General features: G+C 33.8%; 4 protein-coding genes across 7 annotated transcripts in view; 2 read left to right on the top strand and 2 right to left on the bottom strand.

Moving 5' to 3' along the window:
* Positions 1–2,290: 2,290 nt before the first annotated feature.
* Positions 2,291–10,532, top strand: LOC148630088 (uncharacterized). The gene is made up of 7 exons (XM_088560784.1): positions 2,291–2,433; positions 4,162–4,290; positions 4,844–5,091; positions 5,572–5,659; positions 7,615–7,743; positions 9,453–9,534; positions 9,863–10,532. The coding sequence occupies exons 1-7, from the start codon at positions 2,349–2,351 to the stop codon at positions 10,287–10,289; spliced, it is 1,188 nt and encodes a 395-aa protein (XP_088416910.1). The 5' UTR covers positions 2,291–2,348; the 3' UTR covers positions 10,290–10,532.
* Positions 10,533–16,133: 5,601 nt separating this feature from the next.
* LOC148630087 (uncharacterized) lies at positions 16,134–32,956 on the top strand. 2 transcript variants are annotated; one of them, XM_088560736.1, is made up of 7 exons: positions 16,134–16,276; positions 21,037–21,147; positions 26,022–26,263; positions 28,617–28,716; positions 29,894–29,983; positions 31,013–31,094; positions 31,906–32,956. In XM_088560736.1, exons 1-7 carry the CDS (start codon positions 16,216–16,218, stop codon positions 32,798–32,800), a joined length of 1,581 nt encoding a protein of 526 aa, XP_088416862.1. In that variant the 5' UTR covers positions 16,134–16,215; the 3' UTR covers positions 32,801–32,956. The 2 variants fall into 2 exon arrangements, with proteins under 2 accessions (XP_088416862.1, XP_088416871.1); XM_088560745.1 differs by lacking the exons at positions 26,022–26,263; positions 28,617–28,716.
* A 1,794-nt stretch (positions 32,957–34,750) lies between these two features.
* On the bottom strand, positions 34,751–91,247 carry LOC148630086 (DNA-directed RNA polymerase I subunit RPA49-like). Of its 3 annotated transcripts, none has more exons than XM_088560767.1 (12): positions 91,193–91,247; positions 67,474–67,568; positions 61,669–61,745; positions 58,620–58,705; positions 53,070–53,146; positions 50,848–50,995; positions 46,072–46,158; positions 40,889–40,985; positions 40,136–40,275; positions 39,834–39,924; positions 38,601–38,723; positions 34,751–35,078 (listed from the first exon to the last, which is right to left on the bottom strand). In XM_088560767.1, exons 1-12 carry the CDS (start codon positions 91,230–91,232, stop codon positions 34,925–34,927), a joined length of 1,215 nt encoding a protein of 404 aa, XP_088416893.1. In that variant the 5' UTR covers positions 91,233–91,247; the 3' UTR covers positions 34,751–34,924. The 3 variants fall into 3 exon arrangements, with proteins under 3 accessions (XP_088416893.1, XP_088416884.1, XP_088416898.1); XM_088560758.1 differs by lacking the exon at positions 91,193–91,247 and adding an exon at positions 73,014–73,146; XM_088560772.1 differs by lacking the exons at positions 67,474–67,568; positions 91,193–91,247 and adding an exon at positions 73,014–73,138.
* An 18,298-nt stretch (positions 91,248–109,545) lies between these two features.
* LOC148630085 (pancreatic lipase-related protein 2-like) overlaps positions 109,546–112,243 on the bottom strand; it is an 8,033-nt gene continuing 5,335 nt past the window's right edge. Inside the window, exon 6 of the mRNA XM_088560722.1 lies at positions 109,546–111,464. Within this exon, the coding sequence (XP_088416848.1) occupies positions 111,172–111,464 (293 nt within the window). The 3' untranslated portion in view covers positions 109,546–111,171. The remainder of the gene's footprint in view (positions 111,465–112,243) is intronic.

The following is a 112,243-nucleotide window of genomic DNA, read 5'->3' as shown; positions in this document are numbered from 1 at the left end:
TCGTCATTTCTGGCATAGATTATACAATAATAAAAGTTCTATTCTCAAGATATTTTTTTTTTTCAAATAAAAATAAAATTTGAAAAAAATGACGTCGACAATAACATACGTCACAAGAAAATGCGGGGGAGGGGGATCGAACGCGGAAACTAAAAAAAAAGGCAATACATATGGAATTAATCTTTTGAATGTTTTTCAAATGTCATTTTTGTCAAGTTATTTAGTACATGTACGCATTGACGTACATACGTACATGTAAATACACAAAAAGAAAAGGAAGAAAAATAAACGTTAAAAATATAGAAAATGATAGAATGAGACGTTTCAGTAAAATGTTTTCAACTTGGGGTGGGGTGGGTTCTAAAGAGATCTTTTTTTTTTACCCAATTTAGCCTCTTCATAGGTGGATCCAAAGGGAGGTAAGCCAACCCCCCCCCCCCGCTAAGGTCGACAAAAATCACTTGACAACATGTATATTTTTATGTATATGAGCTGTATATATACCTTTCATGTATCCTAACTTACGGGACTACATTTGTGAAACGACACCTTCTGCAGGTACACGCTCTAAGAAAAGGAACACTTTCTGCTGATATAGCTTGATATGTTGGATGAAATGATTTGTTTCTGTTATCAGGTTAAAGATTTATACATGTAAGTTGCTTGTTCAGGTCTAACTTTACATGTTTTTACTTTATATTTCATTTCCTGTAAGACCAGAGGGAAACAATCTTCTTTCTAAGTATAATTCTCTCAGAATCTCGTTTTTGATCTTGAACTTTATGAACTTTTTATTTAAAACATTAAAGGTAATCTTCCCAATTATTACTTGTATGCCGAGTTATTTTTTTCCCCAATTTGAAAATAGCTTGCGCTATTACAAAATGTGCATGTAACAAAATTAATTTTCATAATCATATTTTCAGCTAACAAAATGTTTCCTGCGACAAATGTCAACTTTGAGTGAACACCTTTTGAAATTTTTGCGATTTTATCAAAATACATATATGTATATAATGCGTTGTTTAAATTGTACATATGTATTTTTATATATTTATATTTTTTTATTTTTATATTTATTGCTTTAATTGCTCTGAGTTTTTTTTTCCTAGTATTTCTTTTTCTCCTCTATACCTCTATACGAAATTAAAGCGGGATGACTTCAATAGATTGCACTGAAAATTAAAAGAGAGAGAGAGAGAAGTAAATGCAATGTGAACATTTGATCAATAGAAAACGACAAATAGACAACAGATCTTTTATAATGAACGGTAAACATCTCCCTGATCTTAAGAATTTGTGCAAATTTATTGGTATCATTAACAAAAAGTTAGCCTCCCCGAGGTGAAAAGTTCAATAAAATTTTCTAGTGCACCTTCTAATAGCTTAATGAGCACTCCAGCTACAAATCAGGCAAAATGTGATTCATGGGTGAAAAGTCTAAATATTTTTATTTTTGATATTTTTTAAAATGCCATAATAAACAGAAGTTAGCATTCGGTTTTTCATATAACCCGTGTTCATAGGCGATAATAATTATATAGAATGTGCTGTAGATTTAAAAAATAAGGGAGATAGCTCTATAAATGACGCTCATATACAATAGAATCTATTGGATTTTTAATGTTGGTTATCATCTAAGAGCTGGCAGATTGGAATGAATAATTACACATTTCATAATATAGACCCATAAAACAACTTAATTACAAAAATAAAAATATGTAGCCTTTTTGGGTGTATCACATTTTTCAGATTTGGCATGATTCTTACAAAGATTACTACTTAAAAAATTTGTTGTACGTGTGTTTTATTACCAGTCTGTGTTCTTAATTACATACATGTATGTGGTGTTTATTTGTATCTCTGTACCAATGATGTTGGTATTTAGAGAATAAAGGATCAGTTAAAAGTAAACAGTGATTATAATAGCTCAATTTGCAATCAATTTGGTATAATAAACGTAAATCCGCGCAAATATAGAATATTTTTCACATGTAAACTACTTTAAAAAAGCAAAAACATATATGAGATTGCTCTGCGCAAACGTAAAAAAAATTCCTGGCAATTGTAACGCATCGGTTAGAAAATGTTGCTAATACAACGAAACAAGCTGTCGATTTAAAAGAAATGTATATTTATATGATTAAAGTAAAGCATATTATTAAGTATGTCTTTAACGTGTAAAATCGTAGATTCAAGTAAAATTCGATAGCAGTAGTGTCACTTTTTTGAATCGATTGTGTATTTAAATCCCTAGATAAAAAACCTTAAAACATTTTACATGAATGTAATACATATCTTACTACAGGTGTACATCACACCAGGAAGCTTTTTCAATAACCAAAATAATGTCGTCGGTTATGAAACTATTGGTAGTTGTCTTAGGTTTTCTGTTTCACATGGACAATATATTTGTGTCTACTGTAAGAATTGGTAAGTTTTTCTGAACATTAACTTAAATAAATGAGCTTTTAAACTTGATTCTAGCAGAAAGAGTAATCAAAGGGGCCAAGATTTTAGCGGACTTCAAGAGAATGTAATCCAGGGACAAAGACCAGACGTGGAAAATGGACATACACACCAAAGAACACAAAATAACCAAAGTAATACATACAAAGTAACAAAAGTAAATGAGCAACTCGGACTCCACCAAAAACTGGGAGCGTGGACCAGGTGCACCGCTAGGGTAAGCGTCCTCTGCTTTTATAGAAACACCAAACCAAAAACACGGGATTTTGCACACCAATTTTTTACTTTATAGGCTCTTGAAAAGTTAAAGTTAAAACTAGGTATGTAATGAAAACTTGTATACTATTAACTATATAATGTTTATGCTTTTTGCAGTTATTGTTTTTTTTAGAATGGAAATTTGAAAAAAAAAATGTGATATTGAACTTAAAGTTCAAGATCAGGGAGTCAAATATTGTGAGATTTTGTAAAATATAAGCTGTGTGCAAATTTCATATATCAATAATGTAATCTGTTGTCCATGCAACAAGAAGTAACTGTCTATCTTTAAATTTATAGAATTTCAACTTTCAAGCAAAATCCCATGTTATTGATATGGGACATGCTCTGACGTCCCATGGTCCCAGCTTGTCTGGCAAATTAGCCATTGGACGTCAGAGCAATCTTGGACTAATTATAAGGTAAAACGAGAAATAAAATTAATAAATGCATGTAAGTGAACAATAGCCACATTTTAATGCGTGGGAATAGGGAACTGAAAGCAAATAAAATACAAATTTAAAACCCTTAGAAATGTTTTACCTTACGACCCTCGTCAGGGACAAAAAGATCTACATGTAAATAGCGAAAACTGTCGATCCAGTCTGTAGAGATCAGGTAACCTCCATAATTGATCTTGCCCCGTGCCAGTCCGGGTGTCAAAAGAATAAGCCTTCAGCAGCGCAATGTTTGTAAATAAATAGCGCCCAGACCCCTAACTGGCGGCTAGGGCTCTGGGCTGTGTGCCCCAGTTGGTGGAACGGGGAACCCTTGGCATGCTTCATACTGGGGTCGTCAGACCGTCATACGGAAAACTTGAACGCAAATCATACTTGGTGCACCGTGTTGGAAAAATGCCACGTTCCTCGTAGGTTAAAGAACCCTGATGTGGTATTTGACAAGAGGAGAAGCCTCGGCTTCTCCACAGAAGGCTAAACTGCCTGAGCCTTATCACCTCTCCCAATGTCTAGTAGAAATCGAAACTCGTCGACCATTATATACTTGTGTCCCACCGCATTTTTCATTTCATCATCATTTCATATTCATTTTATCATCCATTTCATGGTCATCACCGGGGTATAGCTGAAATACTGCTGCTCTGGAGTTAAACACCAATCAATCAATAATAAATTAAAATTGAAATTGGTTATTGTGAGCACACACCAAGTTTAAATGAAAATAATGAAATCGTGATTATGGAAAATAAAACAAGTGAAAACCGTGCTGTGACAACTAAATAATATGGGTTTTGACATTCATTCGAATGGGGTGGGCAATCTCAAGAAAACCAATGATCCGAGCGTTTTTCTTAAGGACAGTAACATGTACTTTCAAATCTTTAAAATTGTAGTTGGCCAATGCCAGAAATAGTTCTTTTCTTGAATTGTGCTTTTAAATTATATACCGAGATTTGATCTTGACTTTATATTACAGATGAACTCAAGTGTAGTTTTGAAGATGGTTTCTGTAGTGTATGGACCGCAGAACCATCTGTATGGACTAGATACGAATATGCACACAATGATAATCCAAGTACAGGTCCTGACGGTCCGAAAGATGGAGGTTGGTATAACAAACTAGCGTTCTCATATTATAAAGTCGATCTGGAAAGGATATTCGAACATAAATTTAATGGGGTTTGTTTTAAACATATTTTATTCAATAAGATGAATTGGACTGGATAGCAGGCTTAAAGCCTATATATATCCTCTCCATACAAGGCAACATTCAATTTGTGAATATGCAATTAAGAAATAATTGAATAAGGAATAAGGAATAAATGAAAAATAAATATTAATCAATGCTTATCTAGAGACATAATAATTATAAATTCTATTAATGTGGCCATTCCATTTTACATTGCTCTGGAAGTCAGGAGTGTATGTATATCAACATCTTTGACCTGGTTTTCATGGCCTCTAAAGTATACAGGTTGGTTTTCCACATTTCATGGAGAGAGTAACAAAGACTCAGTCTTGGATGGGTGGAATTTTATAGCCCAATTTTGTGACCAACTATGAATATGTGATTTGTCAATATCTTGTCTGCAGCATCTCCATAATTTTGGTCTATAACAAATAACAATGTTTCATGATTTTTTTGTGACGATTTACAGGCTTTTACATCCACACTTCAAAAAAGAAGAACCAATCGGAGTCTGATTATGCCCTACTGACAAGTGAACCAATAACAAACAACCTAAATGGTGGAACGACCTGTTTTCGATTCTGGTATAACATGAATGGCGATCATATAACAAATTTGACTGTTTTATTGAACAACACTGCTATATTCTCAAAACATGGGAACCAGGGGAAGGAATGGCTGTGTGGGGCCATAGATGTTACAGATTTCCAAGGGGAAGTAAGTATATTATAGAGTTTGGAACATCTGATAGATACATGTAACAGCTGCTGAAATCTTGTACTTTTGTGGTAAATTGATGAGCATGTTCAATATACATTTCTGCTGGGTAGAGATTTGGTAGAATAAAAGAATTTTCCTCACGGAAGTGTATAATGGCCATGCTCCACGCATGCTCATCGACTATCTAAAAGTTAACACAATAGGATCTATAACACGAAATATGTTATACTTCACAGAACCAATACTTCTTTGTCGTTTTTAATTTCATAAATTGAGTTACAATCAATTTTTCTGTCTATCAACTCTTTCACACTGACAAAGTAAAATAGAAATGCTGATGAAGTAGTGTATGCATGAAGCCTGCAGCAGTTTTGATTTAGCTACGTATGTCTTTAATCGAATTATATTTTTAGCTGGAGACATTTCTCCTAAACTTTTACCACATGGGAAATATATGATATTTCGTTTTTTTACTAGATCATATTTAAAGCGGGACGATCTATAGAACCATTCAGTGTTATTGCACTAGACTCCTTCCAAGTTTTGCCTGCGGCTGATTGTAGCAGTACGTATATATATCAGCAAAGTAACATTTATGTTCATGTATTGTGTGTTATTGTTTGGATAAAAATTTATTTTAAAGTCAGTAAAACTTGTGTCTTATCCCTTTTGTAATAGAATTGTTGTACACTACTAGTCATAATTCATCAATTTCTACGATATCCACTTGAGTAAAAAAAAATCGCGAAATACTGCAATACTTTTGCGAAAAAAAGCAAAACTTACGCTCGCAAAATAACGTGAAACTGTCGCGTAATGACCCGATACTTTCGTGTTATATTGCGAAACTTACGCGTAATAACGCGAAACATTGTGCAAAAACACGCATTATGGAGATACAGATTATATACTTTTCTTTAAATGTTTATCATTTCGTTGAAATATATGTAGCAGTGATTTCCATCGCTGCTATGATGGTAATGAATAAACTTCAACATCCTTGAAAGTGAAAGCAAATGAAATACTTTTTCTGTTGTCGTTAGTAATTTAGGAATCATGACTTTTTACAACGAAGATGATTGTTACTCCTATTTTCTGTTTTTCTTTTGATTTTTGATTTTTGTTTTTTGCGTTTTTATGTTTGATGTTTTAATTTTCTTTTCGTTCCATTTTCATTCTTGATTTAGAAGTTTCAGAAATGACTCTGTTTGACCAAACAAAACATAGGTACTAATTAATATAAAAACAAAATAGTTTTAAATCTACCCATTTCGACCTTCAAAACAAACAAAGGAAACTTGAAAATTATAGAAAAAAAAACGAGAAAGTCCAATTGTTAAAATACAGGCGTTAAAAATCAAAGTTTGTTTCTTCTTTTATATATACAAACAAGACAAACGTTTCGTGCTAATTCGCGTAAATTTCGCGTTATTACGCGTAAAGTATGGCGTTACCTCGCGAAAGTTTTCCATTACGCGTAAGTTTCGCGTTATAACGCACAAATTATTTTTTTTTGTCTACGAAAATGAGCTCAAGGAGCTCTCGTAGATTTCTCTACGATTCATGCTTAGTTTTGTACTTTTTTTAGTTTGTCCATCAAGGTGCAACAGTATCTATTAACAAACTATATACTCATGCATCTTTATGTCCGTTCTTCTGACCGTCTGTCTAGCAATCTTTTACCAATCGAACTTTTCTTTTACCGTTCATTTAAATTTGATAAGAATAATATAATGTTTGCGCTTAACCTATGTAGATGTGCACGAAGCTCTATATGTTTTGAAAAAATGAACACACCCCCCCCCCCACAAAAAAAGCCAATGAGTTTCAATGCTTTGGAGTACGCATTTTACAAGTAGTTGTATCGCTTAGCTTCCTCCGATTTTTTGCTTGCTCTATTTTTTAAAAATATAAATACAAAGGAAAATTATTTATAAAACTGAATCCGTCGGAATATCTAAATTATCTGATATTTTATTTATCTGACGACAGTTTTAATAAAATGTTTATTATTCTGAATCATCTATTATATGAATTGTGTTTGTTTCTACAATGAGAATATATTTGTTCTTTGTTTGGCTTTCTTCTTGTTTTTGTAATAACTATGTTCCAACTTAGAAAGCCTGGAAAAAGTTAAAGAACAAACAAAAACATAATTGTATCATCATTTAAAAAGTATATTAGTTCTTCATCTGTCGCCCTCTTGATGATCACGTTTTGTTTTATGTTTTGTTCTCCTAATTCCAATTTGTTTGAATCATTATGCATTTAGATTTCAACATTACTTTGCATTTGGCACTAATGTTGCTGATACGATGTTTCTCCCAGCACACCGAATTAACGATTTATATAAATAATAATTCGAATAAGATTGGTATTTTTGTATTTTTATACGCCAATATTAAGAATTTTGTTTCAATGATATATCTTGATATAAAGGTTTGAAATTTCTTTATGTGACAACATTTTTTTTATGATATGATAACTTATTATAATAATACGTCTTCACAATAAATGTAGGCTGCACAACAATACAGGAAACGAGTGCAGCATCTTCATCTTCAACCACTTCGTCGACAACATCTTCTTCCACACTGATCACTACAAATAATGCATTAGATGCGACGGATCCTGGGGGTGGGGTTACTGGTAAGTACACGAATTTGATCAATTATTTTAGTGTCGCCGATTATACTTGTTTCTTAATTAATAAAAATAAAATTTCATATCCATTACATTTTTATTTGTATTTGACTAATACACAGTGAGACCGGAATGATGTGCATGATAAAAGTCTAGTCATTCATTCATTCATTCATTCATTCATTCACTCGTTACTTCTATCATATTGACGAATTCGACGGGACAGTATGAAGAAACGGATTTTAATTTATAGAGGACTATATCTAACGGTATATGCTTTCGCGCGCTAAACTAACTGCAAGAGCACCTGCACTTCACTGGTATTGAAATCAAATCGGAAGATATTTCAGTTGGTCATGCGGCGCTCTGGTAACAATAAGGTTAAACAACAAAATAATATATAATTGAATTAAAATAAAACTAATCCCCTGATATGGGGTTCCACAATAAAATATATTTCTACACATAGTCTCTCATTTTATTTATTTGTTTTTATTTATTTATTTTTTTTTGTTAATGATGTTCACAAATGCTCATGAAACATATCTACCGCGTCGATATCTCCAGCCGTGTGTAGTATGCGTTTATCTTAAAAAAAACACCTCCGGTTTATATTTAATCATAATGCTAAACTCCCAAATAATCAGTATTTTATTATTTCTTATTCTACTCTCTTTTATTTTACTAGTTTGGCTTATAAATATATTTCTAATTTGCTTCTTTGGCTAAACTTTTGTCTGTTCTTCAGTCCATGTGTAAATTTTGGATTTATATTTACACTTGTTAAATTCTAAAAGTTGACCAATCTAATCAATAATAATCAATCCCCTTTCAAACTTAAAAAAAATGGTCAACCCATTCACCAGAGGCACGGAACGGTCTCGTGTGGCGTTAGTAAAACTGCGTACTAATGTCGTGTGCTAACACGGTAAAATCCGCCCGGCTAGACAAGGCAGTCTAAATTTACATACTGTTACACTTTTTGGCTCAACATAAACTTTTCGGCATCCTAATATGCATACACTAAAATTCTAATACTATCAATTATTAAATTTGCACTTTACCTTTGGATATTCACTAAACCACACCAATTTGACTCTAAAACGCATACACAATTTGACATTCTAAATCACACAGTTCTTCCGCCTTCTGGGTCCGACTGGTTCTCCTTGGCTCTTCTCCATCCAACTTTGTATTTTCCTCCTTTACATGGTCCAATTTCATTTTTATTTTTACTTTTCAAATCATGCAGTAATTTTGTATTTAATAACCAACATTTCAATGATTCACAATTCATATTTCATTTTTTTCACTACAATTTTCTACTAAACAATTATTTATTTATTTACTTTAATTACATATATTTATTTATTAACTTATATATTTCTTTTATTTTGTTAAAATACAATTAAAATAAATATCAAAAAATATTTAAAGCCCAACAAATTGGGCGGTCCGTGCGAGACCCGACAGGGTAGTCAAGGACGTTCAAAATCCCCTGAGTAGTAGTAATATTCGTTGTCCAGTGGTTAGTCACATGTAGGGCGGAGGAGTCATATCGCCGTCTTTCAGGATAATTTTTTATATCCTAGGATGGATCAATTTAGCAGTGGCCATATTTATATATTACTGGACTCCAAAACAACCAATATCCACTGCGACAATATGTAAATTTTTGTATAATAAATATTTCTTTTATGTTTATATGTTCTTAGATCAGTTACCAATAGCAATAGGAGTACCAGCAGGTGTACTCATTGTAGGAGTTATCATTGTCACTGTGTGTATTTTTAAAAGGCGAGTAACTTTATATCTTGTCTCCCGACCTGCTGATCTTATTTTTTTGTTAACTTAAGAAATGTTATTTTTACAAATGTCAAAACCACAGGAAATCCGTTGATTACATGTGTTTTAGACTACCAAAAGGATAAGAAATTATGGTTAAATGAATATCTACAACTTTAACAAATTTAAACAGAAAAAAAGGAGAACGAAATAGTGATTGGAGTAAATATCAAAATATAATAATTTTTTATATTTTTAACAAATGAGGTGTTGTCAGATATAAAATATACTTTGATGCTTTACCATTTCATGTGGAGTTGAAACAGTTTTATTCCTGTAGGAGAGCTTCAGACGACGAAACAAATAATGTAAACAGACGTAGTACTTCTAGTAACCAATATACCGGAAGTCCAAGAAACACGGTGATTTACGGAGAAGACGAGGAGGTTTACATGGTGCTAAACGAGGAAGAAATGATCGATGGAGGCGTCGACAATGGAGGATATATCGATCCGACGCCAGATTATGCCGAACCCGATGAAGTTGATATAAAGCGCAATGGTCATGTCGGTTATAAGACTACGGCAGAAGAAACATTGACAGATCATGTGTATATAACTCCAATATCAGATTACGAAAGTCCACACAACAGAAATTTAAGACATAGTAAAGACGACTATACGAACTCTTTAGTTGCTTCAAACAGTCCGTCCCACTTGAACGATTATTTAGAGCCCCAAGCCTTCACAGATGACGGTCATATGTAAACATGAAAGTCCTTCTGAATATATATTTGAGGGAATTGGTTTTATTCAGTATTGCTTGTTTGCTTGTGCTAGGAAACCTGAGAGTGTGATATTTATATCGGAAAACTTGAGAGAGTAATTCAGTGTTGTATATAATAGTGCTTTAGAACCTTTATTATATAGACATTTTCAGCAACTGAATAGCTACCATATATGGTAAAATAGTTGTCGTTCTTAAGTAAATAGAACAGAATAAACAGCTGAGTCATTAGTGTATGATACGCCCACCATTAGGAATTAAATAACTGACAAAACAGAAAAAAACAAATTAAAAACAAACCAAAACAAACAAAGAAAAGGATTTTCATTAAAGAGTAATCAAGGGAACCAAAATTCTTGCGGAAATTAAAATAATCTAATCAAGAGACAAAGACCAGATAATGTAAGCAGACACGCAGCACAAAGAACATGAAATAACAAAATATTACATACAAAGTAACAAAAGTAAATGAACTACTCGGACTCCACTATAAACTTGGAGCATGGACCAGGTCACCGATATCGTAAGCGTACTCTGCTTTTCTAGAAACACCCACCAAGTTGCTAATAAAAAGTTTAGTCAAGGGTAGCCGAAAGAGGAAAGGAAAACTATGACACGTTGAACACACGTTATAGTAATGACTTCAGTCTTGTAGCAACATAACCCTGTTCCAGAAGCGTAATTGTAAGAAGTCTAGCGCTGTACAAAAAATCTTCGTTGTTATGGCATGCATTGGCATAAAGTATAAATTGTGACATGAAAACTCCATACGCAGGTGTGAAGGGAAGTTGCCACAGATGAGAGAAAAGTTGACAATACGGAATGAACATTCATAGCGTTTGCCGTATAGTTCGATCAATAACTTTCATTTACCATTGAACTCTAAGGATATTTGAATGGAGTTGTTTTTTGCAAAAACAGTCAGGTGGTTTAACCTTGAAGCCCTCAATCTCGAGGTTCTGCAATAACCTTTTATAATTGAAATTTTGGATGCAATGGGAATATCATAGGTTTAAATGCTATTGAATTTTGATGTTAATCTTGAATTGAGAGTTTCCAGAAGATCTTTCGAATTTTTCAGGATCCACATTGAAATATTACAACTACGGGAGTAACAGGTGTCGTGGCAGGTCGGGGGACCCTCTTTAACAGCTGTTAGTATAAAATTTAAAGCTTTGGAAGTGGTTTGGTGGTACATTTTGCAGATCCAGCTATATAGCGTTGTGTAGATTCTTGTAGAGTTTAGGAATCCAATACATAGTAGATTAAAATCATCGTTTTTGGTAGAGAGACCAAAAGAGGATAGCATAGGTTTCTGGTTTTCCACTATTTCTTCTTTGGACAGAGTGGTAGCAGTATAGGTCTTATTACTGCTATTATTTTCTCCGTCTGCATCTCATAATAAACATGGGATGTTACAAGTTTTGCAGACAAAAAAAAATGTTGTTTTCAGGTTTGTCTGCTGGTATCCCAACATATTTGTCATGTATAGTAGACAATGTTTTTGCTACATCGGGGTCTTTGAAAACTGATGCAGCATTGACACTCATTCCCTTAAAACTTTCATACGTTTCAAAAATTAAAACCTTACAGCTTTTATCCACTATGACAGTGAATCAATGTATCCCTGTTCTCTCTTAATCCATTTTGTTGTCCCTCACGGCATCCATAAGGATTTTAAAGTTATAATTCCAATTTATGTAGTATGGTTCACGGTACTTGGGACCTTTAGAAAGAATCGTATGGAGAGATTCGTTTTCTATGATGTATAAATCTCCCGTTTAAATTTGACCGGAAGGACTGCATTCGAAAGGAGGGTTTTTGTAAGTCAGGTAGTTAAGCCTTGAAGTCCTTAATCTCGAGGACTTGCAAAAGCCTTTTATAATTGAAAAATTTTGATGCAATAGGTGAAGCAAAGGAATATGAAATAATCTGTGTTGATTTGTCTTTGAAATACGGGATAATTTTTTTTTCGTGACGTTTTTGTGTTGGAGGATGTTATGCAAAAATTAATTGTATCTATACTTCTTTTGACAAATGGTAGTGGAAGAAATGATCGTTTTTCTTCACCTTGACCTTAAATACAAATGGTTTAAAGTGTCTGTGCGAACCAATTTCCAAAATGATAGCCACAGGTCTGGTCTGTAATCAAAGGAACCAAGGTTCTAGCGCAAATCAAAAGCAAGCAATCCGCAATTCGGACGTGGAGCATGGACCATGTGTACCAATAGGGTAAGCGTCGTCTGTTTTCCAAGAAACATCCACCGAGTTGCTAATAAAAAGTCAATTCCGGGGTAGACGAAAGAGGAGAGGGAAACTATGACACGATGAGCAAATCAGTTTTCATGGTGCAGATGGTTACACTGTAACGATCCACGAGTTCATGAAGAATAAGAGACCAAAGTGGCCCGAACAAGCATTTCATGGAATTTCATTTTATAACCAATTAATGCTACGATCTTATTACCCAATATTGCATACCACAACGCTCAGACTCTGATTGATTTTTGGTGGTAAAAACTTGTACTTTACAGAAATTAAGGACCAAAAAGAAGGGCAGAAAATGTTCAATTTCCTGATGTCAAGACAATAACTTGACTATCAGTTTAATGAATCTTTTTTGAAATTGTATTATAAGGTGTCATAGCACAAAAAGAAGACAGGAATGATTTCTAGGGTTGTGACTTGAGCCAAGTAATGAAAGGACTCAAAGGGACAAGAAGCACACATTTTTTTCTGATTTCTTGGCGATAGCTTGTTTTTTTTTTATCTTGTCAGATTTTGAAAAATAATTCCTAATGTAAATCCTTGCCTGAGCCTTTCAATCAGATTTCAGTATTCAGTGTATTGAGATTAAGCACAATTACCTGTTTTAGATTCACCAACCAAATAGTTGACTTAGTTCGGATAACACGAATCAATATGTTATCTTCGAGTTCCTTATTCCTCAATAATGTTAACGTCACTATACCTCAACTACAGCTGCGATCACTTCTAACCTCTCTTCGATCCTGTCAGGATTCGCTGTCATAGAACAGTTCCAAACTGTCAGAAACTGTTCTGACCCGCGACACACCTTGGCTGAATCTGTTAGGAATTCGGACAAGCTCTGTCATGATTTGTCATGGGTCCTGACACCCTCCTGTCAGGAACAGTTCTAAGTAGAACAGATACGTGGATTAGAAGAGTTCCTGGCAGGTTCTGACAGTCATTACCTCGCGAATATTTCTCTGACTGAATTCCTATAGCTACATACAGTACATGTAAGTGATTACGAAAAAAAGGCGTAGCACCCGAATCCCGATTCGTACGACGGGAATGAAGCCTTGCTATGTTTAAACTTGATTTTTTCATTTTTTACGCCCCCCGCCTAAATCGGTAAGAAAAATTCACGAAAAGTTTCATCCCATAATATTTTCTGCTTTGCTTTGCATGGCATTTAATTCAATTAACGCCCCCCCCTAAACTCAAATCCTGAATCCGCCCCTGTATTAATCGCGGACTTCCAGTTCTTAATTACGTCACACAGAATAGAAAGATTTAGTGTCAGGAACTGTCCAGGGGTATGACAGTTTAGAACAGCTTTTCGTATTTTATTTGTCACGACCTAAGACAGTTTCTGTCAGGATCTGTCTGGGAATAGTGCAAAATGTGTCCTGACCTAGGACATCCTCTATCAGACCCTGTCAGGATCTATCAGGATTTCTGTTCTATCTGCTGTCGTAGAACAGAAATCCTGACAGATTCTGACAGAATTTTAGAGAGGTTAGAAGTGATCGCAACTGTATGCGACTATACGACTACGTGTCAACTTCGTGTATACGATTATAAGATTATAACAAAATAATAATGTAAGTTATTAACCAACTATCCATTATACGTTGAAATATGTCAAAAACTGACCAGTTGATATGAATTCAAACCGGGCATCTATACGGGGCCACTACGAAAAAAAGAGGGCCAATGTGGATCAAACCAGGGCCAATACGGCATCAGAACTTTCGGTCGTTTGAAACCACCATTTCGAATTAGATATTTTCACTTCATTATCATGCTGGATTATTTATCATATGTACCTTAACATGTATATAATTTACCAAACAAATAAGAAACTTAGAATAAGGTCAGAAAACTTTATTTTGATTTGGCATGTCATTCAAATACAATCACAAGCACTAAGGAGCTTCAGACCAAATATGAAAACATTCATTATGTAACATTAACAAGACAAGTTATAATCAAAGAATGTGCGCATAGAAAACAAAAAAAGGGGGGGGAATCCAACATAACTATGATATGCAAACCAATAATCTATTACACCTATTGTAATGTCTAAAACAAAAGAGCATAATATATTTTCAATTGCACATTTGTATATCTAAAATGTGCTTTCAGAATTGTGCTATTTCAGGAACTTATATCACCAAGACTAAAAGCAGCAGAAACACACAAACATCTTCCATTTTATACAAAAGGATACTTAAGACTGATTAATGCAAATTAACCTACATGTTCTTGCTAAAACTTGAAAACAATTGTTCTACAAATTGGTCCTGTTATAGGTTTCGGTCGATCATATTGGCCTCGACAGCCCTATTGGCCCTCGGCGATGCCTCGGGGCCAATACGACCGCCTCGACCAATATGACAGACCTCAAACCTATAATAAGGCCATGAGAACATGTAGGTTTATTTGTATTATTCAGTCTTAAATATCTCTGTTGTATAAAATGGAAGATTTTTTTTGTGTTTCTTAAGCTTCTACTCCTGGTGATGAAATCCAATTAAATCCAATTCTAACTCAAAATGGCGGTGTCAAACGACCGGAAGTTATGATGCCATATTGGACATGGTTTGATCCATATTGGCCCTCTTTTTACATATTGGTCCCGTATAGATGCCCGGTTTGAATTCATATCAATTGGTCATTTTTTGACGTATTTTGGGTTGTTGGTTAATAAAACATCATAAAGAGGATCACGTCATGGAAAATGTATCGTAATCCCATTATAAAGCCTGTATGAAATAATGAAATACCGCAAAAAGGTACATTCAATTTGTGTTTGTAAACATAAATAGACAAACTATGACATGTTTATGATTAAACTACAGTTTGTCAAATAATGTTATACACTGTAAACTTTTAAAGACAATATGTCCTTAACATTTAAGCACACTTACCTGTTTTGATATACACCAACCAAATAGTTGACATAATTAACAAGAAAGACAAAACTTCAAAGAGAGAGACAAAAACAACAACAAATAATGTCACAAAATAGAGATTATCTCATAAAGGTAACAATACATTAAGGTAAGATGAGTTAAATCCTAAGTTTAAAAATATAGTAATGAGCTTTATCATTCCCGTCACTCTTTCTGACAATACAGGTTGATAACGGATGCATGTCAAGAATTGCAGCTTTATTATGCTAGCAGAATAGGCTTATATCAACAGACGAACGGACAATCATACTAAGTCTTGTCTATAAAGACAGGCGTATGAAAGACTAATCAAGGGAACCAAGGTTATAGTGGTAATCAAAAGAATGTAATCCAGGGACAAAAACCAGACATGGAAAACAGACATACACAACAAATAACATAAAGTAACTAAAATCATACATACAAAGTAACAAAAGCAAATGAGCAACTCGGACTCCACTAAAAAATGGGAGCCTTACCAGGTGCACCGGTAGGGTAAGGTCCTCTGCTTTTCCAGAAACACCCGCCGAGTTGCTAAAAAAAGTCAAGTCCGGGGTAGACGAAAGAGGAAAGGAAAGAATACGTATATGTTATATGTATGTATTATTTGACAATTATAACACCATACTATGATGTAAACCAGGTATAATAGGGTACCCTATTTACTTCCTTGTAAAATAACACACCTGTAAAAACTTCCTACATGGACCGTATAATTTTCATTATTATGTGTTTCATGGTAACCAACAGTGGCACAACTGATGGTAGGCACCTAAATTTTTACTTAAAACTTATTATATGTTTATTTTAATAACTTGCAATGAATAACTGTCGACACATTTTAGGTACATATAATATAGTCATTCGTGCGATAGGTGACATATTACAGCGTTTAAAAAAGGTACATGCGAGACAAAATAAATACTTGGCATTAAACGGTTATGAAATGATAAAACTAAATATGAATTTACTTGTCAGTCTAAGTAATGATTAAAAATTGCAGAAATGTACGTGTAAACTCATGAGGTAAAGAAGACATATAACCTCTGCTGGTCATAAATTTAAGTGCTCAAAGACAAAACATGTTGGACTGTTTGAATTGAAGTTCTTATGAAAGGGCACCAGTTCAGAAAATCCAGGATAAGATAGTAATCGGACGATGCAAATATTGTCTATTCTCTAGCTTATATATGAATCATTATGATGAGTAAATTCAGAAATTGAAAGCAACAAAATTATGTGCATATACACCACACAATACGTTATTTTGCATCATCTGAAAAGACAAAAGACAAAATACATCCAATTTATACCACATCCCCATCTAAACACTTCTTTCAAAATTCATTTTAAAACAATGTATTTTTATATAATTAATATACAGAAGGGTCTGAAAAAATCCCAAGGTGGCCGAGTAGTCTAGGGTGCAGGCGGTGTTGCCATAGATGTCAAAGCTGTACGAGTTCGAGTCCCGCGGAGGGAACGACAAAAAATTTGCTTTGCAAATTTGACAGTTCTAACGTCGTTGGGAATTTTTCAGACCCTTCTGTAAGTTTACATTATCTTCCCTGTATCTATTTGATCCGATGGAGCAGTGTAGCGAATAGAGTCGTCACATTCTGAGACGTTGTATTATATATATATAATATTAATACCTTCTTGTTCTGTCTCGTCTGAATAAAGCTGAAATATCGCTGCTCGGACGTTAAACCCCAACAAACAAAACAATCTTGTTCTGTGGTTTTATCCGTGAATTTATGAAACTGAAATATTGTGTAGTTCTTATTTCCACAGTTTTCTAAGTTTTGATTTGTTGTCGATGTAAAACCGTTAAAGAAAAATTATATATATAAACTTAAGTTTACATTCTCTTCCCTGTATCAATATGGTCCGATGGAGCAGTGAATAGAGTCCTCACATTCTGAGACGTTTGTATGATATTGATTGTTGTGACATGCATCATTAATTAGATCCTCTATCATAGATGAACTGTCCCGTACAACCATACATCGGGTACTATTTACAGATGTCATAACGGTACGAGTTCGAGTCCCGCGGAGGGAACGACCAAAAAATTGCTTCGCAAATTTGACAGTCCTAACATCGTTTTCAGAGCAACTCGGACTCCACTAAAATCTAGGAGCATGGACCAGGTGCACCGGTAAGGTAAGCGTCCTCTGCTTTTCTAGAAACACCCACCGAGTTGTTCATAAAAAGTCATGGCCGGGGTAGACGAAAGAGGAAAGGAAAATTATGACACGATGAACAACTCAGTTTTCATTGCGCAGATGGATATACCGTTACGACGCACGAGTTCATGATGACGACCATAAAACTACTGTAGTGATGACTTCAGTCTTGTATTAACATAACCCTGTCCCAGAAGTCTTTTTGTTAGAATTCTAGCGCGATACAAAAAGTCTGCGTAGTTTCGGCAAGCTCTGGCATAACGTATGAGTTGTGATATGAGCACTCCACAGGTTATGAAGTTTCCCTTGGTTTCCTTGATTACTCTTCCATATTCTCGATATACTATTCACTATGATTCCCATACTCCCCATTCATCGTTTTAAGAACTACTTGTATGTTCATATGTTTTATTCTCTATACATAAGTAATCCTTTGTACTGAAACCCCACATCTCTATGCATGGTTTCTTACCACCGTTAAACACATTGAATCTCCATATTCTCCATAATTTGTCTCCCCCATACTTTGATACACCATCTTTTCCCTATCAAAGGTTTTCTTCTCCTCAACCTCCCCAACCTTCCGTATCATTTCACCTGAACCAAACTCAAACTCCTAAAAACAATTTCTCTCATTCATTGACGGAGTGTTTCTTCCAATACATAATTCCAAGTCCGCTACATCTACTCCTTGTGTTGATATATACACTTCCATTACTTGTTTTCCTTCTCGATTTTTTTCTCATTGACCACAACTCCTATTCCTCTGTGCAATTGCTTTAATTGAATAAATATATGTTTCAATACGCATTTGTCCAGTCTTAAAGCTGCATTAGCTGTCATTTTCGTAAATTTTTGTTTCTGTTGAAATATACCTTTAGTTAACTTTAACTATTTCTACTAAACTGTACTTTTTCTGTATAATTTCATTTGATATCAACACATAAAATGCATTAAATACATGAAAAAGGTGTCTATATATTTATTGTCTTGCAAGACAAAAAATCGACCTAGGTAAATTCGTATGCATGTGACTTCTGGTGACCTTGATCCGCGCATATGCTGTAAGGGTCGCTTCTGTAATAACAAATCTGATTGTAAAGCGAAGATGGTTTTCCAACAGCAAGGAAGACTGAGGGACTCAAGTCGTAAACGAAAAAAAGTTCGAATATATAACACAAGGATCCTTTTGAAATTTACCTATTGTGATATTATATGGCTCAAATATGGTCATTGTTTATTTGAAAACTAATCAGGAAATAGATGAAACGAAATGAAAACAAGACGAGTGCCCATACCTGTGTATCCGTTATTGTAATTTTTTTATGTAAGGTTAAAGTATTTTTAACCCAGGTGAATGTCCTGTCGGTAATCTTCGGAAGTAATGGCGAAAAATAATTAGATCAGAGGTATCGATCTTCTCTGATTAAAAACATTTTTTTTTCACAACATTGTGTAGGTATTATAGACATTTATTGCTTCAATTACATTACTACAAACTATTTCATTGAATCAGCAAAATTCAGTAGAATCAAAACTGATCAAATTTGGCAGCTAAGGCAGCTTTAACGGTTGTTTCTCGATAGACTTTTGCTCCATTCATTTGTTAAGTCATATTCCCCACATCAGATACTCAACTACGTCTTAATCCACCATTCCTCCACATATCCAAATCTCTAATTATCGATGCATCTTACCTTATCCTCCACACTTTCACGTGAAATCTTTAGTCATATTTACCTATGTTTCTATACAAAACAGAGGACTAGAAGAAATGCTTACCTACTGTTAGATAGGAAGAAAGGTTAATTTTGTGAAAAACCCATACTGATTTTAACAAGAAGTACTCTGAGTTTGATGTTGTTAAAATGTTGTAATTTTTGGTCGACATTATTTTTGTCGAATTTGGAGGTCTTTCAAATTCAGATATCGTTAAATATACGATGCATTATCTCTGTATAATCCTAATATCAGAAATCCCTAATGAACTTGAAATTAAAGTTGATAACTGATTTACAAGAACTCCTACAGAAAAATAGAGACGCGAGTAGCCGATCATTCATTTTAAGTTCCATTATATAGGTGATGTACTATCTCCGAATAACCTTAGTTTCAAGAATAATAGCTTGCAACTTATGTACGTAAATAAACTTTAAATTAATGAGACAACTGATAATCTTCATCTGCCTCTTACCACGACCTTAATTTGTACATAGATAATACAGCACGTAAAAAATCGAAAGTTTATGACAAACGCGATGATTTTGACTTCCAAATAGTAAACATTCACTTTCAAAGTTGCAATACAACAATATCTCCATCATATGGAGTATACACAACATGTACATTTCATAGTTTATTCGTTACTGTGGAGCCTATGATCTGTACACGGACTTTCTCTGTAGAGCAATGACACTGTCAAACGAGCTTCTATGACAGGGGTATAAGCAGTCATACGATCACTACTTAGGTTTAATGGTAGTAATTACAATTTGATTACCCGATATGAAATTTCTATCTCACAGAGAAGAACAGATTTTTATGATGATTTAATACTTTGCCGATGTTTCCTATATTTTATTAATTTATCGGTATTTTCTTACACGTTTAAATCTCTCGTGTTATACGTTCATATCTGTACATGTAACCCTAGAAGTTTATAAAATAAATTCTAGGACGGAGACAAGGGATTTTAGAACCTATTTTATATATGTTGTTTCCAGGTACCTATCCTTGAAATGAAACTATGTATAATAGATGTCAACGTTTTTCATGACTTTAAATAATTTGTCTGCATTATGTGCTGAATTAATGATATGTAGGTATTTTTCAACAAAATGGAATAAACTGTTTGGATGGTTAGATATTCGCGAATACACTCCCATTTAGTACTTAAAATAGCGATCTTGGAATGTATAACTTTTAAACACTGAGGATTTCCTCTCCAGACAAAAAATAATAAATTGGTTAAATTCTGATGCTTTGAAATAAAAGTACAGTTTAAATATGAAATTAATTAAAACCCGACAAGGGCAATACAATTTTTTCTTCATAAATATGTTTTGTGTCGTTACATTTGTGTAGGAAATAAATGAACTGGACACAGTCATTATAAATATTACAACTAAACAAAACATTCCGTTATTGTCACAAGTATATATCTTCCTTAATCGCTTAAACTCCAACAAATTATAGTATCATTATAATGACGAACCATCAGTATACTGTAAGAATACCCACTAGGACAAGGAACAAACACTTTTATATAAAATTAATGCAATAAAAATATTTGCTTTTATGTACAGGAAACATGATTGTTCAAGTTTCTTTTTTAGGCACAAATTGTGGTTTTGAGACAAATCTATGTGGATGGACAAGTGAGAATTTCGGAAGGTCAAACAATTCAGGTTATAGTGTAGCTGGACCGAAAAAGGCATTCGAAGGTGGTAAGTTGTACCATCGTATGATATACACTCCACACTTCAAACCTCCAGTGAAAATGATGTCTTTCTGTTTGTCCGTCACTCTTTTGTATCTGTTGTTCATCCTAAATGTTTTTAGTAGCTATTCGGATTACAATCACCAATGTCATTGTGTATCTTGGATTTATATTTATGTTTTTTTTTTAATTCCTATATTGTTCGTTTTCACATTTCGCTAAATTGAATGACTTTACTGAGAAATAATACTGATTCGGTTTTGCATCTTATTTCAATCTTGTAAATGTATATATGTTTTGGCTTTCAGATTATTTTTAATTTCCAAAAATGTATGCATTTATTTCATATGGGGATATCCTTATTTGATTCTATTTCATATGGATGCAAGGGATATCCTTATGAGATTCTACTTTTTACAATAGAACAATGTCGGTCATTCAAAGCTGTTCAATAAACAAATTTTAATTTCGTCAAAAGCTCTAGACGACGTTATTCTCCACAATCCTGTCGTACTGCCGAGCGAGATAAGAGCAGCTTGATCGTGACGGAGTATGTCAAGGGGCGTTATGTGTTTTTACTGTCCGTCCGTTTATTTTATTACCTTTCCTAACAACTGGTACTGTCACAAAAAATATCCAGTGAGAACAATAGCTCATGTTCATGACTGTTCTACATAGATATGCTGATTAGTAAGTGGTGGAATTGATTAATTAGGAATGCTTTTAACATATTAGTAGACATTTCAACATTTTTTCAAAACATTTTAGGACAATTAAGTATTCAAATGCTTTTTGTTACATGACAATTTCAATAAAAATGTTGTATTCATAATAATTCTGCTCTTTTCAATGTGAATGAATGTATAAGAAATAGGCCATGGAGTATTGAAACAACATAAAATCCCAATAAACATAGAACATCTTGGTGTTAGAAGGCAAAATTATTAAAATTTTATCATGTTTGTTATCAGTAGAAAGTGTAGTGCATTTATCACGTCAATATTTTAACAGACATAAGCGTTTTTTCAAAGAAGTTAATACATGCATGTATGTATAAAGATAATTTGATATTAATGAAATAATACCAACCAGTCGTGTGACCCTTTAATTGTGATTCACGATCATTGTTACAACATTCTGCAAATACGACCATGTTACAATCTGAAATACTTGGCATCTACCTGGTTAATTTAGGTTACAGACCACCAATTCAACCAATGAGCATTTGGAACGTAAGCAAAAATAGTCCTACGCAGAAATTACCCCTGTTCCTCATAGTGCTGTGAAAAAAGTTCTCATCTTATTTAAAAAATTTAAACAGTTTCTGAAAGGAAAAACATTTCTGTACATTTTATAGGTGCATTTTGCTTCTTGTGATGTGAAGCCTAATATCCATAATGATTTTTAAATATACCCCTATCTTGTGAAAACACTGGGATTTCCCATGCTATTTATAGACCCTTCACTTCCGGTGACCAGTACTGCACTGCAAGTCTGCTAACCCCACATGCCATTCTGAGGATTGTGAGCTGACATATGTAGAATCATGCTGATATATAGTCCTCTGCAGGTTAAAGTTAAGGTAAAGTCCAGAGAAGCCATTGAATATTGTGAAATTAGCATAGAAGCCTATGGGAAGTGGAATTAGTGGTTTTTAGCCTTAAGCTGAAGCCATGGCAAAATGAAAAGTTTCTTGAAATAGCTTTAAACTACTTGAAGATCTTGTTAACTTTGCCATGAGAGGAATACACTACAAAAATCCTTCAAAATATGCATTTTTTTAAGTTATAGGTCCAAATTATGGAAAATTGGTCTTTTTGGCTGATTTTTATGTCCTATCTTGTAAAAAGTGTAGAAAATTTAGTAAAAATATCAAATATTAAACTTTGAGGGCTATATTTACCTAAATATGGTAGTAATAAGCACTTGAAATCAAGTTTTGTGTAGATTTGAGCAAAAATTAGGTTAGAAATGAGGAAAAACTCACTTTCATTACTGCGGTTAAGGCCATATAAGCATTCCCCTATGGCAACATGGAAAATCCATTATTGAGCACTTTTTTTGCTTTAGGTGCCCTTTACTGGTCATGTTTTAATGTGAAAACACTGTATTTACTAATTTAAAGCCAAATATATCACCTTTTGTGAAAATTTAAAGATTTAGGATTTTTGACATGTGATCAAGAAAAAGGGGGAGGCATGTCAGAAATAAATTTTTAAAAATAGACCAATTTCTCAGAAAATGATTACTTTTAAAACTATTTCTTCATTAATATTGTTAAAAAACAAGTTGTGATTGATATTTTTTATTTGAAAAGTCAGAAAAAGTTCTTTGCAAATATTTAATGCATTTCAGTATGGTAGAATATTTTCACTTTTTTGCTGGCACAACTTGGTTACCCTATATTTAAAAATCAAATATTTAAAAAAGTGCTTGTCACATTTCACTGAAACTTTGCAAATGCATTCAGTATGTGTGTAGGAAGATACCTGTATAGTTATTTATTTTTTCTAAGACAAAAAGTGACTCTTTAGGTTACAGACCACCAATTCAACCAATGAGCATTTGGAACGTACGCAAAAATAGTCCTACGCAGAAATTACCCCTGTTCCTCATAGTGCTGTGAAAAAAGTTCTCATCTTATTTAAAAAATTTAAACAGTTTCTGAAAGGAAAAACATTTCTGTACATTTTATAGGTGCATTTTGCTTCTTGTGATGTGAAGCCTAATATCCATAATGATTTTTAAATATACCCCTATCTTGTGAAAACACTGGGATTTCCCATGCTATTTATAGACCCTTCACTTCCGGTGACCAGTACTGCACTGCAAGTCTGCTAACCCCACATGCCATTCTGAGGATTGTGAGCTGACATATGTAGAATCATGCTGATATATAGTCCTCTGCAGGTTAAAGTTAAGGTAAAGTCCAGAGAAGCCATTGAATATTGTGAAATTAGCATAGAAGCCTATGGGAAGTGGAATTAGTGGTTTTTAGCCTTAAGCTGAAGCCATGGCAAAATGAAAAGTTTCTTGAAATAGCTTTAAACTACTTGAAGATCTTGTTAACTTTGCCATGAGAGGAATACACTACAAAAATCCTTCAAAATATGCATTTTTTTAAGTTATAGGTCCAAATTATGGAAAATTGGTCTTTTTGGCTGATTTTTATGTCCTATCTTGTAAAAAGTGTAGAAAATTTAGTAAAAATATCAAATATTAAACTTTGAGGGCTATATTTACCTAAATATGGTAGTAATAAGCACTTGAAATCAAGTTTTGTGTAGATTTGAGCAAAAATTAGGTTAGAAATGAGGAAAAACTCACTTTCATTACTGCGGTTAAGGCCATATAAGCATTCCCCTATGGCAACATGGAAAATCCATTATTGAGCACTTTTTTTGCTTTAGGTGCCCTTTACTGGTCATGTTTTAATGTGAAAACACTGTATTTACTAATTTAAAGCCAAATATATCACCTTTTGTGAAAATTTAAAGATTTAGGATTTTTGACATGTGATCAAGAAAAAGGGGGAGGCATGTCAGAAATAAATTTTTAAAAATAGACCAATTTCTCAGAAAATGATTACTTTTAAAACTATTTCTTCATTAATATTGTTAAAAAACAAGTTGTGATTGATATTTTTTATTTGAAAAGTCAGAAAAAGTTCTTTGCAAATATTTAATGCATTTCAGTATGGTAGAATATTTTCACTTTTTTGCTGGCACAACTTGGTTACCCTATATTTAAAAATCAAATATTTAAAAAAGTGCTTGTCACATTTCACTGAAACTTTGCAAATGCATTCAGTATGTGTGTAGGAAGATACCTGTATAGTTATTTATTTTTTCTAAGACAAAAAGTGACTCTTTAGGTTACAGACCACCAATTCAACCAATGAGCATTTGGAACGTACGCAAAAATAGTCCTACGCAGAAATTACCCCTGTTCCTCATAGTGCTGTGAAAAAAGTTCTCATCTTATTTAAAAAATTTAAACAGTTTCTGAAAGGAAAAACATTTCTGTACATTTTATAGGTGCATTTTGCTTCTTGTGATGTGAAGCCTAATATCCATAATGATTTTTAAATATACCCCTATCTTGTGAAAACACTGGGATTTCCCATGCTATTTATAGACCCTTCACTTCCGGTGACCAGTACTGCACTGCAAGTCTGCTAACCCCACATGCCATTCTGAGGATTGTGAGCTGACATATGTAGAATCATGCTGATATATAGTCCTCTGCAGGTTAAAGTTAAGGTAAAGTCCAGAGAAGCCATTGAATATTGTGAAATTAGCATAGAAGCCTATGGGAAGTGGAATTAGTGGTTTTTAGCCTTAACGATTTTTTTCTTACTTGACAGTGTGATGGAATGGAGTCTTTACAAGGTTGAATTTGTTATATTGTATATAATGATTTATTTCTTCTCGTTTCTCGTAATTACTACTGGATTAAAATACATCTGATGAAGAAAAAATATAATATGCCTGGTCAGATAATCATTTAAAGCTTTAGGTGTGAGTCTATAATAGCTATTAGTGTGACCTGACATACATGCAATTATAGTTAATACTTTGTAATATGGGTGTAATTTAGTTTTAAGAGGGCATATTCATTGTGCTTCGTACTTTATGTTCTTAAAATTACCATACTGACTGAGTTTTTTTTTAACGTCCTTGACTACACTGTTGGGTTTCACACAAACGGCTCAATTTGGTGGGTTTTAAATCAATATTATGTATATATTATATTATACTTTTAACAACAGGTATAAAATAAGTTAACAAATAACAAATGAAAAAAAATTATTACCTGTAAATAGAAAATAAATTATAATTACGATGACAATGTACCGTATTAATTACTCTTATCTTGTAGATTGGTTTATTATATCGGATGACACCTCCAAGGAATCAATTCTTAAAATCACTATTAAAACATCAACCGATGATTCATGTTTGAAATTTAGATATCATATGTATGGAAGTACCGGTTTGCATTTGGAGTACGGTTACAACATAGGTGGAGCAAATCGAATGATTGGCTCCCTGGACAAGAATGAAGATTATTGGGACTGTGCAACGTTTCGTTTTTCTAGCATACAACCCTCGCCATTTGAGGTACATGTAAAGTACTACAATAATATGCCTAGGAATTGTACAACACGCGTGTTTCGTTTTGCCACGACATCCCATTCTAAACGACAACATTTTAAAAACCATTATGCAGTGATAGAATTTCTGCGAGAGGCTTCCGAATTCTTGGGAGAAACCATTTTTTCTTGATTTGAATTATTTTTCCTCTGTCTCTAATGTAAAATTTAGATTTTGATGCATTCATAAGAGCTGGCATTTTGAAGATAAAAAAATTACCCTATCTAGTATTAAAACCCCTTAATAATGAGAGAGAATCTTGCTTTTTCCCATTTTTTACGTAATTTTTCGATTTGTTCCGTGAAGTAATGTCGATTTCTAATCATGCGGGTGTTTAGCATATAAAAGATCAATAGATTGCTCTTTTAAGAATATAAAAACACTACTGCTTCATGACAAATGATGAAGTACTTCCTATTTTGGTTTGCATTACAATATGTCGCAAACCACTAATTTATTACTCCTAGAAACGTAAGAGGTTGGAATTCCGTACCTCCATACCCCAACCTCTTAATTCCGATCGCCATATTGCATAACGCTCGTTCCGCCATTCCTTGAAATCGGCAGAATTATAGTAAACTATTTTCAATTTAAAACGTTTTACACAGTTTCTTTACCATTTCACGGGAGAAGGTGACTAAAGAAAAACAATGACCTACCTGATGATAAAATCCAGCAATCCTGGAAATCCCTTGTAAAAGCAGTTGAAATGAACTTCATATTTGATTTTTAGCTTTTTGAGTATGTAATTCCGGTTTATTAAATTACGGATTTTAAAATTTGCGAAACGAACATATCAAATAAACCAAAGAATTGCTTTTCAATTTTAAGTTCGTCTTGTCAAAATACATTGTATTCCGTAAATTAGTGACCTAATTCAAAATTGTTGGTCATTTTGACAACTGTCTTAATTACAAATGATTTCTAGGTATTTAACAAATATTTAGGATTTTTATCGTTCGATTTCCGGTAGGTTAAACTTCTTTTATGCAAATAAAAGGCATAAAGTATTTTAAAACACATGTTTAGCTAATTAACATTTGCGGTGGCTTTCAACATGTCAGATGCTAGAGGTTATGATGGCACAAAGTCAGGAAATAGCTTGCCAGGCAACCTCTAGCATTGCTAGAGTACTAATTTATCAGTCTATCTTTGTTTGACATCGTCACATTTTTCATGTTACGAAATAAAACAGGAACGTGTGTTTAACCCCACAAACTTATTTGATCATAACTGATTTGTATTATATGTTAATAAATATGTAATTTCATATTGGCCCTGTTATAGGTTTGAAGTCTGTCATATTGGTCGAGGCGGTCGTATTGGTTCCGATGCATCGCCGAGAGCCAATACGGCTGTCGAGGCCAATATGATTGACCGAAACCTGTAACGGCCAATGTCAAATTACATATTTATTGACAATTTTATAAACCAACTCAACTAGATGATTTGTAGAACAGTTGTTTTCGTGTTTTACCAAGAACATGTAGGTTTACATGCATTAATCAGTCTTGAATATCTTTTTTGTATGAAATGGAAGCTTTTTTTGTGTTTCTGCATCTTCTAGTCCTGGTGATATAAGTTCCTGAAATAACACAATTCTGAAAGCACATTTTAGATATACTAATGTGCAATTGAAATTATATTCTGCTCTTTTGTTTTAGGTATTACAATAGGGTTGCCAGGTGTAATAAATTATTGGTTTGCATATCATAGTTATGTTGGATTCCTTTTTGTTTTGTTTTCTATGTGCATATCCTTTGATTCTAGTTTGTCTGGTTTATGTTACATAATGTATGTTTTTATATTTGGTCTGAAGCTCTTTAAAGCTTGTGATTGTATTTGAATGATATGCCAAATCAAAATCAAGTTTTCTTACCTTATTCTTAGTTTTTTATTTGTTTGGTTAATTATTTACATGTTTAGGTACATTTGCATAAATAATCCAGCAGGATAATGAAGTGATAATATCTAATTCAAAATGGCGGTATCAAACGACGGGAAGTTATGATGCCGTATTGGCCCTGGTTTGATCCATATTGGCCCCGTATAGATGCCCAGTTTGAATTCATATCAATTGGTCAGTTTTAGACATATTTTATCGTATTTTGGGTAGTTGGTTAATAATTAATATTTTATTGATTATATTTTCTCATTGTAGGTTGCATATGTACTTAATTTAAAGAACTTTATAAATACACAAAAAATTGTAATTTCTGACATTTCCATTTGATATACATGTACCATTAAAGTACAGAACATGTAGCTGTTCTATTCCTTACCATGTCTTTAAAATAACACTTTTTCTAATCTCTCAAAGATATACTTCAAAGGATCGAAAGATGCGAACTCGATCAGTATTGGTTTTGTAGCACTTGACAACCTGCTTCTAGCAAGTGGTACACAGTGTTCTACACAGAGTAAGTGTCACTCAGTCTTTCTATTTAAACAATGAATCTTCCCTTCCACTTCGAAAATGGAAAACACATGTTTAGAGTGGGTATGTTTTTTTCTTTCTAAACATCATCTTGTTCTTCTCATACAGAAGTTTGTCTGGACCAAACCGTATTGTATTTTGACTTTTTATGACAGATGGGCCAGAACGAGGTGGTGTGTCGTATAACATTATGACCTTTTTTTCGCCTAGACTTTAAATTTTGTGCTATTTTTGAAAAAAATGTATTGTTTTTTGTGTCATGTGCCTCAGACTTTAGAACTTTGGCATGTGGATGTAACAAAATAAGTTGATGAAACATTTACCATTACCTTAAATGTATGTGACGGCCCGAGTGTTTGACCTAAAGGCAAACCTCAATTTCTTTTCCAGGGAAAAATTGACACGAAGTGTTGTCTGTATATATCTGGCATGTAGAGATATCGATATGTATAAGGCAACAACCATTTGATTTTTTTTTTTTGGGGGGGGGGAGGGGTCAGTTGACTTGCTCCCGTGATAAAGATTTTTTCACTCATGTGACAAGCAAAACACATTTATTTTTTTTTACAGATATACAATTAATTAAAACACATTTTTTCTTATTAATTGCTAGCGACAAATCATTTTTATCTATAAAACTTGGAATCAAAATTAAAAAAAAAATCCACAGCCCCCAAAATCAAATGTTCGTATGATCTTGACCAGTGCTCTGTTAGTCTACATATGGTACATTTTGTTTTACCTGTTCTAAGATCTTTGTTACATTATGTGGATATGAGAAATTGTCCTTATTCAAAAGTTGCCAGTGTATGCATTCGACTTTCTTCTTCTGTAAACATTTAACAAATATGTTTTATTCTAAAGTTACAAATCTGATGTAGCTCATGTTTTGTCGCATTGTATCCGGAATAGTTCAGGTAGTATTGAAAACAAAATGATTGCAATAACTGAATAGGGATAATTCCCCTATTTTTAGCCAAAATGAATAAACAGTGATAACTGTTCATAGAATTTCGCTCTTCTTATATCTTAATATTGCACCAGTGAACGTTTCGGGCACCTTGGAGCTTCTAATATTACATACATCAATATGCGCCAATATACATGCACATGTAGTCCGAACCATCGATTCCCTAGCATACAATTGTTTTATTTTACAGCATGTGCCGAGGCCACAACTACACCCACTAAGCCGTCGACTTCTTCGTTAGTGATAACAACATCGGAAACTACAGATACTGACTCCAATGGTAAGTTAACATGCTTATCAGTTACCGGGCGGGGGGGGGGGGAGGGTTCCGAGGGTAGGACCCCCTTGGATTGGAAAATTGTGTAAATTTTGTGTATAGTCGAGTTCCAATAAGCATTTTTCAGTCAAAACCTCCCTAGTATAAACTTACGGACCGTTGCTCTCTTCTAATTAATTTCAGGAACTGCAACGGCATATCTCCTGTATATTGTATCGAGCGAGCCATTATTATAGAAACTATCCCTTTGCTGACAAATTAAACTTCAAAATCTTATGAAGTACACGTATAAGTTCAGGAACCCTGTTTTGTTCTGCAATCTTTTCGTCGATAATAATCAATGTAGTATAAAAGTGTATATTAAGCACATCCGTTAGAAAGTTTACTACAATTCCAATAACAGAGGTAGCAATGAGCTCCTTAATGAGCGATTAAAGGACTTCCGATTGTTAAAGCCATTTTGATCAACATACTTATAAATTAAATAAAACTGACATCTTCTCATTTTGGATTCGTTAAGAATCACAGCGTTTAACTACATAAAAATCCTTACTTACTGGTTGTAGATTCTCTGAATTCCTTTAGATATTTTCGGTATAGTTCGACCACGGATTTCCTTCTGTTTGTTTCTCCAGTATTGATAGTTCTATCATACATAACATTATAATACTTCATAAATCTATTGATATTTTTTTCTGCGAATATAAAAAGTTTCATTCTTTATTTTTTACCAGATACATGTCTATAGATGTTTAGTCTTGTACTTAATATTAATATCGAAAAACAAAGCAAGTTTATAAATACGTCGTTATATTACATTTTAGTTTGATTTCGAAGAATTGTCATTGTTTACCATGGGTTTTATTACTTTGTTGTCGGGCCTTTCACAGCTTACTTACATGTGTGTTTAAACTTATTGAAGACTTCTAGTGATCTCTGAAAATATTTACTATTTCATATTTATGTTATACACAGGTATATTTGTTACGTTTCACCAAATCCATTTTTTTCTATTGTACATGTATGTTTCAGATACAGTGTATATAGCAGGCGGTGCCGGTGGAGCTGTATTTCTGTTGATAGTTTGTATAGCTGCCTTCTGTGTAGTCACAAGGTCAGGAATAACTACATTGTTAACGGAAATCAATTTATACATTTTTTTAAAAAGTTGAGTCAAAACAGTCTTACATGATAATTTAATAAGTCACGTAATGTTTGTACATTGTAATTCAATTATCCTACCTGTGCATATGCATATGTGCAACACATTAAAAAACTAATGTATCAATGCTATGTAGATCGAATCTCAAGATTAATTTTGTTAATTAATTTTTAAAATAAGCACATTTGATTCAAGATCAATGACCATGTCATAACTGATGAACAGTATAATTGTCCAATAAAACTTTTATAATTATAACTACATGTATGTAGCTGTATCGGTAAGACCATGGCTAGTGATTGCTATAAAAAACTGAGGTAAAAAATTAGTCAGGACACATGTTCACACGAGAATGTGCTTTAAAATTTCCAAAATCCCCGAGTTAATCCTAAAATCATTGATTTCAAGCGTCCTGCGTGATGAAATTTGTGGTGGTAAGAGTTTTTTTTACGAAACCCGATCCTGGTGACGCCAGTTTTACCTAATTGTTTTGTCAAACATAACATAGGGGATCCAGAATATCAGGTTGGGGGGGGGGGGGGCGTAAATAGGGTTTAAGGTCAGGAGAAGCGAGGCAAGAACATTTCTGGGGTAAAATGAGTGAAAGATCAAGATTTCGTGCAAAAAAAAAAGTTTCCAATTTGAGGGAGGGGCCTTATACCGGTTCCGCCACTACATATACTAATCACGTTACACAACGCAAAACGATATCAAATTTATCTGCTCTCTTAATTTATAAATCTATTTTTTTTTACTTTTACAGGAAATTTAAACGCCTGGGTACATCTGGACAAATTGTCAGCGGTGAACCTGTGCCGACTATAGCAGAAACTTTGCAACAAGTACAGACATCCAGACCACATTTTCGGGACCCCAGCCAGGCTACTAGACCTCTGCCAAATATACCACTTGATGACTATGTTGAGATATCAGAAACCGATTTAAAGCAAAGCTTTTCAACTAACCCTATCCAAAATACACCATCACAAATTCATAACGGATATGTTGCATCATCTAACAACACTGAACAGCAACAAGCCTTCATGGCAAATGGAGGCACATATGTTCACGTTCCTCCCGATTATCCAGATAACGAAGAGGAAATCAAAATACATGAAAATTTCGCAGACGTTAAGTTTGATCCTTGTTATAAAAATACAACAGACAGTTATCTAACCCCAGCAAGCTTTCTCCGACCAAGCAAAATTGAAGAAAATCAAGCTGGGGACCAAAGGACATCTGAAGCGTTGTCTGATAACAGTGATATTCCATTTAACAAAAAGTATGAGAATGTAAATGATGACTATTTATGTCCCGTCCGTGCAGCGGACAATCAGTACGAGTCTGATCCAACGGAGAAAAATGTTCTCCCTGACGACCGACAGTGTGCAGCACCATCCGACATTAACCTGAGACTCTCAGAGATCCCATTCTTACCAGCTCCAGTACCAACCGATATAGGTACCAGTCAAAGTGAAGGTGAAGATTATGATGATGCCAAGCCTGCAACACAAATCGACCAATCAAGTGACGAGAGCGACAGAGAGGTCAAGGACAAGACAGAAACATCAGAGGGTAGTGATTGTGAAAATTATCTAACCGTGGAGGACAATGACACCGAGGATGATAATTATCTCAATCCTCAAAATGACCTCTAACCGTAAAAAAACAAGGATATTGAGGTTGAGTATTACCTAAAATGACCTCTAATACGTTTTATTTGATGTTCTGAAAATAATATGTACCATTAATTACGAAATTGATGATACAGGGTTTTCATGTATAGTTTACATGTATTAAACATTTTTTCCTCAGTGGACCTTTGCTACGTGACCTTTGCAATGAAATTCAAATTCCGTTTTATTCACAAATAGTTAAGGCAATACACCATATAATATGAATAAAACTTTAAATTTCAAGGTAAAGCTATAATCTCAATAAAGGTGTTAAGCTTCTCAAAAATTTATTTTGCACCTTTAAATTTCATAAAATTAAATTCACTGTTTTACTATGATAAAAGAAGCAAAATATATAAATTTCAAGATATTTGAATCACATGGTTCAATAATTTCAATGAATTTAAAGTAGGTTCATCACCAAAACTTAAGATTACTAAGGTGCTTTGAGTTTGATATCATAATATCACAAAATAAAACGTTCTGTTGATTTTTACGAAGTTATTTCCCTCAGGTGTTCTGTACCCTCTTAAGTCCACAAAAAATGATTCCCATCAATCACATTTTAATTATCAATACAAAATTAGTTACAGATTCAGTAAAAATACAAATATTCCTTCCTGATAAAATTCTGAAAAATATGCACAATGTAGTAAAAATGTTAATGTAGTTTAAAATTTGAAAAATAAAAACGCAATTTGTGAGAATATAAATGTCCAGTCATTAAACTAAAACTCAGACATGTTTATGCTATTTTATGATGATATGTATTTTTATGATGATTATCTGTAAAATCTCGAATTTCATCACGTTTTGACAACTGAATTCTAAAGAGAGATTCACAATCAGTTGAGCAATAAAAATTCGTAGGAACTACAGAGAATCCATAAGAGTCTGCAAACTGACTAAAATGAAACAGAAATTGATTGCAATCATGTAAAATTATAAATTTCTATTAAGAAGCTAAAATAGATCCTCAAAGATGGAAAATGAAATTCTTCAGGGCATGGACAACTATAAAATAACATGAATTTGCATGCATTGTCGTGCTATGCCACTTGTACAGGAAGTTGATGTAGAGTAACCATAACAACACATGCCTCATCTATATGAAGCCACACACCAAATCTGAAATCAATCCATCCATTGGAAGTCATAATAATTCGGACGGAGGGATGGATGAACAGACAGGCAAGGTGTTTCCACTTGTTGAATGTATAGGATATAATATTACAACATCAAATCAAAACAACAAAGCGATTACACCAAAAATACACAGTAGAAGATATATCACAACCATTCAACATTAACATGATTAAGGATGACTAAGGCATAGAACATTTTCATTGCTGAGGAAGGTTTTTTTTGGGTTCATGCTTGATATTATTAAAACAAATTTCAGCAGCAGCTAAAGTTAAAAATTTTGTTAGAAAAAAATATACTGTTAAGTAATCAAGGGAACCAAGGTTATAGCGGTAATCAAAAGAATGTAATCCAGGGACAAAGACCAGACATGGAAAACAGACATACACAACAAAGAACATAAAGTAACTAAAATCATACATACAAAGTCACAAAAGTAAATGAGCAACTCGGACTCCACTAAAAACTGGGAGCATGGACCAGGTGCACCGGTAGGGTAAGCGTCCTCTGCTTTTCTAGAAACACCCGCCGAGTTGCTCCTAAAAAGTCAAGTCCGGGGTAGACAAACGAGGAAAGAAAAACTATGACCCGTTGAATAAATCAGTTTTTCATGGTGCTGCTGGATACACCATAACGATCCACGAGTTCATGATGACGACCATAAAACTTCTGTAGTGATGACTTCAATCTTGTAGCAACATTACCATGTTTCAGAAGCCTATTTGTTAGAGTTCTAGCGCGATACAAAAAGTCTGCGTAGTTTCGGCAAGATCTGGCATAACGTATGAGTTGTGTTAATAGGGAAACATTTAATCATTTTTATTACATACGAAGCTGAGTGAACAAAAAATGCAAACATTTGAATTGATTAAAAAAAATCCAAGTCTCCCTCTTTCAATAATAAAATGGTTGGTGACTTATCAGAAAGATAATGATAAACAGACAGTAAAATAAACAATATTACTATCGTCTCGCTTTAGCTTTCTTTTGAATACGTTCAGGGAATTTCAGTGGTGTCTCCAATACTGCTGTTTTCACTTCTAATTTCTGATTCTCTTCTGTAGTAAACTTCTGAGTTGTGACTTTACAGCCAACTGCTTTGACGTGGTCCAGTAATCTAGACAAAAATAAGTAAGAGAGTGACGATTTCAGTCAGTATGACATAGTCCAGTAATCTAGACAAAAATAAGTAAGAGAGTAACAATATCAGTCAGTAATCGAGACAGTAAACTACAGTTAAGAGGGAGACAATGTCAGTCAGTAATCGAGAGAAAAAAAATTAAAGTCAGAGAGTGACAATGTCAGTCGGTAATCTAGACATTAAACTAGTCAGAGAGTGACAACACCAGTCGGTAATCTAGACAGTAAATTACTGTCAGCAATTGACAATAACAGTCAGTAATCCAAACAGTAGATTAAAGTCAGAGAGTGACAATGTCATTCAGTAATCTAGACCATAAATTACAGACAGAGAGTGACGGTGTCAGTCAGTAACGGGAACAAATATAATTTAAGCAGTGATATCATAAACTAAAATTTGAGCTATAAATGCCATGTTTTTATAAATGCCAATGGATCTCTTTAACATATACAATACTATTTAAAACAAATCATTTAATAAATATAGAAATAAGAATTTTTATACTAATTAAAAAGCGCAAATCTTGCCTTGATATGCAACACAATTCCAATATAAAAATATCACATTTGAAACCCATGTAAAGAAGATCACACAAGACTTAATATATAAACAAACATGTACAGAAAAAAAATACAGAAAAGTGTAATATTGTGAAATTTCGAAGTCCAAGGAATGTATTTTTTTACATAATCAATAGATAAAAAATCATTATCTTACACAGAATTACATCTAACTTACAAAGTGATTAAAGAACACAAATTTAAAAAAATATGAGGCTCGACTCAAGAAGACTTTGAAAGGACTTTTCATAAGGATCATTTTAGCAATTGAAAGTTTCTTTCTATCATAGTTTCCAAGATATTGACTGAAAACTGTAAAAAAAACCTGTCACTTTCTCCTTTCAAAGGCAATAACTCTTATAAGGAGTTGTCTGACAACTTTTATCCCTGAAGACTTTTGCAGTCCTAATAATCAGGATCATTTCAACTACTGAACGAATTTGGCTAAACCTAACAGTTTCGGAGATATATGCGGAAAACTACTGTCTGACCGTTATGTTCTATTTTTAGTAACGGCAGTCATGTTTTTCAACGGATCCATTCTATGCAGGATACCCCTAGGAACATTCCTATCAAGTTTGGTTTCAATTGTTCAAGTAGTGTCAGAGGAGAAGATTATAAAAAGAAATAACATTAAAAATAGCAAAAAACTTTGAAAAAGGGTAACAACTCCTACATGGCTTAACGGATTAAAACGAAAATTTGGTCGCAGATAGATCTCGGTGAACACATTTACCCCAGTCAAAATTTAGCTAATTTAAAACCTAACAGTTTTGGATATATATGCCAAAAAAAAAATAATGTCTGACACCTATGTTATATTTTTAGAAATGGCAGCCATGTTTTGCAACGGATCAAAATTCCCAAATCAGTTCTGTGCAGAACCATCCCCCCTTCAGGAACATTTGTACCGAGTTTAGTTTCAATTGGTCAAGTAGAGTCATAGGAGAAGATTTTTGAAAGACATAACATTAAAAGTAGCAAAAAAACGTTGAAAAAGGGCAACAACTCCTACATAGCTTAACAGATTAAAACTAAAATTTGACTGCAGATAGATCTAGATCTCATCATGCTGAACACTTTTATCTACGTAAAATTTAGCTAAACCTAACGGTTTTGGAGATATATGCGAAAAACTACTGTCTGACCCCTTTGTTCTATTTTTAGTAACAGTGGCCATATTTTCGATGAATCAAAAATCCCTAAATCAGTTCTACGCAGAACACCTCAAGGAACATTCGAACGAAGTTTGGTTTTAACTGGTCAAGTAGTTTCAGAGGAGAAGAGTTTTGTATAATTGTTAATGACGACTACGGCGACAACGGACGCCAGGGCTAGTAATCAAGCGAACCAAGGTTATAACGGTAATCAAAAGAAATGTAATCCAGGGACAAAGACCAGACATGGAAAACAGACATACACAACAAAGAACATAAAGTAACTAAAATCATACATACAAAGTAACAAAAGCAAATGAGCAACTCGGACTCCACTAAAAACTGGGAGCATGGACCAGGTGCACCTGTAGGGAAAGCGTCCTCTGATTTTCTAGAAACACCCGCCGACATAAAAAGTCAAGTCCAGGGTAGACGAAAGAGGAAAGGAAAACTATGACACATAGAACAAATCAGTTTTCATGGTGCAGATGAATACACCGTAAAGATCCACGAGTTCTTCTGTAGTGATGACTTCAATCTTGTAGAATCTTGTATCAAATCCCCAAAATTAAGATTGTTTAAAGATAATACATCTATATAGCAGAAACTGAGAGTAAAGGATGCCAAGTGATGGCAATAGCTCGCATGGCCTTTGGTGAGCTAAAAAACAGTGTCAAGAAAATAATAGTAAAAGCTTCACTCAGTAATCAACATTACCTGTTCTGTCCAAGCTAACAATAGTAAAAGTTTCACTCAGTAATCAACATTACCTGTTCTGTCTGTCCAAGGTGATAATAGTAAAGCTTCACTCAGTAAGCTTCATCAGCTGTTCTGTCAATAAGTAATCAATGTTACCTGTTCTGTCCAAGGTAATAATAGTACAAGTTTCACACAGTAATCAATATTACTTGCTCTATCACTAAGTAACCAACATTACCTATTCTATCACTCAGTAATCAACATTACCTGTTCTGTCCAAGGTAATAATAGTAAAAGCTTCACCAAGAAATCAAAAATACCTGTTCTGTCACTAAGTAATCAATATTACCTGTTCTGTCCAAGGTAATAATAGTAAAAGCTTCAAATAGTAATCAATAATACCTGTTCTGTCACAAAGTAATCAACATTACTTGCTGTGTCCAAGGTTATACACTCCTTGAGACATTTAGGTTTCCACTCGCGCGATACCCAAACACACGCTAAATGCTCACCAAATGTAAGATACACGAACGTTCCTATCATGCGTTTAAACTTACGATAAAAATGAATGCTCCCAGCATGGGTTTAAACGCAGATAAATGAACGCTCATACTTGTTCTATCACTAAGTAACCAACATTACCTATTCTATCACACAGTAATCAACATTACCTGTTCTGTCAGAGGTAATACATAATAGTAAAAGCTTCACACAGTAATCAATAATACCTGTTCTATCACTCGGTAATCAACAATACCTGTTCTGTCTAAGGTAGTAATAGTAAGTTTCACACAGTAATCAACATTACCGGCTCTATCACTCAGTAATCAACATTACCTGTTCTGTACAAGGTAATAATAGTAAAGCTTCACACAGTAATCAATAATACCTGTTCTGTCACTAAGTAATCAACAATCCCTGTTCTGTCCAAGGTAATGAAAGTAAAAGCTTCACACATTAATCAACAATACCTGTTCTGTCAAAAAGTAATTGATATTACCTTATCTGTCCAAGGTAATAACAGTAAAAGCTTCACAAGGTAATCAGCAATACCTGTTCTGTTTCAAAGTAATCAACAATACCTGTTCTGTCCAAGTTTTAAATCTCTCTGTAAGTCATCTAGTGGCAGGTCAAACTCATCAAGAATTAAACATAAAACAATAATGTGTAACACCAGTTTGTCTTTCAGTCTGGAGGGACAACATCTGGAAATGGTGAAAATGATGACCATAAAACACGGAATGTTTGTTAACTTAATAATTACATAATTAACATGTACGTTGGTCAGCAACATAAAATGTTTGTATCCTGATAAATCGTGTTTGACAGTGCATTGCCCCATGGAGATCAGTATAATGTTGTTTTGTGATATGGTTTGAATTATAAGTATGGAAGAACATTTTCTCTGAAACAACTAACTCATTAACTCAACTGGATTCACTCAGACTTAAAAAAAATTAAAGAACCTTGGTGAGAGTGCTCACATACCCCACGCATCACCATGTTGGATACTCAAGTAAATTTTAAATTCCAGACCGTGATTTCTTTGAGTTTTAATTAAACAAAAGTAAATATCATTGAAGCGGGACAAAATGTACACTTGACCTATAACTTATCATGGTGAACTTATATACCAAAAATCATGTCATAATCTGCAAGCGTTTAGAAAAAAAAATTATGAAAAATAGTTATTTCTGTGAATTTAGCTAAGTTCAAGGCCAGTAATTTCTGTAAAATTCATTGGAGCCGAATCAAACACACACACATGTCCTGTAACTTATAATGGTGAATTTATATATTAAAAAATAATGTCAGTATCTGCAACCATTTAAAAAAAAGTTCGGAAAATGGTAATTTCTATGAATTTTGTTAAGTTCAAGGCCCATAATTTCGGTAAAAATCATCGTAACAAAACCAAACGTAAACTTTAACTGTCACTTATTATAATGAACTTACATACCAAGAGTCATGTCAATTTCTGCAAGCATTTAGAAAAAAAGTCTGGAAAACTGTTAATTCTGTGAATTTTGCTAAGTTCAAGGCCCATAATTTTGGTAAAAACCATCGGAGCGGAACAAAAGTAAAATGACCTGTTATATACCAAAAATCATGTCAATATCTGCAAGCGTCTAAAAAAAAGTCTGGAAAACTGAAGATGGACTGACAAATGGGTCAAAAACATTATGTCCTCCACAACTTCATTGCCTGGGGTATAAAAAGCGTCCTGAAGAGGTTTCAATTTGGTCAACATGATAATATTTGTCATATGTAATTTTCAATGAATACTGTTTATAACTACAATATACTAGTACTACCTGATCCATTTCCTGCCAGATTCTACCTGCAGCAAAAACTGTTCATAACATTTCTCCTTTACTGGTGCAGGCCATTCCTTCGGTAATGGGTCTGAAATTATGTAAGTTTTTGTTGAATATAGTGTAAAATTATGATATAAATGATAAAAAAAATACTAGCTCTTAAAAGTACACAACAATTCACTTGATTTAAAACTTTACATTTTCAAGTTCTTGTCTGTAATATTGGATGTATACTGATTGGGACTTGACTAAGTGTTAAGTACCCTGTAATGTGAAGATTCATTTCCAATTATTCTTACCTTTATTCTTGAAATCCCTAGCCTGTAGTTTGAAGATATGTATAAGATAATTAAGATACATTAGAAGTTTACACTTCATCCATCTGCTCTCTGTAGTTGATGGTAATATTGCCAAGTGATTAACTATATATTTTGGATACCTGAAAGTATTGTAAATAAAATGATATACAACCTAATTCATACATTATTCAGAAGGAAAGACTAAGATGAGGAATTAAATAGTTCATAAAGAAAAGAGAAGTAATAATTATACTAAGGGACAGAACATTAGCCATTGCATAATTTCTACCATAAAAATAAAAAATAACGTTCTTACTACATCATAACAATATATGTTCAGGACAGAGTGTCAGTGACATCCAATAACGCTCTAGAACATGAATTGCTCAAAATAATTCTGCCCATGTGACATAATTCATGAAATGACATATGCAATTAGGAAGATTTTGTTTGAACTTTTAATGCAGATGCACATCAAAACATCAGTGATATAACATAGTGGCCATTATCAACAATGTCAATTTATTTAAGTACAAATAGGTAAAGCCTAAAATCATATTAATTTGGTCCAATGGTGATTGTACTTATGTATAAAGTCATTGTCACATTTTTTTTATATCTGTTTTGATCAATGAAAGGTTGTTACATTTGATGCTCTGGATGACATTTGATACTCTGGATGATATTTGATACTCTGGATGACATTACCAATTCAATTGAGACTGCACAAACATTTATAAAACATCTACTTACTTCTCTTTCTCTGTCCATGTTGTTACATCTGCTTTAGTTGAATCAAAGAATAACTGAGCTGCAGATGTCAAGGAATCCATCATTTCTAGGTTAACAACTGAAATCAAACCACAATCAGATTAGAGTTGTCTTTCTTAAGACAGAATTCATGCCTATAGTAATGTTGTGATTATCTTCCCCACTACCCACCTTTTTATTGTAAATTGTTTACTTTATCAAGAACACCCGAGATTTAAAATTGGATACAATTTATTTAGTTGGGTAAAGCAGGTTTGCCTGAGAGTTATGACTGAATTCTCAATTTCAGGTACAGCTGGTTTACCTGAGAGTAATGATTGGACAGAAGCACTACCCCAAGTAAAGCAGCTTAACCTAGGAGTAATGATTGGACAGAAGCACAACCCCAGGTATAGTAGGTTTACCCGAGAGTAATGATTGGAAAGATGCACTACAACAGGTACAGCAGGTTTACCTGAGAGTAATGATTGGACAGAAGCACTACCCAAGGTATAGCAGATTTACCTGAGAGTAATGATTGGACAGAAACACAACCCCATGTGTAACAAGTTTACCTGAGAGTAATGATTGGACAGAAGCAATACACCAAATGTAGTAGGTTTACCTGAGAGTAATGATTGGACAGAAGCAATACACCAAATGTAGTAGGTTTACCTGAGAGTAATGATTGGACAGAAACACTACCCCATGTGTAACAGGTTAACCTGGGAGTAATGATTGGACAGAAACACTACCCCATGTGTAACAGGTTTACCTGAGAGTAATGATTGGACAGAAGCACTACCCCATGTGTAACAGGTTAACCTGAGAGTAATGATTGGACAGAAACACTACCCCATGTGTAACAGGTTTACCTGAGAGTAATGATTGGACAGAAGCACTACCAAAGGTAAAGTAGATTCAATTAACTTTACGTACTATGATTTCGAAATAGTTTAAAAGGGTCTGGAGGGAAGATGCAATTAATTCATGCCTTTAGAAAAAAAAACTTTGAACTTCAATTCAAAAATAAAATGACTACACACTAGACAGAGTGAAGACAATCAGCTACAAAAATTTATTAAGTATTGATAATGACATAGCATGGTTCTTTGCTATGCTTTCTAGTTTACTGCCCTTAAATCTTTAATTTACATTACCAACATTTTAGTTCAATCAAATGACAAAGAAAGGTTGATGGGATTAGAACTGATCAGCATGAAATACAACCATGCTTTATCTGGAATTGTGAATTGACAGGAAATATTGATTAAATGTAATCATTATACAGGATTATAGGGCAAGCACTTAATTTTAAGATCAGGGTTACTAAACTTTTAGGTCGTTATGATATGGGTCATTGTCTAAGCTTGTTACCTCACAATTCCTATCTTATATATTTATTACTATATTTAAAAAAAAAAAAAACATTTAACCTTTATAAAACAATTTTAGAACAAAAAAAATAACAAAATAAAAACATTTTATTACTAGAAAATAAAACATAAAAAAACCTACACAGGGCACAGCAAAGATCGAAACCTAAACAGCTGGAACAAGGGTGGAAACAACATCAAACTTATACAGCTCTTAATTTTAGATTGTAAATAAAAGCTTGACATGATTCTGACCAGAATGAAAGAAATAGTCATAGTACTTTAAAAAAAATTGGCATTTTGATATAGAAAATAAGCAATTTATAGGGACAAAGTGTCAGACAAGTTCTGTAAGTAGGGGTCTTCATATAAATGCTTAAAATCAGAAATGACATACATAATTCAAAAGTGATAGATTTTTTAGAGCACAGTGGAAGTTCTTCGGAACTTCAGAACCCTTCCTTGTTTTTATTCCTAAATGATAAGGGACATTTCCCTATACATTGTATATCCCCTCTATTGTCTTTATCAATCAAAATCTTACTTTTCTAGTATGAAACCAAATAATGCAGAGACCTGTAAGTTATTGCCCCAAAACCAGAGAGAAAAAAGTTTTTGGTCCCTAATTTATATTTATAAATATTGTAACCATCCCTAAAATCAATCCCAGCCTAACTTTGGTGTGATTTAACTTCACAGACATCCATGCACAAAAACTTAAGCTTTTAGTTGAGTTTTATATATGCCTGCCTCTGGTTCATACTAAACAGCAAGGTTTATATATGCCTGCCTCTGGTTCATACTAAACAGCAAGGTTTATACATGCCTGCCTCTGGTTCATACTAAACAGCAAGGTTTATACATGCATGCCTCTGGTTTATACTAAACAGCAAGGTTTATACATGCATGCCTCTGGTTCATACTAAACAGCAAGGTTTATATATGCCTGCCTCTGGTTCATACTAAACAGCAAGGTTTATACATGCCTGCCTCTGGTTCAAACTAAACAGCAAGGTTTATACACGCCTGCCTCTGGTTCATACTAAACAGCAAGGTATATACATGCCTGCCTCTGGTTCATACTAAACAGCAAGGTATATATATGCCTGCCTCTGGTTCATACTAAACAGCAAGGTTTATACATGCCTGCCTCTGGTTCATACTAAACAGCAAGGTTTATACATGCCTGCCTCTGGTTCATACTAAACAGTAAGGTATATATATGCCTGCCTCTGGTTCATACTAAACAGCAAGGTTTATACATGCCTGCCTCTGGTTCATACTAAACAGCAAGGTTTATACATGCCTGCCTCTGGTTCATACTAAACAGCAAGGTTTATACATGCCTGCCTCTGGTTCATACTAAACAGCAAGGTTTATACATGCCTGCCTCTGGTTTATACTAAACAGCAAGGTATATACATGCATGCCTCTGGTTCATACTAAACAGCAAGGTTTATATATGCCTGCCTCTGGTTCATACTAAACAGCAAGGTTTATACATGCCTGCCTCTGGTTCAAACTAAACAGCAAGATTTATACACGCCTGCCTCTGGTTCATACTAAACAGCAAGGTATATACATGCCTGCCTCTGGTTCATACTAAACAGCAAGGTATATATATGCCTGCCTCTGGTTCATACTAAACAGCAAGGTTTATACATGCCTGCCTCTGGTTCATACTAAACAGCAAGGTTTATACATGCCTGCCTCTGGTTCATACTAAACAGCAAGGTTTTTATATGCCTGCCTCTGGTTCATACTAAACAGCAAGGTTTATACATGCCTGCCTCTGGTTCATACTAAACAGCAAGGTTTATATATGCCTGCCTCTGGTTCATATTAAACAGTTAGGTTTATAATCCAGAAAAAATAATCAAAACCTTATGTGGTATGAAACTTTGTGTTTAGAAAACCATATGCTTTTACACAAGTTGTTCTAATTTTTAGCCGCTATTTAGGCTACGACTAAGGAAAATTACCATATTTGTTATATTAGAAAAGAAATAATTCGTGGAGGGGGTAGATTTGTACTAATTTTAACATGAGTATGGCAATTATATTTTCTTTTTTTTTTTAAATAATCAAATATAAATGCCATACCAATGTTAAAATGAGTACAAATCTACCTCCTCCATGAATTATTTCTTAAACAACTGTAATTGTTTGTAGTGGTACTAAGATGATCTGATTTAATCTATAAACCCATCTCTACTACTACGAAAATTGAATCACCACAATTTATTAATCAAATTACAGTGATATGTCAAGTGTAATGCTCTAATGACGGATTGTGACACTATATAATCTATATTTACCAAAACCAGTATCTTAATACTAAAAGATCTGGAGATTAATCTGTCAATTATCTTAAACAAGAGGCTCCCAGGAGCTGAATCGCTCACCTTGTTGAATTTTGCCTTCCAAAGGCAATAAATTAAACAAGAAGTTGTCCAACAATTTTGACTCAAGAAGTCTTTGGTAGATCACAAGATCTTTTCAACAATTGAAAGTTTCTTTTAATCTATCATAGTTTTCAGGATATTGACTGAAAACTATCAAAAAAAAGTCATTTTTCCCCTTTAAAGGGCAATAACTCTTACAAGGCGTCTGAAGACTTTTGTAGTCCTAATAATATGGATCATTTCAGATATTGAAAGAATTTGGAGAAATTTAACGGTTAAGGAGATATATGTGAAAAACTACTTTCTGTCACCTATGTTCTATTTTTAGTAACGGTGACCACGTTTTTTTTTCGAAGAATCCAAAATCCCCACAACAGTTCTATGCACGATACCCCAAGGAACAATCATATCAAGTATGGTTTAAATTGATTAAGTAGTGTCAGAGAAGAAGATTTTTGAAAGAAATAACATTAAAAATAGCAAAAATCGTTGAAAAAGGGCAATAACTCCAACATGGCTTCACAGATAAAAACCAAAATTTGATCAGAGATAGAGCTCATCATGCTGAACCCTATGTCAGAACTCAGCTAAACCTAACGGTTATGGAGATATATGTGAAAAACTACTTTCTGACACCTATGTTCTATTTTTAGTAATGGCGGCCATGTTTTTCGACAAATCAAAAATCCCCACATCAGTTTTATGCAGGATACCCCAAGAAACAATCATACCAAGTTTGGTTTCAATTGGTCAAGTAGTGTCAGAGGAGAAGATTTTTGAAAAAAATAACATTAAAAATAGCAAAAATCGTTGAAAAAGGGCAATAACTCCAACATGGCTTAATGGATTAAAACCAAAATTTGACCAATGATAGATCTCATCATGCTGAACCCTATGTCAGAATTCAGCTAAACTGTCTGACCCCTATGTTCTATTTTTAGTAATGTCGGCCATTTTTTTTTGACGAATCAAAATCCCCACATGCGTTCTATGCAGGATACCCCAAGGAATATTCATACCATGTTTGGTTCTAATTAGTCATGTAGTTTCAGAGGAGAAGAATAATTGATAACGACGATGACGGACGTCAAGTGATGGCAATAGCTCACATGGCCTTTGGCCAGGTGAGCTATAAAGAAGTGGCAGCATCTAGTGATTATCAAATATAGGTCAAAGCATGTTGTCCTAATAAGCTTTAGATGTTAAACATTTTATTGCATATGAGAATTAGTTTACAATAATTTCAGTACTTACTGACAACAAAACTGCAACATCTATTCCTGTTGTAAAATTTAATGCACCTCAGTCTTTTAAGAATTTCCATACATGTAATACAACACCTAAATAGAATATATTTTTTTCTGAACATATATAAATGTATCAGTAGATGATAAGTTCAACTTACTACTATCAAGAGAATAAACATCCTGAGGTGATGTAGCATCTTTGTTGAATAGTGGAAGTAGTGAGAAATGTCCTTCTTCTTGAACAGCTGAAACAAAATTATATTTAATACTGTAGATTTCTAAATAATAATTTCATGGGTTCTCAAAGCAAAAAGTTTCATGTAGGTTAAAACTCCCACCTTGGGTCTGGTATGAAATTTATAAAAAAAAACATGTCACAAACAAAAGAACTCAATACTTAGTATTGTTCAGTCATTCCTGAGAATCTAAGGATCCATTTCTAGCAAGACTTGATTTAAACTATACAAGTTATAGGATATTTCTTTAAAATATTAAACATCTAGAACCCATAACTCATATGCAAATATGTTTTAATAAACATTTAATAAGTGTAGTAAGAACATCTATACATGAAATTAACATGTAGTACTAAATATTAAGGCAATCCACTAGGCCAATCAATTATATAGATCTGGACATGCACAGTCAATTTCCTTCCTTTTCAATTGGGCAAACAGAAAAAAAAAGAAAAAGCCTTGTTTGACACCCATTCAACATTTAACATTTTTGGTGGACAATAAACATGCTCTCAGATGGGAGAAAATATGACACTTTCATAACCATAAGAAATCTAGCTAGAGGCCAACTGATGGGTAAGAAAATTAACGTTTGTTTTTGTCTGCAAAACATATGTCTCCCCCTATCCTGCAAACTGTATCAACTTGCAGTATCCATCATATCCATAAAACAGCTTAAAAAAATATTCTGTTAAGAGGCTGCAGAGAAGTTGCGCTGACCAGTTCAGTAGTTTCAGAGAATTTGAACTGACAAGATAATTATACGGATTTTTCAGTAGTTTCAGAGAATTTAAACTGACAAGATAAATATAAGGATTTTTGAAAAATTTCAAGTTCAAAAGGCATAACTCCTACAAAAATTGGGGGATCAAAATTTCCTGGTAATATGCACAACATATGATGTCCTTGCTACTTACATCATTCTGTAAAATTTCGTTCAAAAGTTTCAGAAGGTTGTGCTGACAATGTAATTTATGAGGATTTTTGGAAAGTTTCTAAGTTCACAGGGGCATTACTCCTACAAAAATTACGGGATAAACATTTCCTGATAATATGCATAATTACATATGATGATGTTCTTGCTACATACCAAGTTTTGTAAAATTTGGTTCAGTAGTTTCAGATGACAAACTTTGTGATAGACACAAGGACACGGACGCAAGGACCCACAGACAGGTGGACAAGCCATAAACAATCTGTCTCCCAAAGTGGGGAGAGACATAATAAGATTTATAATTTGTTTAAGGTGCATTTTTACAATGTTTCAAACTAAGGTACCAATTAATGTTATTCTACACCACTATTAACTTTTACTTTTGAGAGATTACATCTTTACAAGTTTGAATCACTAATCAAGGGTTCTGTAAGATCTAATTCTGTATAGTCTTTAAACATTTCCTTACCCATCATTTTAGCGATTTTATTACCCAGCAGAATATCACAAATGATCCTAATGCCTTAAACAGGTGGGTAGTTTCAAAATTCTATAAATTTTTATACCTGTCAAGTGGACCTCAAGATTTAAATCTAAAACATATGGAGTACACCTAAAAAAATCAGGTATTCTTTAAAATGTCAGGCACACACCTCAAAGAAAACAGACATCCCTATGTGTAATTGAGTCAGTGAAGACTTTCATCTACTAGAAATAATCTACTTGAACTCTTACATGTACCTCATGACCTTCTTAGAAATAAAATATTCTAAAAATAAACAATGTTTCACTAACTTCAACTTTAACAATTGACAAATGTGAATGGAAACTAAGAAATTGAAACACAGTAACTTGAACTTTCAATTGCTTTAAGACAGTGATGAATTGAAGAAGTTAACTGATTATACTGTGTCAATTATATCCCACAAATCAGAGTTTCAATGACCTAAATCGTATGGAAAGAAAATTTACATGCAATCAAATATTTCTAATAAAAACAGACAAAAGTTGACATGTATCAACTCATTTGGAAAGTAAAGGCATTCAGGAAGTACAGGTCTGTAATAAAGGATTTTAAAATAATATGGAAATGTCAGTTGTTTTAATTCTACCTTTCAAAGAGCGCTGACGTCCACTTTATTCTAAGCTGGATAAGTTAAAGTACAACTAAAGATATAGGAGAAATTGTCATGTACAGAAACATTGGTCTCAACAGATCTAGACACCAGATATGAACATTATATTTTATTCATTTAAACAAAAACCAGATTGACATGTTTTGAAATATTTTACTTTAATTAATCCCTTCCATGTAATTAGATATGTGTCTTTCTTGTCCCATTCTAATATACAATACAAGCAATAAAAAAAGGACAGAGAAACACTCTTGTCATTGCTGAATTTATAGGATTAATTAAGAGAAGAAGGGTGATCTCAATCATTTCCATAGAATGTCGTAAATACTTTAAATTCAACTCAAGCTCACATAATGAAAAGAAATCTTGTCAATTAGTTTCACGTATTCGTTTAAGTAGAAGGATATATTCACAAAACCGATCCTATAATAAAAGAGAAATTGATTTATCCCTAAATTCAACAAGAATTTCAATGGCTCATGATAATTTCTCATGTACAATTCTCATAATTGATCAGTTGGGAATAATCAAACTCAAATCCATCTACCTTCAAAGACAAGATACTGACAAAGCTAACAAGCACACCCAAATTATCTTTTTATAAAATTGTTTTTTTTTTTTTGGCCAGTGATCCACTCTGATCTCATCATTGAACAAAAATAACCAAAGAAACATGTGGCTGTATTAAAGTGTTAACCTAAGTACTATCATACTAAAACTTTATTACTGCTGTGCAAGTACCAGCATAACACCCTTACCGTAAGTGTATAAGAGTTAAGTGGTAGGATACTGATGCCTTATTGTGTGTGTGTATAATAGAGCTAACCAAAGGAAAACCATACCGATGCCTTAGTGTGTGTGTGTATAATACAGCTAACCAAAGGAAAACCATACCAATACCTTATTGTATGTGTGTATAATAGAGCTAACCAAAGGAAAACCATACCGATGCCTTAGTGTGTGTGTGTATAATAGAGCTATTCTAAGGAAAGTCATTCTGATGCCTTAGTGTGTGTGTGTATAATAGAGCTATTCTAAGGAAAACCATACCGATGCCTTAGTGTGTGTGTGTGTGTATAATAGAGCTATTCTAAAGAAAGTCATTCTGATGCCTTAGTGTGTGTGTGTATAATAGAGCTATCTAAAGGAAAGCCAAAGTGATGCCTTAGTGTGTGTGTGTGTGTATGATAGAGCTAACCCAAGGAAAACCATATTGATGCCTTATTGTGCGAGTATAATACAGCTTAACAAAGGAAAACCATACTGATGCCTTGTTATTGTGTGTGTATAATAAAGCTTAACAAAGGAAAACCAAACTAATGCCTTATTGTGTGTGTATAATAATCCTTACCCTAAGAAAACCATACTTATCCTTATTATGTGTGTATAATAGAACAATCCCAAGGAAAACCATTCTGATGCCTTATTCTGTGTGTATAATAATCTTTACCGTAAGAAAACCATACTTATCCTTATTATGTGTCTATAATAGAGCAATTCCAAGGATAACCATTCTGATGCCTTAGTGTGTGTGTGTGTATATAATAGAGCTATCCAAAGGAAAGCCAAACTGATGCCTTAGTGTGTGTGTGTATGATAGAGCTAACCCAAGGAAAACCATACTGATGCCTTATTGTGCAAGTATAATACAGCTTAACAAAGGAAAACCATACTGATGCCTTATTGTGTGTGTATAATAAAGCTTAACAAAGGAAAACCAAACTGATGCCTTATTGTGTGTGTATAATAGAGCTATCCCAAGGAAAACCATACTGATGCCTTATTGTGTGTGTATAATAATCCTTACCCTAAGAAAACCATACTTATCCTTATTATGTGTGTATAATAGAGCTATCACAAGGAAAACCATACTGATGCCTAAGTGCATGTGTATAACGATCTTTACCCTAAGAAGACCATACTTATGTTTATTATGTGTGTATAATAGAGCAATTCCAAGGATAACCATACTGATGCCTTATTGTGTGTGAATAATAGAGCTTAACAAAGGAAAACCATACTGATGCCTTATTGTGTGTGTATAATAGAGCTATCCCAAGGAAAACCAAATTGATGCCTTATTGTGTGAGTATAATAGAGCTTACCAAAAGAAAACCATACTGATGCCTCATTGTGTGTATAATAAAGCTATCCCAAGGATAATCATACTAATGCCTTATTGTGTGTGTATAACAGAGCTATCCCAAAGAAAACCATTATGATGCCTAAGTGTGTGTGTACAATAGAGCAATCCCAAGGAAAACCATACTGATGCCTTATTGTATGTGTATAATAGAGCTATCCCAATGAAAACCATACTGATGCCTTATTGTGTGTGTATAGTAGAGCTATCCCAAGGAAATTTTTTTCCAATTGTAACTTAGTCATAAAATTTTCAAATCCATGAATCTACTATTTAGCTTCCTTCAAGAGCATATTGCATAAGATCAAGATGATCAAAATCACTGCCTATTTTTCCCATGTTTAAACTATAGGAGTGTTAGGTATGTTAAAACCATGGTAGTGTCTATACAATGTAAGTTCTATCTAGTCAGTTCCAGTGGAAGCTTGTGCAATTTTCGTGCAAAGCATAATAGGTACAGTCTACCTAATAGTACTTCTGTTTACCTTGTACATGTTTTTTTCTAGAAACAACATCTTTTACAACAGAACTCAGAGCCTTCTCTAAAGCTTCCCCGTGTATCTCATTTTTTATTCTAGATCCCATGGCTTGTTTTTTCTTCTTACTCCCAAATGAAGCTGTCAAGTCATCAATCTAAAAAAATGAATATATTTTATCTAAGGAATATTTCTAAGCCTTGAAAAGCTTAAACAGAATCTGGTTTTCAGCAGTGTAAATTGGACCAAACCATGTCATTTCATATCACCTGTTACAAAACTAGAAACATTCCTTATAATTTAATTTCTTATGTATACAAATTCATTTTTGTGCAAGGTATTACCCCAACTCGTACAAGTTGTAATGGAGAGCAAACAAAATCACTTTCATCTATAATAAGCCACACACCAAATTTGAAATCAATCTAATAATTTGAAGAAGAGATTTTGTAAACATTTTTTAATCATTTCTCTTAGTGGAAAATAGCAGGAATCTGGAAATTGACATGGAGGTATGATATTATTAATCTCTTTAAACATTTAAAACCCTTAATTTAGATTATCTCCCTTAAGTGTCCTTATACAGTAATTACATTCCTCCATGCACATCTACATATGGTATCCAACCTTCCTATAAAATTTCTTCACAATCCCTTGAGCAGTTTAGGAGTAGTTGCGCTAACAAGAAATGCAGATGGACAGACAGAGAGACAGCGTGTTTCCTATACACCCCAGGCTGTCAAATCACTTTTGGTTAAAAAAATATAGGAAATTTAAAAAAAAATAGGAATCTCTATTTTGAAATATAGGGAAAAAATAGGAACATATACAACAATTTTAAAGTAGTATTAAAACTAATATTGATAAAAAAAACCACCTTTTCAACACAGACATACAAAACAAAGGATGATTAAACTTTTTCAATGCAAAAATGGCCAATCTAATTTTAATAAATATCGATTATGTGTTAATGCTACATATCAAGGCTGTGAAGCATCGACACAGAACCATTTAAATCAGATTGGAAATTGGCCTCCACCTCCCTTTACAGCCAACCTTATTTCTCTCCATTTCTTCTTTACTTTATTTTAATGGCGTATACACAAGTATTTTTAAGAAATGACAATAAACTAACTGTTTATGTATTAGAAAACAAAATAATTCACTTTTTATACAAAAACTAACTTCAATATTAAAGAGAACTTAGTCTTTCCTTTTCTTTGATGCTATGTTGCATGTCATTTCTAAATTTTGTCTTTTCCTTGACATTCTTTTGTTCATCCCTAACTTCACTAAGCCTGTCTGTTGCATCTTTCATTTTCTTTTGTGTTAGGGATATGGTCAGACAAACACAAAATTTAAATAACACCACAGAATAAATGAACAGACACAAACATCACTATAGACCTTTTATGCTAACTGTAGAATAGTCGAATACACAGACAAAATTATTTCACATGATTTTCACCTGAAATGAGCAAATAAACTAAGTGACAGAGTTCACATGAAATTCGGGTGAATGGAGCCTTCACGTGAAATTCACATGAAATGTTCACATGAAATTGGTGTTTAGCGAATTTCACATGAAAATCATGTTAATTTCATGTGAAGCTCGACTAACATGAATTTCACGTGAAAAATATTTGCCTGTGTAGCATGCATAAAGCATGCTCAATATACACTTCCATGAGAAAAATTCTTTTGTTCTTTTGTTTTACCCAAGTCCTACTTCACAGAAGTGTATACTGAGCATGCTCATCGACTTACCTTTGCTAGGGTATAAAAGAACATTTTGTTTGTTAGATTGTTGGGGTTTAACACCCGAGCAGCAATATTTCAGCTATATTCAGGTGATAAACATGAAGTGGATGATAAAATGAACATGAAATGATGATGAAATGAAAAATGGGATGGGACACAAGGATAATGGGGTTGACAAATTTTGATTGCCACCGGAAACAGGGAGAGGTGGGTAGGGTCGGGCAATTTAGCCTCTTGTGGCGGAGCCAAATGGTTCCTACTCCGGGAGAATACCACAGTAGGGTTCTTTTGACACCCATGCCTATATAAACAATGATAGTATAAACTGATAAATAAAATAATTATACAACTGACACATGACCTTCATACCACACAGTTTATTGAAAATATATAAAACCTTAATGTTTCTAATATTAATGATTGGACAGACCAAGGAGCTGTAAAAGGAATTAAAGCTATAAATATTGTACCTGCTCTCGATAAGTTCTGTTCAGACCACTCTGTAACATTATCTTTTCTTTATCTTTTTCTTCTTGTTCTTGAAAACCTGCAGAGAATAAACTATGCAAATTGATAAATACCTCCTACATATATTGGCAAAATACTGCAGCATCAATAATTGTAGAATAAAATGAAATACGCTAAAAAAATAAAGATAAGAAAGACAAGACATAACACAAAAAACTAAAGCAAACTAAAAATACAAAGCTGATATAAACTATTGACTTGTGCACCAACATTAAATTAAATTTATCTTTACATCTACCTCATTGTAGATTCAGGTCAATCCCAGACCAGTTTCCATATATGGGTAGTGAGTCAGATAAAAAAAATCATTAAGTATGGGCCTGTCTAAAAATAAGCAGGGGGTGATTCCAGAAATAGGGGACGAATATCATTTTATTATGACCTGTTCAGTACACGGTACTTGCTACAGAAGAAAAGTATACCAAAAGGGGCTTGTAAAGCGGCCAAATATTGTAGGTTTTAGAGAAATAAAGTCACTGACAGATAAACTCTGATTAACTTGTGTAAACCTTATAAGATTGAGAGTGTAACATGTTTGTAAGTATTTCTATATAGCCTGTATTGTATATAAGTGTCTTTGTACCAAATATATGGTTTATGTGAATATAGATTGTTGTAAGAGTCTTATAATTTATGAATAATCAATGATTCAGTTGACTATTAATATGTAATAGTAAAATAACACTTGATTCAATACTGTCATGCAAGTTGTTTTCTAAAAATATTTCTAATATCATGATAGTTGGAACTTCAATGGAAAATTGTCTTTCTTTCAGATGAGACAAAGATTTTCTGTTAACAGAATATCAATAACTTAAAAATTGCATCTGGTTGCAAGAAATTTATCTCTAAAATAGATTAAACCTAATAGACTTCAGTAATTGAACTGTTAACACTCTTAAGTAGATTATGTAAATGAAAAATGATTCCATCACAAAATATATTTCATGCACAAAAGAATTAAATACAGAATCATTGTTGACTTTGAATTGTATTATAATGTATTTTCCATATATTGATAAACTGACTTATTTAAATTGTTTTGGTTTTAAATTGAAATAATCTATTATATGTTGAAAATAAAATTAAACCAGAATATCTTACACTACTTTAATGAAGCCTAAATTACAAGATCTTTCAGATGAGCTATCCACTTAATTGTCTATTACAGATTGGGTGCATGAAGTATTGCTCCATGAAATTAGAATTTATTTTGAGTGAAATTCAAATAAGGCTATATGAAGAAATTAGAATGATCTGGTAAAATTGTCCTTATAAGTATGTAACTAGAACAATTATTTCAAAATAAAGTTGTAAAATTAATTAACAATACTTTTCACAACATTTCCTGTTACTATTTTTGGATAAAGTTGTTGAAAAAAGCCGCTTCAGCTCATTTTAAAATTTAAATTTACCATGAAATATAGATAGTTACTTAACTATCTTCAAGTACCTAGTAATTCAAGTGTGGGGCATTGATAAATGATAAATCAGAAACAAACATTCTGAGAGTGTTGCATGGCAACACAAAGTCACCTATGGTAAAGAATGAAATGCATAATTTGTCAACAAGAAAAGGGCAGAAAAGTGAGTCTGTATTAATTTTCAAAACCCAAGGACCATTACTTGTTAAAGAAATTGAAGGACTGGAACAAAATTAAAATTTAATCTGTAACTTTTCATCATAAATCAATGTATTAAATATCAAATGTAAACCTGAAATGATAACAAAAAATAATAAAAGTGTGGAAAGCTGACTTGCTGGACTGACTGACTGACAGACAAACTGGACAATAGGGGACTAAAAATGGTCATCGGGTGCCTTCAGATCATTTTGGTAGTTTTTTGTAGATACTGTATATGTAAACCAATTGTCTTCTGTTACCCTTATGATCACTGAACTTAATATATTGAACAAGATTCTAAGGGTGCTGAATGCAAAAATTAAATTTAAAGGGTCATAAATGTAAATACCTAGAATAACAGTTAGCATGGCTCAGAAAATTATACCCTTTGCTTCCCTGTGTATACATAAACATTCCAGATATCTTAGAAATAAATCGCTACCACTAAAGGCATGATATAAAGTCAACATTTTTTCCTGGTGTTTAAGTCTCACAACTCTGAATGGAAAATTGTTGAATAAGGAAATTTATACAAGAAGCAAAGTGAGTAAGCTCACAAAAAAGAATTATTTCTTTATAGGACTTCATGCAAAACACTAAAGGTTGCTTGGTGCTCAGTCAATAACAATGATATCAAAGGAAAAAATACCAATCATACATATTGAAAATTTCAATGATATGTTGTACCCTTGTTTCAAGGAGTAACTTCTCATTAGCAGCATCAGAATAAAAAATATAGGTTTGTGGAATTTTTTAAGATCTTTTATAAGAGAACAATATGAATAGAAACAAAAGGCTTCCAGAAGCCTGAATCCCTCACCTGGTTAAAATTTTGCTTTTCAAGGGCAATAACTCTAACAAGGAGTTGTCCAACAAGTTTGACTCCATGAAGACTTTGGTAGGACTTATCGTAAGGATCATTTCATCAATTGAAAGTTTCATTCTATTTATAATAGTTTTCAAGATATTGACTGAAAACTGCTAAAAACGTAATTTTTTGCCTTTCAAGGGCAAAATAACTCTTACATGGAGTTGTCTGACAACTTCGATCCCTTGGGGACTTTTGTAGGCCTTATAATGAGGATCATTTCAGCAACTGAAAAATATTGGCCAAACCTAATGGTTTTGGAGATGTATGCAAAGAATATGCTAAAAAACAAAAATACCAACTTCCATCGAATTTCGTAAAGTAGTTTCTGAGAATAATATTTTTGAAAGTAATAACAACAAAAACAGCAAAAACCATTAACAAAAGGGCAATAACTCCAACATAGGTCAACAGATTTTCATCAAAATTTGACCAAAGATAGATCTCATCATGCTGAATACATTTACCTAATATCAAAATCCAAATAATTATTTTGTGAAGGATACTCTAAAGAACAATCATCTTAAATTTCATCCCAATCCATTCAGTAGTTTCTGAGGAGAAGATGTTTGAAGAAATTGTTAATGAGGACGACAATGATGGATGCCAAGTGATGGCAATAGCTCACATGGCCTACGGCTAGGTCAGCTAAAAAAAACTTATGGGTAAATGTGCTCTTTTTTTGATATAAGCATTTGAAATTTTGGCAGGATAAGAATTTTTCTCAATTTTCCATAGGTTTGACTTAAAAGACTATCAATTTAAACCCCTGAAGAAATTTATAACAAGAATTTCACAAAACTTCTCAAATAACATTTTAAGGAGTGTTTAATGAAATTATGATAAAATGAGGAGGTCACTAGGCAAAAAAAATTGATGCTATGAAATGGATAGAACCTGAGGAGTCTTTAAATCTGACAAAAATGGCAAACATGAGTAGTGAACATCCTTCAGTTAGATTATCTCTCCCCACACATTAAAAATAATATTGTATTTAAGGCTTGGGAAAAATATATACCAGCAATAACTCAAAAACTATTTAAAGGCACCAAATAAAAATAAAGCTAAATAACAGAAAGATACATGGGCTGAAGGACATGTATAGAACTTTTCTATAACAACAAACTCCATCAACAAAACTATGGGACTAAAAACATGGTTATTCTTATTATATGGTGTAAAAGCATTAAAATAAACATGCCATTTGTAGAAACAAAATATATTGTATGTACTGAAATATTTAATGTAGAACCTTTCTGTAGTACTTATTACAAAAATAATATATGTACTGGTATATTTCAGGTGTGTATTAAATACCGATACCTTATCAAAATTTTTATTACAGCTGCATAGTCATTACCATGACAAAAATACAATGTATAATTGTTATTTTATTTTTATATAAATTTATACTCTTAGAAAGACTATAACTCCTGGTCAAATGCTAATAAATATGCTACCAATTCTAAACTCTGATACATTACAATGGTGTACTATACACCACTGCTCTTAGTGTTCTATTAAGAGGACAAATGAGGTCTCTGACTCTCACAGCCACATGATGTAGCAAATAAATAGATGGTTTTGTAATCAAAAAAAAGATTGGAAACAAAAGATTGATTTAAAACAAATAGGACTTCCTGCTGATTAATAAAATTCCGAACATGCTAGTTTTTGTTAAAATTTCTATAACTAACTGTCAAAGGAGCCATCAGTGTTGTGTTTCCAATACAATTGTCTACGATTTACTGAACATTTAGAATTGTATTAGTTAACAATGAAATAATAGTATTTCATAAATAGGAAACAGGAAAAAGCATTAAAAATTAAAAAACAACAAAGCTACAATTTCAGGAAATATCAACACAAAAGAATTTCATTACATGCCTGTTGTACTTTTAACAGAAATAGAAAAGGGGAAGTCCGCTTTGTAAAAAAAATGACAGAAGAAATTTAAATCTAAAGACTGTTTCCTAAATTGAATGAAAAAATGATTCTTAAGCACTTTAAAAAAGATCCTATCCTATTATGAAAATTTTGTAGTCGATACAATTTTATCTATTTTGCACTTTGTTCATACAATGAACAAAAAAAAATGCTTAAAGGTTTTACTGAATTAATATAGCTGATAGGATGGAAGCTGTGAATGAAACGATCCCACGTTCAAACAGATTTCTCTTAATGGAGATCATATTTACAGAATATGAATGAAAACTTGATTAGAGTATTGCGGTCAATCTACATTAGCTTTACTTTGGATTTAATTAAGTAAACTTGAAGAACCTCTTTAAAGGAAATATAACTTGACATTTGAAGAAAGCACTACAATTTTGTACAGCAAGTGTGAAAAAAATAGAATTTTCTGGTGGTAATGTAATTGTAACTTTGTCTAAAATTAAAACAGTCATATCTTTCAAACCATTAAATTGCACTTGAATATATTTTTTCCATATACCTCCCACATTTTATTCTTTGATATTAGCAAATACATAATAAACGAAGCATTAAGGACTCTAGAGGCTCATAATAAAATCAGCTGACTAAATGTATAATGCACAATCCATGTATAGAATGAGAGACTCAGGTGTCATGCTCAAAACTCTTCCATCTTATAAAATCTTTTCAACAAAAAATTTAAAGTGCAAGTTAATAATATAAAGAGAATGTATAAGTATGATAGAATATTATTTCATTGTTAACTCTATCTGACATGTGCCTTAATGGGATTTGGTATCAAATCAACCTTAATCATGATCCAAATAAGACAGCACCGTTTATGCCCTATAAATATTCCCTTATCATCAATAGTCCAGACTATAACTCCTCGTAAATGTTATCTTGCTATTTAAGTAAATTATTGGCTTTGAGCAATAAATAAATCTGTAAAAACTAGGGACTTGCACTTGTAATGGCATTTGTGACAGTAATACTGATGCAGAATTAATCAACTCTTCAGTGCTTATTTTCCCCATTACAACCTTAATGACACTGATAAATACCTGGTAGTTTAGGCACCATCTGGATAATTTCTGAATCTAGCACTTTCATTTTTCCTCTTTTTCTATCTACCACACCAACATAATATCTATAATTAAGTAAATCTAACAGTTACAACTATTTTTCTCTACTGGACACTAAAATACTGGACTCAAATAATGAAACTAATAATCTATATTGTATGACATTGTACAATTATTCCTAGTGCAATAAGGACATAATCTGAGCAAAAAATCTAAAGAGTGATATTCAATTTGGTCATGTTACATATTTTTCACTTTGTTAGAACACATTTAATGCAAAAAAAAATCGTCTTTAAGCCAATTCTCAAATAATTTCTTGTGAATATGAATCGGATTTGTTAAGACTAATCTGAGTGGATATATAAAATACAGCTTAATGGACTCATGAAATCAACATAGCAGTTAGTCTAATATAAAGCCAAAAAACTAATATTTTGTTTAAAACAGGGAGTGTCATATTTTTTATCTAATACCAAGTTGCTTTTAGAAATTTATGATTTATCTGGTATCCTAGTCTTCTTGTAGGTCTCACAGTAGTGTGCCTGCTTCAAGTGTGAAAGCTCTGGGCTATGATTCCCTTACTAGTCTTAACAAAGACCCATTCAAGGGAATCAAATTAAGTCAATTAACAAAAAAAAACCAAATACAATATAATGAGAAATCGATAATGGGAATATGTCAAAGGGACAACAGCCCCACTAGATGAAAAATGTCAGCTCAAGGCCAATAGGGTTTGTAAGTCTCGTTCTTGTTTCAGTTTCCCTTCCAGAATTTCTGATACAGAATGTAATGAAATCCAGAGATCGATCTTTATTTTTTTGTTTACTTCCGGGAAATCAAAAGGCTGCATCACAGTGCAAAATTACCTATTTTATGCTCTTTTTATGATTTTAATCCTGTAGAACTAGATATTCATCATTTTTTATCTGTATTCTTACCCAAAAAGATATTTTGCTTTTATTATTGAACCCAGTGATATGTTAATAATGAATCCTGATCGAATGGTAGACAAGGACCCATTCTCATGAAACCATGGAATCATGTGACGAGACTTAACATCAGTTTTTACTATATACATGACATATTTTCTTTAAACAATCCTAATTTTGGGAATTTGATACATTGCATCTACCTCAAAGAACTTGAGATAAAGGATACTACAGAAACTGTGAAGTCAGCCTCATATTTTGACCTACACTTAGAAATCGATGGTAAAGGAAAACTATTGACCAAACTTTACGACGAACGTGATGACTTTTCATTCAAAATTGTCAACTTTCCTTTCTTCTGTGGCATCATCCCTTCAGCACCTGCGTATGGAGTGTTCATATCGCAACTCATACCTTATGCCAGAGCTTGCTGAGACTACGCAGACTTTTAGAATTCTAACAAATAGGCTTCTGGAGTAGGGATATGTTGCTACAAGATTGAAGTCATCACTATAAAAGTTTTATGGTCATTACCATGAACTCCTGGATCATTATAGTGTATCCATCTGCACCATGAAAAACTGATTTGTTCAATGTGTCATAGTTTTCCTATCCTCTTTCATCTCCCCCGGACTTGACTTTTTATGAGCAACTCGGGAGGTGTTTCTAGAAAAGCAGAGGATGCTACCCTACCAGTGCACCTGGTCCATGCTCCCAGTTTTTAGTGGAGTCTGAGTTGCTCATTTGCTTTTGTTACTTTGTATGTATGATTTTAGTTACTTTATGTTCTTTGTTTTGTATGTCTGTTTACCATGTCTGGTCTCTGTCCCTGGATTACATTCTTTTGATTACTGCTATAACCTTGGTTCCCTTGATTACTCTTACATACCCTTTATATATCATCTGCAAAATAACTTGAAAAATATACTAAGGGTATACGATTTTTAAGTTTTACCTACAAGAAGTCTCCCTGGCTTATAGGTTACATCAATTTCATTAATAATAAGGTCGAACAAGAGTCTCCCAGGAGCCTGAATTGCTCAACTGGTTAAATTTTCCTTTTCAAAGAGACATAACTTTTTGCCTTTCAAGAGCAATAACACTAACAAGGATTCGTCCCAAAACTTTGATCCCCACAAACCTCTGTAGGCCTTATCATAAGGATCATTTCAGCAACTTATCAAGATATTAGCTGAAAACGGTAAAAAAAAAAAAAATCACTTTTTTCATTTTTCAAGGGCAATAACTTTTACATGGAGTCGTCAGACAATTTTGATCCCTTGAAGTCTTTTGTGGGCCTTATGATAATAATCATTTCAGCAATTGAAAGAATTTGGCTAAACCTAATATGTTTTGGAGATATATGCGAAAAACTTCTGTCAGACCCCTATGTTATATTTTAGTAACAGCAGCCATGTTTTTCCATGGATCAAAAATCCCCACTTCAGTTCTATGCAGGATACCCCAAGATACATTCATACCAAGTTTTGTTCCAATTGGTCATGTAGTGTCAGAGCAGAGGATATTATATATTTTTGAAAGAAATAACATCAAAAATAGGAAAAAAAACGTTGAAAAAGGGCAATAACTCCAACATGGCTAAACAGATTAACACAAAAATTTGACCACAGACAGATCTCATCATGCTGAACACTTATGTGAGTTTGGCTAAACCAAACAGTTTTGGAGATATATGCAAAAAACTACTGTCGGCCCCCTATGTTCTATTTTTAGTAAAAGCGGCTATGTTTTTTGACAGATAAAAAATCCCCACATCAGTTCTATGAACAATACCCCACGGTATATTCTTCCTATGTTTGGTTCCAATTGGTCAAGTAGAGTCAGAGGAGAAGAGTTTTGAAAAATTGTTAACAACAACGATGGACAACGGACATAAATTGATAGCAATGAGTCACATGGCCATAGGCCAGGTGAGCTAAAAATGGAATCTAAAACAGTTGTTATTAACGGCACGATCTACTTCACTTGGAAAAAAATTAAGCATGAAATTCCAGCCACTAATTTGATAGGTTCTCATTTTATAATGGCATGAATTATTTCCTAAACAAATTTCATATTTGTAACACTATAAGACTTACCTGCAATATGTCTGGGCTTTACTAGCATCTGGTCCAAAAGTTTTCCCTATGTATGACATGGTAGGGGACTCTGCAACCTATAATGTATTTTTTTGTTTGTTATGACAGATACATGTAGCTTAAAATATTGAAGCTATGTGTTAACTTTCTTAGGGTCTCTACAACAAAAACAATTTTATCCTTTAGACAACCCTTCTTACAGACAATATACATATAGAAGTTTTTATAACACAAAGCAAACATAAAAAAAAATCAATTGAGATCTATTTTCTTTCCTAGACATAACCATACATGTCTAATCACAAACTGAACTTCCACATATTGTAATATGCCCTCTTGTAACAGACAAAAATAAACTAATCAGGGCTGTAGATCAAACATTCAACCTTGAGTAGACATATTTTATGACAACAGGTTTACAACTAGAGTACTCTAGATAAATATTTGCTTGGGCATTTTTTGGGACGTTTATGTTTCTTCAAGGAGGTAACAAAGCAAAATAAAAAAATTATGGTAGTCTCCCAAGACAACATAATTATTTGGACTTCAAATAGAGATAAAAGTAAAAAAAATAGAATGTGAGTAAAATAATCTACATTAGATAAATAGTTGTGTAAGTGCTACAAAATAGTATTTTTGAGTCATTCTTAACTCATTAACTCTTTTTATCAGTTTTGTATGCAGTATTGTACAAATGTAAATTTAGAATAATACTTTGAGTAACAACTTGGCTTTGATACATGTACTTACCTACATTTGTACAATCATTTACATACATACATGTAAGAGTTACAAAATGATATCTATCAAAATTTGATTCTGCTTACTAATATTTGACCAGGGTGAAGCACTTTGTTGTGAAAAAGTAAATTTTCTTTATTTTAGTTAGGAAAAATGGAGCCAAATGCTTTTGTTGGCACCACAAAATCTGCCATAACCAATAATAATAAGATTAAGGTTGGCACACAAAGAAAATTCATTCCCATATCACACTATTGCTTAGAATCAATTATATTTTCTTTTTTTCAATGCATTTGTCGTAATGTTAGATCAAGTGTAGTTAAAAACACAAGTAAAAAGGTCATAAATTTGGACAAGAAACTTTTTTTTTCCCATTTCTTTTTTTTTCTCCAAATACAAAATATATTCCATTTTTGTTGTTATTGCCATGCATACATAGTCATCAAAGGTACTAACATCAGTAAATTCAATTGTTTTCACCATGAGTGCACATTTTTACAGCTGCACAGTAATATAGTGTTCAACATTGTTGTTTCACATTTACTAGTGATTATTGGTACAGAAAATTTGGTACATTAATTTGGTGCCACAAGAATAAAAGTACTAAATAACATCAATAAGTTCAAATATTTACATAAATTAACATAGCAACATGCAGTCGATAAAATCAGGAACCGAAGGGAGACAATATCCATAATTTTTCTAAAATGCAAAATATAAGATATTTTGCATGGGTGATAAATATTTGGTTTTGTGATTTCACTGCAGATAATTGAAATGACTAATGTAAAGACAAACTATAGCAAATTTACAAAGCTTAGAAAATGAACAACTTTTTCATAATTTTTGGTAAGATATACCAATGGTGAGTCTTCTGATTTCTGGATGATCTATTAAGTTTTTGGGCAGATTCCAGGTCTTAATGACTACTTCTTTCACACATTTTAAAACATAATCGTAAATAAAGTGTAACATATCCATTTCGTTTTTCTAGCATAATCTTGTTTGGCATATCAAGTTTTATCACTGTATCAAATTTCAAGTTCTTAAGCACCTAGGTTTCTGAGATATTTCAATGTCCTATATTTTGATCTTTTCCCCTCATTTGGCAGCCATTTTAAAGTGGCCAAAGTTTTTCTTTTTTTGTTACCATGGGAACACAAAAAATATTGAATCACTTTTTCTTTGCATAATGTTGTACAGATCATCAAATTCCACCACCACACCAATTTTCAAGTTCCTGGCCACATAGGTTCCCAAGATATGGTAATATCCTATATTATGACCTATCCCACTTTTCTGCCGAAGCGTCCCTCCTTTCAAAATTTTTTTGTGGTGTGCATATCTATGGGGTAAAGCCCACTTCTGAGAAAGTATCGTTCAAATCCCTCTAATAGTGTCCAAGAAAAGGTGCAGACAAGTCCATCGGTAAAAAAACTTACAAAGACAATAAGTACCCAACACTTCGTGTTAGAGGACTTAAATAATAATAAAAAAACAGAGTAAAAACAATTTATCACTGACACTTTATGGTCAGTGACTTAACTACATGTATAGATCTGATAACAGTAAGGACTACTTAACCATTTTAGTCCATTTCCTTTTTCTGACTGTATTCATGATAGAGACTACTAATAGTGTATGTAAGTCTAGTCATGTGACTCCATGATTTCACAAGAATGGGTCTAAGTCTACCATTCAAATGCATGGAAATTTGTCATTTACAGGCCATTAATTAAGTATTAAAAACCAAAATATTTCTCTTGTAAGAATAATAACACGAGGCTCCTAGGAGCCTGAATCACTCACCTGGTTAATGTTTGTTTTTCAAGGGCAATAAATTTAACAAAGAGTTGTCCAACAATTTTGACTCAAGAAGACTTTGGTAGGACTATCATAAGGATCATTTCAGTGATAGAAAGTTTGTTTCTTTTATAATTTTAAAGTTATTGGCTGAAAACTGTAAAAAAAAACACTGTCATTTTTCATCTTTCAAGGACAATAACTCTTACAGGAGTCAATTTTGTTGACGAGTTTGAAGCAATGATTACGCATGTGCCAGATAAACATGCACCTGTAATAGAGAAAGTTAAAGTATGTAGAACCCCCGAAACTGTGGTTTAGCCATGCCATCTTGTCTCTAAAACGAACTATGCACCGCTTAGAAAAACTTTGGCGTAAACACCAAAAGCCACATGATTATGAAAACTACAAGTCAGCTCTCAATAAATAACATTATGCTCTCCACAATGAAAAACAGTTGACACTCAGCAAAAAAGTGCTTGACTCGAAAGGTGACTCTAAAATACTTTACAAGCTCGAAAAAAAAAATGAACCAGTAGCACTTCTGACAATCCAATGCCAACCGTGGAAAATGAAAGCACCCTGGCTGACAAATTCGCTGATTATTTTATGGAAAAGATCCAGAAAATATGTGATTCACTGAAGAACTATGAAAACTTTAAGCCTTCTGTTAAAAAGGTTAACTCTTTTGAAACATTTGACAACCTCTCTGAAAATGAAATTAGAAAATTTATTAACCAGTTACAAACCAAATCATGTGAACTGGATATCTTACCAACTAAAATTATAAAAACATATAGAAATGAACTTTTACCAACAATCACGTGTCTAGTGAATCTTTTGTTTTCAAGGAGTTTTTCCTTCCAAATGGAAACAAGCAATAGTAAGACTTCTGCTTAAAAAATCTGGGCTTGAACTTACATTCTCTTACTACAGGCCAGTTAGCAATCTGTCATTCCTATCTAAATTAATAGAAAAGGTCGCTCTTTATACACTGAACAAGCATGTAGATGAACGTGACCTCCTGCCAAAAAATCAGTCGGCATACCATCAACATCATTCATGTGAGTCAGCACTTCTTCGGCTCGTAAATGACATTCTTGACAGCATGGTAAAGCAGGAGATCACTGCATTGATAGCAGTTGATTTAAGTGCTGCGTTTCACACTGTTAACTACAGCATTTTATTAGACGTATGGTGTGTCTGACTCAGCTTTGAAATGGGTAGATTCAAACTTAAGACCGCGTAGTTGCCAAGTTCAAGTAAACTCTAGCACTTCATCAGTTCGTGACCGCAACTGTAGTGTCCCCCAGGGAAGTTGTTTTGGTCCGTGGCTATATCTGACGTATGCTGGTACTATTTATGATGTTGTGAAACCATCACAGTTTATGATTTCACAGATGACCACACAGCAAATAGAGGATTCAAACCATCACCAAGTGAAGAAATCAAAGCCATTACTGAACTCAAAAATTGAGCCATTACCATCAACAAGTGGATGAATAACAATAAATTGAAAATGAACAGTGCAAAAACTGAATTTATACTCTTTGGTAGCCGTGCCCAGCTTGCAAAATGTACCACCACAGAAATTATGTGACGATGTTATTAAATCAAACTCTTGTATAAGGTATCTAGGTGCTTTTCTAGACAAGTCTTTAACGTTTAAAGAACATATAAAAAAAAATGCAAAACTGCTATGCTCAATTATTTTAAGATCAAACGCATTCGGAAGTATTTATCTAAAGAAGCTACTGAGACTCTTGTGTTATCTTTGGTAGTATCACATCTTGATTACTGTAATGTAATTTTGTATGGTATTGCTCAAAACGAGCTATCTAAACTCCAGCAAATTCAAATATGTGTGCCAAACTTGTACTAAACCGTAGAAAATATGACAGTTCATAAGAAGCATTGTTTGAATTACACTGGCTTCCAATTAAAGCAAGAATAAGCTTTAAAATATTAACATACATGTACAACTGTTCAGTAGGTAAGGCACCACAATATTTGACTGATCTTTTGTCATGTAAAGAGTCTACACGAGTTTTGAGATCATCTGTTTCCAGTGAAGGTTACTTTGTTATTCCTTTTAATAGAAAGAAAACATTTTCTGATAGAAGTTTCAGCACTGTAGGTCCAAAACTATGGAATGAGTCACCTTTAAACTTAAGAAATTGTGAATCTTTGGATATTTTCAAAAATCAACTTAAATCATTGTATTTTGCAGACTATTTTTCACTATTTTAAACTTTGTATGATTATATTGTGTACATACTGTATTGTATCATATTTATACTTTATATATTTTTTAAATTGTAAAACGCCAGTGAATATATTTTATATGTAGAAATAGGCATTTAATCAAGTAATAAAGTTTCAAGTTTCAAGGTTCACCAGACAACTTTGATCCCTGGTGACTTTAGAAGACCTTATAATAAGGGTCATTTCAGCTATAAAAATAATTTTGCTAAACCTAATGGTTTTGAAGATATATGTGAAAAACTACTGTCTGACCCCTATGTTCTATTTTCAGTAACAGCTGACATGTTTTTCAATGGATCAAAAAAAAACCCACTTCAGTTCTATGCAGGATACCCCAAGGAACATTCATACCAAGTTTGGTTCCAATTGGTGTCAGAGGAGAAGATTTTTGAAAGAAATAACATTCAGAATAGAAAAAAAATGTTGAAAAAGGGCAATAACTCCAACATGGCTTAACATATCGAAATGAAAATCTGACCACAGATAGATCTCATCACGCTGTTCACTTTTACCCCATGTCAGAATTTGGCTAAACCTAACGGTTTTGGAGATATATGCAATAAACTACTGTCTGACCCCTATGTTTTATTTTTAGTAACAGGGGCCATGTTTTTCGACGAATCAAAAATCACCACACCAGCTCGATGCACGATACCCCAAGGAACAGTCATACCAAGTTTGGGTCCAATTGGTCAAGTGGTGTCAGAGGAGCAGAGTATTGAAAAATTGTTAACAATGACGACGACAATGGACGTCAAATGATGGCAACAGCTCACTTGGCCTTTGGCAAGGTGTGTTAAAAATGTTCTGAAAGGCAATAAATAGAAGATTTTGCACTGTAATGCACCATTACGAGATCTCAGAGAAAGACAATAAAATGCAGGTCAGTCTTCAGATTTCAATAGGTTCAACAAAGCAAATTCTGGTATGGAAAATGAAGGTAGAACAAGGCTACTTCTTCTTATAGTCTTGCTATTTCTACATTAGTACTAATACCATTATAGTCTGTTTCCTTTTTCTACCATCTTCCTTTACATACTGTCCAAAAGACAAACTGTTTGACTCATTTATCTTCCCATTTGTAAAATGAGCTGTAAATATAATACATTGTATATATAACTTTTATGCAACACAACATAAACAAGAGGCTCCCAGGAGCCTGAATTGCTCACCTGGCCCAAAGTTTGTCATTCAAGGGCAATAAATTTTACAAGGAGTTGTCCAACAATTTTGACTCAAGAACACTTTGGTAGGAATATCATTAGGATCGTTTTAGTGATAGAAAGTTTCTATCTCTTATAGTTTTCAAGATATTGGCTGAAAACTGTAAAAATTCATCTTTCAATGGCAATAACTCTTACAAGGAGTCACCTGACAACTGTGATCCCTGAAGACTTTTGAAGGCCTTATAATAAGGGTAATTTCAGCTATAGAAATCATTTTGGTAAACCTTTTGGAGATATATGTGAAAATCTACTGTCTGATTCCTTTGTTCTATTTTTAGCAACGGCGGCCATGTTTTTCAACCAATCAGAAATCTCCACAACAGTTCAATACACGATACCCCAAGGAACATTCATACCAAGTTTGGTCCCAAGTGGTCAAGTAGTGTCAGGGGAAAAAAGTTTTGAAAGAAATAACATTAAAAATAGCAAAAAATGTTGAAAACGGGCAATAACTCCAACATGGCTTGACAGATCAAAATGAAAATTTGACCACAGATAGATCTCATCATACTGAACACTTTTACACTGTCATAATTTGGCTAAACCTAACGGTTTAGAAGATATATGCAAAAAACTACCGTCTAAGCACTATGTTCTATTTTAAGTAATGGCGGCCATGTTTTTCCACTGATCAAAAATCCCCACTTTAGTTCTATGCATGATACCCCAAGGAACATTCATACCAAGTTTGGTTTCAATTGAGCATGTGGTGTCAGAGGAGAAAAGTTTTGAAAAATTGTTAATGAAGACAACGAAGGACAACGACGGACGCCAAGTGATGGCAATAGCTCACCTGGCCAAAGGCCAGGTGAGCTAAAAAGGAATTTAACTCTTTTGTTTCTTTTTGTTTCTGGGGTTTGTACAAAATGAGTGCTAAAATCTTAAATGAATAAAAACCTATCACTATGTAATAGGAGTGCATGTACAATGTATTCCATTTACATGTACATGTATGCATGGATTTGCTATTATCATTATAGCTTTGTATTTTACGTTAAATTGTTTGAACTGCTGTATTTTATGTACATTAGTGTATGTTTAATGCATTTGAAAATGAGATGAGTTCACAACAACTGTGTATAAACTGCCATTATAATTGATCACTTCAGTCTGCGTTGTTATTTAACATTTTCCTTCATGAGATTTAGGCCCATGTGGCTGATATGTCATATTTTATTTTACAAAAGTGATTACAGCAATATAAAAATTAAAAATAGTTTAGATCCTTTAAATTTAGTAAAAACTAGGCTAAGTGATGCCTATGTATGAACACAGTTGTTAAACCAAAATACTCAAGAGAGACACAAATGATGCCATCTCACCTGAAAGATTTGTCTATTGACAATTAGGCAACACAAAAAATAAACACTTTTCACTGAGCTGCTAATTAAGCTGCCAGGAAATTTTTTATCAATCCTACAAAAACATATTTATGTGCATGACCAAGATGCAAACATTTTTAAATGTCTTATACTTAAAATAAAAATGGCTCATTATAAGAAACCACACTACCAATATGCTTAAGACTGGTATTGAGAGACTTAAATGTAAACTGACCACTGGGAAACTTGCACATAGAAGATTCCTATTACAACTCTACAATGTGTAACTCCCAACTTAGTGGGGTATAAAAAAAATAAAAACAGGACAGAAATCCAATATCTAAATACAGCGCTAAATTTGATTTATCAAAGAACCCAAAAGAGTCAGGACTTTAATAAGGATCAATTCAGAATAGCCAGTTACAGTGCCAGCATGTGTACAACTTCTAGGTATTTGCCAACTTGCACATGCAAATTAGCAGGGTGCAGAATGATAAGAACAAAAATTCATCCTCAAGAAGTGATATGTTGCAAAATGTACAGTGTTAAATAATAAGAAGTGTCTCCAATAATAATTCATCATTTTTACTTTCGTCCCGAACAATATTAAGATTCCAAAATTTTGGATAAATGAAGAAATACATTTATATAATTTAATAATAATTTTATTTCAAATGAATAGTCAAAATTCTTGGCTGACTAAACTTGCACTGCTCAGGCATCGAATAGGTACAATACCACAATTAATTCCCCTTGGTATTTCCTTGTAATTTCTCTTGGTTTTTCGTTTTGTTTCCCATTGATTTTTTTCCGACACAGACAGTATTGGATTCACTGACATCACGTGACATCCATGATGCTTACAAGTAAGTATGGCAACGTAACCGTTGGAGCTTACAATCTCCCATTTCAATGGTCAAACATGATGACAACTGTGACATTCAAGGCTCCAGTGGGGGCATTTGTGTCTGGAATATTTTCAATCAAAAACAGGTTTATATATAATGGTTTACTAATTGAACCAATGAAATAATCCATTGAAATATAAAACATAACTAAGTGGTGAAATAACCTAAAACTGATTTTCTATATACATGTACTTTAATTTTAGACTGACAAAGCTAGAGCCCTGTGCAGGTCCGGGTGTTAAAAGAATAGGCCTGCAGCAGCGCTAAGCTTGTCGTAAAAGGCAACTAAATAGTGCTCAGAACCCTAGCCAGGGGCTAGAGCGCTCTGCCCACAGAGCAACTGGGATGTGTGCCCCAGGTGGTGGAATGGGGTACCCCTGGTGTGTTACATGCAGGGGTTGTCAGGCTATAATACGGAAAACCTGACTGCCAACCATAGTGGTGCACCATGTTGGAAAAAATGCCACGTTCTTCGCACGTTAAAGAACCCTACTGTGGTATTCTCCCGGAGTAGGAACCATAGGGCTCCGCCACAGGAGGCTAAATTGGCCGACCCTACCCACCTCTCCCCATTTCCAGTGGCAATCAAAATTTGTCGACCCTATTGTCCTTGTGTCCCATCCCTTTTTCATTTCATCATCGTTTCATGTTCATTTTATCATCAATTTCATGTGCATCGTCTCAATATAGCTGAAATATTGCTGCTCGGACATTAAACCCCAACAAACAAACAAACAAACAAACGAAGCTAGACTTGTTTTATTAATCAATTCTGACTACCAGTTGTGATTTAATTCAGTGGAAGAAGGTTTCGATTTTGGACTTTTATCTCAGTTCATTTGTCATGATTGTCCCATCTATGGATTTTAAGAAAATGATGGTAAATTTTTCTGAAATTAATATAAAAAATCCTCCTTGTAGATATTTTTAGACCAGAAAAATGAAGTTTTTTGCCCTTTATTTGCTTTTTTCTGAAATTTAAATAAAAAATATGGTTTCCCTTGTGTTTTCCATTGAAATTACACATTTGCCAGGTATGAAATTTAGACCAGTGAGCAAAATATTGCACATCTTTGAGTTTTCCTTCATTAACGGTACACTAGGAACATCAATTAACAAAAAAAATACTCTGTGAACAAGGCGTAGGCAGAAATTTAACAATTTAGTTCATTTTTCTGAAACCAATTAATGTAATTCAACAAATTCATTCCATCAACATTCATACATCTAATATAAGTTAATACGTGTATATACCTTGTCATTTCTCCAAAATGTCTGATGTTAGAAAACTGCAATTACACTGTAAGGTTTCAAAACAGACAATTTTTGTAAAAAAACTGAAAAGAATACATCAGACTGTCTGCTTATGCACCTTACAGCATTTTACATCTGTTTCAGGTTTTTGTTCATTCAAAGCCAAAATAAAGGCTAACTTTGAATATTGAACAAAATCCAAATGAGCAAACTCAGGTCTTGTTTAAAATGATCTGAAGAGACACTGTTAGCTTTGAAACCACTTCTTATTGTTTTTATTGTTCATTTGATATGTGAAGACTACTGTAAGTTTTAAGTTGATCCATTAAACTGAAAGTCAACTGCATAAAATGAGTTTTCATTTGTCAGAATTTGGTTAAAACTAATGGTTTTGGAGATACATGCAAAAAACTGCTGTATCCCCATGTTCTACTTTAAGTAACAGCAGTCATGTTTTTAAACAGATCAACAGCAACAGCTAACATGGCCAATGGCCGTGTGAGCTAAAAATGGACATTTTTGAGGCACTTATTTCCTTCAACCATAGGACATGCGAGTCATGGAATGTACCACTGAAACTAAATTTGCTCTAACTTATATGCTTTTCTTGCAATTTTTATTCAAAGTAAACACATTTACTTGTCAAATAGGGTACAAGACCACAATTAATTCCCCTTGGTTTTTTTGTTGTGTAGGAATATAGTTCCAACTTTGGTAGTTGGTGCATGTACCTTCCTCACTTTTTCATATTTCTACTGACAACTTGTTTTCTAAAGTTTTGCCTCTGGTTGGTAGAAAATAGCCATTAGGTCCAAATTACATCAGATTTTTTTATTAATCAATTCTGACTACAAGTTGCAATTTAGTTCAGTGAAAGAAGGTTAAGATTTAGGGTTTTTAACCCAGTATCTTTGCCATGATTACTCTATCTCTATGTCGTATGAGTTAATTTAAAAAATGATGGTTAATTTTTCTGAAATTTACATTGTATGTATAAAATCAGAAACAAATAATATATGGAGATAAGAAACTTGATAATTTATCAATAAAATTATCATGTGGTGGAGAATGACATTCCCTGACCTTTCCACTTATTTATTAAACCACTTTTTTCCCTGTTGATGAAATGATCTGAAATAACTGTAGCAGATGCCCAGAAGACATAAAAATGGAAAACTGAAAATTTTATTTAATTATTTTTTTAAACAAAAAAGTTGTGATAGATTGAAGTAAAAATTGTGAACTTCTGGATTTATTTTCATTTTCGTAAAAATTGTGGGTAGGTAACTTATTTCAATATTTCTATTTTGTATGTTATGGTAGAAAGAATAATGTGATATGAACATGAAGCTACGATATCGTAGAATGGAAAAATTAAGTTTTTTATTTCTATATTCACAATAGTTTTTTAGTTATAAATATAATCTTTTATTATCATTTAAAGTCAACTTGTTACCGTTGATTAAGTTAGTACAAGATCTCCTTCCCTGCCACGTGTTAATATGAGATTTAAGTTAGTTGCAAATCTCTTGTATAATATTTATGACTCTAATAAAATCTGCTTTGTAGGTACATTGTATCTTTACTTAGGCCAGGGAAGTTTCATCGAGTTTGAGCTGGTGGAATTTAAAAAAAAAAATTTAAATGTGTATACTGAAAAATTCTGTGTTTGCCAATTACAGGAAAACCTAATACTGGTGAAAGGGAAATGATTAATTGATTGATTGTTGGGGTTTAACGTCAGAGCAGCAATATTTCAGCTATATTCAGACGAAAAAAAATGATTGCTTGCTTATAGGCAATACCTATTCCAAATTATGTCTTACCTATACACGTAGAACCGACGCCTTTTTCAGTTTCAACCTTAACAGACAATGAAGACATCTAGCCGATATTTAAGAATGCAAATTGCAATTTCAATACCCTCATGGGTTTTCAACCGGAAGTAGATATTGACATGTAATTTTAACCAAATTCGGTTCAGAACCTCTAGTAATCCGCGATCGTTTATGTGTCATCGGCAAGAAATCAAAATGACTGAGAAACTTGACAGAATAATACAAATGTGTACAAAAAGAATAATCAAGGGAACCAAGGTTATAGCGGTAATCAAAAGAATGTAATCCAGTGACAAATTACCAGACATGGAAAACAGACATACACAATAAAGAACTTAAAATAACTAAAATCATACATACAAAGTAACAAAAGCATGAATGAGCAACTCGGACTCCACTAAAATGTGGGAGCATGGACCAGGTGCACCGGTAGGGTAAGCGTCCTCTGCTTTTCTCGAAACACCCCCCGAGTTGCTCATAAAAAAAAACAAGTCCGGGGTTGACAAACGAGAAAAGGAAAATTATGACATATTAAATAAATCAGTTTTCATGGCGTAGATGGTTACACCATAACGATCCACGAGTTGATGACGACTATAAAACTTCTGTAGTGATGACTTTAATCTTGTAGCAACATAACCCTGTTCCAGAAGCTTATTTGTTAGAATTCTACTGCGATACAAAAAGTCTGCGTAGTTTCGGCAAGCTCTTGCATAACGTTTGAGTTGTGATATGAACACTGACTCCATTATGGACATGTACTTAAATTTGCTCCAGGTCTATGAAACAAACAACTTTTTTCTTTACCTTCATAAAACAGTTTGTGTGACGATACTTTTGGAAATGCCGCGAACATGCAAAATACAATTTCAGTTGTACTTCTTTGTTTAGCCAACACACTGTCATTGACAAAAGACAAAGAAAACCAGAGCAACTATATGTGTCTTTTCTGGGTAAGAACTGAGAAAGAACATACATCCATTTAAACGGAATTCATTAAATGACAAAAATCAAAACAAAGTAAGCTAGACTTAAATTTCAAAGCATTATAAACACGGTCCTTGTTACAAATACTAAATTCTGGTACAGAAAAGTGTGGCGCTTAAAAACGGCCACGAGTGGCCACAGTTTGTACCGGAATACACACTGTATCAAGTAAAACACATAGGCTGCGTCTATTCAAAAATATGAAGAAATTAGTCCTATTAGAATCGAAATAAATCACGGAAAATTATTTTACCACGGAAAGGTTATTTATGTTAAATAACAACATAAATTGCCAGCCCGTGGTAAAACAATGATAAAATGACGTTTCCGTGATTTATTTCTTATATAAATAAATTAGATACAATTTAAATGTTATTCTCCATTAAGAAACATAAAGTTAATCTTAATTTTAAATGAGGAAACTTGTAGATTTTTGTTTGTTTGTTGGGGTTTAACGTCCGAGCAGCAATATTTCAGCTATATTCAGACGATGAATATGAAATTGATGATAAAATGAACATGAATTGATGAAATGAAAAAGGGATGGGACACAAGGACAATGGGGTCGACAAATTTTGATTGCCACTGGAAATAGGGAGAGGTGGGTAGGGTCGGGCAATTTAGCCTCCTGTGGCGGAGCCATATGGTTCCTACTCCGGGAGAATACCACAGTAGGGTTCTTTAACGTGCGAGGAACGTGGCATCTTTCCCAACACGGTGCACCACTATGGTTTGCGGTCAGGTTTTCTGTATTATAGCCTGACAAACCCAACATGTAACACGCCAGGGGTACCCCATTCCACCACCTGGGGCACATTTCGCAGTTGCTCTTGGGCAGAGCGCCCTAGCCCCCGGCTAGGGTTCTGAGCACTATTTAGTCGCCTTTTACGACAAGCTTAGCGCTGCTGCAGGCCTATTCTTTTGACATCCGGACCTGCACGGGTCGGAAACTTGTAGAACTCTTAAGAAAAAAATATATGTTCACTTCTATGATAAAATGCATAGGGCGAAGCGTTGCCTTTTTGCATTTTTGCACAATCTGTTTATCAAAATCAATGCAACATCACTTCATACCAATTGTAAAAGGTGATCATTTTTACAAACACCCTTGCTTTGATTTTAAAAGCTGCAGTATTGCTGTTATTGCTGAAAAGTAACAAAAATGAACTGAAAGGTTTACGATCCTTAAAGCTGCATTAGCTGTCATTTTCGTAATTTTTTTATTCTGTTGAAATATGCCTTTACTTTGAATTACTAAATTGTACTTTTCCTGTATAATTTCATCCACAAACAAAATGCATTAAAATGCATAAAATAAGTATCGTTACATAACAAAAAGTCAACATAGATAAAATATTCGTATGCGTTATTATCTGCGCATGTGCTGTAAGGGTCGATTAAGGGATGATTGCAAAGCGAAAGTGGGTTAACCAACGACAAGGATCCAGACCCGTTTCCTTGGTGGACTCAAGACGTAAAAGAAAAAAAAAGTTCGAATATAACGCAAGGCTCCTTTTTTAATTTACGTACACTGATATAATACGTACAGCACAAAAATGATCAGTAATTGTTATTTATTTGAAAACTAAAAATGAAATTAGATGAAATGAAATGAAAACAGCTTATCTGTGTACCCCTTATTGCTATTTTTAGCCAAGGTGAAAGTATTTTAACCCAGATGAATGTCCTGCCGACAATCTTGGGAAGTAATGAAATATAATAAACGAAAAATAATAAAATTAAGCACCTGCATATGGAGTTTTCATACCATAGCTCATAGTTATGCCAGAGCTTGTCGTAACTACGCATACTTTTTGTATTGCGCTAGACTACTTACAAATAGGCTTCTGGAACAGGGTTATGTTGCTACAAGATTGAAGTCATTACTACAGAAGTTTTATGGTCGTCATCATGAACTCGTGGATCGTTACGGTGTGTCCATCTGCACCATGAAAACTGATTTGTTCAATGTGTCATAGTTTTTATTTCCTCTTTCGTCTACCCTGGACTTGACTTTTTATGAGCAACTCGGTGGGTGTTTCTAGAAAAGCAGAGGACGCTTACCCAAACGGTGCACCTGGTCCATGCTCCCAGTTATTAGTGGGGTCCGAGTTGCTCATTTACTTTTGATACTTTGTGTGCATTATTTTGGTTATTTTATATTCTTTGTTGTGTGTGTCTGTTTTCCGTGTCTGGTCTTTGTCCCTGGATTACATTCTTTTGATTTCTGCTAAAATCTTGGTTCCCTTGATTACTCTTTTCTGCCCTTTGGTGGCATATTTATATAGGAAATAGTAAGATTTGATCAACTGATGCTGAACAAATTGATAAATAATTTAGATCAAGTCTATCGCAACAGGTCGTAAGTGCACGTGACTTATCGTGAGTATTCTTGTCGAACCTAATTTATTGTATTAAATCGCAACTGATCATATCGAATCGTATCTGATTGCATGCCAGTCGTGTCTGGTCGTGAATATTGGGATACGATGAATGGTAACAGCTCGTATCTGGTCGCAAGTAATCGTAACACATCGCAACGAATCGTGTTTTTTTATGGCCCAAGGCTGACCCCGATGACTTACGATTCTGCAGTAGGATTAAGATTCGATATGTTGCTACTCATTACGATTAGATAAGCTAACAACGAATGAAAATTCAATCGTGTTTATCGTAGCAAGTATTTTGACGGTCAAACATTTTTTCACGATCTCCACGATTGCCACAATTGGCGTCAATATCTGATACGATGTGATGCAATCTTTACGACTGATCTACGATAGGGTCCACGATTCCAATCGTTACGCCAATCGTGATATTGGAAACGTAGCATTAACCTTCTTTTGGCACACCGTAAAGGTATACGTAGATCCTTTAATTACAGTTTCCGCTTGATAGATCCCGCTTTGTCTTCAAACAATCAATAGATTGGGTATTTTGTACATTATATCTACCCCTAAGAATTTGAGATAAAGGAAACGAGAGACACTATGAAGCCAGCCTCATGCATTCATCTACGGTTAGAGATCGTTGTTAGAGATCATTGAAAAGGAAAGAAACAAACTGTACGGCATAAAAAATATGGCATCTTTTAAGCACCTGCGAATTTAGGAGTTTTCACAATTAATAGGTTTTGCGAGAGCTTGCCAAAACTACGCGGACTTGTTTTGTTCCGCGCTAGAATTCTTACAGTTGGTCTTCTGGAACAGGGTTATGTTGCAACACGATCAAAGTCATCACTACAAACGTTACTGTCGTCGTCATGAACTCGTGGATAGTTATGGTGTATCCAACTGCACCGAGAGAACCGATTCGTTTTATGTATTGTCTACTTTAAACGTGGCATTTTATGATCAACTAATGTTTCTAGAAAAGAGGACGTTTAACACCGGTACACCTGATACATGTACCCAGCATTTCATGAAGTCCGGATTGCTCGTTTACTTTTGTTTCCTTGTACATTTGTACGTGTCATTTTGGCTATTTTACGTTTTTTTGTTGTGTGTGTCTATTTTCCTTGTCTAGTCGTTACAATTTTGGATTACGATCTTTTTCATTACCATTTGATTTCTTATTTCCTCGATTACTCTTTGACACCAGCAAGAATTGGGCTATTATCTTACCATTTTTGCTTTCCAAATCATCATACTTTATGAGTTTCATTCCGAGATGGATCGGTTTTGTAGAACAAAAAAAAAAGAAAAAAAAAAAAGAAAAAAGGACACTAAAGATCATTTTTATGCAAAGAGATTGCAAAAAAAGTCAGCAACAAAATGTGCTTTATATCGACAAGAATTTTCTGCACGGAATAAGACCAACAACAATTATTAAAATCAACTTAAAGAAATAAAAAAATATTGACCAATGTGATAGGGTTGATTTTTATTAGTATAAACAATCATGATGTGAATTGCAATTATCAATTCACTAATTGATAATCACATATGTATTGTCCTTTTAAACCATTATAGTGATCTCCAGCTCCAGAGATTACAACATGCAACATACTATACAATAAGCACAATAGCTGTATACAATATTTACAATAACGTATACAGGAGACTACGATAGGGTGTAAGAATGCCAGAAGTCCATATATAGATAAATTAATAAGCCTGATAAATTAACATAGTTTTTGAAGAAGTACTGGTTTTCTTGTGCACATCTGCGTTGAAAATTTAAGTGTGTTTTCGTTACAAGGATAATATTTTGGGAGAAATCGTTTACGTTCCTCATTTAAGGCACTACATTCCAAAATATAATGATATTCATCACCCAATATTCCACAATTACATAAATTACAGGTACGATTTTCTCGTAGAATATTTCTCCACCTGCCTGTCTCAATAGTTAGATAATTATTAGTAGTTCTAAACCTACAAAACGTTATAGCATCTTGCTTTTTCAAAATTTTAAAATAAAATTCTAATTCTAAATCATTTTTTAATAATCTGTAATTGATTGATTTTGCTGAGTCCATTATAAGTGTATTCCAATTTTGTCTAAATTGATCATGGAGTCGTTTTATAAAATAAAATTTGCTAATTATACCTATAATGCAGTTTAAAGCTGCATTAGCTGTCAGATTTGTTCAGTTTTGATTCTACTGAATTTTGCCAATTCAATGAAATAAGTTTGTAGTAATGCAATTGAAGCAATAAGTGTCTATAATACCTACAGAATATTGTGAAAACAACGTTTTTTTAATCATAGTTTTTAATCATAGAAGACCGATAGCTCTGGTCTAATTATTTTTCGCCGTTACTTCCGAAGATTGTCCACAAGACATACACCTGGGTTAAAAAAACCTTGGTAAAAAATAACAATAATGGCTACACAGATAAACACGTGTCTTGTTTTCATTTCATTTCATCTATTTCTTTATTAGTTTTCAAATGAAAAATGACAATATTTGAGCCAAATTATATCACAATACGTAAATTTCAAAAGGATCCTTGGGTTATATTCGAACTTTTTTCCTTTTACGGCTTGAGTCCGTCGGTTTTCCTTGCCGTTGAATAACCACTTTTGCTTTGCAATCAGATATGTTATTAAAGAAGCGATCCTTACAGCACATGCGCGAATTATGGTCACCAGAAGTCACATGCATACGAATTTATCTAGGTCATGTAATTTTCAGATTAAATACTTGCGAATTGGTATGCAGGTGCAGATGATGAAATGGATTACCTGAAGTTAGTTAGTAATGAGGATCACGCCATCACAAGTGAAATTGGTAGGTTATAAGTATCGCCTAATTTTGAATCCATAAATTGCATAATAATTCTGTCGACTTCGGATTTAACTCGTGAAAGACAGAATATACTTTTAAAACAAATCGGTCAAAAGACAACAAGGTGTACCTACCTCGAAAAAGTACTCGCTGTTTCTGTATCCAAGGCAACTGATAAGCACATCTAGTTTACGCAAACAAAAATGTCAACAAAAACTTAGTGAAAACCTATCATAAAATGAAAACAAGGCCTTTGTGCAAATGCCGGATAAAAATTGTTTACAGGATGTATGATGCTATGAAATAAAGTTAATTAATATTTAATTTATTAACAAGAAAGTCAATATTAGAACCAATAAAACATAATTCAAACATTTAACATTGATATGATGAAGATAACAGATAAATTTATTCAGATTTTTTTCCAGACTGAAATGATTCAGTTTAAACTTTCAAGCTTTTATAATTACATTACCATAAAAACTAGGATCTACTATCCAATTTTGATTACGACAAGTACAACCAATCCTTATATTTATGAAAGAATTTAGTAAAAATGTCTTTACTAATTAATGGTAACAAAAATCTTGACTTAAAAATTTATTGATAATACAGAGATTTCGTTCATTTAAGTCTAAAACTTCGCTGGAAACAAAGGCATAGTGAACTAGTTGAGAAATGAATCCGGCGTAAGAAGGGACCAAAGGAACGTCAATGTCAAGGAAGGGAAAATTAACGATTGGAAACGAGGAATCGTCCCTCTTGTCGTAAATGTTATTTTTGGGTTTACCTTGTGAAATCCAAAATTCCAAATCCAGAAAGGACAATTGAAACTGTCCTTATTAGCTTTATTAAAAGTAAGTTCCTTATGGTAAATTTCAGCAGTGTATTTAAAAATATCAAAGTCCTCAGCGTAAAAATATTATGGAGGTAGCGATAAGTAATTTGTCTAATGCGTCTATGACTGACTAAAACTATGTCATTGTTTTTGTACTCAATCTGACCAAGAAGGTATAGACATAGCTATTTTATCAGTGCCAGGCCTCATATAAATCACGGTTTTAGCTGAAGCAAATGTTTTTAACCCGTGATAATATTATAAATCTTCATTAAAACAAACCTTAATCTTGTGGTATGTAGGATCACTGTTTATAGTATAGCCATGTAGGATTTCATTTAATTGATATTCCGACTTCCTGACATATCTCTTTGGAGTAGAATTTCAAATAATTGATATCCTGGCACTTTGCGTAAGATTTTCGGTCAAGATTTTTATGCAAAACAATTTTACTCTTAGACTCTACGGTTTTGACATTGATAAGTTCAACATGCAAAAAATTGTAGGAATTCTGCATTGTCTTATTTCTCCAAAATAGGAGATGGAAATCGTCAATATGACCACTGCACAAAGTTTGAATAATATTGGTTTTACACTGTTTGAGTTACAAAGTGCACATAGTAGGGACCCCAGACTGAGCGTGACGGACGAACGGGGTCGAAAGGGTACTAATCCCGCTTTCGTCGTAAGTAACACATGTACTGTAAAATAGATGGATGGGCTTTTTGGAAACAATGTCTTTCTTTGAGTTGATAATACATTAAATCATCAGGGTAAAAAGGGTTACCTATTTCATGGTAATACACTTCAATGTAGTTAAGTTTGTAACCAATAGGTTGCTGTTCAACATAAAAACACATTAAAAAATAGAGCGATGTTCTTAATTATCAAATTATAGTATTACTTAAGCCAGACAAAAAAGAGGAAAAAAAAAAAAACAAACAAACAAAAACAAACAAACAAAAACCAAACAATAATAATAAAAGCGGTTTATGAAACATGCTGCGAAATACAGTTTCCGAAGTGCGTTAGGTCAGACTTGTAACCTAGCTTCAGAAATTAGTCATTAAGTGTAGGTTTCACTATGCTTCTTTCTCTACTTGTTTACATTCGAATAAATTGACATAGCTTGGTTTCAAAATACAGCACAACTATATTGTATTCAGTACTTTCTTCCTCTGCTTTTTCACATTGAAATAAGATAACATAGCATGGTTTCACAATAAAACACAACTGGTGTGTATTCAGTACTACCCTAAATTGATATTTCTACGGTATCATGCGTTATTATACTCTCTAAAAATATATTTAACCGTATATATACATGTTCGTGTTTTTGTATAATTCCATGTCACATCAATGCGGTTAATTAACACAACGTATAATTATATATTTGCCTCAAGTTAATAAGAACGATACTTAGATGAAGTTCCTGACCAAATCATCAATAAGTGTTACTGGCAGATGCGATTGGATTAAAGTCCAGACTTATTCCGATGCTTATGCCAGATAATCATTTAATCTGGGTATCGTAGAAGTGTCAGTGTACATTTCTGGTTATATTTTAATTACAAAAGTAAACAATATTGTAAAGTCAAAAGCTACAATTTAACAAGATAAATAGTCAAACCCAAGGCCTTAACCGCAACTCATTATTAGCTTATTGAAAGCAACTATTTTCTGTATACCTCACTACAGAGAATAGATTTTTCGATCCATTTTGTAATTTTTTGTAATTTATTTTAATCAAATTTCTCCTTTTATCAATTTAAAAGATGTTCTATAATTATCTGCTGTTTTTTTCTCATTTCAATACATTTTAAAATTAGCTGCATCCGTCTTTCTATGAAACTTCAATTGTAATTTCTACTTTATGCTAACTTCAAAATTGTTGGATTTAGATAATTGTACATCTACAACATTCTTTAAACATATAAAAGTTTGTTTAATGCTTTTGAATGTCACATGTCACTATACAATATATATGCCATTGTATTTTACAAATAAATTTTGCGTATAGATGTACTAGTATCTTTACGTCTTTCTATTTGCGACCAAAATGTTTTATAAAGACACAACGTTTGAAATAAAATTCCATGTAATGGATATTTTATTCGGTCGTTGTTTGTCAGAGTACTGCAATTGTACTCAGTTATTCGCGGGTAATTAATTTTGTGATAGTTGGTCTATGAACATATATTCAGAAATCGTAGCTTTTGCGTAAAGAATAGTGATAGAAATTTCCTTTTTCGTCTACTTGTTTTCGCGAATAGTGCATGGCCGTAAATTTTTCGAAAATAAGTATAATTACAGTATTACTCAGATAACGGTTCGGGTTCAAAAACATTGTACATGTTTGCTTCCCGTGCAGGTCCGGGTGTCAAAAGAATAGACCTGCAGCAGCGCTAAGCTTGCCGTAAAAGACGACTAAATAGTGCTCGGAAACCTAGCCGGGGTCCAGGCGCTCTGCCCACAGAACAACTGGGATGTGTGCACCAGGTGGTGGAATGGGATACCCCTGGCGTGTTACATGCTGGGGTTGTCAGGCTATAATACGGAAACCTGACCGCAAACCATATTGGTGCACCGTGTTGGGAAAAATGTCACGTTCCTCGCGCGTTAAAGAACCCTACTGTGGTATTCGATAGGAGTAGGAACCTTTGCGCTCAGGAGGCTTAATGGCCCAACCTTACCCATCCCTCTTTTTTTCTAGTGGCAATCAAAATTTGTCGACCCTATTATCCTTGTGTCCCATCCCTTTTTCATTTCATCATCATCATTTCATGTTCATTTGATCATCTCTTTCATGATCATCGCCTGAATATAGCTGAAATATTGCTGCTCGGGCGTTAAACCCCAACAATCAATCAATCATGTACATGTTTGCTACAAATATTAAATTCTATTCTGTCTTCGACCAGCTTCAATTGTAACGTCTCTCAACTTTTCAAAATATAATTCTCATGTTTAATAGTTTTGTTTTAGTTCTTCTGTGCGAATAGACAACAATAGGTATATTGATATTTTTCAGGTACTTATTTTGCTTGAAAACTCTACCACTTGATTTTTGATAACTTTTGCCATTGGTGTTTGTTTGACTTTTACTTATTTTTTTGTCTAGCAATTTACTCTTAGTCTTATAATGTCGGAATATTTTTGTCGAGTATTGTGGACAAGTGTTTTGACAGATCACTGGAACGACCGTGGAAACAAACTCCATTAGGCCATGGACTGGGATGGTCCACCGTGCACCCCAACTCATCATGGTGATTTTTAGGTACTTTTATACCTCCCATTATCGAATCAATTTGTCGCCAAAGAATTATCTCAAATTCTTTTACAGTATAAGCCTATATTTGCACTCCACTTGATCAAAAAGCTAAAATTGTCGTGACTCAATTGCTTGAGCGTCTAAGCCTTCCCAGGACAGCAAGTTAGAACAAACAAAATAAATTGTGGTATTAATCACGTAGCCCAATGTCTCAGCTTTACAATGATGGCAAAAAAGTTTCGGTAACACTTAGGGTTTTTAATGTCAAACCCCCTAGAGTATTTATGCATCAGTAAAATTGGCTTATTCGGTATTTTCCCATTCTATCGGAGAATAGAGAATAACCCTAAACCTTAAGTATGTGGTGCTCCTTCTTGATGATCTGAGTATAGCAGTGTTTCGCCTGTTGTTAATTATTTATCCATCTGGTCTCACAAATACCCAGACCAGACAGTTGGTATTGTTGTATTTCCATTGCTATTTGGTGTTTTTTCCAGCTCCATATATTGTTCTTACATTCCATGTGCCAGATAGTGTGTTGTGTCCAGGCGAATACAGGGGCGTCTGCATGGTTGCTTCCTTTCGGCTTTGATCTCCATGCTTCATAATAGTACTATCAATACTACCTATTTTATCTAGAACGTTATTTGAATGATTTTTTTCCTTCTTGACGTTTATGTAACAAAACAGTTTTCCGTATAGGGTAGTTGGCCCTATGACAACCTTCTACGTGAAGGATGTGGTTTTTCTGTAGGGATTTTCCATTTCTTACTCGATTGCTGTTGCTGACGAGTTCCATCTAGCCGAATTTTCTGTTTGGATTAACTCCCATAGCTTTTGGTTCAATAACCTGATCACAAGGCAGTGAAACTGTTTGACCCATAGCTAAGGACTAGGATTGCAGGCATCAGGGCGTGTACACACATATACCATGCATTTTAGGGCATAGTCTTCTCCTAGACCATGTGTTTTAGTCTGGGGCCGCAAGGTACCCAGTTACCATCTACCGTGGGACACATAGGTCGTACTGAGTGAGAAACTATAATTGGAAGGGAAGACTGGCGCATTTTGCTTCCTTTTGCAGCAAGCTACTACCCAAAGGTGTGGCTGAAAGCTGTAGTGACAAGCACAGACACTACAACACACACTGTACGCATCATCCAGGTAGATTATTTTAATCTTGAATGAATAAATTTGATCCAGTGATAGTTTAAAGTTTTTGTTTAAATATGAAATGGTTCCCGGAGGGAACATACTGAATTTTATAATGTATACTTGGTGGTTATGACGTCAAGTGACGTAAACAGCGTTCCTTTGCAGTCGACAAATTGAAATGTTTTGAAGAGAAAAATAGAGAGTATAACTTATTTTAATAACAATTTCAGCAAATTAAAACATTTTAATTTATGAGTAGAACACTAAGGGAATCTATCATCCCTTAGTCCAGGCCTATTTTGCGAAAAACGTCAAAAGCAGCAAACGGAAGGTAAATTTGCAAGCGCAGTCCAGTCGAGCACACCCAGGACGCAAAAGAGGGGTGCCAGTAATAGATTTTGTTCTGATGATTCAGTAAGTGATGCATATGCAATCCATGTTCAGGACTTCAGTGCAGGTCATTAAGACAGTATCTGAAATCAGGCCAGACCATAATGACACTCCATATACAGGTACGTAGTATGGAGTAGGCATTGCGAACACCGCGAGTTTTCAATCATTTAAAATTTCATTTAAGTTTTTTCCAAAGGCTTTCACTAGCACCTCCCGAAATATCTCCTCTTTCTAGGTTTCATAACTGGTACATTTCTAGAACAAAAAAAGTTTTCCATGGTAGTAGGGAATATTCTACACATGTTCATCAAAAATTTTAGACGCAACTTCATATCATATGATTGAAAATATGTCTTTCCTATCTTAATAAAGCTATGCGTCGATTTGGATAATGCTATTAAAACTATATTATTTTCTGAGGCGGGTTAGTTACCTCACAAGGCAGACCTGAACACCGGAGAAGGATATGTACGTACGAGAAACATCAACTTAACTGAACAAGTTCTCTATATATTTGCAAATTTACACAGAATCAACAAAGTCTGGGTTTTTATTTAAAGTTTTTTTAATGGACAATTGATTATTTCATTAGGGCATATCTGGCAAATAATTTGGTTAAGTTTTAGATAGTTCTCACGTTGAAAGTAATATTTGGGTAGGTTTGTCCATAACATTGAGATTATTTTTCGGTTTGAATCCGAACCACGTATTTTACTGACAAATTGTTGTAGAAATAGTATAGGATGTAAGTCACTTAATAAAAGAACTCCGACAAGAGATAAAACTATTATTGGGAAAAATAATGGAAACACGAAAATAGTTTAGTCACAAATATTGCCACGTTCTGATTTGAGAGAATACAGGAGTTAAAATGCTTTTAACTACGCGGCAAGACGATTGACTAACTTTGAATGGGCATGGAGGTGATAATCAAATATCATGAATTAGTATGAAATACAGCAGGACATTTTTCTGGTTGGATGCATTTGCCATTGTCATCGAGTTATTTTTATATCATTTGGTGTAAAAAAAATTTTAAGTTGATATTGTAAAGCAATAGTAATTTGTTATATATTGGCATGAAAGGGTAATCAAGGGAACCAAGGTTATGCTTCAGAATAAAACTTAACCTAGAAGAAATAGCATTACAGACCTGTCCAGATATGCCAATGTATTAAAAAGAGTAACCAAGGGAACCAAGGTTATAGCGGTAATAAAAAAAAATGTAATACAAATTATCAAAACTGACTTTGGTATGTGATTGAAAATTCCATACGTCACATGGCAGCAAAACCTGTAAGACCAACAATGCAGGAAAAATGAATTAATACATCCCCTTCAAAAATACAAATTTACTTTACATAGACCAAATCAAATACTGAAAAAAGGTACGTCACAAGTAAATTAGATGTTATTGAACAAGAGAGCACCAGCAGAGCTTCTCCTAAATTTCTGTGCAATGCAAAATATTCAAAAAGTCTATTTTTCTGTATACCTCTGTAGTAGTTATGGTCAATAGAATGAATCATATTTATAAAGAAAAATGATTGACAAGTGTAGCTGCACAACTGCTACCCGTCGTGATGTACCACTTAACATTCAAACTGTACAAAGATGATGCTAATAAAAAAAATTCTCCAAAGTAATGATTGCATCATTTGTGTATATATTGTTCGATTCATATTTCTACATAATATAAGTTGCGTATACCTGCGTTTCCCTATTTTTATAGAATATAATTCAATTACATATGTTTATAACCACCATAAAGAAAACATATGAAAAACATAGGTTTTTAATTAAAATATAAATATATTATAATCTCCTATTAAAACTTTACAAGGTAAACCAATGTTTCCCAGACGATTTCAATCATTTTAGGCGTATGTTTTCATTTGATTTAGGGCAAAATATGCAGTTCATGACTTTCATTTGGAAAACTAGATATATTTCTATACCTAAACATATGTTTCCATATTTATGAAACATATGAAAACATATGTTGCAATTTTAATTGTGTAGATTTAATTTGAATTTTTAGTCTTTCTTTTTATCGGCTGACGAAGTGGAAAATGAAATGTCGACCGGACTAAATCTATTGTTTAACAGTGTAGCTGTCAAACGGGAAACCAACAGACTGAAAAAAATACGCCCATTTCTGATCGGCCTAATGCGAGAATGACACAACTACATTAGAATTTAATGTTTAAAGGTTTCATATTAATCATTCACTAGGAAAGATTGTGCTTTACATCCTAAACTTATTTTCCAAATACGTGTAGGAAGTTAACAAAAGTCATAACTGGTATCCCTGAAGGATCAACACAGATAATAGTAATGTCATAACAAATGACATAACAGTAATAAAAGCTAAACTAATAAAGCTTAATTAAAAAAAAAAAACCAAAAAAAAAAAAAAAAAAAAAAATAAAGTAAAAAATATAAAAAAAGTCATGCCAAATGATTTTTTTTTGTTAAAAAAAAACTTATTTTCGGTATAAACAAAGATATCTACGAATAAAAATTAAAATGATATATCTTATTGCATTCCGTCGATTCAAGAGTAAAACTCTGGTAAATCATTTTTCAAAAATTTAAATGCAATTGTAACAAAAAAGTATGATGAGCATTCTATTACTTATTGCAGATTCGACAAAGTTCTCTGCATCAAGCCAAATCTTCTACATACAGTCCGAGAGTAGCCGAGCGTGGAGGTTTGGTTCTTGGGTTCATATGGAAAATGTTACATAATGTATTTACCCTCACGACATTTTTCTGTTAATTGTAGATCAATATCAATTGAAACTCTACTGAGTTTCTGGAAATTCGAGTGTTAAGTATTTAAGAATAATAAAAATATCAAAGGTGTGTGAAATCTTTTAAGATCTTTTGTACTTAAATATTAATCAATATTAGAAGAGAAAATTATGGGTCTGTGTGCTCGTTTTTGAGATATAAGCATTTGAACTTTTGGCGGGAAAATAATTCCTCCAGGTTTCTAATAGGTTCTGTCCAAGTAGGTTTGATCTATTAAAACCACTAAAAAACAACAAGGATTTCATGGAAACAAAACTTCCAAAATGATATTTTAAGGTATATTTTAAGAAATCACGAAAAGGAAAATAGAATGAAAATAAATGAAATAGATAAAACCAAAGAAAACCGAAAATCTGACAAAAGTGGCTAAAAATAACCACGGAACATCCTTAAGATAAGCATGTTTTTAGTGGCGTCCGAGTTGCTCATTTGCTGTAATGCAATCATTACTCAAGGAAACCAAGATTCTGGCAAAAAACAAAATAATATAATCCAGGGACAAAGACCAGACATGGAAAACCGACATACACAACATAGAACATAACAAAACAACTCATACAAAGTAACAAACGTAAATGAGCAACCCGGACTCCACTAAAAACTGGGAGCATGGACCAGATACACTGGTAGGGTAAGCGTCCTCTACTTTTCTAGAAATATCTGCCGAGTTGCTCTTAAAACCTCAGGTAAGGGGTAGACGAAAGAGGGAAGGAAAACTATGACACGTAGAACAAATAAGTTTTTATTGTGCAGATGGAAACACTGTAACGATCGACGAGGTCATGATGACGACCATAAAACTTCTGTAGTGATGACTTAAATCTGGTAGTAACATAGCCTTGTTCCAGAAGCTTAATTGTAAGAAGTCTAGCGTGATACAAAAAGTCTGCGATATGTGATATGAAAACTTCAAACGCAGGTGTTGAAGGGATGTTGATGTCGCTAGTTTCGCGCAATACGGCATACCTACTTGAAACTTCTGTGAAAAAGGCCTCTGATACAATAGATGCAAAGTAAATTGTGACCAATAAGGTATGAACGGACACTTCTTTCTCCATATACCTATCATTTCAAAGAGAGGGGTCGGTTAATAATAACGGGTGTATAAATAACATTTATAGCTGTATACTTTCGGACAGGGAACAATGAAAAGAAAGTTAAAACAGCGACGACCTTTTGTTTTAATTCGAAGCAAATCGTATGAAATCGTCTTGCATATTTCGTACAATCCATTTTATTATTTTAAAAAATCCTTAAATCTAAGCAGTAATAGTTTGAGTTGTAAAAAAAGAACATTTCTTGTTCCTGTCTATGCTAAATTTTTTACGTTCAATATCACCCACCTGAGGTTGACTCTCGACTAAATTAGACCCAGAAAATGTTCAGGAAAGATCATTTCATACTTCAAAATGTGAATATGTGTATGAAGTGACCATATAGCATGCATAGTTGGGATTATCCTCTCAATCAAAGTTTATTATGGAATGCCTTCACAAATACACAAAAGTAATTGAGAAAAAGTATAAATATCAAGAATAAAAAACATAACAAATTAGCACGACCCAGGTGCACCAGATGGTTTACTTTATACGGGTAAAATTTAACTTACATGTACTTGATAGCGTAATCTGATACAGACATCAACTATAGATAACACTCAGACAGCCAGACTAATTTGAACTAATTAGCCTTTCGATGATGATCGAAAGTAATTCAGTTAAAGCCGCAAGAAATAGCTGTGCATCAAGAATACTATATGACAAAATTTATTTGATGGATGAATACAGAAATGTGGACAAAAGACTTTTGTTAAGAGGTTTTCTGGCCATTATAACGATACGCAATTAAGTACAATATACGACACCCAAGGAACCGAATTTGTTTTACTAAATGAACCTGTAAGTAGGACTATTTTATAAATTATTGTGATTAGTTTCTGATATTAAAGCATTTTAATCAAATATTGACAAAAAAAAAACCAAAAAAAAAAAAAAAAACCCGAAGCACCAATAAAAAAAATGTAGGCATCAGAATATAATACAATGACATAAAAAATGAAGATAATGTAAACAAAAATGCATATACAAAAACTAAAGCACTTGCAATATTAATTTCTACCAAAATAAGAGAACAAAATGGTCTGAAACGCAGTGGGCCTTTTTTTTCTGAATGTGATAAAATTGGTGTTCTTAGGATTTCCCTCGTTAGTACCTTTGGAATGACTGTCATCATTATTCAAAAGACCGACATCACGTGTTTGTCACATTGATAAAAAAACATCGAACTTCAACTTATCCTACCGGTACACCTGGTCCATGCTCCCAGTTTTTAGTGGAGTCCGAGTACCTCATTTGCTTTTGTTACTTTGTATGTATGATTTTAGTTACTTCATGTTCTTTGTTGTGTATGTCTGTTTTCCATGTCTGGTCTTTGTCCTTGGATTACATTATTTTGATTTCCACTAGAATCTCGGTTCCCTTTTCTTTCAAAGGGATGTTGTTTCTGCGAAACATGAACGTATACCATACAATACAAACTGTTCCGGATTTTTTCTTATGTCTCAAATTTTGAATATTGCTATTCTTGTAGTTTCTTTGATTTCACTCCCAACTAAGAGTAAAACAAGAATCAAAAATTCAATAGTAATTAAACATCATTTAGTCGTTCATATAGCATCATTGTTGACTATTCATGTTTTTAATGATTGTAGTAGTCTATTTATGAAGCTCCTTTGATAACAATCTAGACATAGAGAAGACACCTTCCCTAATTGTGGCATCATAAGAATCACAAATGCGGGTTCGCCACGTCCACACGAGTTATTCTTTTAACAAGTTATGACTGTTATACAATTCCCTTCATTAAAACATGGTTCAAAGGACTTAAAAATATGTTTAAAGTTATGTCTAAAATATAGTGGTTTTACAAATATTTATTGGTCAAGTTTATAATATAGTTATTTTATTTAACATCTTGAATATTTCGTTTAAACACAAGTATATTTATCTAAATTCCCTGATTATGTGCCATTCTTACCATACCATTATAACCATATCTTATTTTTTGTTTATGTAATTTCTTTTTGGAACAATGCTTTGAATGTGCCTTTCAAGTTCATACAAGATTGCATTCTAAACTTTAATTTCGATATGGAAAAGGAATCATTACACCTTTCAAATCATCCGAAAAAAAAACATAAATAAACAAAGTAAACAAAATATCAAAATTTGATTACGTATATACTCTGTATGACCCAAAATATTTCGCAGTAGTAGTGGACAACAAGGTCATTGGCTGATAAAAGCACATTGATTTCAAGATTAAATCTTTATAAGATATATTATCTCCATTTTGAGTCTATTGACAATAATCATTTTTCTTCGTGCACATCTAGAAATAATACCGGAGCTTTGTGTTTAAGTAGATTCATGTTTACAAGGTTTTAAACATGTAAAACCCTTAAGTTAAATTACCTCTTTTGGGGGTCATCGGCACATTATGCAAAACCATCATATAAATAACTCGCACGATCTAAGATAAGAGTAATCAAGGGAACCAAGGTTATAGCGGTAATCAAAAGAATGTAATCTAGGGACAAAGACCAGACATGGAAAACAGACATAAACAACAAAGAACATAATGTAACTAAAATCATACATACAAAGTAACAAAAGCAGATGAGCAACTCGGACTCCACTAAAAGCTGGGAGCATGGACCAGATGCACTGGTAGGGTAAGCGTCCTCTGCTTTTCTAGAAACACCAGCCGAGTTGCTCATAAAAAATGAAAGTCCGTGTTAGACGAAAGAGGAAATAAAAACTATGACACGTAGAACAAAGTTTTCATGGTTCAGATGGATACACCGTAATGATCTACGAGTTCATGATGACGAATATAAAACTTCTGTAGTGATAACTTCTGTCTTGTAGCAACATAACCCTATTCCAGAAGCCTATTTGTTAGAATTCTAGCGCGATACAAAAAGTCTGCGTAGTTTCAGCAAGCTCTGGCATAACATATGAGTTGTGATATGAACACTCCATACGCACTTGCTGAAGGGATGTCGCCACAGATGAAAGGAAAGTTGACAATTCTGAATGAAAAGTCATCATGTTTGTCGTAAAGTTTGGTCAATAGTTTTTTAAGTTGTGATTTCAACAGAAATGTTGACACACGAACAGCCGCTTTGTTTTCTGGCGTTTAATTGAACCATGCCCAAGTTCTTTAATTGATAAGAACAGCTATACTTTGGTGCCATTGTTTGTCAATGCCTTCTTAAAACGGCATAAATCAAAGCGAAGCTGTAATTTCCCAAACATAATTTCACGACGGACGCAAAGCGACGACGTTTGATACAGGCAAGCTTAAATTAAAGTGATAACACGAAAAACGAAAATAATTTAATATTTATAGTTCAATTCGGCTATACAAGTGTGCGTTGCCTTTTTAATTATAAAAACGATTTTTTACTTCGAGATCAAATCATAAATTCAGGATTCACCCATACAATTAGACAGTACAAAATTCCTTCAAATGTTGTAATTTGTCGGTGTAAAAAAAAAAAGAAAAACTTGGCGACAAATGTCGATAGCCAACTATATATGGTGCACAAAGAATTCTAAAGTGAATGTATATGGTAGAACAGTATTGACTTAGTTCAATGACAATGATGACACTATAAAATCAAAGACTGGAGTCTTCAGGTCTCTTATCGTCAAATATTCTATGCCACTGGCTTGATTTCAACATCAGGCGAATTCAATTCTCTACTAAACTAACCCCCAATCAATCAGTGATTTTCAATGTATGGTCTTGGTTCAGAATTTTTAAAAAATCACAAATTTTATTGAGCTGAAACTTGAAGATTTTAGGTCGATTGATAATATACATTCATGTTCTTTTTCACATTTTTTGACATATCGTACATTTGTACATTACTAGCAAAATAAGTGTATTCCTTTTTTCAAAAATATTAATTAAAACTTGACATTTTTGTACGTTCAAAGCTTATGTCGGTTTTAAAAGCTCATTAGAGCTTGATGTTTCGACTTGATTTTAGATCTTAGAACTTTGTTGCGTAACGCAACAGTTCGTCAATCGGCTAATATTAGCAAGCTGTGATAATTATGCTCTATTTACGGATGACTTCGTCACCATGATGTCCCGAATGTTTCTCAATCAAAACAAAACGTGACTTGGCGTTTCTCAGCTACAAGTATATTGCAGAAAGTTCAATGCTAACCGATCATTCCATCTATAGAGTCAAGGGTTCTGATTGCTATTTAGACATCCGGATCTGCTCGGAACAAAATATATTGTGAACTACATATCGGTCGCCATGTTCAAAAATTGCCGCCAACGCGGTCAAAAATTCCGAACAACAATAACAAAAAAAGAAGAAAAAGAAAACCGAAAAAAAACAACAACAACAACAGCAAAACAAAATATAGAACAAAACAAAACAGAACAGAAAATAACGAACTCTGTTTTAAAAAGAAATCATTATGAAACGTCATGCGCATGTTTCTCAACATTTTGTAAGAAAGAATTTTAAGTTGACAAGAACTTTAAGTCTGTCTGTCTTAAATTAAAATTTCATACAAAAAATAGTTCCAAGGGTAAATGCTGATAAATTTCATATTGTTCATCTTTAATGTCCTCGGTAAAGGATCCAAAAAACCGAGAACAACGCTCCATAAATTAGAATTATAATTTTAAAATTCTTATGGATGATGTAAAAAGCTATGCTAGAGAATGGGTAAAATGAGAAAAGAAGATATTGATTCGCTGACAGAGTGGATGAAAACTGTGAGGTCTTTAAGTAGGTCAATGAGTGTCAATGCTACATCAGTTTTCAATGATCTCAATTTAGCCAAAACATGTTCTACTATACATGACAAGTATGTTTGTGTACCAACAGACGAAGACCAAATTAGCAATGTTTTTATCAGTAAGAATCCATACAAACAACGCTTCATAGCTGGACCCACAAAATGTGCTACCAAACCTCTTTTGAAACAATTAATTTCCATATTACAACTGTCAAAGAGGTTCTTCAGTCCACAAAATTTATTGATCCAGTACTTAGTACTATCATTTTAATGTTGATACTAAAAAATTCGAAAATTTCGAAAAAATTCTGGAAATCCTCAATGTTAGATTATCATCGGAATAAAATAACATCAAGACCTATGATTTTTCAACTCATATAGAGGCTTTCTTGTTTGTATTGTACATGAACCAGATGCACCGGTAGCGTCCTCTGCTTTTCTAGAAACAACCGCCGAGTAGCTCATAAAATATCACACCTGTGGTAGATGAAAGAGAAAAGGGAAAATATGACATGGAGAACAAATCTGTCTCGCGGTGCAGATGGATCCAATATAACGATCCATGAACTCACGATAATCAAAGGATTTGGCTAAACGTTGGAGCAAACAAGCTAGCAAGTCAGCCTCATAGGAGTTAAGGAATAGGTCGGCGAGTAGCGGAGCACAATTTTTCCCATTGAAATGCCGACAGTGTTTTAAAAAGACACGTTCACATAACTGGACAAATACGTTGTCGGTAAAAAAAAAATTCAGCATCTTCGGTATATTAAGAAGATGAACTGGAATCGTGTTTACAAATAATGGACTCTCTCTACCAGTCACAATGTATTTGTGTCTGGGTGTTCCTTTTTTATAAACAAGCATTCATAAAATGACAAAATATTATCCCCATATTGGTGCTACATGTGTACATTTTATCAGTAGCCATTGAGTGACTCAGATTTGCAAGTCTTAATCAATACCAGCATTTGAAGACTACAAGTATTATTTTCCTTTATCTACATAACAGAGCTCTAAACAGCTTAATTGCTCAACTGGTAATGTTAGAGATCTGGTTACTATTTTATTTGTTCCAGCAAAATATTTGTTTAAATTTACAGAGGTCTATCATAATACTGTAACACTGTACTTAATCTGAAAAATACATATCTATATTGCCCTATCATAGGAATCATATTATCAACTGAAAGGGTTTTATATGTATACATGTAGCTACATCAAGTACTACAAATATAATGCATGGTTTTCGATATAAAAGTTGAAGAACCCTGTCTTTGTTCCCATTATACACAATTACTTCAAAACTCTTCCATCGATTTTAATAAAAATTGATTAATTGTGTTTTTATTCGACTTAAAACAATTGATGTAACATAATGATTTGACACTGTTCTCTGTTGTCCATGCATGTCAATAGATACTTACATTGTAGTTCTGTGTGATTATTACATGCAATATAAGTATTTGTTGGTTGCTCAAGTTTTCAAATCCAAATGGAAGGTTGGTATTGATTTTGGGAGACATGACCTCAACCATTAGGGCCAAGAGCAAACATTTCACAGAATTAAAGTATGTACATGTAACTCAAGTAAAAGCAAATGCAAATCTCTGATATTGCTCTACAATTTTTTAAACCAATAGGGTTAGACTGGTTTTGAATCGTTATGGAAAGATTGGCCAAAAAAAGTCCAGAAACCAGTCAATTTGTTCTTTCTGAGATTGTACTACAAGGTGCCATTTTGGAGGTTGTGACTTGTTCTGATTAAGAACTAGGGGTAAAAAAAAATAAGCATTTTCCTGATGTCTGGATGAGTAAAACAGAACTGATCTCTTTGTACCACAATGTGTCTTTTCCCAAAAGGAAAGTTCAGACTAATCTGAATGAGGACCAAAAAGGGTTATCCATGCAAGTACGCCCCCAGGAAAAAAGCATTACAATGCATATGTATATGTCTTAAAATATAAAAAACCAAACCTTAGTTTCTTAGAAATAGAACTACGACTCTGAAAAACAAGTAGCCTTCACTTCTTCTACGTATAGCAGAGTTAATGTCCTCAACCATTTCATCCCTTAATTTTAGTGGGGGTTTATTCTGATAGAACTGTCCGTCCTTCCGTTACGCAGAGGATTTCCCATATCTAATTTAAGTGGTGGTTTTTAGTGATATAGTTGTCCGTCCTTCCTTCTGTTACGCAGGGGATTTCCCATATCTAATTTTACACCAACTACATCAATAAATGGAACTGAATGAAACTTTCATAGAATCTTTTAGTTGCTAAAATAGACTGAGGTTATAGAATCACAGCGGCACTCCCTATAAAAGAAGTATAGACCCTTTTGTGCTAACTGTAGGGTGGTCGATGAGCATGTGTAGAGCATGTTCAATATACATTTCCGCGAGGAAAATTCTTTTGTTCTACCTAAGCCCTACCTCGCGGAAGTGTATATTGAGCATGCTCACCAACTTACCACAAAAGGGTCTATTGGAGTTCCCCAGGCCCTCGGGAATAGATTGCTGTTAAATATCACAATATTTTGTTTTCTAGCCAATGCAAATGACAAATTGAGGCCAAGACAAATTTGCTCTTCGTGCAATACCAGTCTGCATCCATACTTGCCCCTCAGGGAATACCAGCTTGAGTCTGCGCTTGTAATTAAAAAAAAAATCATTGATACACTTATATGAAAATGAGGGTCCAATCATAATGAAAAGGGAAATAAATCTGTGTCCTATTCATTTTGTATCGGTTGCTTACCCTATAAATATTGACCGGACCCTTACAAATTGTTTACGAAACTGAAACTATTCTCACTTCACTATATAATAGTCCAAGATTTCTCTGACGTCCAACGGCTGATTTGCCAGACATGCAAGCTGGGCCATAGGACGTAAGAGCTTGACACTTTTTTGGTGCACGGTTCGAGACTAAAATTTATTACTTAATCGACTCTTGAAAAGTTAAAACTAGATTTGTGATGAAAGTTTGTAACATTGCCAAACTTAATATTATGTTTATGTTTTTTTTGCAGTAACTGGTGTTCTGACATAGGAAATTAGAATAATTAAACACTGTGATCTTCAACTTATGAAATTCATGAAGTTCAAGATCGCGGAATACAATCAATTGTATTGTCTGTTATACATGCAACAGCAAAATAATTGTCTTTGAATTTACAGAATTTCCGAATCGGCTTTCACACCAAATCCCGTGTTTTTAAAATGGGACAAAATCTCGTCGTGCAAATTAGCCGTTCACCTCAGACCAATATCGAACTAGTCGTAAAACAGTAACTGAGTAAGCTTTCAATATTTGAAATTACACTTGGTCATAACTTATACAGTATATCAAACAAGCCTTTGACATTTGCCTCTGCATTGATACTGCTTGGCTGCATTCGGCCACTGACGGATGGTTAACCAATCTCCCCGCCTACATATGTAACTATCATCAATGGCAAAACTTTTATCTTGAACTCGGCCATAGATTCACCAGTCAATGCAGTAAATGAAAATATTTGTGCCCAAGGATCATTGTTTCTCTGTTTATATTTCGTTTGATATTCCACGTTCTAAAACTCTATGCATTGTTATTTAATTTGGTCATTAGTTTTTTTACTAATTATGCGTTTATTTGACTCCTTTCGAACAAGCCTTGAAATAAACTATTAATTTAGTTTTTTTTATAGGATTAAATAGTTTTTTTCAGAACTTATCAATGTGTAATATCACACCATTCACTCACAAAACAAATAGGACTTATGTCAGGTTTGTGAGTGAAATATCCGATTTTACACATTCACTATAAATTCTGGAAAAAATAGTTTATCCTTGGTGTTCTTACCCCAATCCTTATTCCCAAGTTTGGAAATGTGTGATAAAACTGAATTTCAAGTTCGATTTTTCCAAATATTTTTTTTATCGTTTCTGAGTAGCAAAACCATTTAGTCATATTCCAAGAAAATAGACTGTGACTGTTATTTACAGATCTAGTTACAATGTAATCCATTTGGATTAGTGTGAAATTTCATAAGAAATAAATAAATTTAGTATCCATAAAAGATCAGAAATAAGTAAGAAAACTGAATGTTGAACCTTGATCGCTGAACCTTTATAAAGTTCAAGTAAACCAGTGATATTTTATCATAAACTTACTTTTAGAGTTTTAAAGTAAAGAAAGTGTGTCTGCCGTGCTTTTTAACTCGAGCACGATGGTACTGATAAGAAACTTCTATCGAGAATGTGAATCATGTAGCAACACCACTACTAAGAATATTAACGGAGCTACATATTTGTAGCAGCCGAGACATAGCAACGCTGTGTACAGATGAAACTTCGGCGTGTTGTTGCTCTGGAATTAATTTCACAATACATGTATTCAGGTACGCGAATATTTTTTTTTTCTTTCTCAAAAGACCACTTACTTTTAGAGTTCATAGACCATATTTGATTTATTCAGTGTTTATCCCGGACCGCGCCCTTGCGCCATTGGTGCGGAATTTTCTGTTTGGCCCAACAGAAATGCGACATGTGGGCCCTACGGGCGCACAATATTCCGAAAGGCCGATCTCAGAATTTCCGGATTTTTTTTCAGTTCTGGGTCTACGCGTTTTCGTTATTTTAAAGCGCCAATGGCCTTGACCGTTTCGTAGAAAACTTAAAATCTTTTTTCGGGTCAAAACTACTTAAGGAAACTGCCGGCGGTGCCACAGGGACACATTTTTATCCCTGACTCAGCTAAGGGCACCCAATAAATTACAGGTGAACCGGACGACGGAAAACAAATAGACAGGGCCGACAAAACTGGAGAATTTCGAATAAAATGGAAAACTGAATGTCCGTGGACCTTGTGATATGACCCTGATAAGAACAAAGATTCTAAGTGGTGCTGCAACATCACAATGAATGACAATTTGAATCAGTAGAATGCCATAATTAATAAACAACATCTACCAATATTTTTATTCATTTGAAGTGTAAACCTCTCACCTAAAAATGAAAGTATAAAGTATATACTAATCTGAGGTTAACTTATTTATTGATTAAATCTCTCCGGTTATCTTAATTGACCCCAAAAATAATGCCATATTGGTACCCTCTTTCCTGAAAATGACCCCCTGTTTTATTGTCAAGGTGGGGGGGGGGGCACTGGCCTCCTTTCGCATTTTTGGAATGAACAGATTGATTGTGGGTAAACTCTTAAGGAACGACCCATCTCTCTCGTAAACATTTTTCTGACTCAGTCGCCAATCTTCTTCCTATATGCCACGTGTTAGGCAGAAAACCTGTGATCAATAATGTCTATGGCATGACCCGGGATCGAACTCGTGACCTCCCGCACATTTAAGAACCTGTTCTAATGGAATGGATTTCACGAAAGAGTAATCAGGTGAACCTAGCTTCTAGCGGAAAGAAGTCATCATTACCAGACATAAGCCAGATAACAGTAATCTATTTCACATAGATCGGCGATGTATTCCGAAAAGTTTGAAAAGTATTTGTCAAATTCGTTTCAAGCAGATATATTAGCTGCTCGACTCAATACGTCACATTAAGGGGGTCTATTTGAGTAATTTAGTTTTTTTAGGACTTACAGTTTCCTATATGTGTTTGGTTCTAAAGCTGTTAATGAGAACCTAATTCTTGAATCTAGTGTACAGCATACCGGAATTTGTAATATTACTACATGTATGAGTGGTATCATATAAAACAAAACACTAATTTTCCAAACAGAATATTGATCATGAAAATAATATTCCCACTGTTATAACATATAATTCACGATGATTCACAGAAGCTTATGTAAAGCTTAGAAAACGGACAGCAGTTACGAGGCATTTGAATAAAAAACTTGCCTGGTTCGATCTGACGTTTAACACTTAGTGGTTTGTGGGTTCCTTAACTCCTTTGTACAAGTTTATTTTAAAACTCCATTCAAAGTAACATATCGAATTGTGTTACATCGAGAACCATATCTTAGAGAAATACAAATAATCGTTATGACAAAGATGACATATATAATGCAAGTTTTGTTGTAAATTAGGTTCGTTTAGATTGTGTATACGATGCGTAAAATGTTATAAAAAAAAATATTTCGATTTCATTTTTATGTATATGACTTTTGCTGTTGTTTTGCTTTTTTCAGAACCCGCGTTTGTTACTGTCGAATAGCATTTAAAACATGATTTTTTTTTCTGATGTTTCGAGATGGGGGAATTCAGACTCTCAATAAATAGCCTTTGCTTTTTGATTTCTACTAAGATTGGTTCAACTTCGCGAAACATCTGATGAAACTCCCAGTTTTTTGGTGGGAGTTCATTAAGCGAGTGCTTATTATGTTCATTGTATGGGACTTGCTTTCCTTATCTTCATTTTTTATATGTAATAGGATTTTTATATGTTAGTTGCAGTGTATACGTAGATTTTCTTTTTTTTCTGTTGTTTACAAGTTGATACCATGCACTTAAAGTTGTATGTCTATGTTCTACCACATGTATTTTTGACGCTTCGGTATTTTTTGCCGATATTGAGTGCAATCTTTAGGAATACATGTAATGATTAACATGACTAATTTGTTGAGTACGTTTCACAAATTTGCTGGAAATACCAGAGACTACCAAAATCTAAAAAAAATGGCATTATTCGGCCGATGTCGATGAGCGAGTCACCGATTCATACCATCATGCTATCATGGCGATGATTATCATATCGATATTGGACAAAAGAAATTTGATGTTATTTGTATTCTTTCAACTTAGTGTAAGTTGTTATACCATATAGTTACTCATATTCACAATCTTTAACAATTTCTTTGCTAAGCATTAATCCACCGGAAGAAAAATTGCTGAAGGGAACAGAATGTAAATCTCATGCATAATTTTTTTAATGCAAGAAGAGTCGAAAACTCAGTCTGCGTTAAATTTCAAAACCAAAGGACCATAACTCAGCAAAAAAAATCCACGGACCAGAACAAAATGCCAACATGATCTGTAACTTGCTTGTCGTGTATAAACAGGGTACCATATATCAAACGTATATCGCAAACATGACGGAAAACATTGCGGAAAACAGAGTTTTGCATTAATTTTCCAAGGTGAGCCGTAACTCAGCAAAACCGACCAGAACAAAATTCAAACTTGATCTGGAACCTGTCATGGCATTATCCACTTCACGAATAATCAATTCATTGTTATATGTAAATGTATTTAATTCGTTGTCATTTATTAAGAAATCTTAGCAATTCGTAACATTCGCAGGCAATCGTATCGATTCGCAAAATTTGACATGTCATGAAGAGCTCACAAACTACTCTTAACAATCGTTAACTGACTGCTGTTTTAACCAATTACTTAATGATTACGGGTAGTTTCCGACAGTTGTTCGATGGATTAAAGGATTTACACAAATTCAAACAAGCACTGTACGAATATTTTGCCCAGTGTTAGATTGTTGTGCCAGTGGGCGAGAAAGCGGAAATAATTTTTGGTATAAATTTTTGGTATACTATTGACTTATTTCTCTGATAGCCCCGTGCGAGTCCGGTGTCAAAAGAATAGGCCCGCAGCAGCGCTCAATAGTAAAAGGCGACTAAATAGTGCTCAGAACCCTGGCCGGGGTCTAGGGCGCTCTGCCCACAGAGCAGCTGGGTTGTGTGCCCCAGGTGTTGGAATGGGGTACCCCTGGCGTGTTACATGCTGGGGTTGTCAGGCTATGATATGGAAAACCTGATCGCAAACCATAGTGGTGCACCGTGTTGGGAAAGATGCCATATTCCTCGCACGTTAAAGAACCCTGCTGTGGTATTCGATAGGAGTAGGAACCTTGGCACTCCGCCACAGGAGGCTAAATTGCTCAACCGTACCCATCCCTCTCTTTTTCTAGTGGCATTCACAATTTGTCGACCCTAGTATCCTTGTGTCCCATCCCTTTTTTCATGTTCCATCATCATCATTTCATGATCATTTTATCATCCATTTCATGTTCATCGCCTGAATATAGCTGAAATATTGCTGCTCCGGTGTTAAACCCCAACAATCAATCAATGAATCATTTTTCTCACATAAAACATGTTAAATGTTCAACTGAAAAATGTATGAGGCTTTAAGACTAAATGCAGCCTCATTCAAAAACCAAAACCGATCATAAAAAAGAAGACGCAAGTAAAAACTCGGTATAGATAGTTATCGTAAACCATTCGTCAATTATGCGTGAATGCTTGGACCAAGTCGGAACAATTCCCATTGCCCTCGCATTTATTTTCAACACTATCATAAATTGCTCGTAATCGCAATGAGTAGCGCATTGTTATCGTAAACGCGCATTCATTCATAGTAAATCTTAAAGTGATCGTTCTTACTTACAACCAATCGTAAAATTGCTAACTTCTCAAGGGCCTCAATTCGAATGAAGTCAAACTCTGTTCGAACGACCACGACTTCCCTTCGAGCGACCTCGAAATTGCTATGGCAGTTAGTGACTACAGTTTAAAAAGAGATGGGTAATATATTAAAACAACATAAATAGATGCTCATAATATTTATTCCAAATTTTTCAGCTTCTAGGTATAAAGATAAGAAAATCAATATCGTTAGTACAGTCGCAGGTTATAGGAGAACTCATTCCTCTATGACAAATCTGCTAAATTTAATATGGGGTAGGCATTGCCTTAATCAGCGAGCACCGTGAGCTTTACCATACATGTACCCTCTGTGTGAGACTCGTTAAAATAATAATGGACATTGCAAAGGGAGGGGCGACCCGGATGAAAATTTTTGCTTCGCAAGTGCAATATTTTTATTTATATTTAACCAGCAGGTAAAATCAATATTTCTATTTGAAAATCTGTCTTTTTAATTACCGGGGGCAGTTTTTTTAATTAATGATTAACTTTAACATTCCCCCCCCCAAAAAAAAAAAAAAAAAAAAAAAAAAAAAAATCCAACCCCATACCCCCTTCTCCTCGCTGTCAAAATGTTCAATAACTTTATAGCACTTCACAATACTTTACATTTTTTATCCCTTAAGAATATCTCTAGCAACATCCATTTCAGTTTTGCCCTGTCAGATCAATCTGTACAGATACCGGAAATATTACAGTTCTACACATATCATGTGACATAAACAAAATTAAGACGACAGCTGCAAATTCCAAACAAGAAAATGATTGCCTTTCCTATCTTAGAAAAGCTATGCTTCGATTTTGATAATATAATCGGAGTTATATTTTTTCCGAGGCGGGTTAGGTGCTTGACAGCAACAGTGGAACAGCGGAGATACACGTACGTACATCCACGTGTTTCCCGAAGTTTTTATAAACATAACATTCACTTCTTTAAATAAGTAAAGCAAATTAGAAAAAGACTTGAAAACTATCAGGAAAGATGAATCTAATTTTACTGAAACGTAAACGTAACCTTGATTTTTTTTATTTGTTTGAAGGAAATGATGAATTTTCTCCGTAAGGACAATCACTTTGTTACTTCCGGGACATGACTTTATTTTCGTTAGTATATTGGGGAACCTTAAGGGAAATTTAGAAAGTACACGTAATAACCGTAGAGCTCACACCGCTTCGCGGTGCTCGCTATTAGCAGGGACAAGAGTATCCACATTTTTTAGAAAACAGCAGGAGAGATTTAGTACCAAAATTTCGACACAATATTCCAAGCTGATATCGAAAGATCATTAAAAGTGACAGTGGCCTACCCAAGATGTTGAGTTGGCATCAGGACATAGCCGCAAGCACCAGACAATTCCTAATCCACATGATGCAAGACTTGCCCGAATCTTATGTCAAGCCAAAACTACATTGTACATATGCCTCAGTCAACATCGTCAGCTTCACCCACCAGCTCCACCATAAGGCTGTTCATAATGTAACAAATATCTCAAATCATGACGAAAAAAGTGCGGAAAACTGACTGACTGACCGACGGACGGAATGCCATCCTAAAGTCCCTTCGTCGAAAGTCGCCGGTAGGGGACTAAAAATTGAGAATAAGATTACATGGTTTTAGCCGATAAATATTTGTATTGATTTTTTTAAGTATATATGGCGTATTAAGTTTCATGTATACGATCTTCTATATTCATATTACCTTTAGTATACTTTTGAGGCTAATAACAAATCCTACACTACAGACTGCAGAATGGATATGTCCATATATCAAATTTATTTGCATTCCGTGTATATAGATTAATAGTTACACCATGAGTGTTTTAGGAGACAACTGACAAAGAAACAGATGTAATAATTGTTAAAAGTCTATTCTACCAATTCCCTGGAAAGCAAAGGTTGATTTTAAACGACACCACTGTTTAGCTTAAAAAACAGGAGACAAAAACTATTGCAAATAGAAGGTTCACCACCGTGTTGTGTAGATCAATATCCAGTCGATATTTTGTTGTTAAAAAATCCTCTTTAAAACGGAAACAGGTTTATGGACAAAACAAATGTAGATTTTTATTCTCTCTTTTATTGAAAGGATAATGAAAGAGTAATCAAGGGACCCAAGATTCTAAAGAATGTAATCCAGGGACAAAGACCAGACATGGAGAACAGACAAACACAACAAAGAACATAAAGTAACTAAAATCATACATACTAAGTAACAAAAGTAAATGAACAATTCGGACTCTTCTAAAAGAAAATTGGGAGCATGGACCGGGTGCATTGGTTGGCTAAGCGTGCTCTGCTTATCTAGAAACACTCGCCGAGTTGCTCATAAAAAGTCAAGTCTGGGGTTGACGAAAGAGGAAAACTATGACACGTTGAACAAATCAGTTTTCATGGTGAAGTTTGCCACTATAAAAGAAGAGAGCCGGTAATATTAAGGAAACGGGCATATCTGTCCTAGTCTTCTAAGTGTATAGTGTGTCATTTTTCTTTTCTTTTGTAGATCTTGAGTTTTTGTCTTAACTATGACCTTGTTTCAAAAATGTATCACAAAATTATCTAATACTATGGATTGATTAGAAATGCACTTATAAGTGCACCGGGTTGCAAATCACTACGCTTCCGTGTTAATGGAGGATATATGGCAACTTCTAAATAATTACAAAAGAGGTGGTAAACAGCAAACATACTTCGCACGACGATAAAACTGTCAATTCAAGGTTACGGGATCACCCTCAAAGAAGTGTTACAACCAAAAGACAATATATTATACTCGGCGTCACATAAATAACATACTGTTAAAATTTGAATAGAAATATTTTCTTCGACTTTATTGAGACCTATTGTCGTTTAAATTGTCTTAAATGACTTGCTCATTCGTTTAGCCAAACTGCTTCTCCCTGAACAAGTCGCTTTTAGCTTAAATCATGCGTAACAAATCCTTACGGGGAAATCCCATACTAATATCCGCCATGTTGGTTTCTACGGGACGATTTGTTTACAAACGAAGTTCGTAAGTTCCCGTCGAACTCCGGTGACAATCGTCTGCTTGATTAACTTCTCGGTATTGTACGTTGTTCGCGTAAAAAAATCCGAAATAACGCCGAAATGCATTCTGGGTTCTTCGGTTTTTGGACAAACCATTTAAACGTAAACAACATCTCCTAGCAACCCGATCACTGTAAACATGGCCGACTTTTTACAATGTAAATATTGGCACCGAGAATTAAAATCTGACCGAAATTTAACGATTCAATGTTTAGGGAGAAGCCGTTTGCCCAAACGAATGAGCAAGTCATTTAAGACAATTTAAACGACGGTAGGTGTCAATAAAGTCGTAGAAAATATTTTTATTCAAATTTTAACAGTATGTTATTTATGTGACGCCGAGTATAGTGGAACTTTAATACACTAACACCCGTAAGGTCAAAAAGGTCCACGCTCAATAGCTGTTACTGAATGGGTCCGTCAAGTTTTTGCTCTTGTCGACTTCAACCTCAAATCAACGACTTAAGTCAGTTTACATTAATAAAACATTATTTATTCTATAGAGTATATATCATATCGAATAGTTGTGGTTACTGTCTCATCACTGACTAAAATGTTAGGCAAGGTATAGCAAATCTGTATTAGCCAATTGCTACGTTCTAATTATAACCTCCCCGTGCAGGTCCGGGTGTTAAAAGAATAGGCCTGCAGCAGTGCTAAGCTTGTCGTATAAGGCGACTAAATAGTACTCAGAAACCTAGCCCGGGGCTAGGCGCTCTGCCCACAGAGCAACTGGGATGTGTGCCCCAGGTGGTGGAATGGGGTACCCCTGGCGTGTTACATGCTGGGGTTGTCAGGTTATAATACGGAAAACCTGACCGCAAACCATAGTGGTGCACCGTGTTGGGTGCCACGTTCCTCGCACGTTAAAGAACCCTGCTGTGGTATTCGATAGGAGTAGGAACCTTTGCGCTCCGCCACAGGAGGCTAAATTGCCCGACCTTACCCATCCCCCTTTTTCCAGTGGCAATCAAAATTTGTCGACCCTATTATCCTTGTGACCCATCCTTTTTTTTCATTTCATGTTCATTTTATCATCCATTTCATGTTCATTGTCTGAATATAGCTGAAATATTGCTGCTCGGACGTTAAACCCCAACAAACAACAAACAAACAAACTAATTATAACCTTCTAGGTAACTATATGTATGCAACCTTCACCAAGAAAATATTACTACTAATTAGCATGCAGAGTTCTTCAGATAATGATATCGTATTAATTCATATAAATTGAAGATTGGAATTTTGATTATTAATGTGAAGTGAAGACAATTTCTGGAAAGAAATAATTGATCTTAAATATAATTTTTAAATTAATTTTAGTACGCATGACCAACAGCACCCCTCCTAACGGTCAAAGACCGAGGGGTCTACATTGGACCTGCAGTGCACTAAAGTTCGCCATAAGCAAGCAAAAGTAATTTTATATATTTATTGTTATTAGTCCAACAACACTCCTCCTAATGATCGATGACCGAGGTATCTACGTTGAAACTTTTACACACAAGAAATCTCATTGACAAAATAATTATTTTATTTTATTTCTGTTGTATCCAAAAACATCCCTCCTAATGATCAATAACCGAGGTTTTCTACCTTGGATCTCAAACAGAAATCTCACTGAACAACAAACTTTCAATAATCAATAATAATAATAATAATAATAATGGAAACATCTATTTTGACAAATACTCCTCTTTATAAATTTTTCAACAGCAACCCCCCTAATGCGAAATGACCGAGGTTGTCTACCTTGGATCTGTTTTCCAAGAGGAATATAAAATTTTACATATTTTCGATAAAAAAAACTTATTTCTTAACTTAGTTACATTTTCTGACATTGTTGATATAAATTCTTAACAAAAACATCAAGGAAAAGATAATCCTTGTCTTGATTTTTTTTCAAAACGTCTGTACCTTTAGCATGGTGTTATCCACAAATGGTAATGTAAGCTTAAAGCCACAGGCCGACCAGTGATGGCGAAGACAGTTTTATATGACCCATGAACCTTTCGGGATCCTCCGGATTTATCGATCAGAAGCGATTCCGAAAGTGTGAACGTCCATCATGGCGGACAATTTCGTCAGGTACAGCAAAGCCAACGTATGCTGATTTGTGCATACACTTGACATATTTCAAACAAGGAATGTACAGAAAAATAGTAGGGAAATGTATGAAAATTAGAGACACGTCGTTATTTCTTGACGCAATAGACTTTCTTTATCAGAATGCAGCAAGGCCCTGTAAGAGCGTCTATGACGCCATTTTCTCATGACGATAATATCAACAACAGGTGCTCATACACAATTAAAACTTTACATAACAAATTATCAAATACCTGGATTTTTTTTTCAAAACAGTACAACTTGTATATTTTATCTTGTCTTTGTATGAAATGTTTTTATGTATAAACAATTATTCACTGTTGATTAGCAATGCATGTCAAATCAGCTGACTCGAATAATTGTTCCATGCTCAGACAAGGGTAAGGCATCTCGATTCTTTTTTTCGCCTCATTTTTTTATATTTTGATAAGGAAACGTTGATTTCTCAGTGTTATAGGCTTATATTTTTGAAAATCAATTAGGGCAAGAAACATTTTTAAAATTGCACTCTGTGATTAGGGTACCGAATGGCAACTTGTAAAGGGACAAAGGAGGGTTTGCTATCCAAAAATGTATTTGGTAAAAAGAAGTAAACTCGAAAGTTTAAACAGAAGAAGTAAGATTTATCTTCATCGTATAATTTTTAATATTTGAATTATGTTTTATTGGTTCTAAAATTGACTTTCTTGTTAATAAATTAAATATTAATTTAATTAATTACATTTCATCCTACTTCCTGCGTTTTATCTTGGCGTTTGCACGAAGACCTTGTTATTCTTTATCATTTAATGATTTGTTTTAACTACGTCCTACTGGAGGTGTTTTTATTGATAATTTTGTCTGAGTAAATTGCTTTTGAATTATGAACTAGCTTGCATAAACAGCGAGTACTCTTTCGAGGAAGAATATTTTGTCTTTTGTTCTATTTGTTAAGACGTTTGTATTCAGTATCGATCTCAGGAGTTACATCCGAACTCAAAAGATTTTATAATTCGTTTTATTGTTGTATTTTCCCACCGCTGTCTCGGGTAAAAGGGGAAAGGAGGGGTTTGAGCACTTAGGAACATGTTTTATCCCGCCACATACTTTATTTGCCTTTCCAAAGAGCCACGTGCGGGTCCGGGTGTCAAAAGAATAGGCCCGCAGCAGATTAAATAGAAGCCGGAGGAGAGTTGTGTGCCCGAGGTGGTGGAATGTAACATGCTGGGGTCGTCAAGCCATAATACGGAAAATCTGACCGCAAACCATAGTGGTACAACGTGTTTGGAAAGATGCCACGTTCCTCGCGCGTTAAAGAACCCTTCTGTGGTATTCTCGCGGAATAGGAACCATGGGGCTCCGCCACGGGAGGCGAAATTGCCCGATCCTACCCATCTCTCCCTATTACCAGTGGCAATCTAAATTTGTCGACCCCATTATCCATGTGTCCCATCCCATTCTTCATTTCGAAGTCATTTATCCCCGACATCAATCAATCAATCAACCTTTCCAAGGACAGGGCCCAATGGTTGTCGTTGATTTTTTATGTTTGTTGTTTTTCATATTCATTGTTATTCGTTTTATGTTGTTTATAGAGATTATGTCGATTTTCGTCTTTTATGAAAGAGTAATCAAGGGAACCAAGGTTATAGCGGTATAAAAAGAATGCAATCCAGGGACAAAGACCAGACATGGAAAATAGACATACACAACAAAGAACATAAAGTAACTAAAATCATACATACAAAGTAACAAAAGTAAATGAGCAACTCGGACTCCACTGAAAACTGGGAGCATGGACCAGGTTCACCGGTAGGGTAAGCGCCCTCTGCTTTTCTAGAAACACCCGCCGAGTTGCTCAGAAAAGTCGAAGTTGAATTGTACACATGTAGCAAATGAAAAACCAAGGGAGAAAAGGTTCACTCCCATTTATCAAACTTTTTGAAATTTCAGGTAATACAGGTAAAAATAAAAGTTAGATAATTGATATCAAAGTTAATTAAGAACAAAGGATTCTTAATAGAGCTTGGGTTATATGACTATTGAAATATGACAACTCTTGAATAAAGACTGGATATTTTTCAAGATGTTTTTTCTGTACTTTTTAATACATGAATTAACCACCGAATGTGATTTTTTTTCTTTTCTCTGATTTTTTGTGCTTTTAATACATGAAAGTAACAATTTTGTATGATGATATTAAGCTGTCCTTATTTTTTTTATTTCACAGTAAAGTTGTTTTCTTTTCTTTTTTTTTTTTCATTTTTTGACTCCAGTATTGTGATCTTGCTTAATTTCCGTTTCTTTTTTTTAATATTGTTTTGAATTTTGTTTTTCTCTGAGTAATTCTAGTGATAATATTTCTACCTGTTATTTTCTGTTTTGTTCTGTATGACTGCATTTTTTACGCATAAGCCATTCAATCATGTTGAAAGAAATTAATTGTTTTGGGCTTCAAAAGAAGAAAAATATCATTCATATGTTTATTGTATAATATTAAGCATAATATAACATACAGATAATCTTAAACACAAAAATATTAAACATTATCAGAACTGTACATCGACACAAAATTTTAATACAATTTTCAACCAAGTGCTAACAGTTGGGAGATTGCGTCAGTGTAGTCGTACACGTGGATCTGCTCTTGTTGAAGTCTGTCTTTCAGCTGAGTGAGTCGGTTGTCGATGGTCCGGTACTAGAGTTTCCTGGTCTTGCGTTTACCCCCTGCAGCTTAATGTATCAGTCGGATCTCTGTCGAAGCCTGTGTGTTCAGAAGTTTCTGAATAATCAGGTATAAGTTTCGGTGAGCCTCGTTAGGTTGGTGATGCCATTCCTCAATTTGATTTGTGGTCCTGGGTCCCTCAGTCGAATGGTGGTTCCAATGCTCCGATTCTCGATCAACCAACTGTTCTGTCACGTAGTCGTTAAAGCTGGTCACTGAGTTCAGCGTCTCGTCCCTTTTTTCTGGTCTTCATCATGATGTATATGTATCCAGCAACTGCTAGGAAGTGAGCACAAGTATGTGGCATAAGCTGAACTCTTACTTGTGCGTTTTCCATTTTGACTAATGAGTTATTTGACTGAGAGCTAAGGGATGCTTACTGAACACCGTTCCATATTTTGAAAATATTGTTGAATATATTGACTTGGATGCTTGGATGGCTTAATACAATAATATGGAAGTGTAACGAAAGCTTAGATTTGTTATATGTGATTATCACAAAGAATCATTAAAAATAATTGAAAATGACAATTTTGCATATAAGGTTTAACTTCTTTAAAGATAATTACATGTTTAATTCATGTAATTAAGTCCAATTCCTCATTTTATAACAAAGTAGTTATCGAATTGACAAAAGCAACTTATTCATTTTTATAATATATATGCATAAATTATTTATAATTTAATTTAATAAAATATTTAAGTTTTTATTCCATTTTTTTCTTTAAAAAAATCTCAAAAAGTTTGAAATTTTAATCAGTTTTATCATATTTTCCTATCATGTTGGTATTGCATACAGGTATATATTTCTTGACATTTTTTTTCTAAAGACACCTATTTAGTGCTAAACAAATACAATCTATGTTTACCCAAAACTGAAGTTGGATAAATGGGAATAGGCAATTTTCAAATGTTGGACAAATTGGAATGGGCAATTTTCAAAGTTGGATAAATGTGATGAAACCGACCTAAACCAAGGGAGAACTTAAAATATAGTGTTTTCAAACAAATTTGTAAGCTACAAAAAAACAAATTACAACATTTACCTTTAGAACATATCTAGCAACTCTTTGTGAACAAAAAAAAAAAAAAAAAAAAAAAAAAAAAAAAAAAAACAACAAAAAAAACCAATAAGTATTCAAGGTAGGTTTCTGAAAAATAGTTCATAATAATCATAATAACCAATATACTGTTTCTCGTTTTCTTAGAAACATAAAAAAGTTAGTTCTAGTTTTCAGTTTGACTGACATAAAAAGTCGCACGTGTAAAAACTTTTATGTTATTACAATAAGAAATTCGCAATAGAACGGATTTAAAATAACTTAAACTAACTAATGACTTTCTTAAGACAATTGAAATACTTTCATACTCTAAGCAATGAGTTTTTTCGAATATTTTTTCAGTAATCCTAAGACACGTTTTACGCTAGATTTGTAGCAGAATGGTGAAACGGAATCAGTCGTAAGATAATAGGTCTGTGGCTGTATAATATTAGCACTGTTGTATCCCATAGCATTACATCCGTTTCCACAAGACTCACACATGGAGTTCTTAGCGTCGTCCTCGGAGCTGCAGGGTTTTCCGTTGTAATTGGTGCAACTTATTGAAGAAACGAAAAGGTAAATTGCACGCAAGTGATTACAGGCAATTCCTTCGGCTGCACCTAAACGAAATAAAGCAGCAGTATTAAGGCTAAAATACACCACGTTTTGTTGAAACACATTCAATGCATATTATGGGGTATGTATCTGGATAGAATATATAGTCCAACTTACTATACGTATGTCTCCCTCTAATAAATACTGCAAACATTATTCATGATATAAATTTACATTTACACAGAAGGCCACAAGACAGTTTTGAATTTCATAATTATTTTAGCTTTTAAATTATTAATTTAAGGAACACAATTAAGGTTAAGATTGTGTTCTGTTTAATGAATTTGGTGTGTATGTCGCATTTTTCATACCACAAAACTGGAAGACATTGTTCTGTAATAAATATAAATGCAAACTCTAAAGTAGATACTTATTTATCAACATTTCTTTTTAAGAATATATAAATCAATATATTAGAGTCCTATTCAAGTTATACCCATTGTTTAAACTCTAAACGAAATGCAGCGTCATTATCATGTATTGTACATGGAATGCCAGCACCAAATGGTGAAGTTGCAAGGGAAGTTGTGGCACGCTTGAATGTTTACGGATTTAAAACATACCAGAGAAAAAAAACTGATACAGATAGTGGTGCTTAGATTGCGTGCCAAAGAGGGAAAGGCTTTGACTACTTATCTCACAAAGAAATGGTGGGGATGCTGTGCATTGTTTCAAAATACTGAATCTTTCCACATTCTGATTCTGCACTATTTCATGAAAAGGAGTTGTCTCCAAAGTGCATGAATGTTTTTTCTACACCAAAATAAACATTAAACTTCTGCTC

The sequence above is a fragment of the Perna viridis genome, chromosome 1, assembly GCF_037379345.1.
Source record: "Perna viridis isolate PV_CMFRI_1.1 ecotype Kerala chromosome 1, ASM3737934v1, whole genome shotgun sequence".
Lineage (NCBI taxonomy): Eukaryota > Metazoa > Mollusca > Bivalvia > Mytilida > Mytilidae > Perna > Perna viridis.
This window is presented reverse-complemented; position numbering and strand designations above follow the sequence as displayed.

What these genes read in the sequence shown, in the direction of transcription:
- LOC148630086 (XM_088560758.1), bottom strand. Translation starts at nt 73,071, where the DNA reads ATGTCTTCATTGTCTGTTAAGGTTGAAACTGAAAAAGGCGTCGGTTCT. An exon ending in GATGGTGCCTAAACTACCAG is followed by an intron (nt 53,147 to 58,619) that starts GTATTTATCAGT and finishes TATTCTCTGCAG; the next exon opens with GTTTTCAAGAACAAGAAGAA. An exon ending in TTAAAACTTGGACAGAACAG is followed by an intron (nt 35,079 to 38,600) that starts GTATTGTTGATT and finishes ATTTTTGTCTAG; the next exon opens with ATTACTGGACCACGTCAAAG.
- LOC148630087 (XM_088560736.1), top strand. Translation starts at nt 16,216, where the DNA reads ATGGACCGTATAATTTTCATTATTATGTGTTTCATGGTAACCAACAGT. An exon ending in TACAGATACTGACTCCAATG is followed by an intron (nt 29,984 to 31,012) that starts GTAAGTTAACAT and finishes TGTATGTTTCAG; the next exon opens with ATACAGTGTATATAGCAGGC. An exon ending in GCCTTCTGTGTAGTCACAAG is followed by an intron (nt 31,095 to 31,905) that starts GTCAGGAATAAC and finishes TTACTTTTACAG; the next exon opens with GAAATTTAAACGCCTGGGTA.
- LOC148630088 (XM_088560784.1), top strand. Translation starts at nt 2,349, where the DNA reads ATGTCGTCGGTTATGAAACTATTGGTAGTTGTCTTAGGTTTTCTGTTT. An exon ending in TGACGGTCCGAAAGATGGAG is followed by an intron (nt 4,291 to 4,843) that starts GTTGGTATAACA and finishes GACGATTTACAG; the next exon opens with GCTTTTACATCCACACTTCA. An exon ending in GCCTGCGGCTGATTGTAGCA is followed by an intron (nt 5,660 to 7,614) that starts GTACGTATATAT and finishes CAATAAATGTAG; the next exon opens with GCTGCACAACAATACAGGAA.